At 37.6% G+C, this 144179-nt stretch overlaps 1 protein-coding gene across 2 annotated transcripts; it reads right to left on the bottom strand.

Moving 5' to 3' along the window:
- Window positions 31727–140432, bottom strand: HACE1 (HECT domain and ankyrin repeat containing E3 ubiquitin protein ligase 1). 2 transcript variants are annotated; one of them, XM_018053122.1, is made up of 24 exons: window positions 140111–140432; window positions 133535–133589; window positions 132399–132488; window positions 131519–131623; window positions 125208–125283; window positions 118977–119108; window positions 104364–104446; window positions 96569–96665; window positions 95270–95371; window positions 94514–94620; window positions 85652–85802; window positions 78816–79150; window positions 68826–68894; window positions 68498–68585; window positions 62095–62206; window positions 61903–62000; window positions 61644–61731; window positions 57018–57167; window positions 56374–56570; window positions 44225–44356; window positions 39584–39682; window positions 39236–39306; window positions 33338–33451; window positions 31727–32543 (listed from the first exon to the last, which is right to left on the bottom strand). In XM_018053122.1, exons 1-24 carry the CDS (start codon window positions 140184–140186, stop codon window positions 32441–32443), a joined length of 2730 nt encoding a protein of 909 aa, XP_017908611.1. In that variant the 5' UTR covers window positions 140187–140432; the 3' UTR covers window positions 31727–32440. The 2 variants fall into 2 exon arrangements, with proteins under 2 accessions (XP_017908611.1, XP_017908612.1); XM_018053123.1 differs by lacking the exon at window positions 118977–119108.

Genomic DNA, 144179 nt, shown 5'->3' with positions numbered 1-144179 from the left:
CAGGAGGGACAAATACTATAGGGTTTTCTTGAGCGCTTCCAACTGGGTAATTTTTTTTTTTTTTTTTTGCTAAGTCACTTCAGTCGTGTCCAACTCTGTGTGACTTCACAGATGGCAGCCCACCAGGCTCCCCCATCCCTGGGATTCTCCAGGCAAGAGCACTGGAGTGGGTTTTCATTTCCTTCTCCAATGCATGAAAGTGAAAAGTAAAAGTGAAGTCGCTCAGTCGTGTCTGACTCTTCGCAACCTCATGGACTGAAGCCTACCAGGTTCCTCTGACCATGGGATTTTCCAGGCAAGAGTACTGGAGTGGGTTGCCATTGCCTTCTCCTGGGTAATATTTAGGTTGGTACAAAAGTAATTGCAGTTTTGGACCTTGAATTTTAAATCATTATAACTAAGCTCAAACACACCTTTATTAATCAAAATAGGGACCATTACAATCAATACATTTTTGCCAACAAGAAATGCTTATTTCTGTAACATAAAAATCCATGTTTCAGAATTCAGCAAACTCTTGGAAAGCATTTTCTGCCTCTTGCTGGTTGTGGAAGCATTTTCCCTACATAAAGTTGTTGAGATGCTTGAAGAAGTGGTAACTGGTTGGTCAGAGAGGAAGGTTTACTGAGGGCCATGCAAGGAGATAGGTGACCTTAAAAACCCCGCATTCCAAAAAAACTTTCAGGAAAGCCCTTTTCTAAGAAGGAGGAGGGAGGAATGTGGTTATTTGTTGCAAACTTCTTGGCGTCAGAGCCTTTATTCTTGAGGTCAGGTCATGGTCAGGTAACCATGTTCCTATCAATCTCTCCCAAACAAACGTTGTTCTCTGACAAGAAAGAGCAAGGTCGCAAGGCACAACTTTCCCCCTCTGAGTTCCCGGTCCTGGGGAAAAGGAGGCAGATCTCAGATGGCAGCTCCCTCAAGGACGGGTCCCCAGACACTGTCCAGCTGTCATAGGTGAGGGAGCCAGGTGCCCAGGACCCAACTGGCCCTCAGGCTTCTTAGGCCACCCAAGGTGGCAGGGTAGGTGAGTGGGAAGGGAGTAGGTAGGTCCCACAGACTGCGACCCAGGCAGACTGCCGTTGCTATTAAGTCACAGGGACAGGGATGGGGGAGAGGTTCGCCACTGTCTCGCGGCCTCAATCCAGGCAGTGGGTGGCCGTGGAGAGGACTCTGGAGCCATGCAGGAGACAGCCCCCAGTTTGTTCCTTGAGCTCCCCCAACTCACCCACTGGCCCAAGGCCCGGTGGGCTGGAGTGCGGGGGCGGGGTAGGGGAAGGCCGGAATCTGCCTCTTACCTCATTCTTCACCTCATGACCACCATTCCACTGACAGTTGGCTGAATGCCCCACTAACGGTCACTCTCGGACAGTTGGTTGCTTGTGGGCGGGGCCCACTGCGGCACTGACCAATGGCTGAGCAATGGCCGGTCCTGTGGTAATCACTGCCTGGTAATGGGGTGTGGGATTATGGGCACACAGCAACAACAGCTGTGTGCTGAGGGCTATACTCAGTCTCGCTCTGTTAACAATATCTAACAGTTTATTGCCAAAGGGCTTCCCTGGTGGCTAGGCAGTAATGAATCTGCTTGCAATGCAGAAGACGCAGGAGATTGGGATTTGACCCCTGAGTCAGGAAGAGCCTCTGGAGGAGAGCATGGTAACCCACTCGTATATTCTTACCTGGAAAACCCCATGGATTTCGGAGACTGGCAGACTACAGTCCACTGGGTCACAAAGCGTTGGATATGACTAAAGTGACCGAGCACACACACAGCACACAAACTTTAAGTAACATAAGCAAGATGGTTAATATGTAAGTTTCATTTAATTAAGAAACTCAGTGGCCTGACTATAAGACAATAACCTGGAAAGTCTTGACTATGGACTGTAGCCCACCAGGCTCCTCTATCCATGGAGATTCTCCAGGCAAGGATACTGAAGTGGGTTGTCATGCCTTCCTCCAGGGGATCTTCCCTATTCAGAGATCAAACTCGGGTCTCCTGCATTGGTAGATGGGTTCTTTACCACTAGCACCACCTGGAAAGCCCAGTTACACAACAATGAGGATTAAACAGAAAAACCCTCTGTAGCTACAGACCAAGACATTCAATGGGCCCAAGTAGAGGGTGCTGTTCATATATTTGTCCAAAGGGTGGCCATTTGGTTTGTGTGTGTGTATGTTTATGTGTGTACTGTGAGCAGGGGACATACTTTTTTTTCTTTTTTTTTTTCATTTCAGCTTGATCCACTCAAGAAGTTTATCTTCCTCTTGAAGAAATTCAACGAATTTAACTTCTTCCTCTGCCCTGGCAGGTGTTGAGCACAAATTGAGCACAAATGGACATACACCAGAGGCAGCTTGCTACCCAGTCCAGAGCTCAGTGACAAGCAGGAAATTCTGACAAGCCATCTTCAGCAGGGGCAGAAGCATTTCATGAAGTAAATTTGAATGTCATACTTCCATACAACTGTTAGAGACATATTATTTAAAATTTATATTTGACTAACCTCAAATTAAAACTGAAAAAAAATTCTACAAATAGTACTAAGGACCCTCGTCTAAGGAAAGAGTAATACACACGCAGCAAGAATAAAGAGAATGATCGGCAGAACACAGACAAGTCCTAAAAAGGCAGAGGCAACATTTAAATTCATGTCTGCAAATTCACTGACACTCTTGTCATCTCAAGATGGGTTTCTAAGTTCCACGCCCTTGAATATGGGTTGACCTTAATGATGGGTCCACCAAGAGTATATGATGATAGGGACACTATGTGACTTTCACAGTTGTGGGACATACGACATCACAGAGGGCAGCACGCCCCTCTCTTGGTTTGCATGAGCGTAGTAAGTTGTTTCAGTCATGTCTGACTCTTTTTGCGACCCTATGGACTATAGCCCAACAGGCTCCTCAGTCCGTGACATTCTCCAGGAAAGAGTACCAGAGTGTGTTGCCATGCCCTCCTCCAGGGAACCTTCCTGACCCAGGAACTGAACCCGTGTCTCTTATGTCTCCTGGACTGGCAGGTGGCTTCTTTACCACTATTTGCTGCCTGGGAAGCCCCTCGCTTGGTTTAATGCTCTATTACAATCTTGAGATTCTTAGCAATTTTTGAACAAAAGACCCACATTTTCCTTTTGCACCAAGCCCCACAAATTATAAAGCCAGTCCTGCTTCTGAATCTGGGTCATAAAGGCAATACAGCTTTCACTTGGTATTCTAGAACATAAATGCCTGAGCCCTAAGCTACCACACAAGCAGTCTGAATTACCCTGAGGCCACTCTGCTATGAGGAACCAAACTATCCCAACCAAGGGGAATGCGAGTGCTGAGACTACATGAAGAGAACAGTGCCAGGTAGCACCCAGCTACTCAAGGCCCCTGAGTCCCATTTCCAGCCACTGTCTGATGTAAACATATGAGAGACCCCGAATCAGAACTGTTCAGCTGAGCCCTCCCCAAATTCCTTATCGGAAATTGTCAGAGATGATAAAATGGTTGTTGATGTTCTAAGTCTTTACGATTTAGGCTATTTAAATTTTAAAAAAAAAGTTAACTGGAACACTGGAATATGCCAGACTAGATTTATTTCCTTAAATCATACCTTCTTAATCTTTTTGTATGCAGCAAAGGAGAGAGGAGCAGGTAAGAAAGAGTAGAGACACTTTCTTTAGACCTTTTCTCTGAGTCAGTGAGTGAGTGAAAATCTCTCAATCGTGTCTGATTCTTTGCGACCCCATGGGCTGTAGACCTGCCAAGCTCTTCTGGCGATGGGATTTTCCAGGCAAGAACACTGGAGAGGTTTGTTATTCCTTTCTCCAGGGGATCTTCCCAACCCAAGGATTGAAACCGGGTCTCTGGCACATTGCAGGCATATTCTTTACCATCTGAGCCACCAGGGAAGCCTTTTCTCTAGCTGCTGCTGCTGCTGCTAAGTCACTTTAGTCGTGTCCGACTCTGTTGACCCCATGGACGGCAGCCCACCAGGCTCCCCCATCCCTGGGATTCTCCAGGCAAGAACACTGGAGTGGGTTGCCATTTCCTTCTCCAATGCATGAAAGTGAAAAGTGAAAGTGAAGTCACTCAGTTGTGTCCAACTCTTAACGACCCCATGGACTGCAGCCTACCAGGCTCCTCTGTCCATGGGATTTTCCAGACAAGAGTACTGGAGTGGGGTGCCATCGCCTTTACCTTTCTCTAGCTACTAGCCATTAAACAAGAAAGAGAGACAGTCTAGGGGAGCAACTGGGCCGAGGATGCAGGAAACAAGGCACATCCTTCCAGTCACTGTCTGGATTGGTGCCTTGACCCAGAACCTCAGAAGCCAGGGCTGCATCAACTCCATGAGCCTAACTGAACGAGGTAAAGAGAGTAAAAAGAGACAGTATCTCATTAACCTAACTAATCTCCATGAGGTTTGTGTGTCTCATGGCATCAACTATCATACTGCTGAATCCTTCTACAACTCCAACCTCTGATGGGGTCTGCAGGGCTCAGGGAGAACAGTGACCAATCATCAAGGACTCAGCATGAGTCAGACTCTCCACCTACACCAGCTCTAATTCCACAAACTCCATGAGAGGGTTCTATTGTCCCCATTCAAGGATTTAGGAAACAGAGCTTAGAGCTGAGAACTGATGTCTCTTGAGTGCTGACTGCATGCACGCCCTGCTGCCTCCTCCATGTGCATTACCCCACTGACTGCTCACAGCTGTGCTCTGAAGTAGGGACTAGCATCATCCCTGTTTCCAACAGAAGATACCTAGTTCCAGAGAGGTTAGGAAACTTGCCCAGGGTCAAGGGTGGCCTTGAGAAAGCAGTTTGAAATCTTGCTCAGGGCCTCTCTGCTCTGGTAACTGGTTCCACGGACCAGACTCAGCCCGTGAGACTTCTCCCTGCCTACTCGCAAGACTCCCTCTTCAGAAAGAGGGATCAGCATGAACAGTATAATCTTTGGAGAGGGAATGGGGATATGTCCCCACTCCCAAGGTCCTGTAATGAGACTACTGAAATACACAATCTTTACAGATTGGGACATTCACAAGGCCTATTTTATAACAGATATCACCATAAAACTTCAGTGAATGCATCTTGCTTCCCACAAAGCCTCCCATCAAAGGAGTGTGCCATTCAGATTATGTATGGCAAATGGTATAGTACACAATTTAGCCTGGGGAAAGTGCTCTGGAAACACGGGCTCCTCTTGCCTGTATTTGGCCTGAAATGTTTTCTGTGTTTATACACAGCTGTTGTTTGGTTCCACTTCTCTCAGATCAGCAAGGCAGTACTGCTTACAAAAACAACCGGCTAGGCCAGGCCTTGTCACCCTTATGTGGGTGATGGGGAGCCACACAGAACCTAACTTTTTTCTGTCTTTTTGGTTTATATTTACAAGCGTTTTATAACTTTCAGAGCCAATTTGTTGACAGTTTCTAAGGTTAGCAACATCACCCCCATCAGACACCTTTTGGCCATCTCCTAGACGGGATCTTACACCATCTATTCCCAATCATTGCTTCTTGCTTATTGTGTAAATTGCATTTATCACTCTAAAAGGACTTGAGACATCTTGACTGTTTTCTCCTATGTGGAACTTGAAGTGCATCGATTTCTGCTGCTGCAGCCCTAGCTATATGTTTATTATCTGTCAGTTCTAGTTTACACAGAAGTTACCTCGACAGAACTTAACAGTCTAAAACCAGCTCACAAAATAAGAGAATCAAAAGCCTGATTTCATTCACATATTGACATTTGTCATCCACCCTCCCACTTCTACTCAACATAATGCTACCAGAAAGGCCTCTGGCATTCAAGGGCTCTCTCTCCCTCAGCAGCGGCCAGCAGAAAAGCCTTCTAAAAGCCTCCATAGCTAGAAGAGAACAAAGTTGTCACTTCTTGTGATCAAATTCAGCACTTCCTGTTCTTCTGCCACCATCATGAATGTATGTTACACAGAAAAGCCACATGAGGCTGAGTCCCAGGACTCCCACAAAGCCAGGGATACAGTTATCTCCAGGCAAGTCCTGGGGAACTACTGCAGGTAAGTAAAGGCAGGTCTAGAGGGCAGAGAGTGAGCTTTGGGGCCACAGATGTGGTGTTAAAAAGTCATTTAACTCCTCTTGAGGGGTAGTTTTCTTCTCTATACATGGTGATGCTAATTCAGGGTTCATATAAAAACTAGAAATAAAGTCTCTGGGACTTCCCTGGTGGTCCAGTGGTAAAGACTCAGCCTTCCAATGCAGGGGATGTGGGTTAGATCCCCTGTCAGGGAGCTAAGATCCACATGCCTCCTGGCTAAAATAAAAACAAACAAAACAGGAAATGAAAGCAATACTGTAGCAAACTCAATAAAGACTAAAAAAGTGGTCCAGTCAAAAAAAAAAAAAACTTTAAAAAAAGGAATAATGTCTCAAAAAACTTACTTTCATGACTAACAGAATGTCCTCAGTAAACAGTAGTTATTATTGTTATGAAAAGAATTTAACATAATACTTTTCTTTAAAATGTTACTTTTAACCAAGTTACACGTTAATATTTTAAATGGTCAAATGGGGCAAACAGTCCTCTTATAAAACACTATCTCTTAGCTTATGCCTACTTTCCCCTGCACATGTAACACCAAAGTGGTTTGATACATTGGTATTCCCACCAGTCCATGGGCTCTTTGATTCTTGAAACTCTTGTCCTTCAGTACTGCAATGTTTTAAATACTATTTTTTGGTCTATCTTCTGGCTTATTTCTTCATCTTCATGCCCTTCCACTGACTTTTCATTTCTTCTCTCATAGTTTAAACTTTTGGGATCGCTCACTGTTTTCCAAATGTTATTTTTATAGCCTCTATTTTTTTTGGTCCCTGGCTGCAGTGTGTTCTTCTATCCCTGATTATGTTAGTAATTTCTTCTGGTTCTATTTTCTTCTTCTATTGCTTTCCTAGTGCTTACTCCTCCAAGATGCTTTTTGTAGGTTGTTTTCATCTCTGTCTGTCTTAATGGACATTTTCCTAAAAGGCATGAAGATCTCTGGTTGTCTGCCTCTATTTAGAAATCTTTCACTAATACGTTTATTGCAGCTCTGTATACTTGGATGAGGTTTGGCAACTTTGTTCTTCTGTGTAGTCACCTGCCAAGGTCCATTCACATCAGAAGATGAAGGTCTTTCTCTTGGGTTGATCAGATTTTTCAGACTCTCAAGTTTTCCTGCATATAGGTAAAGCCTGACTCTCTAACCTGGGAACTGACAGGAGAAGTGAAAGGGGAATCGAAACCACACTACCAGTATGTAAACATTCACTTAATCTCTGTATTTTTAGTATGCGTGTGGACATGCTCAGTCGCTCAGTCGTGTCGAACTCTGCAATCCCCATGTACTAAAGCCTGCCTGGCTCTTCTGGCCATGGAATTTTCCAGACAAGAGTACTGGAGTGGGTTGCCATTTACGGGATCTTCCTGACCCAGGGATCAAATCTGCATCTTTTGCATCTCCTGCATTGCCAGGTGGATTTTTTACTACTATACCACCTGGGTATGGTCTTGGATAAATAAACCTCCAGTATTCTGCCACGTAGGCAAGAAACAGTCACCTGGCTGTGCAGAATTAGAGAGAAGGTCTTAAGATCTGTTTTTTTGTTAATTAGGAAAATACTTAATTTTTATCTCAAAAATTAGTTCAGAAGTTGACAGATGGTCATGGGTGAGTGAGCTATGCTTCATGAGGAGAAAAAAAGAAAATAAAAAAGAAAACGAAAAATCCAGGTGCATACTAACTGTTGCTCCACCTTCCCCTAGGAGGTCCTCTTCATCGGTATGGGCATGGTCAAGGTTAACTCAGTATGATATCTACATTCCAGCCCACAGGAAGAGAGGAGAGAGAAACTGAAGGGCAATTAATTTCTTTTCCAAAAACCTGACCCATCATATCCCATTAGGTAAAACTGATTCATGTAGCCATCTCTCCCTGCAAAATCAGTCCAAGAAATGCCGTTGCTCTCTGGGCAGCACATGCTCAGCTAAAACTCGGTGATGAGGGGGTTCTGTTCCAAAACGAAGCAAGGAAGACTGGATCTGGGGACAGAAGCTTTAACACTTACCAGACAGATGGTTCAATCAGTGCCCCTGTCCTTGGCCCACCTCCACGTCTCCTTCTAGAACATTTCACACCAATGAGGGGCTTAATCAGAGTTTTGCAGTGCTACTCAGGATGCTTTTTTAACTTTCCCGACTCTGGGCCAGGGTTCAGACTTCTTGAATCTGCTTCGGCATTTGTAAAGAATCCGCCTGTTCTCCAGCATCCGAAATTTCATGGCTGTTGTCGTCTCCTGACCTCCTTTTCCTTGAAGATGTATTCCTTGTTTAATAAAACTTTTTACTCGTATTTTAGTGGGATTATGGGGGGAATGGTGGCTAAATATGTGTGCTCAATCAGCCAATTTTAAACAATTCTGATTTTACCAATTCTAATTTTTAATCAGGATGAAAGGTGACAGACATCTATTTGGGGCCTGTTCATTGGTCATATAGTCATTAATTAATTCCACAAACATCAATTAAGGGTCTGCCATATGGTAGTCATGGTGCTAAACACTGGAAAGACAATGCCTTTATCAACATCATAGCCCAAGGCAAAAACAGATAAGTAGATTTTTAGAAGGTAAACATGAAGTAAAAATTAAGAAATATGCAATAAAGAAAACAAACATTACACTGAGATAGAAAACAAAGAGAAGGTCTCTGAAGTGGTCACATTTGAGTTGAGACTTGCAAAAAACCTAGAAGGTAGCAAAGCAAGGAACATGTGCTAAATTTGCTTTGTTTGAGGAGCTAAAAAGATACTATGTTTTTATGGCTTCTTTACAACTTCTTACCTAGTGACCTCTAAATAGTCCCATAAAGTTTTTCTTGCTTTTTTCCTCCCAATTTACAGTTGGTGGTGGCATAATAAATAGGATGTCTTCTGACTCAAAAGACAGGGGTTCAAATTCCAGCTCTCCCACTTTTCAGTTGTGTGACTCAGTCAAGTTATTCAACCTTTTCAAACTTAGTGTCCTCAGTTGAAAAATGAAACATTTATAAAAGGCTCATTTCTAGTAAGAATCAAATTAGATAATTCATGTGGAAGTAGTAGAAACTCAGAAACTGTTTGCTGAAACAAAATCTGAATATTGAACATGTTCTCAGCTAGCATTAAGCCTGGATTCTCACTGGCAAAAGACTCATGAATTAATTTTCTACTCAGATAATAAGGAAAATAAATGAATATCATCAGTGAATGTTACAAACAAAGTATCCTAGGTAAAAACACCAGAATGGCTGGGTTAGATCCCTGGCTTCCCCTACTTATAACTGCAGCTGCTGGTGATATCCAGACCCAGCGGTTATGTACCTTGACATCTGTTTCAAGAATAGGGATATAACATCCCTTAACACTCTCCCTGTCAATAATCCATTACAGAACTACAGCTAATGGACTTATCTAATGTGTTCTCAGTAATTCTGCTTTTTCAGCACATATGAAGTCTTGGAAGGCATAAGCTCCATAAGTTTGGATTTGGAGTACTCTTGCTTATTTTTCCATAACTTAATGTCTTGAATATCATGAAATGCTCCTAGTGATATTATCTAGACTTAATTTAACAAGTCTTTCTCCTTTGCTTCTTAGATACACAATACTGTCTTCATATAGAGGGAGAAATACAAAGACGATGTGAATATTTGTGGTCTAGAATATAATAAATTACACATAATTCCAAACTCTATTTTCAGTGATTCAGAGGGTACTTTATGACCTTACAACATCCCAGAATCATCATTATGAACATCAGTTACTGTTCTATAGAAACATGCTTGTAAGGAAAGGCTGAATAAGGTCTAAAATACACACAATAATGGCAGAAGAGTAAGTTGCTTTCTTCATGCTCCCATAAAGAGCACTCAGTTCCACATGGAACTTGGAGGTTTGCAGTAACTCAAATGCAGAGAGACCTGCCCTCCAGATTCTGAAGTGTTTAGAGGCCAGGTCTCTGTCCTGTCCATTTTTGCATCCTCAGTACCTAAAAATCAGGTGAGACATGCAGTGTACACTCAGTGAGTGTGGAGTATCTAAGACTGTCTCTGTTTAGTGCCCTGGAAACTATACAATGGTAAATGTTCATACTAAAGACACTCTAGTGGCACACCGAAGCTTGGCATTAGCATTGCTTCCAGCGATGCTATCATTTCCATAGCAGCATGCATAGTTCGAGCAAAGGGTTAACACCAGGCCTGGCTGAGGCAGGCCTGCCTGAGAATGACCTCGGTCTCCCAAGGCCCTGTTTCCTTGGAAACAGTAGAGTTAAGATAAATAGAGAACAGTTGTCTCTCCCTCTGTACTGTGTGAAACAAAAACCTGGGTTGGGGATCTGCGAGCTGGCATGCAGCTCTCAGGCTTGATGAAAACCATATACGAGACTGATGGGGGAAGGAGACCGTGGCCTCTTTGTAACAAGGTGACCCCACACACCTTGGCTCTCACACTTTGGCCTTGCATGGGTGAAGAGGCCAAAAAAAAAAAAGCTGCTACTAGGGTACCTGCCAGGCCTCCCCATGAGTTGACGATGCTGTATTTCCTTGTTGGGTCTCTTGTCATCTTCCCTTCCAGAAAGCTCAGTAAGAGCAGTGTTAGATTAAAGCCTGTCTGTGTCTCCAGAATCTGATTTGCCAACTCGGACTCAAGGGCCACACAGTTGTCATAGTCAGTAACCATCATACCTGCTCTCCTGTTCCCAAATATCACTCTTAACACAGAGAAGAGGTGATGTAAAAGGAAAAACAAAAGAGAAGCAAAATCTTCAATACTATGGAAAATAAAATGTTTGTCTATATCTGGGGTTGCTTGCCCCCAGGCAGAACCCAGACTTGCTCCCAAGGGGTCAGCACACTTGATGGTCATGTCCCAGCAAGATCAGAATGGAGGGGATTAAAATTAATCCAAGTGGCAATGTCTGAAGGAGGCACTGCACAATTTAAACTGCATCACCAAAGAAAGGCCATTTGGAAAAGGAAGTGAAAAAGAGAAAAAGCAGGATGAGGGTAATTTGATGACTAGGTAAAGGTCAAAGGGGCATATTCACCGAAGGTCTCTCTGGATCAGTGAAACAAGATGGAATAAAAGCACAGGCATGTTCCCTGAAGTTAAAGACCCTTTTAAGTCGTCCTCTCTGTTAAATTCTTATGGCTTGAAAATGGTTTAAATTCCTTCCTGAAACTCCTTCCTCTCTGAGTGAATGTTTAGCCACTTTAAGATGCTTAGCCTGGGAGTTTCATACGTGCCTTCAGCCAGGAAAAGTTTTAACAGGGTCTACTATTCCCTTTGGACATATGCAATTTTGTCAAGCACCAAACAAACAGGGTCCACAAGCTAATAAGATATAAAAAGACCACAAGGGGTGACATCAGACAGAGCACCACTCAAAGCACCAAGCTCATCCTCAGAACTCACATTCACTAAGCTGACCATCTTCACTATCCTTCATTCATATTTTTCAGCTTGTATTGAGAGTCCACCATGAGCAAATCTAAATGGCCTTAAATTTCTTTTACCTCATTTATTCCAAGTGTTTAGCTCCAAAGAGAAGCAAACTATAGGTAATTACTCTCCACCTATTTAAAAATATCTAAACCACCTTCAGTAGGTCAATTCCAAAACATACTGATAGCTTTAGTTACATCAACACAATACTAAGGCAGACTCTACGAGAAAAAGCATTTTCCTCCAACAAAATCCCAAATGCAATATATTTAAAGCAGTCTACATACACGAATACTATTTTAAGTAAAACTGCTTATATTCCTATAGTCCTTTAATATCTAAACATTTTGCATAATCATCTCATTTGATATTCTCAATAACCTGTGATATACTAAAGCTGATATTATCACTATTCAGCTCTCTTGTTAAGAAAAGTGGTTTTAAAATGTCCGCTAGAACCCAATGTTATTAAATGACCTTAAACTACAGCCTAGATATTCTGACCTCTAGCAAAATGCTCTATTAGAGAACTTAATAAAAATTAATGAAAAATTTGTATCAGTTCATTTCTTCAAGTTTTCAGTCAGTTAAAACAAAAGTTGTTAAACATATCTCTCTCCCTCAGTAATAAAGTAACTGACTAATTCATCTGTAAGTAATTATGTAAAGAGTCAAGCTTTTGAAAAACATGCAGCCATTTCTGTGAAGCTATTGGGTAAGGAACTTACTCTATTTCTTTTCTATTTTTCAAGAGGGATTTGTTAGACAAATACCAAGTTTAAAAATTCATATAGCTCAAGCGTAAATTCGAAAGATTTAATCCCAGCAATACAAACACTTAAAATTTCCTGGGAAGAACATTTTTTAAAAAATCAAAATTTGGACCCACATCCTTTAGTACTCAGTTCACCAAGCTCCAAATTTTGTTTCAGAACAATTCTAGCGGGCATTCCATCCACTTGGGTAATCTTCAGGTTTGACTTAATTCTTTTGGAAGATTCATACTTTTATAGTTGGGAAAGGAAATTAAAGACTTCTATAAAGGATGGGGGGGAAAGTATTTATAATGGGATTTAGGGGCAGGAGCTTTGCAATTAAAAATACCATTTAAACATTTTACTTAAATCCAACCAAACTTGAGTGTCAGCGCAATTCTATTCGTTAATTTTGACATGATTTACTGAGTATAATCCCCTTAAGTCAGAAGCTGACCTCCACAGCATTCAAACTTCCTGTGGGATCAAAAGGAATAATAAGAAACATGTTACTACTGTAAAATAAGCAAGGCTGGTGTTGTATGCAGGTTTCTTCCTATGTTGTCAAATAGACAAGCACACAGCAAATGCTCAGCAATAACAAAATAAATGTCCAGAGACCTTTTCCCAACCAACCAAGCCGACAACTCAGCAACTTCAAACAGATTTTTTTTCTTTCAGAGCCAATTCACTTGCAGTGTAGGCTGATAAAGCAGTATTAATCTCCTGCTTTAAATCAAGTTTCTGTCACTGGGCTCCATTAATCTCCACCCTGTTATCAAGTGTCTCCATGGCAGGAAATTATATTTCTAAATTGAATTTTGCTCTGTTTCGATGTAGTAAGAAATATTTTCCAGACTACTAATAGGATGCATAAAGATTGTGACTCCGACAATACTGTTAGACAAATAAAAGCTATAAATTAAAACCACCTTCATTCACTAACCAGCATAATAGCAAAATAGAAAACATTGATTACCTGGAAAGAGTAATCAAATAAAAGATTTTAGATGAAAAGTGAGGTAGCAGATGGTTAACTTTTTAATTTACCTTTTTATAGCAATTGCCCATAAAGGTAAAAAGAAGAAAAAAAAATCAATCCAATGAGTCTCTCAGTGCTAATAAAACACATATTGATTCTTAGCGCATATGCTTACTCTACAAGATGCTAGAACTTGGTTCTTCCACCCATAATGGAAGCAGATACTGTTTATGAGCACTTCAGTGGAGACAAATTTACAGTAAAGAAATATCTCTGGACTAAATTTATTATCAAAGAACAAAAACTTATAACCTCAAGCAACAAAGAGATTTCATTTTATTGGTTGGGATCCACTCACAGGAGGCGAGGACAATTCAGTCAAATGGCAGTTCAGTTACTGGAAAAGGTCTTCAAAATTACAGTCTCATTTTTTGTTGGTGAACAATACAGTGATTCCACTAAAGTTTAGATTTTTTTTTCATCAATATAAATTACTTTGTATTGCTTGCTTTAACACAGGTCTGGGTTCTCCTTGACAATAACAATGTGAGAAAAGTCTCTTCAAGACGCTACTGAAAGGATAGTCCCAAGGTGGCCCATTTAAAACTTCCCATATTTAAAGGAACACTGCACAAAAGAGGGACTTCCTTCATGGCTTAGATGGTAAAGAATCTGCCTGCAAAGCAGGAAACCCGGGTTCGATCCCTGGGTTGGGATGATCCCTTGGAGAATGGAATAGCTACCCACTCCAGTACTCTTGCCTGGAGAATCCCATGGACAGAGGAGCCTGGCAGGCTACAGTCCACAGGGTCGCAAAGAGTCGACATGACTGAGCAACTAACACTCTCACTGTTCACTTGCATGAAAGGTTTTCCTTGGGCATCAGTGTAAGGAGCTTGTGGAACAAGTAATGGATGCTACCTATACCAAAATGCTTGAAGGATAAGTAGGATTTAACAAATGTACAAAGGAATGGTTGGAATGTTTTCCAGACAGAATAGAGATGAATGGATACCAACACCTCTTTCCCACTCTGAAGTGTGGGAAATAGATAAGGTATTCAGATAAAATCACATCTACATTCTTTATATCCAAACTCAGAATATCTCAAACAATTAGCATGGTAGACTTAAACCACTGAAACACATACTGTCTTCATCAGCTTAACTATTTTGAAGCTCCTTTAGATTAAACACATAAAGGTGACTTCTAATGGGTAAAGAAATAATAATAATTTGAAGTTACAGGTATTAAATTTTACAAAAGTAAAACTAAGAATCTGATGAAAATTATAAAGCGTACCTTCAAAATAAGTATTAACTAGAATTGGAAAGCTAACTGAAATGGAATAAATTACTTTCAGAAGAGAAAGAAATAAAATGTGTTCTTTTTTTAACATAAATAAAAGCAGGCGATAAAGGGGAAGCCAGCATTTGAAAAACATACATCCTCCTCCTCTATCCTTTGAGTGGATCTCACCTATATGTGTGAAAAAGAAACTCCAGCATCACAAAGCAGAGATCGTAAGTCACATTCCCTAAGAACAACCAACTGGTAATGGTAAGTTTGAAACCCTGTGAAGCTTATCTACTATTATTATTATTGTCATTTAACTTAATTTTGACTAGCAAGCAGACAATAACATGCTCCTGGGAGGAATGGCAACAAAAGAGAACAACAATCATTACTTTTTTATATGCTGAAATTTGACAAGATATTTTGCATAAACACCACCACCAGATGTCTAGCCTCTGGACTCACTTTTTATCAGAAAGACCAGCCATCTCATCAAGTGTGATATACATTTCAAACATTAATATCATGCTCCATTTAATGTCAAAAGGTTTGGTGGGGTTCCACATGGAATTAATTTATGATCCTGAAAGCCTGTTTAGGACATTCTCAGTTTTAGGCTAAGTCTAGCTGCCACAAAAAGGTTGCTTCACAGTCTGAGCCACCAGGGAGGCCTGAAGTGTACTTGCTAGTGGCTAATTTTCAGAAGCATCTCATAGTCACCTACTGGCACATAAAATGTATACTTCAATTGCTTATTCATTAAGGGGGGACATCGATAGTGCCTAAATGGAGTACAACACACACAAGGGAGAAAAAGCACTTCAGTCTTTTAGTAAGAGGGTCTCATCACATTTTTAAAAATTTTCTAGCATCAGTCATGCTCCTGGGCTGACAGTTCAAGATTTTCATTTTCACCATTAAATGGTTCCATCATTCTATATGCAAGGCAGCAAAAGAGACACATATGTAAAGAACAGACTTTTGGACTCTGGTAGAAAGTGAGGGTGGGATAATTTGAAAGAATAGCACTGAAACATATATATTACCATATGTAAAATAGATAACCAGTGTAAGTTCGATGCATGAAGCAAGGCGCTCAAGGCCAGTGTTCTGGGACAGCCCAGAGGGATGGGGTGGGGAGGGAGGTGGGAGGACGTTCAGGATGAGGGGACACATGTGCACCCATGGCTGATTCATGTCGATGTATGGCAAAAACCACCACAAGATTGTAATTATACTCCAATTAAAATAAATTATTTAATTTTTTTAAAATAAAAGGACTGCCTTATTTGGCAAAACATATTCAGACACCTAGTCGTGTTGGTTCAAAGCCTTCTAGTTCTAAATGTTTACAGGTAGAAAAGAGAAAAGTTAGGAGCCTACTTCACCTTGCCTTTCCCTGAAATTTGTGAAAGTCTGACCACATACCAGAATGACAAGATGTGGCCAGAGGCTTCGTTCTTCTGCTGAGAGACAGAGTCCCCAAGAAGGAAATCTCAAGTAAGAAAGGAATCGGGAAACCAAGGACTATGGCATTCATCTGTAAAGAGCTCAAAACACTTTTGAGCACAAAATGCTCTAGCCAGCTCTTTTTCTGAACAAAAGAATCAAATCCCACTATCAGCAAGAAGAAAAAGATCACAAGGGATATTCTATCTCCAGCTCCCCCCAAAAAAAAAAAAAAGCACCCATTCTCAGTTTTTACAATGCATCTTTAGTCACTTGCAAATATGGCATTAAATATATTGAGAGTTTTAAATATACTGCTTTGCATAGTGGTCATGGATTTTCTATGGTCATGTGTCCTAGGCCATGTACCTTGAATGTCAAAGTGCCCAAGATGCTTCTTTATGAGAGTTTCTCTTCCAGAAGATACCAATTCTTAAAACTTGAACCTGTAGGAGAAGAGATGCTTGATTTTAAGCATTTTGTCAAGTTCTAGCTGAGTAAAGGGGACAACTACCAGGGCTAACATAAAGTGTCTTTGAAGATCCAACTTCATAAGCAACTGGCTCATCGACTGCGAAAGCTTAAACAGGGAAGAAAGTTCACTGACATAGCTTCTTAATACCTATCTGGCTCCAAACAGCCAAAATTTATACTAAAAGGCTACAGCTGATGCTTTTTCTCTTGTGTGTGTCAGTGTTAAGGTCTAACAAGACCATCTTCTAGAACTCCTTCAATTATATTCTTTAGCTACATCCATCACCAATTCATAGCAAGCTGAGGACAAAGCAAGATACAAATAAACTAAAACAGCAGGGTCTCTGACTTTAACAGAATTTTAAGAGTTTTTAATTCATTGCTGCTGTTCAAAAATTTGAAGATTTCCCATAAATTTCCAGATTTCCGTTATTTTTTAAATTTTTTAAATTTAAGATCCAGCATCACTAGGCCCTCAGCCCAGTCTAGCGATAATCGACTGGCACTGACTGGCATTGAGTGGCTGCTGTGTAATTCCTGGGCCAGATAATCTCCAAAACCTTTCCAGGAACAAAATTCTGAGTGTCTAAAATATGACTGTAGAAAGTTTGTTAAATGTTTCCATTCAGATTGCATTAGCAAAATAGAATTCAAAAGTGTGAAACTCAGTACACATCTTTGAACTTAAAACGAATTCCAGAATTGTTTATTTAAAATAACTGGGTGGTTCCTCTTAAACTAATAAGCATTACCATGGCAATAACATATCAACAGTAGGGTGAAACTAACCTGTCTCTCCACGGTGAAATTCCAGCTCACATTGTCTATTAGGGTGAACAATCTGACCGTTGAACTGTGCTTCACGATGATAAGAAGAGCCAACATCGAAGGATGGAAGAGCAGCATCGCTATGAATACTTGGCTGCCACAAGTCAGTTATGCCTCTGGTAACTCTTCTGACATCTCCTACTTAAAATGCAAAAGGTCAGCAGGATCACGAGGCTCCACTTTCATGGCCTGTATTCATATGGAATATCAAGATCAAGGGAGGTTTTGCCTCTCTTCCCTACAGAAGGTTTTGGTCCTCCCAGAGGAGCCTAGCAGGCTCCAGTCCATAGGGTTCCAAAGAGTTGGATTCAACTGAAGCGACTGAACATGCACGCACACCAAGCTCACCTTAGGATATCTGCGTACTATTTAAAAGGTCTACTGCCCCAGTCCTGAGCAGCCTGCTGGCCCCGGCATCTATGTGCTTGCTGAAAGAGATGTGCAGTGGGAATTCAGTCCTAGTTACTTGATCATGTCTAAGAGGGCTAAGGCATCATCTTCATCCAGGCTCATCTGCTCTAGACCCATGACCTTGAACTGCAGTCTCTTGAAGATCTCTTTCAGGGCCCAGTAGGTCTTACAGTTGAGCTTCTGAACCTCCTCCTGAAGCTCCTTGGACCAGAGGAAATTCATGGCCAGTGGTGAGGAGGGGAAAGAGGAGGTGATGGAGATGGACCAGGCCAGGGCTGATGCTGCCAAAGAGGAGAAGGCTGCCCAGAATATGATGCCCACTCCTATGGACCTGATACAGAGGACCGCACTGCACTGTGCATGACCAGTCTGGCCACATCCCATCCAGCAGCCCCAGGCTGGCTGAACCTAGAGAGACACCTCCACTGCACCACCTGAGTCAGCTCATGTGGCATATGTGTGCCCTTATCGCCATGATGGTGTGGAGCATCACCCACCAGGGCTGGATGACCTTTGCGCTGCTGCTCTGGGCCTGCCGCATCCAGACAGGGCTGCAGTTCCCATCAACTGGGCGTATTCTGCTTCCCCTTCATCCTGCTTTATGGGCTTGTGCTACGTGTGGGCCATGTACCTGCCCCGCCCTCCGCTCCCCCGACCCCGCCCCGAGTCCCCTCAGCCTGTGCAGCTAGGGCGGGGCTGGAGCTCACCCACTGCCGCTGCCTGGACCTAGGCACTGAGGCTGCACACTCTGACCTTCTAGCTCCTGCTGTGCTGGTTTAGTCCAAGAGCAGCTGCTGAAGAAGGTGAAGGCCGTCAATGCAGCGGCTGAGGCCATCGCAGCAGACAGAGAGCCTCCGAAGTCATAAATGATTCTCCAGAGCCTGGGGGAGCGGCTGGCAGCCATTTGGTCACAGAAAGGCTCTGTCACAGCAAGGCTCTGCCTCTCGCTCTTCCAGGTCTACTACACACCTGTGGTGAAAGCTGCTCGAAGCGTTCTGGGAGCTGGAGGGGCCTACATGACGCTGGTATTCATCGCGGTCTACACCTTCCAGTTCTGGGACTTGCCCATGGTGGAGCACACCTGCGCCAAGCAGGGCCGGGCTGGCCGTGGCCCCCTCTAGGGACTGAGAGTCCGGGAGCCAGGGCCCGACAGTCCGGGGGGCTCCTCCCTGCCACAGAGATAGAGGTGGCGGCTCTGACTGGACCGTGCCACAGTCATCCACTCCTGGACCTGCTTCCTTTTCGAATCCAGAGGAGAAAGCCCAGGCCGAGAAGCCCAGGCCCCGGACACAGAGCACCCTCCAGAGGGACTACTAGGCATGGGTAGCCATGGCTCATAAGGTGCGGAGCCGGCCGGAGCCAGGAGGTGGAGGCGGTGAGGGTACCAGAGCACAAGGTGGCGGGCCACTGGCTCCTGACGCAGCAAGTGCCAAGCACTAGGCAAGCAGCTGGGGTGCGGGGCCAGCGCTGGCAGACTGACTGGCCGCCCACCTGCCGGTGACCGCCGGCCGTGGAGCTGCGCAGCGCCCTCTCGTGGGAGGCCCCTCAGGGTAAGAGGTGCACCTGGCCGGCTGTGAACGAATGAAGCTCCCGGCCCCTTGGACGCCCGCGGTGTCCCGAGCACAGCGCCCAGAGGACCGGGGGCCAAGGAGCTGCTGAGCAGCCCCCCGAGCACGTGCTACAGCCCTGCGGCACCAGCAGCAGCAGGGAGGAGAGGGTCGTCCACCCCTGGGCTTTCCGCGGCTTTCAGAAGCTTCCGGCCCCACGCTAACACCAGGACTTACTCGGCCTCCCGGGGCTCCTCCCCGCACTGCGCCTGCGTATCCGGAGCTGTTGGAGTCCAGGTGGCGGACGGACTGGACGCGCAGGGCTGGGGCTGCCGCTGCTGCAGGCGGACCAGTGTGTCCAGAACTCTTCTGCTTCTTGGTCCTTGTCGTCCAACACGTGGCCACCTTCTCCCCATACTCAGTGAATGTCTTTTGTTCTATTCAGTGCTCCCCCAGTTTTAAGTATTTCAGATCCCACAGGGGAGGGATTGAGGTTCTGATGTGGCTGGAGATGGCTGTGTGTAGGCCGATTACCGGGTGTCAGGTTCTGCTGCGGCAGCACTAGCTACTGGAAGTGACCAGTAGCCTGTTAGAGCTCATTTTGCTCCCTCTCTTCTCTGTGTGAGTGACACTGTTGCTCCGTCCAGTACTTGCCTGTGTTGTTTCCCTTGGTAACTCGGATACCAAGATGCAGTGGGCAGAGTGTTTCGATTTATCTTCCTGGTGACTGGCACTGTGATCTTTGCTATCCTCCATGCAGGTGGAGTCATTGATTCCTGATACTTGGGTTTCTTTGGGATGATGAAAATGGTCTAAACTCAGGTCATCATGATGGTCACGCAAGTCGACAAAAGATACTAATAGATGAACATGGTAATGATGCTGTTTCTTGACAAAAATTCACCACAAATTCACTAAAATTAAAACTGTATAACCAAGGCTTTCTGTAGCCTAGGTCCAAGTGAGGATTTATACTCTCAAGGGACTTCGACTGCTAAGAGAGTAGACAGGAGCCCATCAAGCCAGGCTTCTCATCTCCTCCTCCTCTCCATCACCTTCCATATTCAAAGAGCTCAAGGAGCCTAAACAGAAAAGAGAGCTGTGATATAAGGGATGGTGTGTATGAAACTTTCCTCTTACTCACACTTGTTTCAGGGCTCTTTTGCTGATTCACCAGAGATAGAGTGGATGTCAGCTTAATGTCATCTCAACCTCTTTTTTTTAATCTACAGCTAAGGCAGGCTGGGGATGTAAGTTCAGACATCAGCCTTAAATTTCACTTAAGTCAGATATTCCACTCACTTTTTAAAAGATGATGTAAATCTTAGCATATTACTGTTTCTTCTTCTTGATAGTATTGTTTCTTCTATTAAATTCTGCGGTAGGTTCAGAAAGGGGGAATTGTGAGACACCCGCATATATCTCAAAATATTTTCCATTGTTCAGTCAGAACATGAGTCCTTCCTCCTCCAGTTCTAACAGTGGTCAGTGTTGTGCAAATGTGATCAGAGTAGTACCTCACACATCTGTCACCACCTTCACAGTACATTGGGCACGGATAAAGTTGCTATTAAAAGCAATGTACCCTTCCCTCCCTTGCATATGCCTAGGGTCACTTTTGTTTGGCATTTACACTCCTTCACATTATTACAAAACCATACCCCAGAGTATTTGCTAACTCAGTTTTCTCTTCACTACAGTGGATGCAATTTTCACATCAAGGTGTTTCTATAGACTGGACACAGTTAGAGTTCAGCTACTTCTAGCTAAAGTGTTTAAATTTGACTAGACAGCAGCAATTGCTTTTTAATCTAAGCAAACTGATCTGTCAAAGGCAATCAACTCAGGGAAGTTATTCCTGGAGGATCCTAATAATCCTGATGAATCACACTGCCCTATGTGAAACTCAGCTGCTGAACCCTTGACATAGTATGTCACAAGTACTTAGAGGAATAAGCACATACAGCAGAACTCTGTGTTGACACACAAACTCTAGCCTCTTGTGCATAGGTTAATGATCACTGCTTTGGGTCTGGTGGAGGAGTACACTCCTGTGTGTGGTGATGTCAATTCATGCTTAATGATATAACATCCACCAGGCTTCATGTCATATAACCCACTAGCCTCACAAGCACCTACCAATGGTGTGCTCCATTCCTGAAGATGTTTGCCTTGGTGCTTTTAATGCCTCCCTATCTCTTAAACAAGGGTTCCCAAACTCTTCATAATGCTCGTACCAATTTAGGGCTTTACAGTTATCAAGATCTTTAAGTATTTTTCTTGTTTGATTATCACAGTGCTGAGAGGTCGGTAGAGATGGTAGCATCATTCACATCATTAGGAAACTCCCAGGGCTGAAACTCAAACCTAGATCTGATGACCTCGAGTTTTGAGGTCTTCCCAATGCTGGAGATCTTGTTACTGGAGCTTTGGTTCTAGTGTCAGTCTAGAGTAGCTGGGTTAAGGGGGGATAGCAGTGTTGAGGGTCCTATTCCTGAGTAGGGTGGCACTGTCCAAGTCCCTTTGCTCCCTAAAGAGAACCTTTCCACACTTTAGAGAAGGAAACATAAAACAAATGTGAAGGCAGCAGTAAATGTGTGGGGTTTGGCAGAGGGCAATGCTGAAAATTCTCAAATTCTCCCTAAGTGATGGGACACGTGTTCTTTGAGAATGACTTCCACTTATTAACAGTTGGAAGAGAGCTTTAAGAAGAATATTGACACATAGTTTAAAGGGCAATGAGAGAGTAGATTGGCTAGCAGGTATATGAAAGAATGGTCATAATAAGAGGTAGGGAGCTCCCTTGTGGTAGACTCGGCACTCCCACCAGGGCCCAGGTTCGATCCTCACTCGAGGAACTGAGATCCTCCAAACCATGCAGCAGGGCCAAAAATAACGAATGTATGTCAAGCACTTAATATTTTCCATTATTCTAGATGCTTTATGTTAGTTATTAAATTCTCATCATAGCTACATTAAATAGGTACTGTTCTGATGAGATGACTGAGGCAACAAAGGGTTGATTAACTTACCTGTGACCACACAGCTAGCAAACATTAAAAATAAGATTCCGGCCTAGGCAAACTGATTCTCTCACTGGTGCTCCAGTTACTGTGTGGCAGTAATGATGAATTAGGGAGGACTTCCTGAATTCTGAGAAATTTCATTAATTTTTCTTACTAAAATCAATAATAAATATTTTCATGTCAGGTCATAGTACAGCATAGATGGTCAGTCCAACTTAAAATCTCACTGAAAAACACCCAAAATTGATATATAAACTCAAATGAAAAAAAAAAAAATTAACACACTAACTAGCTGGCAGGAAAGTAAAGAATACTGAAGTGCCTAAAATCAAAAGAAAATATGGGCCTAGAGAGGCAAGCTGAACCATGAAGTCGATCTTCACTCAGATGTTAACTGATCATGAGGACCTTGCTTTTGATTTCATAGGGTTGTGAAGATGGAGACATAAGTCAAAGTCCAGGGTCTGACCAAGGTGGGAAGGCTAATAGGAGACTTCAGTGACCCATAGATCCACTGCCTCCTCCATCACAGATAAGAAAACCTATTTATAATTTCTTATTCTCTAGTGCTAGTAGCTCTTGCCTGGAAAATCCCATGGACGGAGGAGCCTGGTAGGCTGCAGTCCATGGGGTCACGAAGAGTCGGACACAACTGAGCAACTTCACTTTCATGCATTGGAGAAGGAAATGGCACCCCACTCCAGTGTTCTTGCCAGGAGAATCCCAGGGATAGTGGAGCCTGGTGGGCTGCCATCTATGGGAATGCACAGAGTTGGACACGACTGAAGCAACTTAGCAGCAGCAGCAGTGCCAGTAGCAGAGGAAAAAGCCTTTCCTGAGAATTTGGAACCTCAAAACAGACCTTCATTTGGGCTTCTAGTCCAAATTCACATCATTGGAGTGATACCAAAGAAACGTCAAGGTAGGACTAGGGTTTAGAATGATCCTGGGTTGGTGGTGCACCCAGATGCCTAGCAGAATCAAAGCAGCCCCACCCTAAAGGAGCCAACCTTAGAGTCAGATGTCACCACAGCCAAGTGCCCCTTGAAAGTGAAAGTAGCTGTCTGCAGAGGCATCTCCAGCTCAGTGGTTCTCAACTAGAGGCAGTTTTGCCTCCCATGGGACAATTGGCAACATCTGCAGGTATTTCTGAATGTCATGACCCAGGGACAGATACTACTGACATCTAGTGGGTAGGGACACTTGTTCCTTGGCAGAAAAGCTATGACAAACCTAGACAGCATATTAAAAAGCCAGAGACATTAGTTTGCCAACAAAGGTCTGTATAGTCAAAGCTATGGTTTTTCCAGTAGTCGTGAAGATGTGAGAGTTGGACCATAAAGAAAGCTGAGCGAAAGAAATAAGAATTGATGCTTTCAAACTGTGGTGTTGGAGAAGACTCTTGAGAGTCCCTTGGACTGCAAGGAGATCATACCTAATGTATGATCAGTCCTAAAGGAAATCAACCCTGAATATTCATGGGAAGGACTGATGCTGAAGCTGAAGCCCCAATACTTTGACCATCTGATGCAGAGTCAACTCACTGGAAAAGACCCTGATGCTGGGAAAGACTGAAGGCAGGAGGAGAAGGGGACAACAGAGGAAGAGATGGTTGGATGGCATCACCAACTCAATGGACATGAGTTTGAGCAAACTCCGGGAGCTGGTGATGGACAGGGAAACCTGGCATGCTGCAGTCCAAGGGATTGCGAAGAGTCAGACAACTGAGCGACTGAACCACAACAAAGTGGGTAGAGGCCAGTTTTGTTTAGTCGCTATATCATGTCTGACTCTTTTGCCACCCCATGGACTGTAGCCTGTCAGGCTCCTCTGTCCATAGGATTTTCCAGGCAAGAATACTGAAGTGGGTTGCTTTCCTTCTCCAGGGTATCTTCCTGATCCAAGGATTGAACTCATGTCTCCCGCATTGCAGGCAGATTCTTTACCACTGAGTCATCAGGGAAGCCCACAGGTAGAGGCCGGGAATGCTGCTAAATATCCTACACGGCACAGGACAGCCCCCTACAACAAGAAGTATACAAAATATCAGTAGTATCAAGGTTGAGAAACCCTGGACATACACTCCATATATGGATCTGAAAAGAAAACAACAGTATGCCTACTACCTCTCTTTGGCAAGAAATGAATACGGTTATTAATGCATTGATTGGAGAAGGCAATGGCACCCCACTCCAGTACTCTTGCCTGGAAAATCCCATGGATGGAGGAGCCTGGTAGGCTGCAGTCCATGGGGTCGCTAAAAGTTGGACACGACTGAGCAACTTCACTTTCACTTTTCTGCACTGGAGATGGAAATGACAATCCACTTGTGTTCTTGCCTGGAGAATCCCAGGGACAGGGGAGCTTGGTAGGCTGCCGTATATGGGGTCGCACAGAGTCGGACACGACTGAAGCGACTTAGCAGCAGTAGCAACAATGCATTGATACCTTACTATGTATTCATTCATTCATGTTACAGTATTGGCTTCTATGAAGCTAGCTAGTAGTCACCGAAAATTCTCAGGGTAGTTTCCCCCTCATTTTTCAAGCCACATGTTCCCTATATTTTCAACTTTTTTTTTTAAAGCAAGATATGAAATTTTATATTTAACTGTTTCAGGTTGTTTATTAATTCCCATTTTTCTAGTCCATAGCTATCTTTTTAAAAACTGAGATGTAATTGACATGTCAGTTTCAGATGTAAAACATATCAATTCAATATTTGTATATATTGCAAAATGATCACCACAGTAAGTCTAGTTAACACCTGTCATAACATCTAGTTAACATCTGTCATAACATCTAGTTAACACCTGTCAAAAATATGTAGTTTTGTAACATAACTACAAAAACTTTTCTTAAGATTGATTCTTTTAGCAACTTTCAAATATGCAGTAATTATGAACTATAATCACCAAGTGATTAATGTAATACTTAATCATAATACTTAAATGTAATAAATGTAATGGTTTACATCTCCATGATTTATTTACTTTAGGTTTATACTTCTTGACTCTTTTCATCCATTTCATCCACCCTCTACCCTCCTACCTCTTGCAACCATCAATCTGTTCTGTTTCTCAAGATTCCACACGTGATTGAGATCATATGATGTTCATCTTTCTGACTTACTTCACTTAGCATAGCACCTTCAAGGTCCATCCATGTTGTCACAAAAGGCAAGATTTCCTTTTTATGGCTGAAGAATATTCCATTCATACCACATTTTCCTTATCCATTTATCCATCCATGGGCACTTATGCAACCAAATCATGGCTATTGTAAATAATGCTGCAGAAGAACATGGAGGTGCAGATTTCTTTTCTAGTATTTTCATTTCCTTCAGATAACTATTCAGAACTGGAACTGGTGGATCATATGGTAACTCTATGTTTAATTTTCTGAGGAACCTCCATTAAGTGAAGTTGCTCAGTCGTGTCCGACTCTTTGCAACCCCGTGGACTGTAGCCCATCAGGCTCCTCCAACCATGATATTCTCCAGGCAATAATATCGGAGTGGGTTGCCATTCCCTTCTCCAGGGGATCTTCCCGACCCAGGGATCAAACCCAGGTCTCCCACATTGCAGACAGACGCTGTAACCTCTGAGCTACCAGGGAAGCCCATACTGTTTAGAGGAACCTCCATACTGTTTTAGAAATTTGGAATTTGAATGACAATATTAATTTTACTTGAATACTGTATTAGCCACCACTTTAAGAACCTTTCCCCACTTTTACAAAAAGCTTTTCAAAAAGTCAGATATTGCCACTCTTCTCAGAAAAACATAGACAACCAGACACAATAGCCTTCAAATCATGAAGCCACAAGATCAGCATTCTCAATGAATAATCAGAACACATAACTGAGCGAGGAATAATACAGTAATGAAAAACTTTAGGAAAACTCACTGACTAGCACACATTAGTTTTATTTCACTCTAAGTTTATCAAGTTTAACATTTTCACCTATTTGCTCAATCAACAGGCTAATCATTTGTCTCCAAATCTAGAGGGCAATTTGACAATTCAATTAGACCAGATGCTTAAAGCTGCCTTGGACACTCAGTCTATATGAATCTCTTCTCCTCACTAATACTTTCTGTAACTGGCTTTCTACCCTTATCATATGCCACATGCCACAGTTTTAAAACCTCGCCAAGTAGGCCTTCCATCTGCCCAACTTCATTTTATTTTCTTTGAGGAGAGTGACCTAGTCACTGTCCCTAAACCAGTACTAAATACATAGAAGGCATTTAAGGGAATTTGTTGAATTGTTTTGAAAAGTTTTCTCCACTAACCATATAACCAGCACCCACCTAGGACTTCTTCCCCTCCATTTCACTCAGCTAGACTCGATTCACTCACACGAATATACCATTATAGTCATTATATTCTCAGTTTATGGTTTTAATGGTTTTGCAACATTAGATGCACAATGTCTTTCCAAGCACCAAGTATGCTTGAAATTGAACACTTTTATAAAGATAATAAAAGTTAATGACTACCCATGATCTATGATCTGACAATACATCTGTTCTTTTTCATCTTGAAATGGTAAAATATCCACCCTTGCTTATTGTGGCACAGTAGGAGAGAAGAAATATAGTCCAATTAATCTCTCTTAACTATCAGCTTATTAAGTTATAGTTTCCCAACAGGCTTGTCTTACATGACTATTAGTAGGCTGCAGGTGTTTTTCTAAGAGTCTTTTTATAATGCAGTTATGTCATAAAGAGACAGCACGGAGTAAAAGAAAACCTACTGGACTAAAAATCAGAAAATCTAAGTTCTGAATTCGAGTTTGATTAAGTAGCCATGAAGGCTTAAGGAAGTCATCACCTCTCCAGTCTCTAATTTTCTCATCTGTAAAATGAAAGGACTAGTTATAAATCAAATAAACAAATTTATGCCAATCTACACCAGACCAATAGTCAGGTAACCATAACCCAAGACCTAAGAATTTCACAAAAGACATTCTAACAGAAATCTTGTCCACATTTAACTATCTTAAATCAAACTGCCAAGTTGGGATTTATGTTACTACTGTTAACCTTAAAAGTGTTTTGTTGCCTAATAAGTGTGGAAGTATATAGGAAACAGAGCATGTTTCACATGAAAAAGCAATTGTGACTATAGGTACACATGGATATGCCTAAATTTTGTGGTGAAAATAACCAAAATTTTGATATTAGCTAAATACCCACTCACAAAGACAGCTATTACACATTCTCCAGTTGACAAAAGGGTTGCACTCCAAAAAAGCCATGAGTCCATGTTTGGGAAGTCTCATAAGTGGAAGCTAGGTTTCTAGTTTAACACATAGCACGTACATGACCCTTGATGTAGCTGAGCTATGTAACATTAAATGCTTAAGTTCCAGATCCTGAGACTGGGTCTTGTGTCACATACAAGATGAATTTCCTTCCCTATTCTTGGAGAGAAGACTGGAAGTAAGCAGTTATTACAACTAATTTACCTTTGTCACAGCCTTCTAACGCGAACCCTTTCACACTCTGGGAGGGTACACAGCCCTAAATGTGCTTTTGGAACAATCCTATCAGTCCTACTTAAGGGTTCTCTGTTCCAACTGCCTCTTCCTGAGCCTTCCAACAGTAATTCCACAACTACGGAGCAACTGATGAACATTTCTACTTAAACATTTCAACAAATAACCCAGAAAATGTTACTTACTCCTGGAATATAACTAGTGCTAAAAAAAAGCCACCTATTATTTTATTTATAAAAGCAAAAAATATTAGAAATTTAAGTGTTAATTTTTTTACAGATCTGGACAATTATGAAACATCTATATGACAGAACGTGCCATCACTTTTAAAAAGTTTACAAATAAGCTGCAATAACATAGGAAAAGCTTAATATAAATGATGAATAAATAAAAAAGATACTAAATACTATGTCCTTTATGAACTCAACTATGGGGAAAATGCACTGAGAAAGATTAGAAGAAAATACAAACTATTGGGCAGTATAATTTAGTGCTTTTTCCAGTCTACAAGAATCCATGCTTTCTATATTTTACCATAATAAATAAGTACCACTTCTGTTATTAAAAAAAAAACAAAAATCGGGGTGGAGATGTGTAAATTCAAATAAATTTTTAACAAATAGAATTTGAGAGCTATAAACAGTGCTGTTTATCAGGCAACATGGAAACAGAGCTTTGTGGGCAAAGAGGCATTCCTTTCTTTGACTTTGTTAGGAAAAGAATTTAATTAGGATATTTTAAACTTTTATAAAATGTTTTGTGATTATTAAAATATTACTTATCACTATTGCTGTGGCATTTTATAGATTAAACAAAACCTACTACTGAGATTTCTCTTGATTTAGGATACTGAACATGTAATACATATATCATATAGAAAATAACACAGGCTTATGATTTAGATGCTTGCTTCTTGGAAGAAAAGCTATGACCAACCTAGACAGCACATTAAAAAGCAGAGACATTATTTTACCAACAAAGGTCCATCTAGTCAAGGCTAGGGTTTTTCCAGTGGTCATGTATGGATGTGAGAGTTGGACTATAAAGAAGGCTGAGTGCCAAAGAATTGATGCTTTTGAACTGTGGTGTTGAAGAAGACTCTTGAGAGTCCCTTAGACTGCAAGGAGATCCAACCAGTCCATCCTAAAGGAGATCAGTCCTGAATATTCATTGGAAGGACTAATGCTGAAGCTGAAACTCCAATACTTTGGCCACCTGATGCAAAGAACTGACTCATTTGAAAAGACCCTGATGCTGGGAAAGGTTGAAGGCAGGAAAAGAAGGGGACGACAGAGGATGAGATGGTTGGATGGCATCACTGACTCAATGGACGTGAGTCTGAGTGAACTCCTGGAGTTGATGATGGACAGGGAGGCCTGGTGTGCTGTGATGCATGGGGTCGCAAAGAGTTGGACACGACTGAGCGAATGAACTGAACTGTGATTTAGACAAACAGGATAAAAACTTTATATAGTGAAAAAGTCTTCATCCCATCTTATGCTTTCCCAGATATAGCATGTCTCTTGCCCAGAAACTTTTCTTGCATATAGCCCTATATATATACGGTATTTACACACTAATATTAACAGCACTTTGATACCTCTTATTTCATTTAATGAACTTAAGAAACATTTACGTATCAGATGTACACATCCATTTCATTCTTTGTAAATGTGAATTAATATTCTATTAGTATAGATATATCACAATTAGCAACCCCTTACTGATATTTCCATTTTTCTCTATAATGAACAAGTCTTCAGTGAACATTCTTGTACAAATATGTGTACAAGTATCTCCACAGATGAAGTCTTAGATGTAGAATTGTTGAGTCAAAGACTTGTGTACATTTTAAAAGTCTGATATTGCCAAATTGCCTTCCAAAGAATTTGTTTCACTTTATACTCCAAGAGAACATTTCTAATCAACACTTTTTTTTTTTTTTTTTTAAGCAAACTCCAATGCCATCAATTTCCAGGAAAAGAGTAAAGCAGGTTGGGATAAGACAATGGCAAACTGGAGACCATGTTCAGCATTCCAAGAAGTGACTTTTACTCAATTCCAGCCTACTACTAATGCCTTCTAGGGAATCTCTGCCCAATGTTAAATTATCTGATTTCTCAAAAGTCAAAAATATTGACTTCTAAGTGAAATCTCCTGATTTTTTAAAATGTTGAAAACTTATCCAACATTTAGAATTGGTAGGACAAACAAAACACATGTGTGAGTGGGAATTATCTGTGAGCCTCCAACACATAACCTATGTTTAAAGCTACCATTCTGCCACCCAAGCCAACAAAGACATCACCACAACTTGCTGTGCTTAGCATAGATTTCATTAGATTATATTACCTTTTGTTTTCAGATGAATTAGAAGATGGTTTTTATTAACTATGTGGTCACTATCCTCTCAAATAACTTTAATTAGACTTACTTTAAGTTAATCATATTATAGCTATAATGATAATAATATCAATAATATTACTCTTGCCCAGATGTTTTCATTAGTCAGTTTCCTACAATATGCTCCTTTGCCTTCTAGTTTCATTTCTGTAAAATGCTGTATTTCTCTGTTTTTTTTCCTTATATGAAACTCCCACATGTCGTAAGAGTTATTTTCCTATTAGTGTAATCTTTTACCCAAAGGGGAAGAAAATCTCTAATCATTTTTTTATACTTGCATTCAACATATTCATCTACTTACAGAAGAAACTGTGGGAACAGAATAAATTAGAGACCTGCTGCCTCTAGCTTAAATAGGAATTTTAATCCATATAAAACCTTTTGGTATTAACTAAATTCTCAAAGTTTAGAAACTAAAGATAATGTAAAAGAACAAACCCTAAAATTGCTAGCTCTATATAAAAATATTCAAACCATGGATATAAAACCATGAGATTTTAAAGGTTCTATTATCTCCTCTCCATAAATACCTGCAAAAGGACCAGCGTGACAAAGCTGATGTATGACTATAAACAGAAATAAATGTTTATAAATACTAAAATTATAAGCAACATAATATTAAATAACCTATTTGAAGTTAGAAGGCAATGACCTCTTTTACAATAATTTCAAAACCCAACGTTTTAAAAACTACTAGCTTCATTTATTGTAAATAAAGCATCTGAATCCTAATTTTAGAGCTACTAGTAAATTTAAGAGATTTCCTTGTTTCTAATGTAATCTGTTGAAAGATGTTTTCTTAACATTAAAAAAACCAACAATAATGGAAGAGGACCAAAAACATGTATTAAAGAAGTTTTATAACTTAGCAAAGCAAGGCTTTCTTCAACATATAAGCCTATATACACATATATACATTTTGTCTGTATTGATATATACATTGTCTGTATTTGTCACAGACAACTATAGTGTCTGCTGTGTTTGCATATATATGAGAAAATATGCATATAAGAGTCATTTTACCAATAATGATGCCACTGGATAGTCTATTTTTAGTTTCCAGAGGCAAGGCCATCAGTTCAGTTCAGTCGCTCAGTCATGTCCGACTCTTTGCAACCCCATGAATTGCAACACGCCAGGCCTCCCTGTCCCTCACCAACTCCCAGAGTTTATTCAAACTCATGTCCATCTAGTCGGTGATGCCATCCAGCCATCTCATCCTGTTATCCCCTTCTCCTCCTGTCCCCAAACATTACAAATTCCTCATTTATATTTTTGAATGTCGGAGTGTGCCTGCTTCCCCACTAAAAGGTATGCTGTAACTATTCAAATGTGTCTTTTCAAAAGAAAACTGATTAGCCCACCCTAAAATTTAAAATCCAATGCTCTATATTAGGTATATATCACTTGAATTCAACATTTTAATCATAAAAAGCAAATTTAAAGAAGAATTACATACTTAAATTGTAATCTGCACACTGGATTATGTTTTCAAATGTGACATTAGAGTTCACAGATAAATCCATAGTAATGAAAAGAAACATGGTAAAATATCATATTTTAATTTTATCTAAATAAAATTAAAACAAAACATAAGAATAACTTTGAGACAATAATTCATACAATACAGAAAAAGCTTTAATATACAAATCAGATGTCACTTCATCAGCTGTTTTAGTCACATCAGTCTAAACTTTACATATTAAAATATTGAAAAGCTAAAAAACATCATTGCAATATAGATTCAATATGGGAAAATACATATTTGTGGCTTTATATACAATGTAAATTAACCCATTCTATACAGTAGTTTTCCAAAATATAAACGGCACTTTACATGCAATAGGACATACCAGGCTGGATGTCCTAATACAATTTATTATATAGAAAAATAAAGAGACAACACCTTTTTAACATAACAGTTACATAGGAGATGTGGAATGTAGAATAGGATGCTGCCTAAACACACTCTTGGATAAGATTAAAGAAATGTGAAAAAGGACAGTTTCTATTATTTTCAATTACCATTTTTGAAATGAAGACTACTGTGATTTTATATTTTCTAATTGTATCACAAACTGAGAAAACATAAAAGGGAAAGTGAGAGAGAAAAAAAGGAAACCTGATCCTTTATGAATTTTAAACGTCAGCCCCGCCTATGGGCTGCAATTGGGCTGCTTTTCTGTTGACAGTTTCCTAAATTACTTCTGCCACTCTGAATTGCTCATCAGCAGTCAGATGAATTTTCCAGACTTCATTATGCCATTGTGTAACCATAGCTGCCACAATGTAGTGCCACAAGAAGCCTGTCCTTGAGTATTTCCTTGCTTGGGTATTCAGGTAACTTGAGCATGTTGATGCTTTAAAAGAAAAATATACCACTATTACATAGGAAAGCTCTGAAATATTTTATTGTTTTGTCTAGAAGTGAAAACACCACTCAAAATTAACATAAAACCATCCTCTCAAATTTGCATTCAAATTGGAAAACCCTGAAGTAGTATTTAAAAAGGAAAAAAACACCAAACCCTGCTGCACTGCAGTTTTCTTTAGTATGCAAATTACCAGACCAAAATAAGCTCCCTCCAGTCTAAAATAAATTAGCAATAGGGCAATTAAGTTTGAAATGATAGTGTAACTCAGTGATACTTATGACAGTGTAACTTTAGTGATATTTGAACTATATGTATTCAATTAGAGTATAGGTGGGGCTTCCCAGGTCGCGCTAGTGGTAAAGAACCCACCTGCCAATGCAGGAGACATAAGAGACATGGGTTTGGTCCCTGGGTTGGGAAGATCCCCTGGAGGAGAGCAAGGCAACTGACTCCAGTATTCTTGCCTGGAGAATCCTATGGACGAAGAATCCTGGAGGGCTACAGTCCATACGGTCGCAAAGAGTCAGACACAACTGAAGCAACTTAGCACTCATGCACACACAGAATGTAAGTAGGTAGTTTCCTCAAACATTTTCCTACATACAAAGCGGAAGGCAAGAAACTATTACTATATAGTTCTTTATTTATCAGTGATTACAAAATGAACAGAGATCACTGCTGAGATTTTCCTCTCAATGAAGCAGTAAGCAGTCAGACCTTTGATCATTTAAAATTAATCAGAAATTCACAGTGCATTTAAATAAGCCAATTTAACATACCATGTGCTTGAAGTAGGTAGGAGATTTGGAGTATATGGAACGGCAGCAATTGTGAAGTTTTGCAATCCACTTCCACCCATGATATTAGCAAATCCACCATGTGGGACCCTGGAACTAAGAGTTCATATCTAGTAAGTTGTAACCATGCAAGAAAAATCTTTGAAATAGATATATTTTGAATTATAAAAATGAATAGTATCTAATAGACATTCATTAAATATTTGTTGAATAAATAAATGGTTTACTTGATTAATTCAAGCAACAGAGGCTTTTATGTGGAATCCAAAATGATTTCCCTGTCTGTGAAAAATATCTAGGCTCAAACGTTTTTGTTTTGTATTCTTTTACACAGTGGGACAACTAGAAAATTCTTTACACTTATCTTTCCAGAGATTTACATCGGATGCATTTTTTAAAATGTTACCTGACATAATGAGAATGCATTTGAATGCAGAGTGCTAAAGAAAAGCAAGGAGAGATAAGAAAGCCTTCCTCAGTGATCAATGCAAAGAAATGGAGGAAAACAACAGAATGGGAAAGACTAGAGATATCTTCAAGAAAATCAGAGATACCAAGGGAACATTTCATGCAAAGATGGGATCGATAAAGGACAGGAATGGTATGGACCTAACAGGAGCAGAAGATATTAAGAAGAGGTGGCAAGAATACACAGGAGAACTATACAAAAAAGATCTTCATGACCCAGATAACCACGATGGTGTGATCACTTTCTTGGAGCCAGATGTCATGGAATGCGAAATTAAGTGGGCCCTAAGAAGCATTACTACAGACAAAACTAGTGGAGGTGACGGAATTCCAGTTGAGCTATTTCAAATCCTAAAAGATGATGCTGTGAAAGTGCTGCACTCAATATGCCAGCAAATTTGGAAAACCAGCAGTGGTCACAGGACTGGAAAAGCTCAGTTTTATTCCAATCCCAAAGAAAGGCAATGCCAAAGAATGCTCAAACTACCACACAATTACACTCATCTCACACATTAGCAAAGATTACCATGATACTGAATGGCTTGCCTTGGAAATGAACAGACCATTCTGTCATTTTGGAGATTGCATCCAAGTACTGCATTTCGGACTCTTTGTTGACTATGATGGCTACTCCATTTCTTCTTAGGGATTCCTGTCCACAGCAGTAGATATAATGGCCACCTGAGTTAAATTCACCCATTCCAGTCCATTTTAGTTTGCTGATTCCTAGAATGTCAACGTTCACTCTTTCCATCTCCTGTTTAACCACTTCCAATTTGCCTTGATTCTTGGACCTAACATTCCAGGTTCCTATGCAATATTGCTCTTTACAGCATTGAACCTTGCTTCTATCACCAGTCACATCCACAACTGGGTGCTGTTTTTGCTTTGGCTCCACCCCTTCAATCTTTCTGGAGTTATTTCTCCATTGATCTCCAGTAGCATATCGGGCACCTACCGACCTGAGGAGTTCATCTTTCAGTGTCCTGTCTTTTTGCCTTTTCATACTGTTCATGGGGTTCTCAAGGCAAGAATACTGAAGTAGTTTGCCATTCCCTTCTCCAACAGACCACATTCTGTCAGACGTCTTCACCATGACCTGTTCGTCTTGGGTGGCCCTACATGGCATGTCTCACACTGAGTTAGACAAGGCTGTGGTCCATATGATCAGAGTGGCTAGTTTTCTGTGATTGTGGTTTTAGTGTGTCTGCCCTCTGATGCCCTCTCTTAGCGCCTACCCTCTTACTTGGGTTTCTCTTACCTTGGACGTGAGGTATCTCTTCATGGCTGAGAGGTCAATAGATTTAAGAATAGATAGCCATTTAAAAAATTAGATCTATAAATGAATCCATTTTAAACAATATATTGTTTTTTTAAAAGAGGAACAATGTTTTTAAAAAATAAAAATTTGTAAATGTCAGAAAAACTCTGGAAGAATAACCAAAATAGATTACATTCAGAGACTGAGATGAGAGATGATTTTATAAAACTTTAGTCTAACCTTCCTACATATAAAAAATAATTTTAAACTCTTTTTATTAAATTACTGAAATCTCTAGGTATTTCTTGGCAGTAAGAAGCCAAGTAAACAAAAAACTGACAAGATTTTGTTTCATATTTTTAGTCTATAATCTGTGACTAATTCGATTTATTCTTTAAAATTAGGTATTCAGAATGGGAGAAAATAATAGCAAATGAAGGAACTGATGAAGAATTAATCTCAAAAATATACAAGCATCTCCTGTAGCTCAATTCCAGAAAAATAAATGACCCAATCAAAAAATGGGCCAAAGAACTAAACAGACATTTTTCCAAAGAAGACATACAGATGGCTAACAAACACATGAAAAGATGCTCAACATCACTCATTTTCAGGGAAATGCAAATCAAAACCACGCCATTTTCACACGGCCATTTCAAGGCAGTCAGAATGGTTGCTATTCAAAAGAGGGTGTGGAAAAAAGGGAACCCTTTTACACTGTTGATGGAAATGCAAACTAGTACAGCCACTATGGAGAACAGTGTGGAGATTCCTTAAAAAACTGGAAATAGAACTGCCTTATGACCCAGCAATCCCACTGCTGGACATACACACCAAGGAAACCAGAACTGAAAGAGACACGTGCACCCCAATGTTCATCGCAGCGCTGTTTATAATAGCCAGGACACGGAAGCAACCTAGACGTCCATCAGCAGACAAACGGATAAGAAAGCTGTGGTACACATACACATGGAGTATTACTCAGCCATTAAAAAGAATACATTTGAATCAGTTCTAATGAGGTGGATGAAACTGGAGCCTATTATACAGAGTGAAGTAAGCCAGAAAGAAAAACACCAATACAGTATACTAACACATATATACGGAATTTAGAAAGATGTTAACGATAACCCTGTATGCGAGACAGCAAAAGAGACACAGATGTAAAGAACAGTCTTATGGACTCTGTGGGAGAGGGAGAGGGTGGGATGATTTGGGAGAATGGCATTGAAACATGTATAATACCATATGTGAAACGAAACGCCAGTCCAGGTTTGATGCATGATACAGGATGCTCGGGGCTGGCGCACTGGGATGACCCAGAGGGATGGTATGGGGAGGGAAGTGGGAGGGGGGTTCAGGATGGGGAACACATGTACACCCATGGCAGATTCATGTTGATGTATGGCAAAACCAATACGATATTGTAAAGTAATTAGCCTCCGGTGAAAATAAATAAATTTAATTTAAAAAAAAAAGAATGTCACACTATAAGTGACCTGAATAAGGTCATCTAATGCCTCTCCTTTCCCTAAAGGAATGAAACTACAAGGCGACAGGGCACCACATCCCTCGGGAACAGCAGCAGTAGCTGTGGCACCTGCAAGCCCATTTCATTGGTCTATCTGATCCCAAAGGGCCTCTCCCAATAAACATGGTGTTTGTGTTCCCTTCTCCTTGTAAAACAGGACACAAATGCATCAACCCCTCTCCTCAGTCTAGAAAGAAAGGAGCATAGAAAAGGACCCTGAATATCTGAAGCAAATAAAGGATTAACTGGAAGCCCCAGATGGATAGTCCCTTGGACTGCAAGGAGATCAAACCGGTCAATCCTAAAGGAAATCAATCCTGAATATTCACTGGAGGTACTGATCCTGAGGCTGAAGCTCCAATCCTTTGGCTACCCAATGTGAACACTGGAAAAGACCCTGATGCCAGGAAAGACTGAAGGCAGGAGGAGAAAGGGATGACAAAGGACGAGATGGTTGGATGGCATCACTGACTCAATGGACATGAGTTTGAGCAAGTTCTGGGAGATGGTGAAAGGCAGGGAAGCTTGGCATGCTGCAGTCCATGGAATCGCAAAAAGTCAGACAGAATTGAGCAACTGAAAAACAACCAGATGGATAAATGAAAGCTTTCCTGGCCCACAGCAGAAGGAATAAAAAGGACTGCACAGGACACACTAGGGTCAGTGTTCCTCAGACTCACAGGCTTTGTTTTCTTGGAAAGCCTATCCCAAATAAACCAAGATGGAGCTTTTGTATCTCCAAAGCCACAGTTCATCATAAAACCTAACATTTACAGAGAAAGTAAACAACTGTAATGGGGAAAGCTTCAGCTGAGGCACTCTGGACCACAAGGAACATTTTTTGGTAGATGAGATGCATGCGTGTGAAGGGAGCTTTGGAGAGGAGCCAGCCAAGGCCAAGCATATGAAGACGTGGGCTGTTATGGTTCATGAAAAGTGAAAGAGAAAACCCAGAGAGGTCACTCACCATGGACAAACTAAAGCCCAACCTAGTCTGCGGCTACCTTTAAGACATTTGGCCTGAGAGGCAAAATTCCAACACTTCTGCTCAATAGAATTCGTGACAGCAATAATGGCAATATTATTATTAAGGTTTTATGGCTTTTTATAATTTACAAAGTCACATTATTTCATTTGATCCTAATCTTCATCCTGAGAAATAACCAGTAGAGATTTATAATCCCCTTTGGAAAGCAATCATGAGTAAAGAAGAAGAAACTCAAGACATTTTCCCAAGATTGGAGGGAGAGTCAGTGGCAGGGAAGTTCCTGGCACCAGAACATCAGCTTCTCTCTCCAGAGCTCTTCATGCATCAGCTACTTGATTCTATGTCACTCATTTCTCGGTTCATGTGTCCTAAGGGGTGTTCATTTTGTCAGCTACTATCAGGTCAGGAGACTTGGAAAATAAATAAGTAATGATACTAATGTAAAAAATAATAATAATAATAAAATAAAATTAGGTATACACTGTAACTCCAACTATTTTTCTAACTATATACTTAAAAAACTAAAAAATACAGCAAAATATTAATAGTGTTATCTGTGAACAGTTTAATTACTTAGTAGGATTTTCATTTTCTCCTATCTATATTCTCCATTTTCCAAAGTTTCTACAATGGTTACAAACTACTTTAAAAATAAAACAGTGGGAACTTCACTGGTGGTCCAATGGCAAAGACTCTGCACTCTTAATGAAGGGGGCCTGGATTCGATTCCTGGTTGGGTAATTAGATCCCACATGCTACAACTAAAACCTGCATGCTGCAACAAAAATCAAACAGCCTGCATGCCACAACTAAAATGCAGTGCCAAAAAATAAAATTAAAAAAATAAAACAGTGGACTTTAAGTTACATATATGTAATATAGATTTACATTCACACTATGCTTTTAAAACAGGTAGTAAAAAATAAATATATCAAATTATTTATAATGGTTGTTGCTGGCAAGTGATGGTTTTTCTTATTTCTTTTAGTTTTCTATGTTCCAATCTTCTTAGAAGAACCATGTAAATTTATAATGAAAAAAAAGTGAACTACATTTTGATAAACAGAAGGATACAGATGAAATTCTAAGTTATCAAAAATTAAAAATCACACCTTTCTTTTACATTTTTCAGAACTATAAGAGAGATTTAAATAATTTAGTTTTCTAACACTGATGATGTTTAATTGTTTTCAAACGTACACTTTTCAATGTATGGTATCACAAATTAGTTTTTAGGCCACAAATCTTAAAAGATTAAAATCTGACAAAAATTGAAGAAAAAATGCTGTGTATGCATATTATATGTATTGTGTACGTGTGTTGTTCCAGCAACAACTACTGGCTACTATTATTGACTTACAGATTGAAAAGACTACCAAGTTACAAACTAATATATATGTTGACAGTTCTGACAGGAACATTTTTTATACCTTAAATAAACATATTTTGGGTACTACTATATATTTTAACTTTAATGCCTAAACAAACCTTTGTTTAATGTCTAAAAATATAGAAAAGAAGGTGAGAAACAGACAATTCAGAGTAATAATTCACTTTGAGTTGCTTATCTCTAATCAATTAGAAATGGAATACATTAAATTCTTTCTACATTATCATAAAAACACTTCTTACCTGCCAGTAACAAACTGCAAGAGAAGAACTCTCTCCTCTGGAGTAATATCTTCCACAACTTCCCAGAACCACTAAAAACAACAATAAAAAACTAAACTCATATTTCAAAGCAATTGTAGGCTTCTTAGTACCAGAGCAATATGTAATATTCATAAAACATTTTATTCTATGAAACTCATTTATCAAAAAAGATTTCATACAAAGCTTTCATATGGAATTCCCATGAGAAGAATTTAGGGAAAAACTTTACTTTGTTAATTAATATAGGTTTTCATTCAATAGTGCTGAAAAGCTTACAAGATTAAATGGCAAAACTTAACTTCATTCTAAGCTCTAGAGAGATTTTACCTGAATAACTGGATCTTCTCTTTCATAGCCACTTGTGTATTCTGTATTTTTTATCCAATCACTCACATCAATTTCTGGCATGCCAGAAAGCAGTAGCTCCTTTGGGAAAGAAGAAAAATATTTCATTAATCTTCTTTGGGGGAAAAAAGAGATTACATTTAAATAGCAAATCTGTCTTAATTAGAAACTAATCCCATGTAAAACTTATTTATTTCTGTGACAGTGTCTGCATGTTATCAATAACAAGTACTACATGGCAGAGAACCCTTGATACTGATAATCACAAATACTGTGAGATGCGGAGATGTCGCTAAAGTAATACAATTAAAACATAAGCCTTCATGTTTATATAGAAACACATATGCCACAAGTTTATATGTGCAACAATTTTATGAACATTATTCTCTTTGGTTTATATGTATTTTATGAATTTGTTAAATTTTATAATGATACTATACTCTCAATATAGAAATAACAATAGAGATCTAAAATCTGAGTTAAGCAAAGAAAAGATCAAGAAACTCTAATCACTAGAAAAAAGAAGTCATAATAAAAAGTTATTTTTAAAAATCAAAACAGATTTAGGCCTTAGAAGAACTCTATTCTGAAATAATTTCAATCCTTTAAAGTCAAATTTCCATAAGGTGAAAAAAACCACAATTTTCCTACTAATGACTTTTGGTATCCATTTTTTCGGGAAGATCATCAAACAAACAAAATATCAATCAAATAACTAAGAATGAAATTAAGAATGGCAAAAGTATTTTACCATAGTATTCTTCAAGTGAAAACAGAACATGAAAAAGTTTGTCCACATCTCTGAATCAGACCGTATCTATCTCACAGTTGGGTGTGTTTACTCATTAAAGTAAGGCAATAACTAGCCTACGCTCAAAACGGACAAGCCAGAACAGCAGATCTTGTTATTGCAGAGAAAGATACAATGTGGTTCAAAGTCACTTCTCCTACAGCAACTCCTCAAAAATATATAAGGTATATATAGTATAGAGTGTGCTCTGAAAAAGATTAATGAAGGTCAATATAAGGGGGTGTCCGAGAAATCTTGGGTGTTTGAGATCTATTCAAGGAGTCTGCAAGGTTCTCCCTTTTCCAACTGAGGCTGAATTTTCTCTATATATTTCAGTCAAACAACATATCACAACAGATTATAAACAGAAACAGGTATGAGAACCCAGTTTCTTCTATGAAGCTGGGCATTAAATTTGGAAAGATATAAAACAATAATACTTTCCCACTATTTTTGTTTTATTCTGGAAAATAAATAATTTTATTTATTAATTTAATTTCTTTAGCTTTAATTTTTAAAATCTTATTTATGTTAATATGTAATGAATTGTTATTCTTATATGAGCTGATAAAATATTTTACATTTCTGTTCAAATTTAAAATACAGTAAGTATCAATTACTATAACCAACATAAATTCTTTTCTTGTAAGGGGTCGTAAGACCAAATAATTTAATAATTCCTGTCTAGGTTGTCTTTTAGTCCTCCTTACTAAGTATTTGGCTATGGTCAATACTTTAGCCACCTGATGCGAAGAACTGACCCATTAGAAAAAGACCCTGATGTTGGGAAAGATTGAAGGTAGGAGGAGAAGGGGACAACAGAGGACAAGATGGTTGGATGGCCTCACCCACTTGATGGACATGAGTTTGAGCAAGCTCCAGGAGTTGGTGATGGACAAGGAAGCCTGGCGTGTTGCAGTTCATGGGGTCGCAAAGAGTTGGACACAACTGAGCAACTGAACCAACTGACCATAGTATTATAAAATACTTTAACTGATGAAGGCATTCTGGTAGCATCCATTTACCACCCCCAAATACATTTTCCATCTTCCTTCGCACGTTCTGTGCCCCGGGTGGCTGATCCCTGCAGACTGGCTCTCTTGCCTGTTGGCCTCAGATTGGGTTCCATCACTGGGCAACAGGCAGGAGTCTGAAGGTGAGAGTATATTCTGCTCCTTCCCTTCTCCAGCACATCTTTGCAGTAGCTGTGCCTCCCCAACTATAGCTACTACCTGGTGGTTCAGACTCTCACAGGGCTCCTCACAGTAACTCCTCCACGCGTCTTCAGTTTTAGGGATGATAAAGGCTTTCTCCTGTTGCTATTCTCTGGATGCCTCAACCATATCTTGTTTATTCTTAACCTGCCCAATGCCTCTGTAAGTTCCTTCAGTAAAGTTTCTTTATTTGAACCATCTAGGGAAATTCTGTTCCCTGGCACTATACTGATACAGATCTACCAAAAAAGGAATATGGATGACTGTTACATGTTTCTTACAATCCATGAGTTTAATCCTCTTCCCTTCTAGGCTGAAGATAAGCTTTTAATAACATTGAGTATGCTTTCATTGTTAATAATTGTGAATAAAAATGAGACTAAATTCTCTCAAGGAATTTGAAGTATTTCATGAACATCATATGTTATGATTTTGTGACAGGAACAAAATATTCTTATTAGCTCATTTAACACTTGGGGGGAAAAGTTATTAAGTTGACTAAAAGAAGATGAAATTGGAAGTATACAATAAAAAATATCAATACATATACATATAGCAAAAGAGTTTAGTCCAAATCAACAATTTATTATTTTTAAAAATATGAAAAAATAATTGGTCTTTTGGAATTGGGTACAAAATATATATCCCCAAAACAGTCAGAAACTGTGTCATGCAAGTGTTCACAGCTGTTCATAGTATTCACATGGCTCGGTGTTTTAATATCCTGGTACCACCATGGATAAACTCATAAGCAGCACAGTATGGCAGGACAGTCCCTCAGACATTTGAGGAACCCTGCAACTCTGGAGAAGAAAATGGCAACCCACTCCAGTATTCTTGCCTGGAGAATCCCATGGACGGAGGAGCCTGGTGGGCTACAGTCCACGGGGTCGCAGAGAGTCGGACACGACTGAGCGACTTTACTTTCACCTGTAATAATACTATAGATATAGTAATCACAACAGTGTTGTCACCACATTTGAGCCTGATGATCATCTCTTGATTTGAGACTGCATTCTGTCCACAACTTGATGAACACATCAATTTGTAGGGACACTGATGCTACTAAATACTTTCTTTTCATGAAAACTCTAGAATCTAAACTGTATCTTGAACTCTGATGAACATGTTTATGCCATGAACTTAGATGAATGAACTTAGATATTTGAGTCAACTTTTAAAAAAACATTTCCTATCCCAGTGTAGCAGAGCCCTTTCCTATGAAAGACACACAAGTCACAAAAAAGGTTCCAAATCCAAGTCCCATTTATAACTCACACCACTGAAAAGTACCCAACAAATGTTCACCAAGAGTAGAAAGGACAGAAAAAACAAAAGGAGACTGACACAATGAAGTACTACAGAGCAATGAGAATGAACACATTACAGCTGCATGCAACAGCACAAATGATTCTCACAAAGAAAAAGTTGTGCTAAAGAAGTCAGACATATTCTAGGTGACTATTCCACTTACATAAGTTCAAAAACAGGTAACCTAACCTACATCATAACAAATCAGGGGAGTGGATGCCCATGAGGGGAAAGTGACTGGAAGGGAACATCACAAGGATCTAGGATATTAGGATTTCTCAGTTTCTTGATCCAGATGTTTCATGGGTGTACACAGTGTGAAAATTCATCAAGCTATACATGTATGACGCATGTTAGGGTTAGGTTATATTTTTCTCATGTATACTGTAACTCAGTAAGAAGTTTTATAAAACTTACCAGCATCAACAACTTACAAGGCAAAGTTTTTGTCAATTATCTGTATTGTTGCTATTTGTTTTTTATACATTGGTCCAGAAAAAGAATATAATTTTCTGTTTAATAATTCATAAGTACACCTCCATTATTGAATGCTAAAAATAGTAACTCATGACATTAAAAGACGCTTACTCCTTGGAAGAAAAGTTATGACCAACCTAGACAGCATATTCAAAAGCAGAGATATTACTTTCCTGACTAAGGTCTGTCTAGTCAAGGCTATGGTTTTTCCAGCAGTCATGTATGGATGTGAGAGTTGGACTGTGAAGAAGGCTGAGCACCGAAGAATTGATGCGTTTGAACTGTGGTGTTGGAGAAGACTCTTGAGAGTCCCTTGGACTGCAAGGAGATCCCACCAGTCCATTCTAAAGGAGATCAGCCCTGGGATTTCTTTGGAAGGAATGATGCTAAAGCTGAAACTCCAGTACTTTGGCTACCTCATGTGAAGAGCTGACCCATTTGAAAAGACTCTGATGCTGGGAGGGATTGGGGGCAGGAGGAGAAGGGGAAGACAGAGGATGAGATGGCTGGATAGCATCACCGACTCAATGGATGTGAGTCTGAGTGAACTCTGGGAGTTGGTGATGGACAGGGAGGCCTGGCATGCTGCGATTCATGAGGTCGCAAAGAGTCGGACACGACTGAGCGACTGAACTGAACTGATTCTAGTTATTACCCTTTAGAGAAGCACAATCACAAATCTTACAGCTCCCTAAACATGAACATTTTAATGGTTTACCATATTTTCTACATTATTCCATTCACTTTTGTGCACTAAAATTATTTCTAAATTATATCAAATGGAGTTTTGTTTTGTATTGTAACAGCAAAAGAACTGATGCTTTTCCTTACCAATTCGTATTCATCAAAAAGTTGTATGAGGGATGGTGGAATGAACATATGAAAGCCCTGTAGAAAAGCATTGATCTGAGGCTGAATGGCTCTTGTCATTCGCAGTTCAGTGACAAGCTGGACGTACTCCGCCTAGTAAAAAAAAAAAGGTTTCTGTGATTATTATTTTTTTAATTTCACATACTTAAGAGTTGACTCACTGGAAAAGACTGATGCTAGGGGGGATTGGGGGCAGGAGGAGAAGGGGACGACAGAGGATGAGATGGCTGGATGGCATCACTGACTAGATGGATGTGAGTCTGAGTGAACTCTGGGAGTTGGTGACGGACAGGGAGGCCTAGCGTGCTGCGATTCATGGGGTCGCAAACAGCTGGACACGACTGAGCGACTGAACTGAACTGAACTGAACTGAAGATACTGTTAACCATTTCTCATTTTAGAAATAAAGGTTTAGAATTAATTTGGCACCAATGTTCACACATCTCAGCAAAAGAGTAATCTATCATTCACTAAGCTGTTTAGGCCAAAATCCTAGGAGTCAATCATCCAGGTTTCTCTCACAGCTTCTATCAGGGAGTGCTATCAGCTCTATCTTCAAAAACTATTCTCAGTCAGACCCTGTGGCCTCACCTCTGCTGGCGGCACCTTGGTTCAAGCCATCATCTCTCATCTGGATATTAGACTATCTGGTGTCACTGCTGCCATGTTTGCCTCTGTATTGCTTCTTCTCCACATTAGAGCAACTTTTTAAACTATGCGTGTGTATATATATATATATATATATATTTTTTTTTTATATATATAATTCAGATCACATAACCCTCCTTTCAAAAACCCTACAATGACTTCCCATGACACTTGGAGTAAAGTTCAAATTCCTTCCCTAGTCCATAAGGCCCCAAACGACCCAACCTCTGCCTTACCCTCTCATCTCATTTCCTCCCACTTTCCCTTTTGTTCCCTCACTCTATCCCCCAAACAGCTTGTTCAGGTCTCACCGTCTGTATATTTACTACTTTTTTTTTTCTTAAATGTCTCATTAGACTGTAATCTCTTTGCAAGCAAAGGTTCTGTTTGTTTACCAGTATATATCCTCAGCTCTTCCTCAGTGATCAGTGCAAAGAAATAGAGGAAAACAATAGAATGGAAAAGACTAGAGATCTCTTCAAGAAAAGAGATACCAAGGGAACATTTCATGCAAAGATGGACACAATAAAAGACAGAAATGGTATGGACCTAACAGAAGCAGCAGGTATTAAGAAGAGGTGGCAAGAATACAAAGAAGAATTGTACAAAAAAGAGCTTCTTGACCCAGATAATCACGATGGTATGATCACTCACTGAGAACCAGACATTCTGGAATGTGAAGTCAAGTGGGCCTTAGAAAGCATCACTATGAAAAAAGCTAGTGGAGGTGATGGAATTCCAGCTGCGCTATTTCAAATCCTAAAAGATGATGCTGTCAAAGTGCTGCACTCAATATGCCAGCAAATTTGGAAAACTTAGCAGTGGCCACAGGACTGGAAAAGGTTAGTTTTCATTCTAATCCCAAAGAAAGGCAATGCCAAAGAATACTCAAACTACTGCACAACTGCACTCATCTCACATGCTAGTAAAGTAATGCTCAAAATTCTTCAAGCCAGGCTTCAGCAATATGTGAACTGTGAACAGACAGGGAGGCCTGGTGTGCTGCAGTGCAGGGGATAGCAAACAGTCAGACAGGACTTAGCAACTGAACTGAACTGATCCTCAGGTCTTAAAAATGTGGCTGCTGCTTTCTGTTCAACAAATAAGGTGACGAATATACATTCAATAAATTTATTTAAAACACACTTTGAACTTGATCAAATGACTCAATTAAGTGCAGCCTATTCTGAGTTAAACAAGAACATTCTGAGTTATGGTAAGCTATTTTGACACATTTAAAATATGCATCATCAAGAATAGTGTCACTTAAAATTTAACTAGCAGTAAAAAAATGTATTTTGGCTCAAATCAAAGTGAATGACTGTATCTTTCTGTATATAAACCCTATCATTGTTATTATTCATGCGTGTGTGTGTGTGTGTGTCAGTCACTCAGTCATGTCCGACTCTTTGCGACTCCATGGACTGCAGCCCACCAGGCTCCTCTGTCCATGGGATTCTCCAGGCAAGAATACTGGAGTGCCAGTTCCCATTATTATCCATACATTTTAAATTACCCATCTAAGTGAAACTTTAAGAATTAAAAGCATTATGTATATAGTTCTCACCTCCCAGGAAAGAATGCTCTAAACGCAGAGAGAGAAAACTTATTTTAGGCCCCTTCTTTTAATCTTTTTCTGGGGATTATTAATCTGACACAGTTCCCCTCAACCCCTAAAAAATACCCACAGGCACTGAGCCAACACGTTGTATGACTCCAGCTATGAATTCTCCATACATCTCAGAGCTACAGGATTGTCACAATGGATTGCTCACAGCTTTCCCCAATCCTGCATGGCTCTTTCTGCAATCTGGCATGGGGAAAGCTACTATCTATTACCATCTATATAGCACACTATTCAATCTACTTTCACTCCAAATCCCACTCCCAACCACCCAAAGGTTTTTCTCCACTGAATAGGAATTAATCAGATTCTACAAGTTACATCCAGGTATTTAGAGAGAGGGGGACATAGAAACGTGTGCCAATCAAACAGAAACACAAACTGAATCTTGAGGATCCAATCTAAGAAATAAAATATACACATAATAACTACCAATGATTTTTGCACTAACACATGATTATCTTTTAATTTAATTTGCCACTGCATCCCATTTTTATCTAAATAGTACACACTTTTCTATCAATTAATTCCTATTATTTCCACATACATTGTTTTAAAAAATTAATTTTCACAAATATACCATTTCCCACACTTATTTTTATAGCTCTGGCCCGTAGTTATTGGATATCAATTTGTGAAAAATCAGTTCCTTCAAATCCCAGTCTCTATATTAATTTAAATATGGAAAAATCTTGGTCTAAGTTATTTCTCAGTAAAATAATAAAATCCTAGCCAGCACAAATTCTTCTGAGTTGTTTAGTAAAGTGAGAGTTTTCAGATAGCTGAAAGATAAGTGTTTAATAGAAAAAAAATCTAAATCCAACGGTTTCTAAAATGTTTCCCTGCTTCCTTACAGAACACATCCTCAAAGACAGTAACACATATTAACATGTTCTTGATAATACAATTATTACTATGAACATCAACTATCACTATACACTAACATTTTTACTATTCATACTGTGCAGAAATACTACACTGGCTACAGTCCCACCAGCTACAAAGGCCAAGTGACTCACCCCCACATTTCATGCTCCTGAGTAACTACATCAAATGTCTTAAATGCTCTAAGGAAACAGTTAACATGTAGATGACCAGCAGTCCACAAAACACTGGCATAAAGAGTTGCTCAAATAAACATGAAATATAAGCGAAACCTAAAATCTCACTTAATTCTAAGGTATTTAAAGAGATGACATAACTCAGGGGTGAGGGATATTTTATCGCCAACAGATAGCACATCCTAGGAGTCGGACACAACTGAAGCGACTTAGCAGCAGCAACAGCAGCAGGAATCATATTTGTTCCTACCTGAGTTTTGTTAATCCTTTGAGGGCATAAAATAATACCAGATATCACAGAATTAAACTGGAGAATTAACTATACTAAAGAATCTGGTGAAATAGCTGTGATTATAGAAAGTTTTCAACTTAGAAAGTCTCACTCAGCACAGGCAACTGAATCAATTCCTAGGCAGGCTGATAAAACGTCAGAGGTCCTCCAGGAGGAAAAAGGGGTCTGGGGCTCTTGTGGAGATGGGGTCTCGGATTCTCAAGGAGGAAGAAAGGACAAACATCTTTTCTCTACATTCTTTAGTCTTAGTCACATAAAATGTTTTTCTCTTTAAGCCTGGAACTGATGATTACACAACAAACAACTCAGCTTAAACTCTGTACTAAGCATTATATAACAACACTGTATCCTGCTTGAGGACAGTTTCTCCTTCCTGAAAACCTTCAGGCTAATCCTGTTATCTTAAAATGTAAATTATGGGAGTGGGTCTAGTAAGATCTTTACAACCTTGAGACATTCTTTTGATTTACTGTAATAAGCAATTTTAAAAAGTATGTAACTCCCTTTTCTAAGACTAGCGAATGGGGCACTCTCCGTCCCTCTTCTGATGTTAATGTCAGACGCTTTCTCTGTCCCTTTTCATACTTTAATAAAATTCTGCTATACAAAAGCTCTTGAATAATCAAGTCTGGTCCCTGGTCCCGAAGCTAAATCTTCTTCAGAGATCACAAATCCAACATTGTTCACCATAAGCTATCATAACAATAAAAAAGAGCCTTAGCAAATTCTTTCAAGCTCAACCCCCAGCCTCATAACTGATATGAGATAGGTAAGCAAAAAATAACTGCAAAGGGAAAAAATAAGAACAGTAAGATTGAGACTCAGTTTTCAGATATAATATTCTAGTTAAACTACATACATAGTTACAGAAACATTTTGTTTTAAAATCTCCTAGTCTAAACATAAATCACAGCAGGATCCTCTATGATCCACCTCCCAGAATTCTGGAAATAAAAGCAAAAATAAACAAATGGGATCTAATTAAAATTAAAAGCTTCTGCACAACAAAGGAAAATATAAGCAGGGTGAAAAGACAGCCTTCTGAATGGGAGAAAATAATAGCAAATGAAGCAACTGACAAACAACTAATCTCAAAAATATACAAGCAACTTATGCAGCTCAATTCCAGAAAAATAAACGACCCAATCAAAAAATGGGCCAAAGAACTAAATAGACATTTCTCCAAAGAAGACATACAGATGGCTAACAAACACATGAAAAGATGCTCAACATCACTCATTATTAGAGAAATGCAAATCAAAACCACAATGAGGTACCACTTCACACCAGTCAGAATGGCTGCGGTCCAAAAATCTGCAAGCAATAAATGCTGGAGAGGGTGTGGAGAAAAGGGAACCCTCCTACACTGTTGGTGGGAATGCAAACTAGTACAGCCACTATGGAGAACAGTCTGGAGATTCCTTAAAAAATTGCAAATAGAACTACCTTATGACCCAGCAATCCCATTGCTGGGCATACACACTGAGGAAACCAGAATTGAAAGAGACACATGTACCCCAATGTTCATCGCAGCACTGTTTATAATAGCCAGGACATGGAAACAACCTAGATGTCCATCAGCAGATGAATGGATAAGAAAGCTGTGGTACATATACACAATGGAGTATTACTCAGCCGTTAAAAAGAATTCATTTGAATCAGTTCTGATGAGATGGATGAAACTGGAGCCAATTATACAGAGTGAAGTAAGCCAGAAAGAAAAACACCAATACAGTATACTAACACATATATATGGAATTTAGGAAGATGGCAATGACGACCCTGTATGCAAGACAGGAAAAAAGACACAGATGTGTATAACGGACTTTTGGACTCAGAGGGAGAGGGAGAGGGTGGGATGATTTGGGAGAATGGGAATTCTAACATGTATACTGTCATGTAAGAATTGAATCGCCAGTCCATGTCTGACGTAGGGCGCAGCGTGCTTGGGGCTGGTGCATGGGGATGACCCAGAGAGATGTTGTGGGGAGGGAGGTGGGAGGGGGGTTCATGTTTGGGAACGCATGTAAGAATTAAAGATTTTAAAATTTAAAAAATAAAAAAAAAATAAAATAAAAAAATAAAAAAATAAAATCTCCTAGTCTTTTGCACCTATGGAATGAACAATATCATCCCTTGAAATCTTCCTTAAAATGTTAACTTCTTTTCAGGTTTTGAGTCTAAATTATGTCTTTTTACGAGGGGTAGTGGTAATGCTGAAAACTGACACCTTTTTTAAAAGCTATTTTTCCTCTTGAAAATTTTTTTCACTACGCTTCTTAAAAGATATACTTACTTAACTAATAGTTAACTTTTAATAGTGAAAGCAAGATGTTCTTATCCCCCTCAAAGTAAACTGATAAACTTGGACACACCTGTAAAATTGTTTGAAATAGTTACTTTTAATTTTAAATGAACAGTTTAAATGGCATTATAACTGGCACAATGCAATTCACTGTTTGAATATAAATCCTTTAACAATAAAAGCTTCTTTCCTGGGCTTATCCACTTGATTACTAATGCTATCATATGTAAGAGTTCTTACTGAAAATTTCTTCAGGGAAAACTCAAAAGACACCAGGTTTCTTCTGCATGAATAAATAGGTATAAGAAAAGAGAGGCACATTTAAACAATGTTACATTTTCCAATAATTTATCCTTTACCAGTATATTATTTTTAAGGTCACAAATTAAGCTATAAAGATTGATAGTATGATAAATATCCTATTACTTCAGTTTCCTTGGAACAAATTCAGTCATTGAAAACTGATTCTTCAGATTACCATTACATGGATTTGGTGATTTTTGAAGTGAATTTTTAGAATATATGAAATGCAAAGAAAAATATATTCTCCATTGTTGACAAAAAGATAATTTAAAAAGATAATTTACTAAAGATAATTTAAAACCCGAATTGAAAAATATACTCCATATTGAGAACCTTAGACCTAAACTGTTTTAAAAGTTTTCAGAGTATTAAAAGATCTTTCATAGTATACTTTTCTGAGGACACACCTAAGCAATCCACTTTAAGTCAATAATCTATATAGAGAAGTTTCAATTTTTTATTAGTACAGGCATCAAATGTGTCTGTATGTGAAATAAATCAAATGAAACCGGCAATAAAATATAATAATGAGTGCACACACAGACTGGGCTTCTCCGATAACTCAGAGAGTAAAGAATCCGCCTGCAATGTGGGAGACTTGGGTTCGATTCCTGGGTTGGGAAGATCCCCTGGAGGAGGGCATGGCAACCCACTCCAGTATCTCTGCCTGGAGAATCCCCATGGACAGAGAAGCCTGGCGGACTACAGTCCATGGAGTTGCAAAAAGTCAGACACGACTGAGCACAGCATAGTTAACATACACACTGAGAACAACCAAATAAAAATGAAATGGAGGAAACTATAGCAAGTTTTTAAAATTGAAGTGCAGTTGATTTATAAAATGGTGTTAGTTTCAGGTGTGCAGCAAAATGATTCAGTTGCGTGTGTGTGTGTGTGTGTTCTTTTTCATATGCTTTTCCATCATAGGTTACTATAGTATATTGAGTATAGTTCCCTGTGCTCCATGGTAGGTCCTTGTTGTTTATCTGTTTTATATATAGTAGTATATAACTGCTAATCCCAGACTCCTAATTTATCCCTCCCTCCCTCCCCACCTTTAACCTTTGCTAATCATAAATTTGGAAAGCATACTAAATTTGTATTTGTTACCTTGTTCATATTCACTGCCTCAGTAGATAAGAGACCCAGCAGTTACACAACCATACAGAACTCGATTTAAACTGAGGGTCTACCAGTCACCAATTTTAAGCCCTTAGACAGTTACTTAATTTCTAAAGAAATATAGTGTCATAGTTACAAGCTCAGGCTTGAAATTTATAGACTGTCTGGATTCACATCCACCATTTATTACCCTGCAATTTGGAGGAAAGCAATTTAACCTTGCCATGCTTGTTTCCTCACCTGCAGAAATGGGTATCTAGATCTCATATGATTGTTTAAGCTAATACAAATAAAACACCTTTAACAGTGCCTAGCACATTATAAGCACCTAATAAATATCACATGCTTTTATTATTAAAGCTGTTTCTACACTAAAAGAATAGAAATAATTACCTCAAAAGGTTGTTACAGTAAATGAGAAATGCACAAAGAACATGGCTCAAATACATAAAATATAGACTCAACAGGCAGTGGTTATTACTATCACTAGAAAATACAAATGCTATGATGAGGTTAATGGCTAGGAGGATAACAATACCACTTGTCATTCTGTAGCCCATCCACCTAAGCAGCTCATCCTCCAGTTCTTTTTCACCTTTCCAAACAGCTAGTATGGATACCATGTTCCATAAATTCTACATCTTAAAAAGCTATCTCATTTTCTGTATCCTTGCTCCCACTGTCTTATAAAATCCCTTGTGCATGCTCCCCAACACCAATTCCACCATCACCTATCAGTTGCCCTGACTCCAATATTGCCCCATTTCAACTCATTCTTCACAATCCAAGCTGAGATTAGTGCTGTTTTCCTTTAAAAAAAAATTAAACAGAAATTCAATCATGTCATTGCCCTCTACAGCATCTGCAATCATCCTCTAGCCTTCAGAGTAACTTTCAAATTTATAATGGTGGATGCAATGTCTTTCAGGATTTGGCCCCTGTCTACTTCCTCCACCTCATCCTCTCCTATTCACTTACTTTGCAATCTAAGCTAACATCTACAACTCTGACCTACCTGTGCTTACAGAAACATATCACGCTCTATCATCTCTGTGCTTTCCTATATGCCCAGAACGTTTCTTTCTCCCCTTCATTACTCCTATCTGATCACTTAATGCTTTTTCTCTGCAACTCAATTTCCATGCTATTTCTTTTTTTTTTTTCCATGCTATTTTGTACATTCCCTGATATCCTGTCCCATCTTTCCTCACTTTTTTCCCCTCTTACCCTGAATGAACTTTATAATCAGTAGGGTAAAGGTGTTAACGCTTAAAAGCCACAAAGCTTACTCTTCGGTTCTAAGAAGTAGAACTGGGTCTCACAAAAATATTTCATTCCTAACACCTTTTGGTCAAGAATTTAAAACTGAAAATGAAAAGTGAAAGGAAAAAGCTCTTCTTTAAAAAGCTGAAAACACCATTTAAATGTAAATGTTAATCCCCTGGTAATTCAGTCATTTTCTAAAGTGAAACAAAAGGGGTTTTTTTTCCTCTAGATTTTAAAACAAATCACAGATAAAAATTAAATTTCAAAGAGCATTTTATTTCAAATGTGGAACTGATATATATTGTTCTTCCTATATTATCTGTATTTATTAATGTACCTTTTTTTAAACAAATGTATTTTGCCTATTTGGTTTCAGTCTATAATTACCAAAGCCTTTCAATAAAACAGGAATAAATGACTCCCCCATGTGGAGACCAGCTTACATAGACTTTTTTCTTACTAACAAGCTTGGCAAATCATTTAAGATTCAATATGCTTACAAATTCTGAAGTTGACTCCAAATGTGACAATTATAACTTTACATCTATAAAGATAAATAAGTAAAACGCTGGCCCTAGAATAACAAAAATTCATGACAGAAATATATGTTAAAAATAACATGTCTAAAGAAGACAATGTGACATTTTTACTTGTAAACTGAATTCTAAATCAAGTGATCAATTTAAGATATTTCTAAAGATTTTTAATTTAAAAAATCAGCTTGCTTATTGCTTACTGCTAATATTAGAAAATGAAAAGGCTCAATTTATTGTGGCAATTGTTTATATTAGAAAAACAAAAGTTGAGAACTAACATATTAGTGACTGAGATCCTCTGTTACCGAAGCTCATCATGAGAAAGTAACACTGACATACATACACCACCAGGTGTAAAACAGACAGCTAGTGGGAAGCTGCTATATAAGACAGGGAGCCCAGCCTGGCATTCTGTGATGACCTACAGGGGTGGGCAGGGGGAGAGGAAGGCTCAAGAGGAAGGGGATACACATATAGTTATGACTGATTCACCCTGTTGTATGGCAGAAACCAATACAACATTGTAAACCAATTATTCTCCAATTAAAAACAAATACGTAGTTAGCCTGTCACTAACAAAACAATGTCAATAGTATAATGTTAAACTTAGAAACAAAACTTACAAGGTTTTTAATGTTACAGGATTATTCCAGCCTCAGGCTAGACTATGATCAAGAGTATAACCATAATGTAAGTGTATTTGTTATTATTTATTTAAAATGTTCCTTTGTTCTAAATTCCCACAGAAAGATACAAAGGGAAAAGAATTTAAAAACATATTTTTAAAATATAAACAAAAATCACATCAAAGTGGGAGGGACGCTGTTAGGAGATATAAGTGTAAACATAGCTATTTACCACACAATTGCTAACAAGCCTTTATACTTCCTCATATAAAATGCATCCAAGAGGAGTGACAGATCCACCTACCAAACAGTGTATTCACAGACAGGAGTCAGGTAAGAGGGTCTCCCATGAAAAGCAATCTCTTGGTTATAATGAAGATTCTATTCTATGACTTTATTACCCCTAACTGAGAGGAAGTATTCAGTGTTAAATAAAATAATAAACGCACTATGAGTGTGTGTGTGCTGAGTTGCTTCAGTCATGTCTGACTCTTTGCAACCCAATGGACTGTAGCCCACCAGGTTCCTCTGTCCATGGGATTTTTCCAGGCAAGAACACGGGAGTGGGTTGCCATGCCCTCCTCCAGGGTATCTCCCCAACCCAGGGATCAAACCTACATCTCTTATTTCTCCTGCATTGGCAGGTGGGTTCTTTGGCACTAGTGCCACTTGGGAAGTACTATGAGACAGACAATCTAATCATTAGATTTTTTAAAATATTTCCATTCACTGACAAATCCATCAATTTAATTTTGCTATTTTAATAGCATTTTAATCTTCTAGAGCTAAACATATTCATTATATTAAAAATATATTAAAAGATCTTCCCTAATGTGGTTAATTTTGCTAACAGGATGAAGAACATTAGACTTGAAACTAGGAGACCTGGGTTTTGGCTCCAGCTGTACCATTAACTTTGCAGACTTCAGTGTCTTCATGTGTAAAATGAGAGGGTAGGCCAAAATTAGTAAGTATAAATATGTAAAAACTTAGCTCCTGATTTTATTTTTCAAAAGTAAATTTCATATATTTTTTAATATGTATAGTATCTAAGTTTCAAAAAGTAAAATTACATAGCTTAACTTAGGTCTTCATTCCTATAGATATGTGAAACCCATGAATCTATTTTTATAGAAAACTATTCAATAAAAACTAATGTTTGGGTTGTGTTTTTCAGTTTACCAAATGCTGGTACCAATTCTGCATGGAAGGTATTATTCCAGTTATACAGAATAGAAAACTAAGGCTCAAAGAGGTTAAAATATGGCCAAGTCTTTTGGCCTTTAAGAAAACTAACAAACAAAAAATTATATTAGATCTTTAGTCTACAAAATGATTCAATGATTATTATTTTTATAGTTAGCTGATCCTGAAGCAGTCTTGGAACTAAAATCCAATGAAAGGAAAGGAAAAAGGTTTTAGTTTTGTTTTACCATAAGTTGCTACTGGTAAGTGCTGCTGCTGCTGCTAAGTGACCAAACTGGACTTCCAAAATCAGATTTTCTGACTCTCAATTTCCTAATTTATCAAAACATAAAACATATTTTGGGAAAAAAAAAGTGAAAGTGAAAGTCACTCAGTCGTGTCTGACTCTTTGTGATCCCATGGACTATAAAGTCCATGGAATTCTCCAGGCCAGAATATTAGAGTAGGTAGCCTTTCCCTTCTCCAGAGGATCTTCCCAACCCAGAGATTGAACACAGGTTTCCCACATTGCAGGAGGATTCTTTACCAGCTGGGTTACAAGGAAAGCCCGTATTATATATTAAAGTAATATAACTTTTAACAGTGTAATTTAAAACGTGCACCAAGTTTTTAAAACTATATATACAAACAGGAGATATAATAATAAATAAAAATAATCAAGTTATAAAGTTAAAAGAAAAATCAAATTCAGAGGTCTAACAAAATATACTGGATCCCAAAAGTGTGTACAAAGTTTAAACACTGGAATTTTTTCTCTGTGTTAGAACTCAATATTTTACTTTTAAAAGATGAAAGAGTGATTTAGTGCAAATGTATTGATGTGAGTTTGTATTCCTAATCACATGTTTTGATATGCACATGCCCAACTTACACAATCAACTGAACTGTGCTCTAGGCTGCTTAAGAAACTGCCTCAGGATATCTAACACAGCACAGAAATGATCCTTTATAATTTGAAGTTTATTTGATGGTTTAGTCAATTTAAATATTTTATCTGCTATAAATGTTACAAAACTCTAACAGTAAAAGTTTTTCTAGCTAGTGCTAAGACTTTACAGCAATTAGCAAAATATCAGGGCTAAGTTACCAACAATGGTGAAGGTAAAAATGTGAATACTTACTTTGTTATTTTGTGTTACAAGAATACTTCCACCCCCGGGTTTCAAGGGCACCTCTTCCATTGCTCCAAACACATCAGTCTCAACAGAAAAAGTTAATTCTAGGCCCAAATCACTAATATCATTATCTAAAATCCATTGCAAGTTTTTGGCATATTCTGGATCAATGGATGCCACATCTTGGTAATTCACGGGAATACCTAAAAATGCAAACATACAGCAGTTATATTCTAAATGTTTCTGCCTTTCCTTATCTGTTTAATGGTGAAACACTGCCCTCTACAGATACTCTGTAAAACTGCAAAATATTATAATCCAATTCACAGCATGATTTAAATGAACGCTAATTCCTAAATTTGGAAGTCTGTAAATTTAAGCTTATGTTACTGCCACATTTCTACAATTAGCCTTTCTAATTGAGAAAGAGATTTTTATCAAAAATGTAGATTATTTTTTCCTCTCCCTCAGGCCCTCAAATGCCTTACATATACAGACAGCAAAATAGCAGGAGCAGAGCAAAATAACATCAATCAAATAAATCTCCAATCAAAATAAAAATTACTCACCCAACTGCCAAGGCTTACTTAGCTTTCCCTATTTAAAAAACACTTTAAATATATGTCTATGAAATAACAATAGAGCCATACCAAGAATGTGCTTATAGAATGATCTCGTGAAGTAAATGTTCACCAGTTGCCTATGGTTCAGAGCTAATCCCAAGATCTGTCCAGCAAACCGGAAATAGTTCAAATGATCAGGATTTACAGAGGAGTTGCTATTGGGTTGAAAAGTTGTTCCTATTAAAATCAAGATAAAATAATTTATTTTTAAGATTATGTATAAGAGATCATTTCAAAGCAGGTAAATTATTAGTTCACAGACAACTTCAGCAAAGCTAAGGTTACATTGTGCATAAACTTCCATAAGAACATTCTTTGTGGAATATTTAACAGTGGAATTGAAAATACTAAAGATAATCATTAATTTTCATATACGTATCAAAGTAAGCCTGTGCAGAGAGAAAATTTTAGAATACTTTTCACTGAAGGTAGCTGGAAGATGTGTCAGAGAGATCCTAGAAACACATAAACACACATTTTCCCAAGCAATGTGGAAATAACTATTTAGGCTGTGAATTAGGGCAGACATTGTCTCATTCGTCTATACATGCCCAGTGTAACAGGTGTTCACCTCATTTTGTTCCTCAAAGAATAGAGCACTGTAAGAGAATAACTAAAATTTCTAAATGTACAATTGTTTTCATCATAACAAATAAAACAAGTTTGAATAGGTACCACTGAGGTAGAAAAGTTAAAACACTATCAGTAATAGTTACTATTGCCAAACTCTAGGGCAATAGAGTGCAATTCCATTTATGTGGAAAAAAAAAAAAAAAAAGCCTGGAAACAGATAGTGATGAATGTACTTAAGGCCAGTGAAGTATACACTTCTAAATGGTTAAAATGGAAAATTTTATGTTATGTATATTTTACCACAATGAAACAGTCTCAAAAAAAAAAAAAAAAAAAAAACACCAGTGCAATGGAGAAACCTAAACAGCAAGATCTCAATCCTCTTTTCTTATCTTTTCGTGTGATCACTACTTCAAATTACAAATTCATCCACTCGACAAATACTTAAGATCATGCTATTTACTTCTCTTCTAGGCACTTGGGCAAAAAGAAAGAATAACTGATAAATCTAATGAAATAACATCTAAAATAAGTAAAGGAAAAGCAAAGTATTGGAAAGTAAAATGTTTGGTTATTGAGCACACATTTTTGTTTGTTGGCCAAATTCATTCAATACCCCTCGATGAGCATCACCTCTAACCCCTGCACAGTGCTGGGAACTAAAGACATGAAAGTGACCGAGACGAGGACAGTCTCTGTCTCACGTTCGGGATGACATGACAGGTACACAAGTGAAACCTGACTCAACAGGAGCATACATAAACTCTTTGTGCTTCGCTGGTCTTTATCAGTGCTGGCACTGGACTAAATTACCATGGCCAGTAAGTTTACTTAAATGTAAGGTACATATATGGATACTTAAAGCTGAATGACTTAAAAGACCACTGTTAAGTATCTTTTGAGAATCATTCCCAGTCACTTTTGGTATTAAAAGTCAACGCAAAGTTTTGTGAGATGAAGAAACACTTCAAAGACAGAAAAAAATTTAAAAAATAACAATATTCTGAAAATAATCACAATTTTACCTACTTCCCCTCATAAGTCTGTACATAACTTAACAGGAAATCTGATTTATCAAAACGAATAGATACAGAGAAATCAAAAGAACAAAAAGGAAATAAGGGGAAAAGTCTTCAGGAAATGCGTAAGTTTTTAACTTGGTGATGAATTAAGATAGAATATAAAGTGTATGTCATGCTTTAAGTTCAAATCCGTAAAACTGTGACATTTCATCATCTCAGAAAAAACCTATTCAATAAGAAAATATCATTTTCGAGAAAGGCAATGCAAAAGAATGAAAAAAGAAAAGAAAAGAAAATATCATTTTCACAGAATAGTAATAATAGCCCCTAATATTTATTTCTGATTTCTATGTGCCAGGCACTGGACTAAGTATTTTTACACATCAGCTGATTTCCCACTACATTACAAACCACAGGTACTCACCATTTTCAAATAAGGGAATTGAGCTCCAGAAATATTACATTTACAAGCCCAAGATCACAGCAATAAGGACAGCATAAGGACTGACATTCAGTAGAACACACCAAAGGCACTGGTCCCTTCCCTCCACTATTACTGCTCTATAGTAAGCATCTTAATTTAATTAGAAAGCATGTTTTAAAGAAATTACTGTATACATTTGGTCTACCCAAGCGTCTCCCATACTTGGGAATCCTAAATGTAACTTTCTAGAACAAGATAATGTTTTCACCTACTTTTAAATTTATTAATAATATAACCCCAAAGAGAAAACAAACCTATATGGCTTACAAAAAGGACGAGCCACAAACTTTATGGTCTATGTGCTTCAACATATTATCTGCTATAAATCTGTAGAGTAAGTGGTGGTGATGGTTTAATATCTAAGTTGTGTCTAACTCTTGCAATCCCATGGACTATAGCCTGCCAGGCTCCTCTGTCCCTGAAATTTCCCAGGCAAGAATATTGGAGTAGGGTGCCATTCCTTCTCCAGGGGATCTTCCTGACCCAGGGATCAAACCCAGATATTCTGCACTGCAGGCTGTCTTCTGCATTACAGGCGATTCTTTATCAACTGAGCCAGCAGGAATGAGTAAGTACATCTGGAGTGAAATCTAATTATTTCACACCAAATGTATTTCTCAGATATGAAACTAAAGAGACAGCTCAGAATAAGGGACTATAAAGACAAGACATAAATCTAAAATACAATGTCTTAATATTAAAAAGCAGAAATATTACTTTGCCGACTAAGGTCCGTCTAGTCAAGACTATAGTTTTTCCAGTGGTCATGTAGGGATGTGAGAGTTGGACTGTGAAGAAGGCTGAGCACCAAAGAATTGATGCTTTTGAACTGTGGTGTTGGAGAAGACTCTTGAAAGAGTCCCTTGGACTGCAAGGAGGTCCAACCAGTCCATTCTAAAGGAGATCAGTCCTGGGTGTTCTTTGGAAGGAATGATGCTAAAGCTGAAACTCCAATACTTTGGCCACGTCATGCGAAGAGTTGACTCACTGGAAAAGACCCTGATGCTGGGAGGAATTGGGGGCAGGATGAGAAGGGGACGACAGAGGAGGAGATGGCTGGATGGCATCACTGACTCGATGGATGTGAGTGTGAGTGAATTCCGGGAGCTGGTGATGGACAGGGAGGCCCGGCATGCTGCAATTCATAGGGTCACAGAGTCGGACACGACTGAACTGAATGCTAAATCTTGCTTCAGAAATTAGGCCTAAATAGCTAAACCAGGGCTTCATCAAATTTGTCATAAAAATCACAAAGATGCCAATTTATCTCAGAGAAAATAATCAAAAGGTTACAGAATTAAAGCAGCAAGTCCCACATTCCTAAATAATTTCAAATACACCAAGTGTATTTGAGGAGCCCATCCAACAGGTGAATTCCTGCAGTTGCCTAGCATCATGAAGCCCAGCCCCACTTGCTCCTCTTAGAGTCATCCTTCTTATTCAGTGGAGATTTCTGCTGGCTTGGTTGAATGCAATCAGAAACTATAATTAATGAGACACTCTCCTCTTACACAAAAATTTAAACACTGAGAAAGAAAAATTTTTCAGAAAATAAAAGCAACTGTACAAAGCATTTAAAAACTGAAATCCCACCTTGACTTGAATGTAAGTCTTAAGTTAGAAAACTCTCAGGTATATCTTATACACATGAGGTGGTAATCATTTCCATTTAGTCTACAATGTATGTGTGTTAGTTGCTTAGTTGTGTCCGACTCTTAGGAATCCATGGATGCAGTTCAGCAGTCTCCTCTGTCCATGAAATCCTTCAGGCAAGAATACTGGAGTGGGTTGCCATTCCCTTCTCCAGGCGATCTTCCCCACCCAGGAATCGAACCCAGGTCTCCCACAATGCAGGCAGATTTCTATACCGTCTAAGTCACCAGGGAAGCCCTTTACCCTACAATATCAAATCGTAAGTCTGTAGGCAGCAAACAACATTTCAATAAGGAAGAGTCTTTTATCTGTATTACATGATTAAAGCTTTTTAGTTACCATGTCAATCTTTTAAAAGAACTGAAAACAAAGTTACTATAGTAATGTAAACATACTATAAGTTAAGATTTAATACCATGACTTCTAGACTTGCTTTTAATGATCAAAAAACTTCCAAGAGTTGGAAACTCATATAAGGTTAGCAAATTTTAATTTTCCCAAACAAGGACTTATATTTTTTTTAAAGTTCATCTACTAGCACCATTTTATAAGAGGAAATTTAAATTCAAGAAAAGTAGACTAAAGGACAAGCCTTAAATTGAATAAATTTAGCTTTATTTTACAAATAACTGATGAAAACTTCCTTGAGGCCAGCAACAATACTTGAGATAAGCATTTGAGAACCAGCTGCTTACAGAGGAAAGAATGCTATGCTGAGTCAGGTTCTACTCATGATCCTACCACTCGTGAATGGCTATCATAGACAAAAACTCTGAATTTCAATTTCCTCATCTATCAAAAGGGAACGGTCACCCTAGCTTAGAAGGCTACTGTAGAAATCAAAGGATAAAAGGCACTGAAGTAGTGCAGTCTGAAAATGTGACAAATCACAGAAAAAGTCATCTCAACTGTACAACTTACCATCAGCTGACTGGGTAAACAAAGCATAATCAGGATTGACTATCTCATTAGACAGAATATCAAACCACTCACGGACAACACCTTGACCCTGAGTTCAAGAAAATAAGATTAAGTATCAATAGAAATATAATGATGAAATTTTTTCTAAATTATAATAACATTAAATTTCTTCCATTATCAATTATATATTAAACTTTATGCAAGGGCTTTTCAATCTTTTATAGACAGTGATCTTAACAACACTTATTTATATACCCACCATGCCTTCTTCTCCATGGAACCGTACAGCAATTCCTTGCTTTAGCTTTGCACAATTTGCTTTTGACACAACTTCACAGCTACTCCTAAAAATAGAATCTAAATATGTAGCAGTGGTTAATTTTACATACTAAAATTGACAAAAACTAGTATTTTGTGCCTTACACACACATCACTTGATTTCTAAACGTACCTCTATGAACCAGCAGGATATCACTTTCATTCACTGGCCTGTGCACCATGTCTGAATCCGGCTGTCCTGAGTGTAAATGTTCATAGAACCACTCACAGCGATCTTTAAATGGCTACCCCAACAAATAACAGTGAAATATGTTAGCAGGATTTCAGTCACTTAGCTATCAGATTTACTTAACTAGCATTCTAAATGTCCTTTCTACAAATAATCATTCTTATACATTTATAATTAGTTCTAAATAATGTTCTGACATTTCATCTACTATTCACAAAAAGGCCAATCTAAGTTGAAATACTTTGACTACCTAGATAGTGTATTTCTTTTAATTCCCTGCATTATCTACAGAAAAGACTTGATAAATTAAAATAATTTAATATCAGACACACAATTGAACACACAATTTCTTTTAAACCCCAAAAGGTTTGTAAGAATGAATTTCCATATCTAGAAAAATTATGTTGCATATTCCATTTAATATTCCATGAAAACAATCTTTACACCTAATTCTAACTTCTATCCTTCGAACATATGCAGCAACTAAAATGGAATTTGTTAAACTGTTTTTCTGTCCTTCCTCCCCCCTAAAAACTGAAAAATAAGATCTTGTGAACAGTTAAGATAGTCTCTACCTTTCGTTCATTTGCCAGATATGCAAACTCTAAGTGATCTGTAATTTTATTAACCTGAAAGTATTACTGAGTACCTAGAATGTGCAGATACTCCAGGTAACATAAGAGCTGTAAACATTTCACTGCTAGATACTGTTCAGTATAAAGAGATGAGACTAACACTGAAACAATACAACACATTTAATGATACCAAGTTCTAAACAGTAATGTACAGATCACAGTGCACTAAGAATTCTGAGACTGTACAGATGAGTGGAGTACAAAGGCTTCATGGGATCCTGGTCTGAACCAGGACTTACAGGTGGGTAGGATCTGCTCAAGCAGGAGGAAAAGAAAGCACACCAGGCTAAGGGAGACAAGAAAAAAGGCACAAAAGAAACCATGTCCCCCTGGAAGATGCAGTGAAGGTACCAGCATAACCCTATATATATTGAAGGAAATAAGTTTTTGTAAGTAAATCAAGGACACAATTATGGATCCTTTGAATCAAGATACAATGGCCACTGAAGGTACCTGGTCAGAGAAATAGCATGGTAAACTCAGTAATTAACGTGAGAGTAGTACCAGGATAAAGGGAGGCCATCTACACAGCAGCTGAAATACTAGTAATTGAGTGATATGGTCCTGGTCATGGTAGGAAAGAACAGTAAAGAAAATCTGAAAGACATTACTCCTTTAAGAGAAGGTCTCTAAGGACAGAACTTTACATCAGAAATAGCTTAGAGGGGGAACCCCCTGCCCCAGCACTATCTACCCCAATTCCTAGAAGCTACTCGTGAAGATAACAAATGAGATCTTATAAATTCTTAATTTAAGGTTAATAGGGATATAAGTACTAAGAGCTTGGAAATAAATACTGGAATGTTCTGCAGGTGAGACACTGGAAAGAGTCATGAATGAAGATAATATAGGAGACAAGGTAATCTCTCATGTTCAAGAGATTAAAGATACAGGGACACACACCAAGAATGGAGAAGTTTATGATCACAGGTCAATACTGAGAATTTGCTTATTACCAAATGATACACACAGCTAGAAAAGTCAAAGGAGAATCACGGTGCTGCAATATCAGAAAAGGCAACAGTTTCAAGAGATAAATATGATCAATACCCAACATCACAAAGAGGTTCTCTCTCATGCAATTTTTAGGACACCAGTAAATTTCTTTATCTGAGCTAAATATTAGTTTTGCTTCAAAAGACTTAAACACCACTTTTAACCAATTCTTAATAAAATATTTTTATGAAAATAACTTGTGCAATATTAATTTTTACCTTTTAATATCTGTTCTTCCAATAAGAAAAAATGTTCCCTTTCCAAAATTAAATGTATAATTTTATCCATACTTCTAGAAGTTTTCCACATTTTGAATAAAATGTTGCTACTGTTATATTCATTACTGGGTATATTTCATTTTTAGTACACAGACTAGAATGTTAAGTGCTTGACATTTTAATGCTGATTATTCCTAAAATCTAGGTAAACTGAGGAGAAACCATTACACAGAAGTAATGTATTTAAATACGGGCTTTGAATTTTGATGAACAATGTTTTGAAATCCTAGATCTATCACTACTAGGTTTGTGACCTGAGGGGAATTACCAATCCTCTCAGAACTTCCTACATGTAATCCTCTCAGTCTTCCTACCTGTAAAGTGGGGGAAATCATACCAACTTGGAAGGGCTAATTCTGAGGATTAAATGAAGACAGTTATTATTATAATCATAAATTAACTAATGTTTATTAAAGCACCTATAAGCCAGGTACTATTTTAAGCATTTAACATGCATTTTCACATATAACCTTTACAACACTCTGAGAAAAAGGGACTCATTATTATTATCCCCATTTTACAGAAGGGAAAAAATGCAGCACCAAGAGGTTAGGTAATTTGTGCAAATACTCAACTCCCAGAATCCTAACTCTGGCCACCTGATGCGAAGAACTGACTCATTGGAAAAGACCCTGATGCTAGGAAAGATTGAAGGTAGGAGGAGAAGGGGACAACAGAGGATGAGATGGTTAGATGGCATCACCAAATCAATGCATACGAGTTTGAGCAGGCTCCGGGAGTTGGTGACAGACAGGGACGCCTGGTGTGCTGCAGACCATGGGGTCGCAAAGAATCGGACACGACTGAGCAACTGAACTGAACTGAGAATGCTAACAGATACTGCTCTTATCACTCACACCAACGTTAAAATGACTGCAAATAAGTATTTTAAATGACAGTAAACCTATTTGCCATTATAAGAGATTAAATATTAAACTCTATCCTTTATCTAGAAAACGAGAACCAGTTTTAAAATAAACACATACGGCAACTTTTTTTTAAAAGTAATTCAAATGTAACATTAAAAGGTACAAAAAGCTAGTAAGTTACCTGTTAAGATCAAAATATCTCAACACATATATGTACATATGCCTATAAAACCAAAGGACACATTTCTGTATGTAAACTTTCTGAGTACCTGTATTTCCATAAAATAATTCACAAAACAGGACTGATAACAGAGGCTCCTCTTAACAGTGTTTGTACAGCAATACAAAATGTCTCTCCCTTTAACTACCAGGCCACCTAAAAACCACCAACAGAAGAAGAAGTCAATCTCTTAGCAGAGGTAGTTGTTTTCACTTTTTTCTGTCATAGCCTCCAGTTTCTTAGTATAGTACAATGGTGTCTTTTTCCCCCTAATGTGAATAAGTTGCTAACATGATGTCCAGACAGTCCTAGAAAATACTTCAGTGTATATTTCCTACAGATAATTCATCTACATAAGCAGTTCACAATCATCAAAATCAGGAAATTAACACTGATATATTATTATATCTAATCTTCAGACCCCCATTTCAAGTTTTGCCAAGTTCCAAATAATATCCTGTATAGCATAATGACTCATGAACTGTATTTATTAATAGCTGTCTCTCATTTGGCACAGTTGTTCTGTGCTTTCTTAATTTTCAGGACCTACATTTAAAGACTGCTTATATTGTAAGTTATATTGTAGAATGCCTCTCAATTAGAGTTAGTCTGATTATTATGGTGTCACAGAGAATGGGACACAACATAGTGACAGAATAACAACAATCATGATTTCCCATGATTAAATTCAGGGTGTGTATCTTTGTCAACCATATCTAAGAAGTGATGCCATATTCTCAGTGCTAGCACACTGATACGTCTGCTGGGATCATTGCCAAACTTTTCCACTGTAAAGTCCCTTTTTAATCTTTGTAATTAGTATTCTAAAAGGAGATACTTTGAGATTATAAAAATATACCACCCTTCATCATAGTTTCCATTTATTCATTAATCCTTTCACTATAGACTTACAACCTTCAATTTTATTTGCAGTATTTTGCCATCATTATTTATTTTGATGTTCAGATTATTCCAAATTTGGCCACTAGAGTCTATTCAAGCTGCTTCTGAATCATTTTGACACAACCTCATCATTCATCATTCTTTCAACAACTTTCTTGCACGATAAGATGATCCAGGTTCATCTCACACTATCCCTAAATTAGCCATTTCTCCAACAGGCCCTAGTCTACTGAGAATGGTATTCAGAGGCCAAGAAGTGGGTCCCAGATTTGCTACATCTATCCACCAACATCGGAAACTCTTAAGTTCACACTGGTATCTCCAATTCTAATTCAACAGTACATGATTCATTGTTTTCCTCCATCTTTTAACTCCTTTCTCCAACAGTAAGACACTAGGCTTCCATTATCTTCACTAATTCAGTCAACTGCCCTTCCTCATACATAATCAATCTTCTGTCACTGATGTGGACCATTCATTGCATAGACACCCGATACCCCACTCAAGCTCTGTTACTCAAGTTCTGTCAAACTACTCTGAGCAACTATCACCAGCTTGCACATTGGACATCCTCCATATACTGCTCCAGCTCAAACACTCTATGCTGAGCTCCTCTTCCACACATACACCCTTCGTTAGCACGTCCAAGTTCCAACACCTCTCACTGGGCCACCACTATGCCATGTAGACACCTGTATTGGTTAGGTGACAAAACCCCCTCTGTGAGTCAAGAAGGTGGATAGCTAATCCAGATGGTTTTTGAATGAATCATTCAGGAAGGGAAGAGGGAAAAGGAAGTGAAAAACAGAGACAATATTAGAAATAACAAACTACCTCTTTCAAAAACCTGTAAGTTTCTTTTACCTATAATCACATTTACCCTAGAACGGATAATAGAGTAGATTAAGAAAATGAATTTAAGAACCAGAGAAGATTTTTTAGATTCTAGTTCCCCCACTAAGCAGCTGAATGACTTAAACAAGTTATTTAAACTCTTCAGTAAATAAGTAGCTATATCACATTATTGGTATGAAAATAATCTATATAAAACCAATGTATGGAACCTGACCTAAAGTTAGCATTCAATAAATGTAAGTTATTACCACTACTTTCTCTTTTATATCATCATTATTAAACAGATGCCAAAGAAGACCTATATACATGTGTATAATTTTATAAGGTTTAGTTCTTAGCTTTTTCTAATTATTGAAAGGATCACTGTCCCTGAAGACATTTTAAAACACCTATAGCATTTACCTTATGACTAATAACCAAACCTTTGCCTCCAGGCTAGCCTACATTTCACACAAATTATTTCCTAAAACTTTGACAGGATCATGTTAGTCTCCTGAAATAAAGTTATCAGTGGCTCCTGACAGTCTAGCAAATGAAAATTCTTCAATGTGGCAATCAAGGTTCCATGTAGTATAACCCTAATCTACTTTCCCAGAATTATATCTCATTCCTCACCTACACAAAATTCCTGCTTTAACCAACTTTTCCATCTATATGCCCTGACCCATATCTTGGCTAGAATGTTCATCTTCCCCATTTATTTCTATCAAAAATTTGCATGTTTTTCAAAGTCTAGATTAAAATCCACTTCCTCCTTAAAATCTCCCTTGACTACAGCAGCCAAACGCAAGCCGTTCCTTCCTCAAAATCCTGAAGAACTAGGTAAAACTGTGATACTACAATTATAGTATTTTACAGGTACATTTATTATCTCTCCTGCTAGGCTGAATTAAGATCCCTTTGGAGATATAATATATGCTTTTGATCTCCAAAACAATTATCACTTATTGAATACATATACCAGTCACTATTTAAAACATATTCTTCACAACAGAGGTTTTATGAAGTTAAATAGTCATTATCTCTGTTTTTGTAAATGAAGATCTCAAGGCTCAAGAATGTTAGAAAGATGCCCAAAGTCACATAGCTGATAAGTAGCAAAATGAGCTTTTCCCAAGCATGTCTCATGAAAAAATGAGATATACAGAATGAACCCTTGGGAAGGAAAGCTCTCAGGTCAAATAAGTTTGGAGGATTAACAAAGTTAAACCACTGTATTTACCAAAGGGCTTCCAAAGTCTTTAGTAAACTGCTGATATGCTTTATAAATTCCCAACAAGGCATTTGTTTATTTCCCAAATGTATTTGGGGATAAAATCCCCAAGAACCATTGCCCTTACAGGATTAGTGTTCCATTTCAGGAATGTGACAAGGTGCTATCTTTGCACACAGTAGGCACTCAATACACATTTCTTAAATTTACTCTTCATACAAAAGGAACACACTAGGGTAATGCCATATACTAAAGAATAAGGTAATGTCACTTCACTTACAGCAGGTGGTCTCTAGTAATCACTCTATTGAATAGTGTTCAAATTAAAAACTTAATTTTCCTTAGACAGGCTAAAGAGAGATTTTAAAAAGCACTACCTGTGCCTTTATGATATGCATGAATCTTGACATCAATTCAGGACATTCGAGAAGGAAGTGAAAGTGGTCAAATATAATCTTGGGATTCCTAAAAGAAAAACATACCCTGCTTGTTAAATGGGAAGGATGAGTAGCATTAAGTGACATATAAATTTAGATACACAGATATTGAAATAGAATAAAAATACATATTAATCCACACCTACTATACTCATACTTGTCATTGAACATTTTTTAGATAATAACAAGTAATATTTTTTCTGTTGAGATAAAAACTGTAAGAAAGAAAAAGTTACAAGAGCAGTCCATTAAACCAAGAAAGTTTTACCTGTTAACAAAGCATTTTAAAACTTCATCATGTTTGCAGACAAATTCAATGAAACGGGGCGAAGTCATTCTGTGAAGGGTAAAAAACAATCAGAACACATAGACAAAAGTTGGTGATCTGGTAAATTTGACTATGTATTGAATTTGACTGGCTTCTAATCAAAAAAGAAAATGGGGTTTGGTTTTTCTTTATAGACTCTGAGGCATGCCTAGTCAATTTATAATGTGAAATATATAAATATATACACACTCATATAGATAATAAAATAACCTTTCATTAACAGATGATATAAAGTGACTTTAAAAACCTGGAAGTTTTAAGTATCTCTGTTTCCAACATATAATTAAATGATCCTAGACAAAGTAACATTCACCATCCTACATGTTAATAACACATATGGATGTTTAAAACTCAAATATTCTGTACTAATTTCAGATCAGTTCAATGAGTATCCTGAAGATTAGAATAGAACCAAAACAGCAAAGTATTATTTATTTCTGCAATTACAAAAAAAAAATCACAGCTTTTCTTCATCAGAAACTGGGTTTTCTCTACTTTGTAATGCAAGTACCTGACTTAAGGCTTGGTTGGTGAGGCATCCACTTTAAAGACGGCTATCTTGACTAAACACAATGCCAGCCCCACAACTAGATAAAGAGCCAGAATGCCTCCCACTGAGGCTCTTGTGTTTAGAGATTTTGGTTAACTTTGATAACTGACCATTTGGATCACTTGACTTTTACTCTTCTCATACTTTATATTCCTACTCTTATGTTTTAAATTCATCAATAAAAAGTGAGTCCTCAAAACCTTTCCCAGGTGGCGGTAGTGGTAAAGAACCCGCCTGCCAATGCAGGAGATACAAGAGATGTGGGTTTGATCCCTGGGTTGGGAAGATCCCCTGGAGAAGGGTATGGCAACCCACTCCATTATTCTTGGGATTCTCTGGACAAAGATTTGAAAAATAAAAAATAATTAGAAGATTACATGATGACCATATAAAGAAAAACAGAGTGTCTTGGGATGTAATTCATTCATGTCATGATAGGGCCTGATAGCTCAGCTGGTTAAGAATCTGCATGCAATGCAGGAGACCATGGTTTGATTCCTAGGTTGGGAAGATCCTCTGGAGAAGGGATAGGCTACCCATTCCAGTATTCTGGTGGCTCAGCTGGTAAAGAATCCGCCTGCAATATGGGAGACCCAAGTTTGATCCCTGGGTTGGGAAGATCCCCTGGAGAAGGGAATGGCTCCCCACCCCAGTCTTCTGGCCTGAAGAAAACTATATAATCCATGGGGTCACAGAGAGTCGGACACGACTGAGTGATTTTCATTTTTCAAAACCCGAGTGCCCCTCCACCCTCAACCCCAGGCTTATGTGCACTTTTTCTCGCTCCCTCTACAATAACCTTGCTGTGTGGCCCCAGGTGCGCCATGTAATTTCCAGGTCCTAGAAGTAATAAATCTTTCTCCCTTCAAAGGTTTCCAATGGTTATTGCTGAAGGACATCTGTAATCATAAGAATTAAGGATTAGTCCAGCCACAACTGGACTGGCATATAAAACAGTTGGCGACTGGCATATAAAACAGTTGGCATAGCCAGCAGAACTGCATGATTACCACTGCAGTAAATCAAAGGGAATGCCTGTTAGCTGCAGCTTGCTTACTACCACTTAACTCAGGTGAGTAACACCATCCGGGAAAAGAGTACCACTTGCTGAGGGTCTGACTTACTGCGACGTGCTTTTACATAGTGCCTATCACATGTTGCCTGAGGCATCCAACCCAAAAGGTCAAGGATGCCATAATCCAACAATCTCAGAGAAGTGTGATCAAGGCCATATGGTCTAATGAGATGATGAGACCACTAATTATAAAGACCTTAATTGACTATTAATGTGTGTGAGGGTCCTCCATACCTCAAGGCCAAGAAGAGCCAAGGAGTGCGAACTGGATAGCGAGACTATCACCACTACCCGAGGAAAGGCTCCGGCTAAAGGCACAAGAAGAAGATTCCCTTACGTGAGGAGGAGAGACTCCCACATGCAACCACGGAGTCAGTGGGTTGTGCCTAGACTATGAGTTCTAACCTAGAAGAGTAAAATACCCTCACAATTGAAACCAATGGCACCACCAGAGAAAACTATGGACCCCATGTCACTACCTCACTCACTACCATTGCTCTTTGTCCCCTAAGCCAATGGGACATGGAGTCCAATCTCTGGTATAAAGCTGTTAAAAAATGAATGGATGAATTAAAAAATTCTAAACCTCTGGTGCCAGTGCCTCCTAGGAACCCTGAGGAGATACACTAGCTCTTTGATAAACACAAAACCTCCTGGCTGCTTCCTGGGCATTTTTCAATGTCATGCATGCTAATATGCTAAGAATTGTATATTACATTTCAGACGCCTGGAAGCTTTTCCCAAGAGCCTGAGCATATGATGCTAATAGAGGCAGACCACCATTCTGGAATGCTCCCTTGGGACACCCTGCAAAGGAAAGCAGCCACCTACAAAGGGGCTCACAGTGTTGTCATCTAAAATTTTCCAGTAACAACACATAAGATTAAGGTAAAAGGGAAAAAAAAAAAAAAAAAAAAGAAGTTGAAACTGAGATCAAAAACTACTCTTTAACTGACAGAGGATAAGATGATTGGATGGCATCACTGACACAACAGACATGAGTCTGAGCAAAGTCTGGGAAATAGTGAAGGACAGGGAAGCCTGGCGTGTTGCGGTTCATGGGGTGGCAAAGAGTTGGACAAGACTGAGCGTCTGTACAAGAAGAACAGTAGTCTAATACAAATCCTGACCCACTTTCCACTTTCTCTTGCAAAAGGCAGAACCTGGAAACATTCCTCATGAGGTTTCCCTGCTGCCAAATCAAAAGGTGACAGGGTCATCAAGGCTGTGAGTGAGTAAAGAAAGGGACACGAGAAGGCAAAAGGCCCCCAGATCCACCGATATTCATTACCAGGGCACTGCCTCCCCTCACTTGGGTATTTAATACCTGACCCCATGCCAACTTTTCCATCATAGTGATCCCTGCTAAGGCTCACTGTGAATGGAAAATATTAAGATGAGGCCCATCTCCTGCTGCACAAAATTGGCATGGTCCAATGGGTTCACCATGTCCATGACCAAAGTGACCAAATTGACTGCCTCTTCATTTTTAGCCCCGGATAAGCCCCATTTGACCTGAGTCCAGAGAATTATTTTTACAGGACACTCATCCTAAGTAGAAGGTAGCCCTAACATCTTTTGTTGGGATATGAAAATCATCCAAAAGGCACTAAAAATCCTAGGAGGAAACTTACATTCTTCCTCTGTCCCTGAAGATGTAAGTCTCATCATGTCTTTGAAACATAAATATCCAAGAAGATAACTAAAACTCTGACCACAATCACCAGAGACTGAAGGAAAAAGTGGGAGGGAAAGAGGCCTTTTAAAATATAAACTGTTGTAAAATCTCTCTTACTGAAAATCTAGTCCACACCCTCCTGAAGATAACTTGCCAAAGACAAATACAAATCTTAGAAGTGTTCTCCACAAATGCTAGTAAAAAGCTCTAGTCACAGGAGAAGGTAACCTTAACTTGTTCCATCTGCCAGACACAATCTGGACTCAAAGGTAATCTACAAAATAGTAAGTTGTATACTGTTGCACCTGATTCACAGGGAAAATTTTGGAATGGAAACTACAGGGTGGTTCTGTCTGGCTGCATGTTTCTGTATGCCTATGGATATATGTTACATGCAAGTGACTTTTTTTCTCTCTCTCTGGATAGTATTGACAAAATCAATTTGTAAAAAAGCTGTATTTAATTGGCTTAAAAATAAATACTATGAATTAAGTATTCTGAGATTCAGTAATACATGAACTAATCCAACAGTTTTCAATTCCATGTGATCTGGGATAATCTTCTATAAATAAAAGGTAGTTTAAGTTTGTTAGTTCAATTAAAAGTCATGTCTCAAATTTATCAATATCAGATATAATACAGACATGCAGCTTTTATTCTACTTGGGTTTACTATTCAAATAAGTTCATGTTATCTAGATTAAAAAATTTGTCAGTAAGAAAAACTACTTGGGATGATGACCAATTTTGCTTAATGTCTCATGAGACTTTTGTGAGTAATCTAAACATAACTGTTAAGAACAAGCGATTTAAAGAGATGTAAGCAGAATAAGAGTTTAGGTGAACTTTTCAGCAATAGTTTTGTTGTTCAGTCATGTCCAACTCTGCAACCCCATGGACTGCAGCACAGCAGGCCTCCCTGTCCTTCACCATCTTCCAGAGCCTGCTCAAACTCATGTCCATCAAACCAGTGATGCCATCCAACCATCTCATCCTCTGTCGTCCCCTTCTCCTCCTGCCTTCAATTTTTCCCAGCATCAGGGTCTTTTCCAGTGAGTCAATTCTTCACATCAGGTGGTCAAATTATTGGAGCTTCAGCATCAGTCCTTCCAATGAGTATTCAGGATTGAGTTCCTTCACAATTGACTGGTTTGATCTCCTTGCAGTCCAAGGGACTCTCAAGAGTCTTCTCCAACACTACAGATCAAAAGCATCAATTCTTCAGCGCTCAGCCTTCTCTCTGGTTCAACTTTCACATCCATACATATTTTATGGAATGTCTTCTTAAAAATAGTTTCCCAAATCTCTTTGGTGATTTGAAACGTCAGAGTTCTGCTAAGTTAAATGCTGGAAAATTTATTGACTATCTGGGTCATTTCCAAATAAGGTAAAACACTAATACTGAACATCGGTTTATCCACTTTGAGCTTTTCATTACAAAGGGGCTAATGATAAATTTGGTTCTCCTTGGTAAACATGTGTTGTACCACACTGAAAAATTATACTATAAGGAAGCATGTGCTTCTAGAAATTATGAAACTTATTCATAAATTTGCCAATATGAAGAATTCTGATATAGCAGGCAGTTTACAGTTGCTTGCTTCTCAGTTTTCACTAGAAAGTTAAGTTTCTAAGGGTTAAGAATTCTGATTAACATTTCACACCAGTCAGAATGGCTGCGGTCCAAAAATCTGCAAGCAATAAATGCTGGAGAGGGTGTGGAGAAAAGGGAACCCTCCTACACTGTTGGTGGGAATGCAAACTAGTACAGCCACTATGGAGAACAGTCTGGAGATTCCTTAAAAAATTGCAAATAGAACTACCTTATGACCCAGCAATCCCATTGCTGGGCATACACACTGAGGAAACCAGAATTGAAAGAGACACATGTACCCCAATGTTCATCGCAGCACTGTTTATAATAGCCAGGACATGGAAACAACCTAGATGTCCATCAGCAGATGAATGGATAAGAAAGCTGTGGTACATATACACAATGGAGTATTACTCAGCCGTTAAAAAGAATTCATTTGAATCAGTTCTGATGAGATGGATGAAACTGGAGCCAATTATACAGAGTGAAGTAAGCCAGAAAGAAAAACACCAATACAGTATACTAACACATATATATGGAATTTAGGAAGATGGCAATGACGACCCTGTATGCAAGACAGGAAAAAAGACACAGATGTGTATAACGGACTTTTGGACTCAGAGGGAGAGGGAGAGGGTGGGATGATTTGGGAGAATGGGAATTCTAACATGTATACTGTCAGGTAAGAATTGAATCGCCAGTCCATGTCTGACGTAGGGTGCAGCATGCTTGGGGCTGGTGCATGGGGATGACCCAGAGAGATGTTGTGGGGAGGGAGGTGGGAGGGGGGTTCATGTTTGGGAACGCATGTAAGAATTAAAGATTTTAAAATTTAAAAAAAAAAAAATCTGGAAAAAAAAAAAAGAATCTGTCTTACAGGAATTACAATTAAATAATGTGGGTATGTGTCCAGGGGATTTCTCCTACAATTCTTTTTGAAGTAACAACAAAGATCAGAAATGATATAAAAGTGGGCACATGGCTGCTGCTGCTGTCACTTCATTCATGTCCGACTCTGTGTGACCCCATAGACAGCAGCCCACCAGGCTCCCCCGGCCCTGGGATTCTCCAGGCAAGAATACTGGAGTGGGTTGCCATTTCCTTCTCCAATGCATGAAAGTGAAAACTGAAAGTGAAGTTGCTCGGTCGTGTCCAACTCTTCGCGACCCCATGGACTGCAGCCTACCAGGCTCCTCTGCCCATGGGATTTTCCAGGCAAAAGTACTGGAGTGGAGTGCCATTGCCTTCTCCGGGCACATGAAAATGTCCATTAAAAGGAGATGAGATACATACATTGTACTGTAGTGATTGAACTGAAAACAATGCAGCCATGAACAAGAATAAAGTAGACTTCACTATATTGAAAAAAAAAAAAAGAATTCTGATTAATATATGTAATTTAAACTAGTGAAAATAACAGAGGAACTGTCTCTGAATGCAAGGAAAGTTGGATGTGTTTTGGAATAAGAAAGGTATGAGGTTGTTGATACTCAGTCAATAAGTCCTGGCCAACTCTTTGCAACCCCATGGAATGCAGCATCGCATGCTTCCCTGTCCTTCACAGGGAAGGGAAGTTTGCTAAAACTCAAGTCCGTTGAATCAGTGATGCCATCCAACCATCTCATCCTGTCACCCCCTTGTTAAGAGAATTTTAAGTAATTTTGTCCTAAAGTAAAGCTGGTTATTTCAGAAGAGGAAAGAGGGAAATAAAGAACAAAATGATATAGAAAAGACAGCAAGGTGGAAAGATACAGAATGAGGCTTTTATCTTGTACTGGCAGGCTGGCTAAAATTCAACTGTTATCCTAAGGGTCTTTTTTCCCCAACAAGCTTTATTATCAATGATATGTTTATGCAATATTTTTCATCTCCTAAAAGGACAGTTTTCCTGCAGTGTTTGTCTGCTTCTGATAGAGAAAGAAACTGTAAAAGGTTTTCTTTTACCCTCTAAGTAATCTGGCTAGAAAAGCAAAGATTTTGTATTTTATCAAAATAATTTCCTGTATTTCATGCTGTCTTTAAGTGATTAAGTGAAACTCGCTCAGACATATCCAACTCTTTGTGACCCCATGGACTGTAGCCCATAAGCCCCTCTGTCCATGGAATTCTCCAGGCCAAGAATACTGGAATGGGTGCCATTTCCTTCTCCAGGGGATCTTTCTGACCCAGGGTTTGAACCCAGGTCTCTTGCATTATAGGTGGACTCTACCATCTGAGTCACCAGGGAAGTCCCATGCTATCTTAATCAGGTATTTGATTACTTAAGAAAAATGAGTCTTCTCAATAAGAAGAGTTAAGATTTGCTCGTAACAATGTAAGTATATACATTTGCCTTTAAAATCATCTGTCACTTTGGTTAGGTAGATAATTAAGTATTATTTCATAATGATCTGTGATCCTATTTAGTCAAGTGTCTAAAATCTTTTTAATATTTTTAAACAAACTTCCCCAAATCAAATTCTAAACGAAGTCTTTTTGATCTAGAAGTAACTTTTGGATTTTTCAAAAGGCCCCTGAAACATCTCAAAAGACATGTTTTCTCTCCTTATAAAAAGAGAGACATTAAACTAATTAGGCTTATCTGATACATTAAACGTCAGATAAGAAATAATGCTAAACCTTCTTTATCAATATCCTTATTTGGATATGTATTATTAACATAAGTGTTCCAGAAATAATACGAAATTTCCTAAAACTCTGATATGGAATGCTATTCATTGCAATTCCAGCTATCATCTTAAAGTGTTGTGTGTCACATTTTGTGCTGTGTCACACACATTATTGGGTCACAGTAACCAAATTCCCCTGTCAGCTGCATTACAATGAGCTCTCATCATATCTCTAACCACTGGCATTTTTCAAGTCTTTCCTCAATTACAGGCAGTTATTATTTCACTCTGATGCTTTTGCAAAGGGGCTTCATCTTTAAGGAGATGCATAGAAAGGACTCTGACAAATACAAGTTTCTGATAATTTTCACATCCTACCACTGAACGTGGTAAGCATTTATAGAACTCTAAGGGAAAAACAGATTCATAACACTGTTAACCAAAGGTCGATATCAAGAATTATATAGGACTTAATGAATTCATGAAGGATGATCACGATTTTTATGAATTTTTGTTTGAAACACTGCTAGTTCTTCAATATTTTGCTTTTCAGACTTACAGAAACTTTTCCTTCTACACTAGCAATAACTCGACAATTTGGTAAAGCATACCTCTGTGAACAAACATGAAACAACTACTTTTTCTCCTAACCTGATCCCTCCAGAATTTGGAAACTCTCTGGGTATCCTTATTTTCATGGCAATATAGTTACTTGCATAAGTTCAGTAAAAATCTGTTCTCCTTGTAACATGACACAATCAAAAACACTGGTTATACTGCCAAAGCTTTGACTGCAATGTCTCCCTTTGACAGAAGAATGTACAGACTCTGATATGACCAGACAACTTTAGGGAACTAACAGTGTTAATTTTATGAAGCCAATAAAACTGTGGAAAAATCAACCTGGTACCTTGCTTACAGGGTTCCTGGCAGAATTACCAGGTAAGCAAGGAAGATCACTTCCTGGCAGGCCCAGAAACTTCAAGATATTTTGGGGACCTCAAGAAGAGAGGAATTCACCCAAATCTATAGGTACTGCAGGCAAAATGTGATAGTGAGTCATTGGCTTGGCTTCTTAGCCTCCAGAGGCTTTTAAACGTTCTATCTGAGATTCCTCATGAAAAGTTCTGGCAAAATAGACATGCTGCTGCTAAGTCGCTTCAGTCGTGTCCAACTCTGTGTGACCCCACAGACGGCAGCCCACTAGGCTCCTCTGTCCCTGGGATTCTCCAGGCAAGAATACTGGAGTGGGTTGCCATTTCCTTCTCCAATGCATGAAAGTGAAAAGTGAAAGTGAAGTCACTCAGTTGTGCCCAACTCTTAGTGACCCCATGGACTGCAGCCTACCAGGCTCCTCCGTCCATTGGATTTTCCAGGCAAGAGTACTGGAGTGGCTGCCATTGCCTTCTCCAAAACAGACATAAAGGAGCCTAAGTGACCAATCACCATTCTTCCTCCACTATATAAATAACCAGGTCAAGTTTAACAAAACTAGAGTTACTGTGCAAATATACTAGTCTTACTTTGATTATCTCTGATAGGAATGAGGGCAACAGTAAAGAGAAAAATTACATTTCAATGGAGAATTACAGAACACCCTTGTAGATATCAGATTCTAGTCCTCTTAATTGTCTTTGAGGTTTTTTCCCCTACCTGTAAATGGACTGGATATTGAATTTTCATTTCCTCCAACATCTAGCTACAATTCTCCAAATTAATGTTTCCAATTTTTCTCCCATTCTTACTTGGAATTATTGAGAACTAAAACTGCTCCTTCTCCAAATTCATATAAGATAGATTAGGACAACTCGATGTAAAATTCAGAGAAATAACCACAACAGCTCATATATGGACAACCTTCGTGTCTATTGCTAGATGGGTCACTCAGAAAAATCACCAGATCCATTCAAACTACAAACCAGGAAAATCTATCAGATGGCCTCCACTTTGTCCACTTCAAAGATGACTATCTCCAATAAACACAATGCCAGATCCACAACTAGATAAAAAGCCACCCTTCATCTCCAAGCTCCTTTGTTTCAGAGATCTTGATTGATTTTGATAACTGACGATTTGAGCCACTTGTGTTTTCTCATGCTTTAAATTCCCACTCTCAATGTTTTAAATTCACCAATAAAGAGTGAGCTTTTGAAACCCCAGGCCTCTACCTTAAACTCCAATAAAAACAGAACCCCAAGCCCTCAAGCTTTTTTTGTACTGGCAACCTTGCTGTGTGGCCCCAGGTGTGTCATGTAATTTCCAGGTCCTGTAAGTAATAAACTTTTTTTTTTTTTCAAAGTTTCCTGATGGTTATTGCTGAAGGGTGTCTTGCAACTATAATAAGAACCACAAGGGCTGCTCCAGCCACAGCATTGGTTACTGACAAGCAGAGATCAGCACACAAAATAAGCAGAAACTTTCTTACCCTGGAGGCATCTGACAAGAACAGCACATGTAAAAAGCTTGAATGACAGCACTTAGCCGGTTAGCTGTCATAGAAATAACATCCTGACAGTCTGCACTGGCTTCCTGTTTCCCTCCGAGAGCATCTGGTTTAGATTCCCCTGTGCCAGTGGACAGATTTTCATAGCTCTCAGGTCCTGGAGGTTCAAATGGAGGAATGGAAGTACCATCTTGATCTTGGCCTTTTTGTTTCAGCAAAATAGAAGTGATATCCGTTGAGTCCTTTTTGTTTTTCATCAATTCTGTAGCTATTAAAACTAGCCATTCATCTAATGAGTGCCAAAGCAATTCAAGAGGCTAAGAAAAAGAGAAAAGTGGTTTTTTTTTAAATCCATCATTCTTAAACTGCAGGAAAAAAAAGAAACCCACTCAGACAAATATTATAAGAGAGAATATTTACTCTAGATACTTCTATTTTCCCAAGTTTATGTGACTGCAATGCCTAAAGTAAGTAACAAAAATATAAATGTCATACAATTACTTCATTTATAGCAAAAGCTTATTTTGTATTTATTTATTCCTTGGAATAAAAAAAGGAAAACTAAACTCTAACAAAAAAATTTATAAGCAATCTTCATTCTTTTAAAAATTTTCAATTCTTTACTTTCAAAACCATTATTACTTTTATGAGTACATTTCCCTAAAATCTTTACTGTATTAATGTTGTCAACTGTTTTTAATTACGTTGCTTTTCAATTTAAAAAATAAGCATTCATAAAGAACTTAATAAACGACTTGGTTTACTGCCTTTTTCTTTACACGTTAATCTCTGAGATTTTGTAAATTTACAACAAGGAATTTTAGATATCACGGCATTTACAAGTACACATACACACAGAGGCATACCCAATCACACACAACTCATCTCTAATAATAGTAATTACCAAATATTGGCTAGCAAATCCATAATTCAAAGTAAAGATTAACAGCTTAATAAAAAATAAAATGGGAATAAAGTTTATTATTTCTACACTATATAAAATATTCCTTTTGAGAATAATGAAATGTTTCTTGTAAATTAACAGCAAATGAAAATTTATCTTTAAAATACCATGTGATCACAAATGCTACAACAGGACTAAGGAATGGAAAAGACGAAATACATACATCTCTAGTAAATAGTAGTTTTTAACAGAAGGAGAAATATAAATATAAATGCCCAACTACTATCAAAAGACATGCTGCTGGGGATCTAATGTACAGCATGGTCACTATAGTTATCAACACTGTATTGTACAATTAAAAGTTGCTACGAGAGTAAAGCTTTAATGTTCTCAGCACAACAAGAGCAACAAAGTAGTGATTATGTGAGGTGAAGGATGTGTTAACTAACCTTACTGGAGTAAAGATTTTGCAGTACATACTTATATGAAATCATAACACTATACCATGAAGTTACTCAACATTTTATATAACAATTATAGCTCAATAAAACTCGGAGGAAAAAAAGACCTGTTAGAACATTTTAAAACCCAAATAAAAATGAACAGTGAAGGCACAGGCGGTTCAGGGGAGATAGCAGTTAAATAGTCTTCCATTCCCACACTATTCTCAATATTCCTAATGAGAGTCTTTCTACAAATGAATATAAAAATTGATCTTACTTTTTGATTCTTATATGATCACAGAATGCTACAAACCAGACATCTGTTTCTGAAAAACCCACCCTTAACTATTTCAAGTAAAAGATTCTTATTTTTTAAAGGCCAATATTGTAAAGAGATTACACAACCATATTTAGAACTTTCTAAAGTTCTGTTCTGTCAAGAAATTCTAATTATTATCTAATAAATCTCACTATTACCTTCAGCCTATCTTCAGATTCCCAGAACATTCTCTTTTTGAGAATATTCTACTTATTGAATCTGCAAACACTTAAATCACCCTTAAGTTTTCACTTAAATATTAAACCAAAATGCAAGAAGGAAAAAACCCTTCCACCATCAATAAAAAAACAGTTCATTCATTCAACATATATTTAATTAATACAGCCTAGGTAAACAGGTTCACAAAGTGAGAAGCTAATTTCTGAGAAACATTTTCTGAGGTTGAAATGAGCATCCTTCTCTCCCACAAACAAGGCTTTTCCACGGTTAGGCACAGGAGTTGGGTGCCTAACTTCTTAAAGGATGGCTGAACTGCTTAAAAGAAGGACAAGAAGCACCAGCAGCCATGAACACTGACACGGTACCTTCACTGAAAATGTCTTAATTTTAATCATGATCCAGGTTTGGGTCTATAGTTTCTCTTCATGAGAAAAACATTAGCCCTGCTATAAAACATGAAAAAGAACTTTTTATGTCAGCAAAACTATTTTAGCTTTACATCAAAAAAATAAACTCCCTCCAAAGAAAGAACAGGTGGTGATGAAAAACTGCTTCAAACAAAAGGAATAAATGGCCTCTGAGTTGACAAAACTCAGAAAATCTCCACATTGGATGGAGATGAAGGCTAAGGCAGGAAGCGATACCTAGTGCTCACGTGCAGATGAGAGCACTGAGCCTGAACTGCAACCATCCTATTCTCAAAAGCTGACAACCTGAAAAAATGAAAGGTGAAGTTTGAATAATTCCAGAAATAATATCCAAAAAAGCTGATCTGTGTAAAAATGACAGTGACAAGAACAATACTGAGAAAAGCTAGAAAGAGTTTTCAATAAAGCAGCACAGCTAAGGATTAAAAGAGAATGAGGAAAAAAAGCAGAGAAGTAGTCAGTTATCTTAGGCCTTTCCTTATTTTCTCTTTTTCTCACTGTATATTTCCTCATTCATATGTGCACTAAAAAGAAATCTCAACCTTAAAGCATTTTTACCTAGGGAGTTGTCCCTTTGAAGACTTGTTCAGAAGATTCATTCCTCAACAACAAAAAGAATGCTGTGAAAATAACTTTAATTTCTAACTGGAGTAGCAGTCACAGACAAAAAAGATTAAAATAAATTTTAAAAATTAAAAATAAATAATTGCAAACCACATCTATTTATAAATAATACTGATAAAACACTAGATACATAGATCCATACATATCAAATGTTATAGAAAAATGAGTCAATGGCTATGGAAAATATTAGGCTTCTTGGCACTATGGAAATAATACTTCATTTCTTGACTTGATTTTCACCACAGAACTATATTCTACCTATAACATCAATGATTAGACAATCATATGTGATTTTCAAAACATTTCAAATTAACAAGTCAAAGCTGTAACATAAAAATCCCGAAGCTGTTGGACAGTTAAAAAAACTTCACTATCCATGTGCCAAATTAGATACAAATTTGATAGGGAAGCTTTATTAACTTAAATTCATCAACAGTATTTTGAAATTCTGTTGATTAGTCTAGTCTCACCTCCTAATGTCAAATGCCATAATCCAAAAGATAAGATCTTAAAAGTTTCTCAGTCTTTCTCAGCTTCCAAATTTCTCCAGTTATAAATCTATGAAGCCATTAATAGTCACAGTTTACTACTCACAAAAAAAGAACGTATCAGGATTCAAGAAGCCTAGACTGTCTTCCTCATGCTCACCCTGCTTCAATAACCAGAACTACCTTCTCCTTCAGATGTTTCAAAGTTTGCAAGGCTCTAGATAAAAATCTCTTAACACTGAAAGAATGGCTAAGTGTTAAGATTAACTTAAAGTACTTCTAAGATAAATCAGAAAACTAGTAACAGGATGTTAAACAATTTCACCTACTAAAAACACATGGCCTATAAACCGACTCATTCTTAATGGAAAACCCATTAGCTAATCCCAGCAATAAAGTGACATGTTAGAGTCCCTAGTTAATGAAACAGAAAGTATGGAGCAACTGCTACCTTAGACAAAATGTGGTAAAAATTAAAATGGTATTTCCAATCTTACATTGTAGCAACTCAGCAGATGGTTCAGATTTTTATAACTTCAATCATCCCACAATGAACAGAAGACATTAAATACATGGATCACAATGCAGTTTCTATTTTTTATCCTTGTAAGTGGGAGGGCAGATCATTTTGCCATCCTCTAAAAAGTCCACACAATTAATTGATAAAATTAGATAGAAAGAAATTAATCCCTTAAGAGCAACACTTGCTAATGTTTAAAAAAAAAAAAAAACTGATTGAGTTTTGTAACAAAAATGTTTTACCAAAGAGAAAGGTTAAAATTTAAGAGAAAATAAGTGGTCAGAAACAAAAGCAATTGTCAATGACACAGAAAAAAAAATTCCTCAAGAAGAGAAATAAAGACACTAACAAATGAAATAAAACATAAGTAAAGAACTTTATATTAGGTTGATGAAAATGTAATTGTGATTTTGGACCATGAATTTTAAATCATTATAACTAGGTTCAAACACATCTCTATTAATCAAAATAGGAACCACTACAATCAACACATTTTTGCCAACGAGAAATAAGTTTTTTCACTCCTGTAGTGTAAAAACCCATGCTTCAGGTTTAGATGAACTCTTGAAAAGTATTTTCTGTCTCCAGCTGGTTATGGAAGTGTTTTCCCTACAAAAGTTGTTGAGATGCTTCAAGTGGCAGTCAGCTGGTGAGAGGTCAGGTGAACACGGCAGATGATGTAAAACTTCATAGCCCAATTTGTTCAACTTTTGAAGTGTTGGCTGTGCAACATGTGGTCGGGCACTGTCATGGAGAAGAACTGGTACCATTCTATTGACCAATACCGGTTGCAGGCATTGCAGCTTTTGGTGGATCTCATCGATTTGCTGAGCATACTTCTCAGAGGTAATGGTTTCACCAGTATTCATAAAGCTGTAGTGGATCAGACCAGCAGCAGACTACCAAACAGTGACCATGACTTATTTTTGGTGCAAATTTCTCTTCGGGAAGTGCCTTGGAGCTTCTTCTCGGTCCAACCACTGAGCTGATCATCGTCAGTTGTCATATAAAATCCATTTTTCATCACATGTCACGATTAGATCAAGAAATGGTTCATTGCTATTGCATCGAATAAGAGAAGACAACACTTCAAAACGACGATTTTTTTGATTTTTGGTCAGCTCATAAGGCACCCACTTATTGAGCTCTTTCATCTTTACAATTTGCTTCAAATGCTGGATGACTATAGAATGGCTGACATTGAGTCCTTTGGCAATTTTTTGTGTAGTTTTAAGTGGATCAGCTTTGATGACTGCTCTCAATTGGTCATTGTCAACTTCTGATGACCAGTCACTACATTCCTCATCTTCAAGGCTCTCATCTCCTTTGCAAAACTTCTTGAACCACCGCTGCACTGTACATTCATTAGCAGTTCCTGGGCTAAATGTATGGTTGATGTTACAAGTTGTCTCTGCTGCTTTGCAACCCATTTTGAACTCAAATTTTTTTAAATTGCTTGAATTTTATTTTTTGTTTAACATAATTTCTATAGTCTAAAATAAATATAAACAGCAACTAATGTCATTAGCAAAAAAAAATAAAGTGAGAAATGTTCATTAAAATCATCTATAACATAACCATATTTATTTAAGACACTATTCCAGTACCATACGGCAAAGTGCAACCATTTAAAACCACAATTACTTTTGTACCAAACTAATACACTATATACTTCATTGATATATAACAATGAAAACAAAGAGTCTGGATTCCATAAGAGAAATGCTAAAATAAACACTGATATCTTTTTCTACTATGTTGTATCTGTACTGACTGGCTGGGTAGAAAAATAACATTTAAATCAAGTACTAACTGCCTATAAAGAGGTTACTTATTAGCACATAATTATTTCCTGATATCATTAGCAACAGGTGGCAAACTGAAATCATAACAAAACAAAGACAATAATAAATATAATCTATACTCAGTTTGTCTATAGTGACTGTATCTATATTTGGTTTGATTGTTTACCCATCATTACAGATGAATAGAAGAACAAGTAGAAAAATCAATCAGGGGTAGATTCAGTAACTAACAGCATGAGTCATATTTAGAAACACATTAAGAACAACTTCTGTAATGTGAATGTCTGAGCAGTAAAACCCACTTAAAACAGCACTAACAAAACAGATCAATAATTCAGATTCGAATTTTACAAAGACAGGAAATTATCACTTCTAACCAGTATTAAAGAAAGTGGTACACTGAAAAGCTAAAATCTGAATTATAAGATGCACAACTTCCTTCTTCCAGGAGATGGCACAATGAGGGAAAAAAAGGAAGGCGAAAAAGACACAGAGCTGACGCAATACAAAATATATTAAGAAAATATCTCAATGTTTCTTAACTTGAAGTTATCCCAGGAATTGCTAGTAAACCCAATAAATTAAAGTAAACTTATTTTAAAAAACAAACACACACACACATAACACACAAGATAATAAAACCTAAATAAAAACTGGATGCTTTCTCTCTTTCTAAATAAGAAATATATTTTTTTTAATTGTGATGGCTACATTTAAGACCTATAATCAGATTTTTTTCAGTTCAGTTCAGTCGCTCAGTCATGTCCGACTCTTTGCGACCCCATGAATTGCAGCACTCCAGGCCTCCCCGTCCATCACCAACTCCCGGGGTTTTTTTTAAGTAGATTTCATTAGATTTAAACATTAAAAATCATTACTCTTAGAATAAAAGACTAGTGGAATTAAAATTTCACTTGTAGGAGAAACATAGAAAGCTCACCAACTGACTTGCTGATTAGACAGAAGAAAGGAGAAAGGTCTTAGTCAGTCACAGGTATAAACCAAAGTTACATCCTGTTCAAGAGGTTTCTGATTAATGAATGTTCGCTTTGTCAAATTCATCTCTTTTACATCTATCTTTCTAACAACATCATATACTTTTCTGACCTTGAACACCTGGCTCCTTGGAGTTTTATTCCCATTGTAGCCCATATCAATTCCATTACTGGGAGAGGATGGACCAATTCGAAAGACATGACAAAATATCCTCACAATCCTTAAAAGGCTCTTCATTTGAGCATCGTAATTACTAGATATGCTGAAAATAAAAATTAAAATATGAACAGATTAGGTGGAATAAAACAAATTCATCTTAAAAATACTTATTTTAAAACATTTTTATTACACTTACCATCTGTTTGATAATTTAATGAGTAAAATTTCTTTCCTATCATGATATGGGATGAAATGTTTTGTTTACCAGAAAGTTAACAAATATACATTATTTGGATTGCATATGAATGAGTTATTAGCTTTTAAGCAACTAGAATATACCAGTGATCAAAGTATAAAATATGAAGAAAATCACCACTTAATTATAAATTAAGCTGATTCTTTAGAACTCTTGAGAACATTTCACTGAGAACCAATAGTAGAAATGTTGATTATAATATTAGGCCAACCTACAAGTCAGTGGTAGAGGTTGAACTTTGTTTTTCTATCCATAACCCCATTTTCCCTAGCCCAACCCAGAATAGAAACCAAATGTTCACATACAGAACATATACAAATTAAATAATCTCAAAGTTACTATCTGTATCAGGGTGGTTCTCTATATAATGGGTTGTCTAATGACTACACATAAAAGAAATATATCCTACTATGAAAAAGGCTGATAAAAGTAATTCTAAACCATATTAAATATAATGTAACTTTTCTTTGACAAATCAAAAAGCCCTCTAAAATCTCATAGCACCTGGAAATTGTTCATCATCATTATGGATATCAATCATTACTCTTCCACTGAGAAAATGACGGAGTTCCACTAAAAGTGCATGGAATCTAACAACTGATCTTGAAAAAAAAAATTTGTCATTGTTGTTCAGGGGGTGGTTTTATTTCGAAACCTTCAACGTAAGTTATCTTGTATTACAATGGTACACAAAAGCAGAGTAAAGAGCTGCATAAACATTTGGGCAGAATGGTTTGACTGCCTTTGTATAAATTTAATCGTCAAAGATTACCCTACCTTTCTCAGTTCATTAAAATCTTCCTTTATGATATTTTTAGGTATCCTCTAACACTGAAAACAATAATGATTAGTAATGAAGAAATAGCAAATGCCTATTCTAAGTATTCTGATTTGATAAGTGAAAAATCAGAGGCTACTCTCTATTCTAATGACAACTGAACCAAAATTTCATGACATTTTAATTTCAACATTCATGCTGTTTCCTCATTCTAAAAATTATTAAAAATAATAAATAAAAATTAACTATCAGTTACAAGTGTTAGTAAAATATAACAGCTATTGTCATCCATACTGTATTTGACTAGGATAGCTATAACACATTAGCAAAACTTTTTGTTTTAGTAACTGTGGATCTAAGGTGCATAGAATCTTTAGTTTAACTTGCATGGATTTTAACATATTTGCCTTTACAAAGTTGCTTTTAATTCTGCAACATAAGACTCTTGAGACTGACAAAAGAAAAAAGGAACTTGGTTAAAACTAATATTTCTTTCTTTTGTTGTGTTGCAACTATTGCAACGTTAGATCCAATGACTCTCAAATTTTTCTATGAGAAAGATCTGAATTTACTTTTCCTCACTGAAATTACCATATATATAAATATTCACTTTAAGTACCTGATCTAGAGAACTTCATGAGTTAATTTTATGGTAAGAAGTATTTTCTTAATGGAGTATGAATATCATCAATTATTAACACAGTTTAATAATAGTCATTATACACTCAATGAGGACCAGCAGTGGGACAACTAGGGTCCTGGGCATGCCATTCAGCTACACTGAGTGGCTAAAGGCACGTCCCTGCTAGTTAGGGCCTGACAAAACGTAGTCCACTGGAGAAGAGAATGGCAAACCACTTCAGTGTTCTTGCCTTGAGAAACCCATGAATAATATGAAAAGGCAAAAAGATGTGACACTGAAAGATGAACTCCCCAGGTCAGTAGGTATCCAATATACTACTGGGGAAGAGCAGAGAAATAGCTACAGAAAGAATAAAGACACTGAGCTAAAGCGGAAATGATGCCCAGCTGTGGTTCTATCTGGTGGTGAAAGTAAAGTCCGATGCCATAAAGAACAATACTGCAAAGGAACCTGGAACGTTAGGTCCATGAATCAACGTAAATTGGATGTGGTCAAACAGGAGATAGGAGGAGCAAACACTGACATCTTAAGAATCAGTGAACTAAAATGGATGAGAATGGGCAAATTTAATTCAAATAACTATTGTATCTACTACTGTGAGCAAGAATCCCTTATAAAAAATGGAGTAGCCCTCATAGTCAACAAAAGAGTCTGAAATGCAGTACTTGGTTGCACTCTCAAAAATGACAGAATGATCTCGGTTCATTTCCAAGGCAAATCATTCAACCTCACAGTAACCCAAGTCTATGCCCCAACCACTGATGAAGAAGCTAAAGAAGATGAAGCTGAAATATTCTATGAAGACCTACAATTTTCTAGAACCAACACCCCAAAAAAGATGTCCTTCGCATCATAGGAAGTTAAGAGATACCTAGAATAACAGGCAAGTTTGGCCTTGGAGTAAAACTCAGTAGTAGCCACAGGACTGGAAAAGGTCAGTTTTATTTCAATCCCAAAGAAAGGCAACGCCAAAGAATGTTCAAATTACCATACGATTCCACTCATTTCACATGTTAGGAAGGTAATGCTCAAAATCCTTCAAGCTGGGCTTCAGCAGTATGTGAGCCAAGCATTTCCAGATGTACAAGCTGGATTTAAAAAAGGCAGAGGAACCAGAGATCAAATTGCCAACATCCACCAGATCATAGAAAATGCAAGGGAATTCCAAAAAAAACTAATTCTACTTCTGCTTCTGCTTCGCTGACTATGCTAAAGCCTTTGACTGTGTGGATCACAGTAAACTAAGGAATATTCTTAATGAGATGGGAATACGAAATCATATTACCTGCTTCCTGAGAAATCTGTATGAAGGACAAGAAGGAACTATTAAAACTGGATATGGAACAACAGACTGGTTCTAAATTGGGAAAGGAGTACATCAAGGCTGTACATTGTCACCCTGTTTATTTAACTTACATGCACAGTACATCATGCAAAATGTCAGGCTGGATGAATCACAAGTTGGAATCAAGATTGCTGGGAGAAATATCAACAACCTCAAATATGCAGATGATACCACTTAAATGGCAGAAAGTGAAGAGGAACTAAAGAGCCTCTTGATGAAGGTGAAAGAGAAGAATGAAAAAGCTAGCTTAAAACTCAATATTCAAAAAATGCAGATTATGGCATCTGGTCCTATCACTTCATGGCAAATAGATGGGGAAAATGTGGAAACTGTCAGATTTCATTCTCTTGGGCTCCAAAATCAATGCAGATGGTGACTGCAGCCACAAAATTAAAAGACGCTTGCTACTTGGAAGAATAACTATGACAAACCTAGACAGTGTATTAAAAGGCAGAGATATCACTTTGCCAACAAAGGTCCATATAGTCAAAGCTATGGTTTTTCCATAAGTAATGCACAGATGTGAGAGTTGGACCATAAAGAAGGCTGGGCACCAAAGAATTGATGCTTTCGAACAGTGGTGCTGAAGAAGACTCTTTGGAAGTCCCTTGGAAAGGATTCAACCAGTCAATCCTAAAGGAAATAAAGCATGAATATTCACTGGAAGGACTGGTTCTGAAGCTGAATCTCCAGTACTGTGGCCACGTGATGGGAAGAGTTGACTTACTGGAAAAGACCTTGCTTGGGAAAGACTTGCTGCGAAGAGTAAGGGCAAGAGAAATAGGTGACAGAGGATGAGATGTTTGGATGGCATCACTGATTCAATGGACACGAGTTTGAGCAAACTAAGGGAGATAGTGAAGGATGAGGAAGCCTGGCATGCTGTAATTCATGGGGTCACAAAGAGTCGGACACGACTTAGCGACTGAACAACAACAACAACAAGAAATAATCTAAGATTATTAGACTATATGAATATTACTTTACCCAGTTTAAACTTCTTCCAAGTTAAATCACTGATCTAAACAATATTATTTTTCACCTTCCAACCTGTGAAATATCTTTCATGTTATACAGAAAGATCATAGAATCCAAACTTCATCACAAACTGCTCCAGCTCATCATAAAATGATAATTTCTTCACAAGCCACCAGGTCTCAATATAAGAGTTAAAAAGTTAATTTAACTTTTTAATATTTGCCTTTTTAAAAAGTTAATTTAACTTTTATATTGTAAACTCCCTAATTCAAAGCCCTGTCAACTTACTTACTTTTGGTTAATATAAGAGTATAATTTCAGTCAATGTCTTATTTAGCAAATAGCTGTGATTTCTCTTTTACATTTCTCTTTTACAAAGATAGCACACTGATAACTATCTTTGCCTTCAATCATAAATATATAGGAACAAAGATAACTCACTTATTTAGTGAAATACAACACTATGTGCAAAAGGGCCCTCATTAAATATTTATCTTATAATATTCCTAATATCAGTTAGACAGAAGGCTAGCCATTTTTCCCAAAGTATGCTAAAGAACATCTCAATCGTTGCTAATTAATAATACATATTTGAATTATTTTAGTTAAAATTTCATTTTAAATGGCCAAAATTATATCACCTTGTGAGTTAAGAAACATAAAATGATTCACAAATAAATGAACAAAATAAAGACAATCTGCAAAAAGTACCATTAAACTAAACTGGCAGAGAGGGATGATCTGTATTTGAGGTCTTCTTAAGAAACTAACCTGGTAGCTGTGAGATAGTAGAAAAAATAAGTATTGTCTTCTGCCCCTCTCCCAACTTTCCTGGTATGAAGCTCCTAAAACCCTTACAATTTCCAAACTGATAAGTACATTAGGAGCATCTTTCATTCTCACATTGGGTCTTTGACCCCAGTTCCTGAAACAGAGTTCCTAAATCCCATGGAACTTCTTGGGTGAAACCAGTATCTTTTGTTGTAATTAGGCAACTATTACTGGGTTTTTGAATGGGGGCTGGTCACTAGAAAGACCAAGTAATGATTAGAAGCTTGGAATTTTCAGCTTCAATCTCCATTCTCCAGAGGAGGGTAGGGGCTGCAAATGGAATTAATGATTAACACATCTATGTGATGAAACTTCCATATAAAAAACAAAAATATTGGGGGTTCAGCAAGCTTCCAAGCGTGCACACACATCTAGTTGTTCATCTGTGTCCTTTATTATAGGCTTGCCAGGTGGCACTGGTGATAAAGAACCTGCCTGCCAACTCAGGAGACATGGATTTGATCTCTGGGTTGGGAAGATCCCCTGGAGATGGTCACAGCATTCTTTAATAAAATGAAAACAGTGAAAGTTGCTCAGCCATGTCCAACTCTTTGCAACCCCATGGACTGTACATGGAATTCTCCAGGCCAGAATACTGGAGTAGGAAGCCATTCCCTTCTCCAGGGGATCTTCCCAACCCAGGTCTCCCGCATCACAGGCAGATTCTTTATCAGCTGAGCCACAAGGGAACTAGTAAAAAAAAAAAAAAAAAAAAGTGTTTCCCTGAATTCTGTGAGCTGTTCTAGAAATCCAAATGGCAGGTGATCATGAAAACCTCTAATGTGTGTAGTCAAGTAACAAAAGTTGTGGGTAGTCTGGGGATCTACTACTTGCAACTGATTCTGAGGTGGGGGGCAGTCTCCTAGGACTGAGTCCTTAACCTATGGGATCTGATGCTTTCTCCAGGTAGACAGTGTTAAAATTGAGGTAAACTGTAGGATACCAGCTGGTGTCCTAAGTGTCCTACCAAAGAATTGCTTGGTGTCAGACATAAAAATTCATACACTTGGTTTCTAAAATGTTGTGAAAAGTGGTAATATGTCAAAGTAAAGGAGAAACACAAGAGGAGGACTAGTTTTGCCAAGACAGCACCAATACAACAAATTCTAACACTCACTATCAATTCTAACAGAGATGTTTACAGACCAAACTGGCCAAAATAATGGATTCCATAAGATATCTGAAAGGTATCTTTGTAAGTGGTGAGGCGGTACAGTTTAGCAAAGCAGTTTTAGAACTTGTTCTGGCCATGGAACCCTTTTTCTTACCATGTTTCCCCTGTTCCACTAATAACCCTGTCATTTTTAAGAGCTAAATTGGAGCCCAGGATCTGCTCTTCATTAATTAGTAAGGATATAAGTCCTGGTTCTTCTAGTTAGCAAATCAATGAACTTCAATTTTCTTATATATAAAATGGAAATGATACCTATATCACAAAGCTACTGTGAAGTTTAAAGGAAATAATGTATTTGAATATTCCATAGCTTATTAGAAGCTTCTTAGATATGTATTAAAGGTGAACATAAAACAAAAGCAGAGAAACATAAAAATACAAAAGCTTCTGATTACTAGGAAGAGTGGAAAATAGGGCAAATATTTAAGCAGAAAAAACAAATAAGTTTTCTAATGTAGGAAAACAGGATAAAGATATTATGAGGAATTTAAAAAAGAACTATCATTATCACCATCATCATCGCTACTATGTGCCAGACACGATGCTTGGCAGTATGCTTACAACATCTTAACATTTCATTCTCACAAGAATTCATTAAGATATTTACTATCATTTTTCAACAAGGAAATTAAATGTTGACTAGAATATAAATTAAACACAGGATGAGATTTTGTCTGTGTTAATCATGAGAAACGCTGAGCTGGAAGAAGCACAGGCTAGAATCAAGACTGCCAGGAGAAATATCAATAACCTCAGATATGCAGATGACACCATCCTTATGGCAGAAAGTGAAGAAGAATTAATGAGCCTCTTGATGAAAGTGAAAGAGGAGAGTGAAAAAGTTGGCTTAAAGCTCAACATTCAGAAAACGAAGATCATGGCATCTGGTCCCATCACTTCATGGCAAATAAATGGGGAAACAATGGCTGACTTTATTTTTCTGGGCTCCAAAATCACTGCAGATGGTGACTGCAGCCATGAAATTAAAAGACGCTTATTCCTTGGAAGGAAAGTTATGACCAACCTAGATAGCATATTCAAAAGCAGAGACATTACTTTGCCAACAAAGGTCTGTTGGGGTGGTTTTTCCAGTGGTCTTGTATGGATGTGAGAGTTGGACTATAAAGAAAGCTGAGTGCCAAAGAATTGATGCTTTTGAACTGTGGTGTTGGAGAAGACTCTTGAGAATCCCTTGGACTGCAAGGAGATCCAACCAGTCTATCCTAAGGGAGATCAGTCCTGGGTGTTCATTGGAAGGACTGATGTTGAAGCTGAAACTCCAATACTTTGGCCACCTGATGCAAAGAACTGATTCATTGGAAAAGACCCTGATGCTGGGAAAGATTGGAGGCAAGTGAAGGGGATGACAGAGGAGAAGATGGTTGGATGGCATCACCGACTCAAAGGACATGGGTTTGGGTGGACTCCAGGAGTTGGTGATGGACAGGGAGGCCTGGCATGCTGTGATTCATGGGGTTGTGAAGAGTCAGACATGACTGAGTGACTGAACTGAACTGAATCATCATTTTGTAGCAGATGGTTTAGTGGATAGCAGGCACTCAAAAATATGTACTGGCCAGATGGGTGGACGGTGAAGAGAAACTCCATAAAGTTACCTGCTGGAGACACACAGTTAATGGTGATGTCTGAATTTAAACCTGAGTCCAGCTAACTCCAGAGGCCACACTTATACTCAGCATGTCTTAGAAGGGCCTCATCATATAAATGGATTAACAGAAATGACTAATAAAAGGAGAACATTACGTTAAGCTAGAATTCTATGACTCTTAAAGACAGTATCTAAAGTAGTATTAAAGGTAAAAGAGAATAATAGAAAAATTAGCAAATGGTTTATCGAGTAAGACTGTTTAAGAAAGACTTAACAGATAATAAATAAATCCAAGATAGCAATCTTGGACCATGAATGTAAGGAACGTTTTAAGCAAATAGTCCTGAGTATGATTCTGGTCTGAAGTATATGAAAAGTACGAAGGAAGACAGGAATAAAGGGCTGACATAATGGATTTGACAATGTAGCTGATTTACAGAAGCAGCATCAAGCTGCGAGGAACAAAACCCAGTTGCACACAGAGGTCAGAGAAGATCATGATCTATTCTAAGACCATCATTGTATTAAAAGTTGAAGTAAAAAGAAAGCTACAAAGGAAGAAAGTATCCAAACTAGAAGTGGGCCAAATCTGTAAGCTAAGGAATAACACATTAACTATTTTTAAATGGCTGTTTAGTCCTAACTGGGGTGGCTAACCATATACAAATAAGTGGAGGTGCACGAAAATATTAAAAAGGCATTAACTTCATGGACTTAGTTATGAGCCACTAAAACCACAGAAGGAAAGAACAAAGAACTGAACTGAGGGGCACAGTTCAGGGAGAAAACTTTATTAAGAATCATGAGGGTTGATTCTTTATAAAGTTGATTTTTCATAAAGAACACTGCCGGGTTGAATAGTAGCCTATACTCAGCTTTGTAAATTAAAGCTTCCTAAACTACATTCTTGACACTTTACACATAGGACTAGTCTAAGCAATCATTTATAAAATTCTAGACACATAACCCCAAATCCACTTAAGTCAGTCTCTATTTTAGTCTCTTTAGACAGATTAAAGTCTCCTCAGTTAATTGCCCTAGTCCTTTAAAACAAAACAATGATAACTCAACAAATTTTTAGAACATCTTAACACTGACAAAAGGCATCAACAAAATAAACTATTCCCAGAAAAGCCTAAAAAGAGACAAAGTTGACAGATATTGCTGCCTACTGATTTGTGTGTATTTTTAAACACTTACCTAAGCAATTTATGACCGTTTGTTGTGGCAACTTCAGCAAGGCTTGTTAGAATCTTTAAATACTGGCTTTCACTTTGCTGAGACAAATGCTCCAGAACTTGCCGTAACTAAATTTTTTACAGATAAAAAATATAATTACATAATAATCCAATAAACTTCATCAAGAAATGATGTACTTATTAGCTTGGTAAGTTATCCCAAAGCTCAATTAGCTGAATCAAGTCCTTTACAAATATCTGCCCTTGCATAAAATCAAAAGCTTATACAGAGATAAGATGACATAAAATCTTTGTTCAAACTCACCCAGTGAAAAAGTATAAACAGATAGAACAGAAGTCACCAAGTTTTTTTATGGAAATTAATGCAAAACTTCTAAATTGTAAAAAAAAAAAAAAAACTTAAACTTTATAATTATTCAAAGAGTAGAGTATTACAAATACAGAGCTCAGTAAACTAGTGATTACTAATCATAACATGATATTCCTTCTTAGGTTCTTTTCCTCTACCAATGGGAAATATTCTAATTATCTTAAGAAGAGATCAAAGGAGCAGAGGACAGAAGACTCACAGGGCCAAATATTAGCACAAAGTTTATTACTTATTATGCAATTCATACTCACCCTATAAGCAGATAAGCCAATTCAAATTATTTAAATATTTACATAATAAAATTACTAAACACATTTGTAAAATGCCATATACACCACATATGAACAAAGCTTGTTCATTTACACACTATTAGCACAATTGTATTACCATGTTTTCTCGGAGATCTTCATTCTGTGTCATTTGAATAATTGTCTGGAAAAGCCTAGGGTGGTACTGAATTAATACTTCACAGGTCTCTCCATATCCACCCTAAAAACAAGATTTAAGATTATCTAGGTTTAAAAACAAAATTCCTAAAGGAAAACTAGTCTCTTCTACATGTAAGTTTGGTACCAAATATGTGAGTCTTCCACATCAAGCAACTGTCCAGTTCTCTGTGGACACTGACTGGGTGTCCCACCGTTTAATTCAATTATGATGCTAACTGCCTGGAGTTAGGGCATACTACACAGGAGGGAGTCAGTCCTGCAAGAGTGCCCCCAATTCAAAAGCCAATCACAGGTCCACATCACCCATCCTTCTGACTAACTATAAGCAAGGTCCTCTAAGACCTACTCCTCGGGTTTAATAATTTGCTAGAATTGTTCATAGGACTCAGGGAAACACTTTACTTACATGTTTACTATAAATGCTACAACTCAGGAACAGGCAAATAGAAGAGATGCGTAGGGCAAAGCATGTAGGAAGGGGCACAGAGCTTCTGTGCCCTATCTGGGTGAGCCACCCTCTCAGCACTTTGATGTGTTCATCAACCTAGAAGCTCCCTGAGAACCACATTGTTTAGGGTTTTTATGAAACTTCCATTACACAGGCATGAATGATTAAATTACCCAGTCACTGGTAACTAAACTCAGTCTCCAGCTCAACTCCCTCCCCAGGAATGGGGGAGGAGGCTGCTTCTAACAACATGGATGGCTCATCTGTCAACCAGTCCCTTTCCAGAAGCTACCGAGGGTCTTTCGGTCATCAGTCATCTCATTAAAACACAAAAGACATTCTTATTACTCTGGATATTCCAAGGGTTTTAGAACCTCTTGTGTTAGTAACTGGGATATAGGCAAACATATATTTCTTATACTATCACAGTTTCTTTTAAAGATCAAATTCTTAACAGACTAAGAATCTTTGCACCCATCCTCTCACCTGAGGAAAAAAAAAACGATCTTACCTGTCTCAGTTTCTATTACAAAGTAAAGTGACGTGAAGTGAAAGTCGCTCAGTCGTGGCTGACTCTTTGTGACCCCATGGACTATACAGTCCATGGAATTCTCCAGGCCAGAATACTGGAGTGGGTAGCCATTTTCTTCTCCAGGGGAACTTCCCAACCCAGGGGTCAAACTCAGGTCTCCCGCATTGCAGGTGGATTCTTTACAAGCTGAGCCACAAGGGAAGCCCAAGAATACTGGAATGGGTAGCCTACAGTAGGAATATACATTAACAACATACCTGTACACATAAATCCAGAGGGGTTACTCCGTTTTTATCTGACAGATACTTGGCTCCTCGTAACAGAAGAATCTGTGCTGTGTCTCTCTGACCATGACTGTATAGAAACAGAACCAAGTTAACATATGATCTTTTTAAGAAGACAAAAAAATGTCTTTTGAAACAAGTTATGGACAGTTAGTATCAATCAATGGAGGATGACAATTTTGACACACTGAGAGAAGATCTGAACTACAACCTCAACAGTTAGAAAAACTTACCAATGTTAAGTCATACCTTAATAATGTAGATAAGAAACTGACCTAGTGAATCTCAGAATTGAACTAGGGACATATTACTACAATAACTCAAAACATTTTGAGATAAGTTGCTGCTACTCAGGCTTATGCTGTTTTTTTCTTTCAATCACTTTCTTCTCAATTCTAGCCTGATCTGCTTTCCACCACAAAGGTCCAAGTTTCCAGATTTCTTAGTCCAAAAGAATCTCAATACAAAAAACAAGTGTACACTTTATGACGCTTCAATACTTGGTGAAAAATAAAAATAAAAGAAGGAGAAAAGACAAAACTCAAAATAAATAAATGGGGGGAGATTAATTAGCAAAAAATACTATCTAATTTCCAACCTTCATTTTATCAGCCCACTCAGTCTGGTTTCTGCTGACAGCTATTCAATCTGACCTACGATGAAAAATTCTTATCCACATGCCCTATTTGCTCAATTTGCTCTTTCAGGTAGGTGTAGCAACCACTCTAAGCCAGAAAGAAGTTGTTTTGGGAGTTACAACCACTAGACTCTATATTTCATTATTTTTTTTTAATATTTTTTTTATTTAATGTTTTTGGCTGTGCTAGGTCTTAGCTGCTGCTTGGGCTTTTCTCTAGTTGTGGTGCATGGGCTTCCCATTGCAGTGGCTTCCCCTGTTGTGGAGCATAGGCTCTAGAGCGTTCGGGCTTCAACAGTTTGCTGCACATGGGCTCAATAATTGCAGCCCCCTGGCTTTAGAGCACAGGCTCAGTAGCTGTGGCACACGGACTTAGTTGCTCCAAGGCATGTGGGATCTTCCTGGACCAGGGATCAAACCCATGTCTCCTGCACTGTCAGGCAGATTCTTTACCACTGACCCACCAGGGAAATCCCTGAAAGTCGAAGTGTTAGTCATTCAGTTGTGTCTGACTCTTTGTGACCCCATGGATCATAGCCCACCAGGCTCCTCTGTCCATGGAATTCTCCAGGCAAACATACTGGAGTGGGTAGCCATTCCCTTCTCCAGGGGATCTTCCCAATCCAGGGATTAAACCCATGTTTCCTGCACTGGCAGGCAGATTCTTTAACACTGCTGCTGCTGCTGCTGCTAAGTCACCTCAGTCGTGTCCGACTCTGTGCGATCCCATAGACGGCAGCCCACCAGGCTCCCCCATCCCTGGGATTCTCCAGGCAAGAACACTGGAGTGGGTTGCCATGTCCTTCTCCAACGCTTGAAAGTGAACAGGGAAAGTGAAGTCACTCAGTCGTGCCCGACTCTTAGCAACCCCGTGGACTGCAGCCTACCAGGCTCCTCCGTCCATTTTTCCAGGCAAGAGTACTGGAGTGAGGTGCCATTGAGCCACCAGTAAAGCCTCTAGGTTTCATTATTTAAAGCTACTTTTACAAAATGCCCAAGGAAGTCATACAGCTTCAAAGAGTAAACTACTACTCAAGCACAAGTGAAACTGGAACTCATATCTCTGGTTTTCTAGACTGATACTCTTCCCACAGTACTGTTACCTAAAAAGATATGCTATTTCATAAAGACTATACAGATTATTAGAAACTTAGATAAAAACAACCTACTCATTCTCTTCCACAAAATGACACTGCACAAATTTTAACTGAAATTAATTTCAAAAACAGCATCCTAGTATTAACCTGGTGGCAGATATTAGGTGTATCACTCTCTTGAAACTTTATTATAATGCTGATTACCTTCCTTAAAACAAATATCAACAGATGAAAAATAACTTAAGAACAGTATGTAATTAACTCTGAAAAAGCAGAAAATTGAGAAACCAAGTAAATCAGTAATCCCTCCAAAAGCGACAGAAACTAATTTTACTAGTCTACATTAAGAAAAGTCTTCATCAAGCATCATTTCAGGTGGAAGTGCTGGCCACCACATTATGTATTATATAGTTAACAGTAATTATTTTACAAATAACACTGTCCTAGTCTGTATAATACCTAAAAATAAGGACTATGAGAAAAGAAACTAACTCGAGTTTACTTAAGGAAACAATGATTTTCTTTGCTAGGACCCAAAGTTCACAAAGAGTCAGACAGGAATGAAGTCACTTAGTACTAGTACGCATACTAAGGTTATGAAAACCCCAGATTTACAAAGCTGTTCTGTTCGACTTTAGTGACATTTCTTTTACAATTATTCACTACCTGGGTCAGATGAGCAATCTTCCCAACTAAACTGTAAAGTTCTTGACAATAATTTGTTCCATAACACCAAGCAGGGCAATTGGCTTATAACATGTACTCAATGTATCTGTTGAGTTATATGACGGGCTCTAATTTTAGATTACCATTCTTTTGACAAGTGAGCATTAAATAAGGTACTGAGCTACCAAAAAATAACAACAAAAAACCTTGAATAATAATTTATTTGGGATTAATTTCTTACCACATATAGCAACAAGAATAATTAATATCAAGGAAAAAATATCACTATGACATTCTTATGAAGCTGGAGTAATTTCCAAAACTACATTAAAATCTCATCTGTAACCAGGTGGCATTTCATTTCAAAAATAAGTTAAAAGAAACAATTACTATAATACATAAAATCTGCATAATCTCATTAGGGTCACAAGTGACTCATGTGAAAAAATTGCAAAGAAGATTATCCTGCTACAGACTTCTCAAAATGCTGCATGAAAGATTTTTCAGTTCAAATAACTACAAACATGTGCTCATTAACTATTCTTTACAGTTCAACTTATTTTTTTATACTGATTGAGATAACTCCCTTCAAGGAACTGCCAATGTATTTTATGGAAACTAGGAAGTTGGCAAAGTGAAGTTCCTTAGTTGTGTCTGACTCTTTGCATCCTGTGGACTGTAGCCCGCCAAGCTCCTCTGTCCATGGGATTCTCCAGGCAAGAATACTGGAGTGGGTTGCCATTTCCTTCTCCAGGGGATGTTCCTGACCCAGGGATTGAAGCCAGGTCTCCCACATTGCAGGCAGACGCTTTAACCTCTGCATCCCCAGGGAAGCCCTTAAATACAAGAATCCAAGTACTAACATTAAAGATTTCAAGGGAGGAAAGGAAGCCAGGAAGGAGGAAGAAGGGGGAGGAGGCGGGAGACGGGGGGCAAAAGGTGTGGCCTTACAGACATCTCCTGCCACCTACACATACCCAGGCGTTGTAGGACTTTTCCCTGGGCTGGCAAAGGGAACACTACAGGTTTTATTTCTGTATTTCTAAAGTAGTATTTCTAAAACACTTAGAACTGGTTTCTCAAGAACTTTCAGGTCTCCAACTTTAGGCTCTTGCAATGATACAATTTGAAAACTTGGCTAATGTGCATATAGTACACATATCACAACATTTTTTGGAACTGCTGATGAAATAAAGAGGCTGTATTTTCTAATGATGGTTCTTTCCTATTCTTAAAGTTTGCAATTTTGAGTCCATGGACTGTTTTATGTAGCTACTTTGTAGTGGATTTCCTAACTGAAAGGAGTTGCCCGGTAGTAGTTGTAAACCAGGTTCAGAATCTTATCTCTCTCACTTTTATTACAGACCTCCAAAATGCCATAAAAATCTCTCTAATTTATTGAATTTATATAACCCCAGCTAAACCTTGCTTTCCTTAACAGAATAAAAGTTATCTGCAGTTACACAAACTATTTGAAAATCACTATACATCCAAATCTTTATTAAAAGAACCAAGTTAAGGGAATGGGAAGTATTATGACTGAATACAAAACCAACCTAATCATTTAAGGATCTGAAGCATTTGCAGATACCATATAAAAGTCTTGAAAACAAAGGCACCTGAAGATCTGGGCAGAAGGAGAAAGTCAATGTGTGCTTATAGTCCACATGAAAAAAATCTAGTGAATTATCCTAATTCTCGTACAAAATACCTAGAGAGGAAAAGCCAAGAGATACTTCCTGTCATAATTTTAGTTCGAAAGCAATCTGAAATGACTCATTCACAGAAGTATTATTTTATTAAATAGTGTTCAGAATTAGAATAGAATACAAAGGAAGAAAGAAAAGGCTTGCCTGTACTATGGGATAAGAGTCAAATTTCTTAGAAAAACCTGCAGAGCAATGAAACTGAATGAGGACAAAACAACTCTGTGCTCCCGGGGTGTGGAAAAGTGTGCTAGGGCTTAGTGAGCATCTACCAACTACTAAGTGTAAAATCCTCTGCAGGATGCTTTAAATAAGCCATCTCATTTAATTAGCACAAGGTATATATCAGTATTTCCATTTCACAAAGAAACAAAGTTTCAGAGGTCAAGAAGTTGCATAGTTTGGGGGCTGTGATTTGAACCCCACCTCCTATACAGTTCAATACCTTCTCAATTTAATTTAAAAAAAACACCTGTTTCAGCTGATCCTTGACTGAGACACATGATGATATACCTACTAACATCTCTCAACAACAAAAACTTACATTAAGTTCAGCTTTTCTATCTTAGAGCCCTGTAACTTGTCTACAAGATCAACTTGTTCTATTTCTCACTTTCCTTTCCCCTTTATTGGAGACAATACATTGGGAATAATTTATAATTTTTAATGTATACCGGGAAGTCCTAATGTATACCTTTAGATATCATGAATACAATTAGAAGTCCGCCTACAAAATGAATCATCTTCCATGTTCCATATTTATCATCCTGCTACAAAATGAATTTATTTTCTAGTTTCAATTTTAATCGCATTTGCTTAACCATCTTTGTTCAGTGAGATATAATGTTTGCTCAGTTAAAACTTAATGACGGGTATATAATACTAGCAGAAAGCACTTCTAAAAAATTCTTTTACACATCCCTATGCTCAGACTAACTATACGAATATTACAGTTAAGTACAACACTAATATACCTATATTTTACCAGTACACATAGCATTGTTTTACATAAGATAGCTTTCAAAAATGTAATTACAGTGATTTACTCATTCAAAAACATTTACAAGCATCTAAGCACAAAGCACTGTACCACACAAGGAATATAAAGTGATGAATAAGACAAAATTCTTTCTTTCATTGGGCTTTCAGTCCAGCAGGGAGACACATTATAAACCAGTAAATAAACACTATAAAATACAAAGTGCTATGAAGGAAATGATCATGATGCTGTGATAGGAAATATGCAGAGAGGCCTACTTAGATTGGTCAGGAATTCCCTCCTAAAAATTAACAATGAAGCACATGGAGTCAGTCACATAGAAAGTCTACAGAAGAACATTTCAGGCAAAACAAACAGCATGTAGAAAAGCCTACTGGAAAGAATCCACTGCATTTGAGGAACTCAAAGAGAAACAATGTGGCTGAACCACAGTGAGCTAAGCAGGGTCAGACCACGCAGGTTTCGTGAAAGAAGGCGTACATGCATGCTCAGTTGCTCAGTCATGTCCAACTCTTTGTGACCCCATGAAATGTACCCTGGCAGGCTCCTCTGTTCACGGGATTTTTCAGGCAAGAATACTAGAGTGGGTTGCCAATTTCTCCTCCAGGAAAGAAGGCAGAGTTTGGATTTTAATGGAAATTCAATAAAGAGGCACTGAAAAGTTTAAATACAAGGTTTAAACACAAAGAGATAACAGCCAAGTCATTTTTTAGAAGGTCACCATGGCTTCTGAGGAAAGAACAGAAGGTAGGGAAACAACAGAGGAATCAGGAAGACCAGTTAATAGGCTATTGCAGTATTCTAAACAAGAGATTACAACTGTAACTAAAATGGTTCAGCAAGGTGGAGAGAAGTGATGAGATTCAGAATGTATTCTCAAAGTGGAAATTATAGAACTTACTAATGTACTCCAAGTTGAGGGTCAGTGAGAGAGATAAAGAGAAATAAAAAATAATGACTAGTTTCTGGCTTACACAACTGAGAAGATACAGGTTCCAATGACTGAGATGAGAAAAACTGGAGAAAAGGCTTGAAAAGGAAATCAGAAGCAATATTTTGGATATGTCAACAGTTGAGATTCTCTGAGACTTCCAAGTGATGATATAAATCAAGAACTGGACATTCAAATCTGAAGTTTCAAAGAAAGGTCTAATCTAGAGATAAGCCCTCAAGATAGGATATGATTTCAGGAAATCAATGATATTATTCATAAATTCAGGACACTAAAAAAGGAAGGGGTAGGGTATTCCAGCCAAGCAATTGAATTTTAAGTATAACATGAGAAAAAACCTGGATTCAGGGAAGATCTAGAAGTCTAGAGATTCAGAAGTCTTTGTGTTCTAATTGAAGGCTTAATGATTTGAATTAGTCAGATCAAAGCAACATTAGAGACCTTAAAAGAGAAGTTAAACAAGGAGAAAAGCAGATGTTTCATCTAAAACAAATCTCCAGGGAATTCCTGGGCGGTCCAGTGGTTAGGACTCAGCTCTTTTACCGCCAGGTCTCAAGTTCAACCCCTGGTCAAGGAAATAAGATCCTGCAAGCAACATAGTGCGACAAAAAAATTTTTTTAAACCTCCGGTAAAATGACATGAAAAAGAAAAGAGCTTTCTGGAGAGCATTATAGCTAAAATAGGGAGCCTAAATAAATACTACAATTCTTATAATCTAAACCAAAAAGAAAAATTAAGTGTACTGTGAACTGCTCCTAACTGCAACTAATTGAACATACTGTATGGGGTTGGGGGGGGGGAGGTATGTGTATTATTACACTGTTTTAGCTCCTTAAGGACTGGGGTTTATTTAGACTGTATCACTAATGCCTATAATACTACATGGCACACTGCTGCTAAGTTGCTAAGTCGCTTCAGTCGTGTCCGACTCTGTGCGACCCCATAGACGACAGCCCACCAGGCTCCCCTATCCCTGGGACTCTCCAGGCAAGAATACTGGAGTGGGTTACCATTTCCTTTTCCAATGCACGAAAGTAAAAAGTGAAAGTGAAGTCAGTCAGTCGTGTCCAACTTCTCGACCTCATGGACTGCAGCCTACCAGGCTCCTCCATCCATGGGATTTTCCAGGCAAGAGTACTGGAGTGGGTTGCCATTGCCTTCTCTGTACTAAATAAATGTTTGCTTATTACATGAATGAATCAATGAATAAAAAGTATGCTTAAAGAAAATGAACTAAGACAAAAGTGTAAAAACAACTTAATGCATAACTTAATATTTAATAAGAATGATTAAAGAATATTTTTTAAGTTACAAATCCAGAGAAAGCAAAGACACAGCTCTGAACTAAGACATGCTTTAATAGCTTATCCTATTGAAACTAAGCTGGTACTCGATAAAGAAAATGATGGAAATTACTGGATTATTGATACACTTTTCTTATTACTTACCAAGTAATTAGCCTAAAATTTAAGTAATCAAGTAAATCAAAAGCTTCCACTTACGACATATGAAAACACTGGCAGTATAAAACACTTTTCATCATGCAGTTAAATAAAAGAAACATAATGCTATATATGTCTTCTTAAAAGGGAGCACAGTATTTCTGGGAAAACAAGAGTTTTAGAAAATATAAAAGTATGTTTGCGTTTGCAAATACAGCAGATACAACTTTCTTTAATGAAAGCATCAGGCAATATAAAATATCATACCTGCAAGCAAAGTACAGTGGAGTGGCTCCTGATACATTTGGCCTGTTAATATCAGCACCACTGTCCAGCAAGCACTGCACTGTCTGGGAAGAAAACAAACAAAACTAAAGCCAGAGAAGTCAAATAAAGACAGTTACAACAATTTTAATCCACTTAATAGGGAAAGTTCTTACCACAACCCGAAGCTTTAAAGAAGAGTAGCAACATGACAATTATGATGGCTGAATAAATTACACTTTTTGTTAAGCTCCAAGCCTCAGGCACTACACAGTATTTGTGGAATTATCAATGTAATGTAAATTGTGTTAACCTGGGAAGGTTCCAGAAAATCACTGACACATGAAGTAGGTACCAAAGACTTGAAATGTGGCCAGTACAACTGAGGAATGGAATTTTAAACTTTATTTTATTATAATTAAGTTTAAATAGCCACATACGGCTAGTAAATTGGAGAGTGCTGATCTAGATATCCGAATTTTTTGCCTCTAAAAATAAATAGTAGATAGCAGAGGCTCTAACCTTCTCAAAATTCAAAGAGCATAATAATTAAAACACAAAATATTAAAAAGCTAAGAAGTCCTTTACTGTTCACAGTAGCCAATGCCAACTCAGTTTCTCTGATAGCCATTCACATACAATCTTGTCCCCTAAGCTCTACTTTTGCAGTCATCTGAAGTGTACTAAGGTATACGTCATCACATGTCTACAGGATAACTAAACATGAATGGACAGACAACATTTAAGACAGAACTGAAGCAGGCCTCTAACCTGAAAAACAAACAGAAAAAGGAAGAAAAATAAAGAAATAAAGGGAACCAAAGTAAATAGCAAAAAAAATTTTTTTAAGCAACTAATACTTTTCAGACAGACTAGATACTATCCATGGGACACAAACGAGATTCTGGGGGAAAAATATTCAGAGAATAAGACGTTAAAAATTTGATGGAAGAGTAAAAATTCAATGTATATATACATGTGAAGCCACTTCAGTCCTGTCTGACTCTGCGACCCCGTGGACTATATATAGCCCACCAGGTTCCTCTGTCCATGGGGTTCGCTAGGCACGAATACTGAAGTGCGTTGCCATTTCCTTCTCCTGGGGATCTTCCCAACCCAGAGACAGAACTTGGGTCTCTTGTGTCTCCTGCAGTGGCATGCAGGTTCTGTACCACTAGCACCACCTAACAAGCTCAAAAATTCAACAGAAGTTTAGAAATACAGTGTTGAAAAATTCTACAAGAATCAAAAAGACAAAGAAAACAGGAAAACTAGAAAAAAAACGACTGGAGAAAACTAGCCAATCAATCCAAGGAGGCATGTTATAGAAACTGAGAATAACGGAAATAAAGGAGGCAAGAGACCAAAAGGAAGTCAGGAAAAAATAATACCAACAAAATCTCAAAGAACTGAAGAACATAAGTTGCTAGATTGAAAAGGCTCACCAGTGCACAGCTTAAAACATTAAAAGGCCTACAATAAGGCATATCAAAGTAAAATTTCATAATACTGAGGATAATAAGATTCCAGAGATAAACAGAATTCAGATTGCCATTAAACTTTTCAAGAGCTACATGGAAATGTAAACGATGAAACACCCCCAAAATTATAAAGTGAATGACTTTCAATGTAAAATTCCACAGCCAGCCACACTATCATTCAAATATAAGCTTTTAAATAAAAAACACGCTTAGCTATGTAAGATATCAAAAAATTTAACTTCAACACATCTGTTCTCAAGAAGCTACTGGAGGATACTCTCCTCCAAAACAAGGGAATGCAATATATCAAAATAGAAGATGTGGAATCTAGAATACTGAAGATCAAACATAGATGAGATTAAGAAATACTCAGGTTTAGAGAAAAACAATGGACATTATCTAATGATTTTGTCTTCAAAGAAACCAGTACTGAGAAAGATTTTGTGGGAGCATATAGGAAGAAATACTGATTTACATCTATTGGATCATAGAAAAAGCAAGGAAAAATTAAAAAAAAAAAAACACATCTATTTCTGCTTCACTGACTACTCTAAAGCCTTTGACTGTGTGGATCACAACAAACTGTGGAAAATTATTAATGAGACAGGAATACCAGGCCACCTTACCTGTCTCTTGAGAAACCTGTGTGCAGATCAAGAAGCAACAGTTAGAACCGGATACAGAACAATGGACTGGCTCAAAGTTGGGAAAGGAGTACGTCAAGGCTGTACATTGTCACCTTGCTTACTTAACGTATATGCACAGTACATCATGTGAAATGCTGGGCTTGATGAATCACAGGCTAGAATCAAAATTGCAGGAAGAAATATTAACAACCTCAGATATGCATTGATACCACTCTAATGAAGAAAGGGAAGAGGAACTAAAGATGAAAACGCTGGCTTAAAACTCAACATTCAAAAAATGAAGATCATGGCATCTGTTCCCCTTACTTCATGTCAAATAGATGGGGGAAAAAGTAGAAACAATGGCAGACTTCATTTTCTTGGGCTCCAAAACCACTGCGAACAGTGACCACAGTCACAAAATTAAAAGATGTTTGCTCCTTGGAAGAAAACCTATGACAAACCTAGATAGTGCATTAAATAGCAGAGACATCACTTTGCCAACAAAGGTCCATATAGCCAAAGCTATGGATTTTCCAGTAGTCACATACAGATGCTAGAACTGAACCACAAAGAAGGCTGAGCACTGAAGAATCAATGCTTTTTAACAGTGGTGCTGGAGAAGACTCTTGAGAGTCCCCTGGACAGTAAGATCAAATCAGTCAATTCTAAAGGAAATCAATCCTGAATATTCATTGGGAGGACTAATGCTAAAGCTCCAATACTTGACCACCTGATGCAAAGAGCCAACTCTCTAGAAAACACTGATGCTGAGAAAGATTGAAATTAGGAAGAGAAGGGGGCAACACAGGATGAGATGGTTAGATGGTATCACCAACTCAATGGACATGAGTTTGAGCAAACTCCAGGAGATGGTGAAGGACAAAGAAGCCTGGCATGCTGCAGTCCACAGGGTAGCAAAGAGTTGGACATGACTTAGTGACTAAACAACAACTGATTCACACACCAAAAACAAAAACAAAAACTGAGCAAAGTTAATAGTTATCCTAGAGAAAATGTTATTGTGTTACACTACTTGACTCAGCAGTAAACAATATTTACTGAACTGCATACAACAAAGGAAATCAGTCCTGGGTGTTCATTGGAAGGACTGATGCTGAAGCTGAAAGAAACTCCAATACTTTGGCCACCTGATGTGAAGAGCTGACTCATTTGAAAAGACTCTGATACTGCGAAAGATGGGGATGACAGAGGATGAGATGGCTGGATGGCATTACCGACTTAATGGACATGGGTTTGGGTGGACTCCAGGAGCTGGTGATGGACAGGGAGGCCTGGTGTGCTGCAGTTCATGGGGTCACAAAGAGTCGGACACGACTGAGCAACTGAACTGAATATTGTCTCACAAAAATTTGACATAATTAATTTTAGAAATGGGAAGATAATGCATGGGAAGAGGATTTAAATTAGTTAAATCCTCAGTCACTCTAACAAGAAATGATTCAGTGATATCTAAAAGTCATAAATTAAGAAAGAACAATAGAAGAATATTATGTGGAAATAGATACAAGAGAAGCTAAAAGAATTGAAAATTGTCACCTAATGATCATGAATTGAGAAAGAAGGGTATTTAAGGGAGTATAATTTTTTATTACAAAGATTTTGATAAAAAATATTTTAAGAGGTAAGCTATTCATATATTATTGCTATTTGAATTTACTTCTATTTCAGGAGGAATTCAAAAATCTATGTAAAAAAATTTTTTAAAAATCTATGTAATAGCAACATTATTATATTAAACTTTATTATCAGCTATACAATTGTGAAACTCAGGAAGAGTGGTCAAGAACAACTCTCAAATTTAAGAAAATAAGCACTTAGGTTATTATTTTATAAGGCAAGGCCCACTTGAACCTTTTGATCACGGTTTTTGCCTTTTTGACCTCTGACCGAGAAGCTGTGTTTGTGTGATCCAAATCTGAAGTGAGACAGATAGCAGCAATAATGTTCACTGACTGTTACAGAAAGCATATAGACAATAAGCCATCTCTCAAAAGGCACAGAAGAGATGAAGTCAGTTACATCAAAAACACATATTAATATTCAACTGAGATGCAGCAACCAGACAGGAGTTGAAATAAAGTAATTAACAAAACATATTATGCATTCATAAAAATTATATAACAGCTAAAAGTACATAATGATATATTAATAAAAATAACCTTGGCATGTGCTTGGACACTGTGCTAATAAGCATTTATCATTTCATTTATTGCATCCTGTGGGGAAGTTGATATTCTTCTCTCCAGTTTTACAAGTAGGAAACTCAGTCTCAAAGGGGTCAAGTAATATGCACCCCAATACACAAATAAACAGGGTAGCAGGGATTAACACCTAAATCCATGGTCATAACCACTAGACAATTTACCAAAAAACAAAAATTCTATTTTTCTAAATTCAGAATAATAAATAGAATTATGGTTAATCTGGAATATCTTCTTAAATTACATTAATTGTAGATGATCTAATAGTTCCCTATAAATATCTACTTAAGAGTCAAGCTCAAGGACCAATGTAAGTTATTTGTGTTTAGCTTTTAAATAATGCCATTTCTAAATCCACATAGTTTTCAAATTATTTCTGCATTTTTAAAATTTATACTGTTGAGTTCACAGTAAAATAAACTAGCCATTAAACTAACATATTCCTCTACAAAGTAGTAAGACAAACTTCAGGCAAATCATAGCAAGAAAGTATGATGCACAAGATGAACTGTAATACATTTCTATCATATCCTCGTACATAGTAAATATTCTACAAATACATTAAAAATTCTGTTCTTAAGAAAGGAAAACAATTAAGAAAGAAGAAAAAAACTCATCCAGTATTTTCTTTTATATTCATAAATCTTTCTGCTTTTCTAACAAAATTATACCAATTAAGGGCCTCAAAATACACAACTATTAAAAGAAACATATATTTTCTAAAAGCTTCAATAGATCCCATGTAGATGAAATGTTGCCTGAAGACAAACAAGGAGAAAAACCCACTTCCCTCAGAGGAAGAATAAAAAAATACATAAAGGGATTTGAAGGTAAAGGAAAAAAAAATGCCTTTCAGCACTGAAATGAGTGAAAAGTCATAAATCTTCGTAATTAAAAAAAAGAAGTTCGCAGATTTCTTTTCGTAAAAGCTCTGTACCAGAAGGAGAAAGGATAATGCAGAATTCAATTATTGATTAAATTACATAATAAAAGGAGCAAGAAAGTCACATAACTTAAAAGTTTGTTTTTAAATTTCCAGTCTATGTTAAACTACCTATATGTATAATAACTCTGAAACAAGGAAAATTCAGTTGGAGGAAACTCTTGAGTATTTATTAAATTAAAAATATAAAAGGTCTTGAACAAACAATACTACTTAAGGATTTTAAATTATACAGAAGCACAAGGCAAAATATAATTGAAGAAAATTCCGGATTCAGCTACTAAAATCCCCAAGAAGTTTTCAGTAACAGAAAAACAATCAGATACAATCGTTTATAAGAATGAGCACTATCAACATATACTTCTCTTAAAGTTACAAAAGAAAAAAAAATACAAACATTCAGAAATGGAAAGAAAATGGCAGAAGAATACTGGTTAGAAAGATTTTACATTTAAATAGTCCATTCTCCCTTATATCAAAAATTGCAAAGTTTGTATGTGCTAATAGGGGGGGACCACTTTAGCTGCAAGAGTCCCAGCATTGAACAAAATGGACAAACATCTGCCTTCCTAAAGTTTACATTCTCAAGGAAAAGGAAAACAAAGGGACATAAGAAATAAAACGTAGTGTGCTAGACACTGATTTAGTGCTATCAGAAAAACTGATAGGATTCTCTACGGCAGATCTGGATTCAATTTGTTTTAGCAAATTTCTCACCCCTAAGCCCCTACACACAAATACTTCTGTGAAAACTGCACTGCATCTGTTTAAAAGACTACAAGCTGTGAAGTCCAAAAAAAACAAAAATCATTGTAATTTACAATTGTCGTAAGCTCCCGTTTTCAAAATTTCATGGCTTCTCATTTACTTGCAAAAATTAAGTTCAGCAGTTTACAATTTAGTAAACATGTAAAGGTATAGTAACATAAATATCTGTGACTGATAGCTGATTACCTATACCTTTCAAGTTAACATAACAATTTCAAGAACTACACTGAACTGAAATCATTTTATGTATCTAATATAGGTCAGGAAAATGTGCTTTTTAAATAATTCAGAACTTCAAATTCCCTGTCCAGCCCTCTTCCCTTTAAAACAACAACAACATCACACTATTCTCCTATTCCTAGGTAATCTACAATGGGAGTCTTCCTCCTTACAGAGTAAGAAACTGCTGGGAAGGAATCCTGAAAGAAAAGCATCGAAAGGGGATTTGTATATGGCCTTCAAGAAATCCATAAAAAGAAACTACACTTTCAACAGACTTCATGACCTTTCAAGTGATAAAACAACATCCTGAGTGGAAAACTAACGTGCAAACCTAATGTTTGGGTCAATCTCAAAAGTCATTTAATTGAAGGCAGCGACTAACCAAGACCACCTGTGCCCAATAAGCTGATAAATCACAAAGCAAGAAATCCAAGGCAGTTCTGCTTTATCAATGTCAACTCTCTGAACAACAATGATCAAAGTAAAAAGTAACAGATACTCAGTATTAAACCATAAGTAAAAATCTGAGTTGCTGTATTACCATTACTAAAGAAATGATAATCAAAAAACAAAAAAAGCATCTTTCATCTCTTATTAAAAGTAATTCTGATGACAGGACAGCAATGCACAAACAACTTATATACTAAATAAAATGGCCAACTCACTAATCAGTGACTGGTTTACACAGGTCTTCTCTAGAAACCTGTCCACCTAAGCCTATTGAGACTTTGAATCCATATGTAATATCGAGCAAAAATCAGTATTATCCAGTTGTGTTAGGAAAAAACCACAGTAACAGAACTTTCTATTATATCCTCACATTTCTCAGAAGTGATGAAAGGAAAATTCTAACTTCAGAATAAATAAAATTACTCTGACCCTAAAAACACACTCTGAAATGTTAAGTACATTTACCATTGTGCCTCAAGGCTGAATTCAGTTAATGTTTTTGCAAAAGCTTTCAATTAAGTTTGCATGGCTGTCCTATAATTCTCTGGATGAAAAGCTTGGACTCTGGCTAAAAATTTCAAGAGAGCTGACTGAACGTAAGTGAACTGTTCCTTAACAAGCCTACAATTTTAGGAAAAAAAAAATGCAGTCAGTTGTATCAAAGATCATCTACTCTAAGCATAGTTCAACTATCATTTCATGTTGCTTGTGAACCTTCATATCACTGTATAAATTTAGCAATATAAAATTTATTCTGATAAAAATAAAATTTCTTTTTTAAGTGAACTGAAATTAGTCCAAAAACTAATCCTTCTATATACTCTGACTTACATAAAATTGAGACTGAACCAACTGACAGTTCTCCAGAGTTTCTAAATCCAAGTTATTCCAGGAAAACAGTAATCAACCATTTGTGGCAATTAAACATGTCAATAAATCTTAAAGACCTAAAGACAATGAAAAAAGTTATAAAAAAGTAAGTTCAACTCATTGTCAAAAAAACTGGAGTCAATTATACATATATCTTGCCCATGGACAGAGGAGCCTGGCGGGCTATAGTCCATGGGGTCACAGAGTCAGACACAACTCAGCGACTATATCTTCACAACAATATTAGTTTTTTTAACTATACTTCTAAAAATGAGATTAAAAATCAAACAACACACTGGACCTAGCTTACTGCACAAGAGTAAATGAATTAAAGAGTTCAGGTAGTGATCCTTGTACTGTTTTTACAGATTCATATCATCAATAATAATGGCAATAATAGTACCAATACTATCATTACTCTTAAGTATCTTCCAAAGTGTTCACAACACTTTCTTTAATTATGTAATCAGTAGACAGAATATACCTTAGGAGATAGATAAGGATAGAAGAAGAAAAAAGTTGCCAGACTATATAGTAAGCCAGATGAATAATCAAATTCTCAAATGATTTTCTATTTGAAATCAATATCCACAGACAATACAATAATTCTGGTATTGTATAGCTCCCCTTCATGGATCACAGCCTGTCTTTATGAAGGGGCTGGTGTAACTTAATAAAGTGAAGAGCCATGCCATGCAGGGCCACCAGACAGAGAGGTCATAGTGAAGAGTTCTGCCAAAATGTGGTCTACTGGAGCAGGGAATGGCAAACCATTCCAGTATTCTAGCCTCAAGAACCACGTGAACAGTATGAAAAGGCAAAAAGATATGACACCAGAAGATGAGTTACCCAGGTCAAGAAGTGTCTAATATGCTACTAGGGAAAAGTAGAGGGCAATTAATAATAGCTCTAGAAAGAATGAAGTAGTTGGGCCAAGGTGGAAATGATGCTCAGTTGTAGATGTGTTGAAAGTGAAGTCTGATACTGTAAAGACGACTATTGCATAGGAACACAGAAAGATAGGTTTATGAATCAAGGCAAAGAGCTGACACATTGGAAAAGACCCTGATGCTGGGAAAGATTGACGGCAGAGGAGAAGGGGACACCAGAGGACGAGATGGTTGATGGTATCACTGACTCAATGAACATCAGTTTGAGCAAACTCAGGGATATAGTGAAGAACAGGGAAGCCTGGCATGCTGCAGTTCATGGGGTTGCAAAGAGTCAGACATGAATTAGCAACTGAATAAATCAGATGTGGTCAAGCAGGAGATAATAAGAGCGGAGATCTACATCTTAGGAATCAGTGAACTAAAATGGACAGGAATGGACAAATTTAATTCAGATGACCATTATATCTACTACTGTGTGCAAGAATCCCTTAGAAGAAATGGAGTAGCCCTTATAGTCAACAAAAGAGTCCAAAATGCAGTACTTGGGTGCAATCTAAAAAATGACAGAATGGTCTCCGTTCATTTCTAAGGCAAACAATTCAACATCACAGTAATTCAAGTCTATGCCTCAACCACTGATGCCAAAGAAGTTGAAATAGACTAGTTCTATTAAAATTTACAAGACCTTCTAGAACTAACACCACAAAAAGATGTGCTTTTCATCAGAGGGGATTGGAATGCAAAGGTAGGAAGTCAATAGATACCTGGCAAGTTTGGTCTTGGAGTACAAAAAGAAGCAGGGCAAATATTAAGTGAGTTTGGTCAAAAGAATACACTGGTCACAGGAACCACCCTCTTCCAACAATACAAGAGACAACTCCACACGTGGACATCACCAAATGGTCAATATTAAAATCAGACTGACTATATTCTTTGCAGCCAAAGATGGAGAAGCTCTATAAAGTCAGTAAAAACAAGACCTGGAGCTGACTGTGGCTCAGATCATCAGCTCCTTATTGCAAAATTCAGGCTTAAATTGAAGAAAGTAGGGAAAACCAGTAGGTCATTCAGGTATAATCATCTCCCTTATGGTTATACAGTGGAGATGACAAACAGATTCAAGGGATTACATCCGGTAGACAGAGGGCCTGAAGAGCTATGGACAGAAGACTGGAATAATGTACATGAGGCAGTGATCGAAATCATCCCAAAGAAAAAGAAATTTAAGGCAGAATGGTTGTCTGAAGAGGCTTTACCAATAGCCGAGGAAAGAAGAGAAGTGAAAAGCTAGGAAGAAAGGGAAAGGTATCCCAAGCTGAATGCAGAGTTCCAGAGTATAGCAAGGAGAGGTAAGAAGGCCTTCTTAAATGAACAATGCTGAGAAATAGAAGAAAACAACAGAATGGATAAGACTTGAGATCTCTTCCAGAAAACTGGGGAAAGGGAACATTTCATGCAAGAATGAAGAATGGGCAGGATAAAGGACAGAAACAGTAAGGACCTAACAGAAGCAGAAGAGATGAAGAAGAGATGGCAAGAATCACAGAAGAACTGTACAAAAAAGGTCTTAATGATCTGGGTAACCACAATGCTGTGGTCACTCATCTAGAGGCAGACATCCTGGAGGTGAAGACAAGTGGGCCTTAGGAAGCATTATTATAAACAAAGCTAGTGGAGGTGATGGAATTCCAGATAAGCTATTTCAAATCCTAAAAGATGATGCTGTTAAAGTGCTGTACTCAGTGTGTCGGCAAATTTGGAAAACTCAGCGGCGGTCACAGGACTGGAAAATGTCAGTTTTCATTGCAATGCCAAAGACTGTTCAAACTACTGTACAACTGCATTTGTTTCGCATGCTAGTAAGGTAACGTTCAAAATCTTTCAAGCCAGGCTTCAGCAGTATATGAACTGAGAACTTCCAGATGTACAGGCTGGATTTAGAAAAGGTAGAGGATTCAGAGATCAAATTGCCAGCATCTGTTGGATCATAGAGAAAGCAAGGTAATTCCAGAAAAACATCTATTTCTGCTTCATTGACTACACTAAAGCCTTTGACTTTGTGGATTACACTGTGGACAATTCTTAAAATGATGGGAATATCAAACCACCCTACCTGTCTCCTGAGAAACCTGTATGCGGGTAAAGAAGCAACAGAACCTGACATGGAACAATAGACTGGTTCAAAACTGGGAAAGGCGTAAGACAAGGCTGTATACTGTCACCCTGCTTATTTAACATCTATGCAGAGTACGTCATTCAATATGTTGGGCTGGATGAATCACAGGTTGGAATCAAGATTGCAGGGAAAAATATCAACAATCTCAGATATGCAGATGATACCATTCTAATGGTAGAAAGTAAAGAGGAAATAAAGAGCTTTTTGATGAGGGTGAAAGAGGAAAGCAAAAAAGCTGGCTTAAACTCAACATTCAGAAAACTAAGATCATGGCATCTGGTTCCATCACTTCATGGCAAACAGAAGGGGAAAAAGTGGAAGCAATGATAGATTTTCTTGGGCTCCAAAATCACTGCAGATGTTGACTGCAGCCATGAAATTAAAAGACACTTGCTCCCTGGAAGAAAAGCCATGACAAACCTCTGCATATTAAAAAGCAGAGATGTCACTTTGACGACAAAGGTCCATATAGTCAAAGCTATGGTTTTTCCAGTGGTCGTGTATGGATGTGAGAGTTGGACCATAAAGAAGGCTGAGTGCCCAAGACTTGATGCTTTTGAATTGCAATGCTGGAGAATATTCTTGAGAGTCCCTTGGACTGCAAGGAGATGAAACCAGTCAGTCCTAAAGGAAATCAATCCTGAACATTCACTGGAAGGATTGATGCTAAAGCTGATGCTCCAATATTTTGGTCACTTGATGAGAAAAGCCAACTCACTGGAAAAGATCCTGATGCTGGGTAAGACCGAAGGCAAAAGGAAGAGAGGGTAGCAGAGGATGAGATGGTTAGATGGCATCACTGACTCAATGGACATGAATTTGAGCAAACTCCAGGAGATAGTGAAGGACTGGGAAGCCAGGCGCAGTCCAGGGGGTTGCAAAAGTCAGAACTGAAGTAGTTTAAAATCATAATGCTATTATGTCACAAGGACAAAAATGATCATACTGTACTCTTCAACTGACCAAACCACTTCCTTCCAGCAAGAGGATGAAAACATCCTTATCTTGATTTACCTCTAACAAAACAGATGCATCTATATGAAATCATGTCAAAAGTTACTTGATTTCTTAATTATGACAAAATCAATTTTTCTTCCAAATCTTTTATCTGTAAAAAAAAGTAATGTAAATCTATAATTTATGTGTCATCAAAGCAAGAACACAGTATTCAATTATAAATTCTACAAAGCTTTAGAGCTCTTAGCCAGTTCAAAATCTTTTCATGCATTCTTGAGATTTTCCCTAAAATGAGATTAAAAGGTAAATTTCAGAGCATTTCTTTATAATATCATCCTCTTTAATTTGCAAAGAGCTTATATGCTTTAAAAAATATTTTTAATGGAGCTTCTTTTCCTCTCTAAAGTTTTACATTTTATAAAATATGTGTGCATGCTCAGTCCTGTCCAACTCTTTGCGACTCATGCACTGCAGTCCACCAGGCTCCTCTGTCCATGGAATTTCCCAGGCAAGAATACTGGAGTGGGTTGCCATTTGCTACTCCAGGGAATCTTACCAACCCAGGGATCCAACCCACATTTCCTGTGTCTCCAGCACTGGCAGGTGGATTCTCTACCACTGAGCCTCCTGGGAAGCCCCATAAAATATATAATCAATATATAGTATTAATTCTAAACTTAAAAATAGAATCTTAAAACCTATGTGGACTGGTATATGTCTACATGGACATAAGTTCTGAAGACCTTTTAATGAGTTTATGCAAAAGTTAAGTACTTTGAGACAACACAAAGGCCATTTTCATTTGCTGATACCTGACAAAGCATTTTAGACTTTGTTCAACTTATGTAAAGATATACAGTTAAAAGCAAAATCAATAATCCCTACACCCTGTAGTAACTTATATCTCAGAGCCCTTAAATCAAATTCAACTTAAGATAAAAGAATATGCTCATCCACTAAGATTTGAACAGGTCTCAGAAATACATTATGACAATAGGTAATATTAACACAACTATCAACACAGATTTTTAGAGGTGGAATTCCGTCTGAAGGCTGGGAAATGGACTAATTTTTCAAGGTTCCTTCTTGCCCTAATTGAAGGATTAAAAATATATACAATGAATTGGAAAACAGTGCTAAACATTCCCTTTGTGTATGATCCTCGCAGGTAACTATAATGGACCAAATATAAAGGAAACTTACTCACTAATACAATCAACCAGAAGTCAACGTGGCTTTTTACACTCGTCCTCCTATACTACATCTGCAAAATCTCACCCTGTGAAACCTATCACCACCATGAACTCAGGCCACCTATAAATCTGAAAATACAGTTCTTCAAAGGCCATCTGACTATGAGCAATTCTCTCTTACTCTACCACACCTGCTTTAGGTTGTAAACCATATGGAGTGTATTATACTAACTACTCTTCAATAACTTCAGTAGGCAATTCTAAATTTTCAATGTACCCTGTAATGCACATGTTTTGAACCAAGGTTTTCTGAGTAATTTTTGCTTCTTCACTGGCTCAAGGCACCTAAAATTAGCTTTTGTAGATAATTCCTAATTTGAATTTAGTTTTTTTACTACACATGTTACTGGGCAACAGATACAGTTTACACTCTTAGTAAATGATATGCCACTCATTTGCTTCAGCAGAGTGTTTAATATTAAAGCAGGTGCTTTTCTGTTGAGTAAGAGCTACCAGCAGGACTCTAACAGGCAACAGTTGCTTACTAGGGCCTGTCAAGACTAGAAGATTTTAGATGATTTTTCCCCCACCCAGACTTAAATTTAGTAATACTGACCTGCAGAAAGTAAAAAGTAATGAAAAGGAATAATCCTGAAAACACTGAATTAGTTTTCAGATGATAAAAGACAAAAAAATAATAATGAACACTGATGTTCAGAAGAAATGCCAGGGAAGAAAAAAATAATAAGAGTTTCTTTTAAGAGTCTTCTTTTATCCAACTCTTATTAAACGTATGACAATGTCAACTTTGAGCTCACTACCTTAAAGAAGTGCAATATTTTGTGAACTGAGGTTGTACATAAAGCATCTTAGTATATAGGAGCCAACATCCTGAACCCAGGTTAAGAAAAAAGTGTTTGCAAAGACAGAAATCCAGATTCCACTAAGAATTTTTCCAACAAAAACATTAGACTCAGAATGTGTACAAAATAATAAATATAAACTATGTATCTTTGTAGATGCTGGTAGTGTTTTTTTGTTTTCAATTGTTTTTTTATTTTAGTTAGCAAATAAATAATATTCTATTATCCATAATGTTAAATGTGGGAAAAAAATGAAAGCAACCAGGATATGAAATTATAAAAGGCAGAAAGTCAATCTAAAATCTTAAGCTAACAATCTTTAAATAAGGTAGCAGTCTCCTAATGAGAAAGAAAACTATTAGCAATTTTAAAAGCCAAATGTTTATACATAGGCATAACAGTAAAGTATTGCCATAAAACAAATGCATGATTTTAGAAATCAAAAGTAAGAAAGAAAACAGCTGTGATTCTAGTACTTATATAGTACTTATATGCCAAGGGAGTAGAAAAATATAATAACCCAAGTTGAACTATTTAAGCCAAGCTGCAGTTTACTCTCTTCATGGTCTAATTCCAAAACTTGAGGCTTAATGGTAAAAACATGAAAATGGTAAAAAAAAATGAAATAGTTGTTTGATAAAACTGACAACAGAATAAACATTATAAACTTAAATTATTTGTTAATATTTAAGATTTAAAGCATACAGCTAATAAATATGAATCAAAAATAAAATTGAAATCCAAATTACATTAAACATATTTTAAAGCACTATTTTCTGTTCCCTTTATCCACAAAGAATATACTAATCAGAAGTGCACATGATGCAGAAAATGTTTTAAGATTTTGCTTTATGTTTCCAATTATGCACAGCAAAAAGCTTTTCATGAATTCAAAGTTTAAAAAAAAAACAAAACACATGCAACTTAAAGTCCTTAAGGCTTAATTTACCGTCTTGTGACCATTCTGGCAGGCCACATGCAGCGCTGTCTGCCCCATCGCATCTTCAACATCGACATCACTGACGTGTTGTACTAGGTCATGGAGTAGTTCTGTCCGCCCATTCACAGCCAGCCAGTGTATCTGTACAGCCATTTAGTTACATAACATTTATGCAGGAGTATTTCATATAAAAACAGCAAATAAATAATGCAATTATTTCTCAACTGTGAGCACTACATGCATACCAAAGATTAAAATTTAAGCCAATATAATTTTTTCCTATATTTTAAATGTGGGAAAATATGTATCAGGATATAGGTTACACAGTCATGTATTTCAAAATCAAGCATTTCAATGTTCAAAGTAATTAAAAATCCTAAACTGAGGATCACTAATACTCTGCTTCTTAGATGACCATCGACTGTATGTATAGCTTATCTCTAGAGAAGAGGTACTAAAAGTTTTCCCTTCCCCAGAAACAAACATAAGTTAAAAAGTAATCAACACAGTAGGGGTCATATTCTTTATTTCCTATATTTTACATATAATGCATAAAACATACATAAATAACATACATCGGGAGGATAAAAAATATAAAACACTTAGAAGTCTACAACTCAAAGATAATGTTATAACTTTGGTCTATGCTGTCCACGCATTTTTCATCTGCCTTTTTTCCATTAAAAAAAAATATATCATGCAACTTGTTTTAACATGATAGCTTTGAACCCAAGCACCAGCTCCTACTTCTTCCCAAACCACTGAAATGACAATAAAGGGTACTTTTTCTTAAACAACAGATCTATTAAGATAATGGAGGAGGAAATGGCAACCCACTCCAGTATTCTTGCTGGGAAAATCCCATGGACAGAGCAGCCTCCCAGACAACAGTCCAAGGGGTTGCAAAGAGTCGGACACTACTGAGCAACTGAACATGCACATTAAGATAAAGAACAGGAGAGAACACAATAGCAACACATTTTGGAAGCTTTTGTCTGCTTTGTCAGAACAGAAAGATGATCCCTAAGCCAGTAAAAGAGAACACTAAGAAGGAAAATTGAGATCACAGAACTCCCCAAAAGCTCAAGAATAGGTAGCAAGCGCCCTGCAGTGTCTCTTGGTTACATATAACTTTTATATGAACCACGAAACCAAAAGATCTGTGTGACTCGCTTTACTGCAGTATTCATTTTATTAACATGCTCAGGAACAAAACCTGCAGCATCTCCGAGGTAGGTATACAAATAAAAACCCAAAACAAGAGAAAGGCAAAGGCATCTCCAGGATGATGGTGAAGAGATATTCCAAATAACACTGTACAGCAAGCCAAGAAATCAATCAGCAGTCTCCGTAACAGACTCCCTCAAAACTATTCAAGATGAAAGGTAGTGAACATATGTTATGAGGATATTTACAAAGTTCAGGGAAACTCTAGTAAAGAACTGACAATACACATTTAGAAAACAAAATTCTGAACTGCAATGAAGAGAGAAACAGAAAAGATATATGGATTGAAAAGGAAAAGCTATAATTATCTTAATTTGCAGAGGATATGATTATCTATGTGGAAAATCCTAAGGAGTCTACCAGAAACTCCTAAATTAATCAAGTGAATTCAGCAAGGTCACAAGATATGTGATCAACACATAAAAAGCAATTGTATCTCTATGTACCATCAAGGAACATGCAGAAATCAAAATTAAAAATAATGTTACTTACAATTGCTACAAAGAAAATAAAATATCTAGCTATACACTTAAACCTTGCACAAGATCTGTAAGCTGAGCAACATAAAATTCTAATGAAAGAAATCAAAGACTTAAATAAATGGAGAGACATACTGTGTTTACAGACTGGAAGACTCAACATAGTATAGATGTCAATTCTCTCCAAATTGATCTATAGGCTTAATGCAATTCCAATTAAAAAAATCTCAGCAGGGTTTTTCATCATGGACAAGTTTATTCTAAAATTTATACGGATGGGTGAAAGAACCAAAGTAGCTAACACAATCTTGACAAAAATGAAGTGGGAGGAATTACTCTACCTGATCTTAAGGCTGTATAGCTAGAGTAATCAAGACAGCGTGATAATGGCAAACGCACAGAGAGTGAAACAGAACTGAGGGCCCCGAAATAACCCTGTACAGGGACGCCTAAAACATTGTTGAGAGAGATACAAAGCTAATTTCACACAGGAAGTATGTAGTCTTTACAACAAATAGTGCGAGAGTAACTGGAATCCATAGGTAAAAAAATGAGCCTTGACTTAAGCATCACAGACAAATATTAGCTCAAAACAGATCACAGGCTTAGATATAGAATGTAAAATTATAAAACTTTTTGAAAAAGGTAAGAGAAAATCTTTAGGCTCCACAGCAAGGTAAAGAGTTCCTAAACTAGACACCAAAAACACAATCCACAAATGTAAAAACTGATACACTGAACTTCATCAAAATTTAAAACTTTCACACTACAAAAGACCCAGTTAAGAGTTTTAAAAGGCAAAGTAAAGATGGGGAGAAAATATTTGCAAGTCACATACCTGACAAAGGTTTGGTATCTCCAAAATACAAAGAATTCTTAACAACTCAAAAAAAAAAAACAAACAGAAAATGGGCAAATGACTTGAACTCATTTCACAAAATAGGATATATAGATGGCAAATAAAACACGAAAAGCTGTTCAACATTGGCAATTAGGTAAATGCAAATTAAAACCATAATGAGATATTACTATATATACACCTATCAAGATGACTAAAATAAAATACAGTTACAACACCAAATGCTGGCGAGAATGATAGAAAACTAATCATTCATATGGTGCAGGTGGGAGTACAAAATGATACAGCCTGGAAAAGCTTTCCAGTGCATTTTAAAACTAAATATGAAACTACCATACAACCTAGCAACTGTATTCCTGGGCATTTTACTCCCTAAAACATGAAACCTTTATGTTCACACAAAAACCTGTACACTATGTTCATGGCAGTTTTATTCCCAATAGGCCCAAACGGGAAACAACCCAGATGTCTTTCAACAGGTGAATGGTTAAACAATCAGTGGTACATCTACACCAATTAGTCAGCAATGTAGAGAAATGAATTATTAATACACACAACCAAGATCCATCCCCATGGAATATGATGAGCACACAAAGCCCATTCCTAGTATGATTCCATTTATATTACATTCTTGAAATGACAATATTTTAGAAATGAAGAACAGATTACTGATTGCCAGGGTTAGGCATGGGATGAAGGAAAGGAAAGGTGTGGTTATAAAAGAAAATAAAAAACATCTTTTTGGAGTTGGAAATACTAAGAATATTGACTGCTGTAGTGGACACATAGACCTATAAAGGTAGTAAATCTGTCTATAACTTAACATACATAAATAGGTAAAAGTGGATACAAGTTAAACTGGAGAAATCTGAATAACATAAATTATATCACTGTCAATATTCTGGTCATAACATTATACTATGGTCTTATAAAATGCTACCATTGAGGAAAACTGTGCAAAATATACAGAGGATTTCTTTGTATTATTTCTTACAACTGCATATGAATCTACAAGTATCTCATTTTTTGAAAATACAATTATTAATCACATGAGAAACAAAATGCTATGAGAGAAAGAAAAGCAACTATAGGGACTTCCCTGGCAGTCCAATGGTTAAGCCTCTGCACTCCCAGGGCAGGGGACATGGGTATGATGCCTGGTCATGGGACTAAGAACCCACATGCCACAAAACACAGCGTTCTCCCCACCCCCAAAGAGCAACTGTACTAAACTTTCTGGCCTAACTATGAACAGTTTTTATTTAGCCAAAAAATTAGAATAGTGAAAAATGATCTAACAAAAATTACAGTTCTACTGGATGGGTGTGAGAGAAATGTGCTTGTACCTGATGGGATAAGAGGAGGTGAGGCTAAAAGAGAAACACTTAACTTCATATTCCAGAAAGGCAATTGGTGATGCCTAAAACTGAAAAGTCAAAAAGCAGTAATACTAGCATGTTATTTAGAATTAGGGAAACAAAATTTTTAAATCTATTAAAATAACTGAGAAAAGTTGACTGTGGAGTCAGAAATTTGGAAGCTGAGGAGGAAGGTAAAAAGAATGTTACGAAAGACCTAGATGTGAAACCAGACACTATAAAACTCCTAGAGGAAAACAAAGGCAGAACACTCTCTGACATAAATCACAACAACATCTTTTTGATCTACCTCCCAGAATAATGGAAATAAAAAATAAATAAATGGTACCTACTTAAACTCAAAAGCTTTTGCACAGCAAAGGAAACAAAAAATACAAATGAAAAGACAGCCAGCAAATTGGGAGAAAATATTTGCAAATATTTGTGACTGATAAGGGATTAGTCTCGAAAATTTACACACAGCTTATGACATTTAACAGCATCAAAACAAACAACCCACTCAAAAAATACACAGGAGACCTAAATAGACATTTCTCCAATGAAGACATACAGATGGCCAATAATCACATGAAAAGATGTTCAAAACTGCTAATTATTAGAGAATTGCAAATCAAAACTATAACTATCATCAAAAAAAATCACAAACAATAAATGCTGGAGAGAGTATGGAGAGAAAGGAACCCACCTACATTGTTAGCAGGAATATAAATTGGTACAGCCACTATGGAGAAGAGTATGGAGGTTCCTTTAAAAACTAAAAATAGAGCTACCATATGACACTACAATCCCACTCCTGGGCATATATCCAGAGAAAAACATGATCTGAAAGGATACATGCATCCCAATGTTCACTGCAGCACTGTTTACAACAGCTAAGAGGGGAAGCAACCTAAATGTCCACTGACAGAGGAATGGATAAAGATGTAGTAAATATATACAATGGAATATTACTCAGCCATTAAAATGAATGAAAGAATGCCACTTATAGCAACACGGATGGGCCTAGAGACTGTCATACTGAGTGAAGTCAGTCAGATAAAGAAATGTCATATGACATCCCTTATATATGAAACCTAAGAAAGAAATGATATAAATGAACTTATTTACAAAACAGAAAGAGACTCAGACTTATAAAAGGAACTTATGGTTGCCAGGAGGGAAGGGATACTTACGGAGTTTGAGATGGTCATGTATACATGCTATATTTAAAATGAATAACCAACAAGTGCTTACCATATAGCACTTGGAACTCTGCTCAATGTTATGTGGCAGCATGGGAGGGAGAGAGGTTTAGGGAAGAAAGGGTGCATGTATATATAGCCGAGTCCCTTTGCTGTTCACCTCAAACTGTCACAGCATTGTTAATCGTCCATGCGTGTATGTATGCTCAGTTGCTCAGTCATTTTCAACTTTTTGCAGCCCCATGGACTGTAGTCTACCAGGCTCCTCTGTCCATAGAATCTTTCAGGCACACTGGCGTGGGTCACCATTTCCTACTCTAGGGGATCTTCCTGGCCCAGGGGTTAAACCCGCGTCTCCTGCATCACTTGCACTGGCAGGTGGATTCTCTACCCCTGGGCCACCTGGGAAGCTCTGCTAATTGGCTACACCCCAATACAAAACAAAAAGTTCAAAAGAAAAAAAAGAGAATGTTTATTTTTTTTTCAGGCTAATCGTGTCATAAAGTAGATGTATATTTATTTGACATAAAATGCCATACAATTCACAGGCCTTACAATTCATCTATTTAAAGCATACAGCTTACTGGGTTTTCGTATATTCAGAGTTTTGCAATCATCACTACAGTCAATTTTAGAACATTTTCATTTCCCCCAAAGAAGGCCTGTACCCATTAGCACGCCCATTTCCTGAGATGGATACAGAAGATACATGTCTCACTCTGACTCTGCCACCTGGCTGAAGAAACTCATCCACTGCCTTCAGTTTTTCTTACTGATATTCTTCTGCTTTTTTCCCATAGGACTCTTAGAGGCAATGAATTTTGACAGCAGTTGGGAGACAGTATAGGCAACATAACCAAACAAACATCACATCATTCTTATTGCCTCACTTTTATCATTTTGCTGAGTTCAGAACAAACCAAGTCTAAATATTTCACCCTTAACATCAATATGTATAAATTAGCTGAGAAGTATACCTGAAATCATTCTGTATCTTCTCAATTACTACAAAGAAATAACTGCAGAAATAATAGTACACTTTGTATTACTATTACTTTTGATATTATTTTCTCAAAGTATTTCTAAAATCTCAGACAAAAACTCTTAGCACTTACTGCAGTAAGACCTTCATTATTACAAATGTTGACATCAGCACTGTATTCTAATAATTTACTCATGCATTTCTTTTGCCTGAAAAGAAAAAGAGACAGTAAAGACAACTGTTACTAGAAAAATAAACAAATGAAAATTATTTTACTGAAATATTAACTACACTCAATATTAACTGATAGCAAATAACCTGTATCTACAATATTTAAATAAATACTTCAATAAATAAATGTAGCATATGAAACAAAATTGTTTCTATGACTCAAAGATAATAGGATTTTAAAAGGGCAAAATGAGGTTTTAATGCCACTGGGACAAATTCATCACTGAAAATGCTATGAAATTTCTAGTGTTGACAGAATATTTGAAATAGTAATCTTCATTAAAAATGTAAGACATTCATAAGCCTAATGGAAGGGGAATGGATAGAGTAAAATGATGTCTCAATGAATGCTATATCCTATATTCTTGATTGTATAATATTTAAAATACTAAGATGAGTTGTAAAAAATAACAAATTAATAAAATAGCTATCTATTCATACCCTTGCCCACTTTTTTTTTCAGCTTTTTTACTGTAGTAAAATACACATAACATAAATTTATCATCTTAACCATTTTTAAGTGTACAGTTCAGTGATATTAGGGTTCCCTGGTGGCTCAGACAGTAAAGAATCTGCCTGCAATGCAGGAGGCCTGGGTTCAATCCCTGGGTCAGGAAGATCCCCTGGAGAAAGGAATGACTATCCACTCCAGTACTCTTGCCTGGAGAATTCCATGGACAGAGAAGCTTGGCAGGCTACAGTCCATGGGGTCGCAAAGAGTCAGATACGACTGAGCGACTAACATCTGATCACTTGATCAGCAATATTAAGTATATTCATATATTGTGCAACCACCATCATCATCCATCTCAAGAACACTTTTCAGCTTTCTGAAACTCTGCATCCATTAAACAGTAACTCCCCATTCCCTCTCTTGCTAGTTCCTGGCAACCACTATTCTACATTTTATCTCTACAATTTGTCCTTATCTAAATGTCTCACAGAAGTAGAATCATACAGTTTGTCTTTTTGTGACTGGCTTATTTCATTTAGCATAATCTCCTCAAGGCTATCCATGTTGCCGCATACAACATGGATATAGAATTTCCTACCTTTTAAGGGGCTTCCCAGGTGGTGCCAGTAGTAAAGAACCTGCCTGCCAATGCAGGAGATGTAAGAAACACGGGCTCAATCCTTGGGTTGGGAAGATCCCCTGAAGGGCATGGCAACCCACTCCAGTATTCTTGCCTGGAGAATCTGATGGATAGAGGGGCCTGGTAGGCTACAATCCACAGGGTCGCTCAGAGTCTAACTCAGCTGAAGCGACTTAGCACTCACGTAGGCTGAATAATATTCCACTGTATGTATACACCACATTTAGTTTACCCATTCATGTGCAAATGGATGGTTAGGTTCCTTTATTTTAGCTATTGTGAATACTGCTGCTATGAATTCAAGTATACAAATATTTCTGTGAGACTCTGCATGAAATTGTGGGGGGTATATACCCAGAAGTGGAACTGCTGGATCACAGTATAATTCTATTTTTATTTTTGAGGAAGCAATGAACTAGTTTCCAGAGCATCTGTACTATTTCCCTTTCCCACCAACAGAGCACAAGGGGTCCAATTTCTCTACACCCTCATCAACACTTGTCATGTTTTTTTTTTGATAGCCATACTAATGAATCCGAGTTGGTGTCTCATGGTAGTTTTAACCGGCATTTCCCTGATTAGGGATATTAAGCATCTTTTCTTGATCTGGACACCTGTATATCTTACTTGGAAACATATCTACAAAAGTATGTTGCTGCCTTTTGAACTGCCTACCCATGTCATTTTGCTCACAATGTTTGCTCCTAGTCTGATCCATTCTTCCTCACTCTTCAGTGTTTATCTCAATTTCTCCTTCATTAATAATTAAATGAAAACTCATGCTTTGGAAACAAAGTGATATACACACACACTATATGTATACACACATAATGTATATATGTGTGTGTTTATATATACATATAAAAAATATACAATTTATGTATATGCTTAACTGTGCTCAGTAATGAATTAAGAAAATATGATTTAATCTGTGGCATGAAAAAGTTTATGATCTAGGTAAGTAAATGATTACATACATACATAAAAAAATTAAAAATGGGGTATACATAATAGCATATTATGTATAATGTTATACAACATAGTATATATAGTATTAATGTGAATACTCAGATATTGTGATTTACAGCAAGAATACATATTTATATATTTGGTCTTAATCCACACTTCTTGGCTCACAGTTCTAAACCCTAAACAATTAAAAGCAATGGGCCTCTTTTCCTGAAGAGAGGTGAAGGTGACTTTTGGGTGCCACTCAACGGTGGGGGCTGGTTGCCAGGAGAATCAAACCACAAATTAGAGGGCACTTTCAGTCCCACTCCTATCTCCAGGGAGGGGATAGCAACCAGAGGTTGAATCTGCTGCTAACAGCCAATGATTTAAGTCAATAATGACTATAAAATGATGTCTACATAGACTCAAAAGGACAATTTTTTGTCCCTTTGAGGAAGAGCTTCCATGGAGGGGAACCAAAATGCTACTACCTGTGACCATGCCTGAATCTCTTTGTTCAGGACCTCACCCAGTATATCTATCTCTTCATTTGGTTACTGACTCATATCCTTTAATACTCTCATAAAAAAAAAAACAAAAACGGTACTCTAGTGAGTAAACAAACACATCTTCCTGAGTTCAGTGAGCCCTTCTAGCAAATTAATCAAGTCCAAGAAAGGGATCACGGCAAACTCTGATTTCTAGCCAGCTGGTCAAAAGTACTAGTTACAACCTGGACTCTTGACAAGAATCCTGAGTTGGAAGGGGATGGCAGAACCTCCAATCTGTAGCCAGTCAGTCAGAAAACTACTTGAAACTGACCTGGCAACTGGCGTCTGAAGTGAAGGGTGGTCTACAGGACTGAGCCCTTGACCAACAGAATCTGCTTCTACCTGAAGGTACATCACAGTGTCAGAACTGATCTGACTTTTAGGAAACTGCTGTCATTTGAGACTTGCTTGTTGGTTTGATGAAGCCTACAACTGCCCCGCCAACATATACACACACATACACACACTGGAATTGGGTCCAGGAACCCTTTACAAATAAGCTATACATATATAATAACATATGGTATACAGAGAATATACATAATACATGTAATATAATAACTATTTACTCTGATAATAAATTTCTTCATACCCTATCACATTTCTTTTATCAACTCAGTACTAAGCATAGCTAACTAATTACTAATTATTCAATCTTATAATAGCTATCAGTTCAGCCTCTCAGTCGTGTCTGATTTGTAACCCCATGGACTGCAGCACATCAGGCTTCCCTGTCCATCACCAACTCCTGGAGCTTGATCAAACTCATGTCCATCAAGCCGGCGATGCCATTCAACCGTCTCATCCTCTGTATATATAATAGTTATAATTGTTATTAACTGAATAAACCTTTTAAAAGAAAACAAATTACTTTTCTTGCTATGACTCATTCTTTCTAAAAGGAAGTTAAATTCAACTAAAATCAGATTTTAATCAAAGAAATGGAAGAAAATAAAGCTCTGAGTAAACTTAAAAGTTCAAACGTTTACGAAGTTTCTTCATCAAATACAGTTATGAAAACCTCAGGAAATAAACCTTCATTACTGTGAGGAAACAGACCACAAAATCCTATTAAAATTAATATTACATTGTTTAAATTACGCCTCTCTGTGTGTGTGATGGCACCCATACTGTGGGACTTCTAAAATCTATTCAGAAGCCTGATGTGGACCATTGGCCTACTGTCAAAATAAACACTTAAGTAGGACTGTGCAGGGAAAGGGTTTCAAAGAAGTGTTTAGGGCAGAGGTTTGCTGAAGAGAAGCAGCAAAACATAATGCTCCCCCTCCCAAAAATGAACTGCAAAAGGTACAGGGCAATATGAGAGAAATACATCTTTTTTCTTACTTAACAATCATCACTGCTATTTTCCATAACCTTGAGTAAATCAAAAAGACCCACTAAGTGCTCACCTCTTTTGCTTAGAATGGAGCTAAAATATTAACTAATACATGAGCTCTACCCTTTATGAGCTCACAATCTAGCTCAAAAAAAATAGTGAAAAAATGTTTTAAATCTGACCAATATGCAACCTAAAGATACACAATAATTTTTAAGTCTCTCTTTTAAAATTCTCATATAATCATGAGCAATGCTGGATCCTTTTGTACAGGAAGCAACAACCTTCCTGCCTGGATACTGCAACAATTATAAGTTTATGGTAACCCAAAGGACAGCGGGACCAGTCATCCAAGTGCTCTGAGGCAACCTAAGGGGTCTTCCACTAGAAAGGAAGGCAATTTAGTACTAACGTACACAGCACTGATGGCTGAAGACAGAAACTCTAAAGCTGGCCAAGAGAAATATTCTACCTTTCTGACAATGACAGATGAGGGAACAAAACAAAAAATCCCACAAATCAGATGGACCGGCCAAAGGAGGAGAATTCACCTATGACTTCTGCTTCAGTCTAGACAAATTTGAACTTGTAGAGAAATCACACCAAAAAACGTTTTCTGAAACCATCAAAAGCTACAGGAACAAGTAGCTTTTAAGTTGAACAAGGTGTCCCTAAGCTGTACAAGGCACCCATTTAGTAAATAAAAAACAAAATAGTTATGTACTGCATATCGAAAGTAATCTTTATAAGAATGAAATGCATCCAAGTTAGATGCTATGTAAGGGTTCTGGACTCTTATTCCTTTTCTCTTGACTGATTTGCCATATGAATTATGAAATAATATGTTATATGTTTTCATCTTTAAAATGTAATGGTCTCCAAATTGAATGTCTCAACAGCAACAAAAAAGATAAATATTTGAGGTGATGGATGAGAGAAATCCCTTCACAATGTATAGATAAAATCATGATGTACACTATGCAATGGTCTCCTAAATGACAAAGTCCCCTATTACAGCAGAGTAGACGTTTTATCCCTGCTGTGCACCAACCTGTCCTTTCATTTACAGTTGTTGAGACAATTTGTTATATGTAACTTCTAAAAAGAGCTTTGTCCCTAACCTACCAACACATGGGATAATGGATCTAGACCTGAGATCAGGGCAGCAAAGGAGCCAGTGATTTACTCTTGTTGTTGTTGTTCAGTCACTCAGTCGTGTTCGATTCTTTTCAACTCCAGTACTCTGTATTTATTCTGTTTACTCTAACCTAGGCTTTGACACCCTACAATATACCTAATGCAGCCGATTATTATAAAAAGCAATTGTTTAACCAGCACATTGTCTTTTACAACATGAACAACTAAACTGGTTCACTTGCTAAATCAGGAAATGGGACAGATCAGACAGAGTCAAAGACCATGCCTCTCCCATGTCCAACCTAGACATCACTATCGTTCTTATTTTACTGGTTCCACTATAACCCTTATCTGAAAAAATTTGGTCTCACGTTGATGAAGTTGACAATTTTAGCCCCATATCTATCTCACTTAGGCAGCCACCTTAACTATGCAGAATTTCAGTTCAAAACAGGCAAGAAAAATACTTTCCAGAGTAATCAAAAGAATAAACACATAGAAATATTTTTCAAAGAGAAGTTTTCTGAAAGTTTCTCAAGCCGTGAATCAAAAACTACTTATTTTCATTGTAAACATAATTCCAACCATTTTGGTCTGGTCCTCAGTCCAAGAGAATTTTAAGAAGTGAAAAATATTGTTGAGGCAGATACATATGTGACTGTGAAATTCTCAATAAAAAAGGAGAAATCCATAAAAAGTACAGTAGGGTTAAAAATAGTACACAACGAGTTAGTACACTCATTCACAAATAATTATAAACTAGGTAAAATATATTTACTCTGTCTTTAATTGCATTAATAAAATTAACCAAACAATTTGGAAAATAAGTCATGGAGTTAGACGTGGCAAAAGACTAGCAGGAAAAAGGACACTGAAACAAAGAGGAGAAAATTACGCTTTTCAAAAAATGTCATTATAAGTAAAAATAAACTGACACACATATATTTAAGACGAAAAATATTAGTGGGCTACTTAATAAATTAATGATATTATTATAGTTATTTAAAAGGATAACATAATAATCCAAGACCCTCTTCCCAAGGCAAATATTGGGGGGAAAACAATTACCAAATGAAGGCAGAGTGCTTTCCTATGTCATAGCTGATAATCCAACTTAAGCTACTCAAGAAAAAATATTTACCCATTTCTAGCTGCCAAATGAAGAGGTGTACAGCCCGAAATATCTTGATAGTTAGGATTTGCTCCTTTCTTTAAAAGCAGAACCAAGCATTCCACTGATCCACAACTAAAACAATATTAAAAACAGTTCAGATGCACTTAACATACAGCCATAGCTGACAAAGCTTAATTAAAAAACGAAAAGCTCTATTAAACACATTATTTAGGGGGTCCACACTGACCAACAATTTAACTCCTATTACAAAGAGTAAATAACCTCTACTGTCAAGATGGCACATTCTACTACAAAATCTATGAAGTATTTGAGAAATTCATATGAAACAAAATAAAGTAGTAGTAGCACATAAAAGAAAACATATAATACTCTCAACTTTTGGCCTTCCAGAAGCCAAATTTATATTGAAAAATCAATTTTATTTAGGGAGAGTTAGCACTACCTAAATCTTAAAAGGTGATGTCAACAAACTGATTAGTTACACACTGGAACATTATGAATAAAAATCACTCTCACACCTAAGAAAAAAGTATAAAGCCAATAGCTTCACATTCAATCAGCATATAAAATCTTACATTGGTGGTATAAAAGTAAAATGTTGATGAATGCACCCTCTTAAGTATATCCAGGAAAGATAAACCCCATGCCTAACCTCCTCTAATCTGATCTAGGACAAGCAAAAACATCAGATATGACTTGAGTCCAATCCCAAAATTAAAAATCTAGAGAAATGATGCAAGTGCGGCACACTATGGCCTCAATAAGACAAAGAACCACTCAGCTACCTGTTCTCATCTCTCTTCATAACTACTATGGAATCACGCTGCTTCAAAGCTTACTGATCATTACTTTAGACCAGAGCTTAATCCAAAATATTTAGTCTTACTTTGCTGCAATGTGAAGCAAGCTTCTTTTCACACGTCCAAATGCATAATTGACATCAAACTTTGAATTTGATAGTAGTTCAGAAACAGACCTATGCAAAAAGAAGAATGTTTAAAAAAAAAAGTTTTTAAAAACATAATAACTCAAGTTAATAGCTCTTTAGTATTACCCTTACCAATTACTCAAAAGGTTTTGTCTCACATCAGCCAAAAAACAAGGCACTACTCTCTATGCAGAGCACGGCAGCCAGCGCAGCATCATCCAAAATTCAACTGCCCTCACCTATAAGCTGGTGCTGAAGGGCTCCTCATCTGCCACTCTGACTATGTCACCTGCTCTGAGGACACCTAAGTTGGCTTCAGCTCCCACTAGATTCCTGAGAAACAAAGACAGTAGGGATGGCTGCTCCCTGTGCACAAAGTTGAGCCTATCTGTATTAATTTTGGCCAAATAAGAAAAATCAGACAAACATATTTTAATGATATCAGACAGGAATTTCAAAGCAAAAAAAAAAATCATTTATATTTTAAACTTGTTTCAAAATACAGTGTCTCTTTCTCCTCGTAATACCAAACTACCTAATGGCTAACCATAGCAGAGCTGTCTGTTACAAGTTACACCTCATCACACAGCCAGACAACTGTGTCTCACACAAGCCCTATAAAAGTGTCAATACTACATTAATAAAAAGAATATTTAAAGAAAAGAACTTCAAAATAGTAGAATATTAAGGAATAAGTTGTCCATTAGGCCTAAATTTCTGTTACAAAGGTCAGTAGTAACCTCTAACAGAAACCATATTTTTTTCACTGTCAGTAACCAAGCAAATAGTTATTTTAATTTCTGACTATTCGTTTAGAAAATCTCTAGAAAATCTCTTCACAACACTGTAAATCAACTATACGTCAAGAAAATATGTAAATTCTTTAAAAAATTGAAGAAAATCTCTAACCATAGATTATAGTTAATAAAGAACTTGGAAAATCCTGTTTCTTATTTCACAGACAGAAAATTATAACAGAGTTAAATAACTTGTCCCAGGTCATTATGTCCAAACTCTGTGTCCATGTTTATATACACAACATTTAGGTAAATTCATATTCTTAAAAAATATAAATTTCTGAAATATGCACTCACCTGTGTTGATCAGCCATTACCATTGGCATTAATGTATAAACAGCAGTTTCATTATCTAAGTATTAAAAAAAAAAAAAAACAGAAAAAGGAATTAATTTATCTCCTGTTTTTTCCAAAAGGTGATATGATGATTTTAAAGTTTTTTTGACTCTAAATAAAACACTAAGAGAAGAGATGGAAGATAATTATGAACAGTGCAAAACACCAGAAGTATTACACATACTATTTGCAAAAATGTAGAATGTTTCATCATACCTACTAGTATTTTGGAGGAATTTTAAGTATATATGGATATCAAAGATATACATGCTAAAATAAATTTAAAACATTAAATATACATAATAGTTGCTTCGTATCAATACTGTAACAAAAGAAATTTTTAGAAGTTTTTATAAAACAGCATTAAAGTCTAACTTTTACTTATTACTTAATTTACATTTTCATTTTTTATAGAATTCACAGAAATGATTCAAAAGAAGTTAAAAGTCAGTAATACCTACGATCTCATGTGATACTTATGTAAATTTCAGCCAGTGTTTGCATTTACTTTTATATTACTAGTGGTCATTCCTCAATTCAATGCATTTTAGAGCTTCATGTTTTTTAATAAGTTATTTACAATGAATAACCCTGATACATCCCATTTAGTCCTTAAAAAATTAATAGCGGTGCTAAAATCAATGAGTTGAAGTTTGAGGAAAAAGTATTTGCATATCAAAACATCTCCCCCAAATACTAACTACAAAGGAAAAATAGTGAATTTACAGTGGAGAACGCAGCAGATATCACCTTAATCAACTCAAAAAGGGTAACATCACGAGAAATAATATATATCGATATTTCACAGTGCTTGAGTTTCCACTGAGAAGAGCATACCACTTCCACAGTACTCTTGCCAAAAATCTTTAATTTACTCATGGGAAAAATTAGACAAATCCAAATTAAGGAGAATTCCACAAAATACCTGATGAGTCCTCTTAAAAAAGTTTCAAGACCGTGAAAGACGAGGAAAAATTAGAATTATCATAGTTCAAGGGAGGCTAAGGAAACATGACAACTAAATGCAATGTCGTATTCTGGATTGGATCCCAAAATACAAAAAAAGGCATTAGCAGGAAAACTCCTGATATTCTAATAACCGTCTGTAATGTCTCTAATAAATGTCTTAAATGCTAATAGCAATACACCAATATTAACTCCTTAGTTTTGATACTTGTACTTTGGTTGTATAAGATGTGAACATGAGGCGAAACTGGCTGAAGGGTATACAAGAACTGAGTAGTATTTACGCAACTTTTCTTTAAGTCTAAAATTACTTAAAAATGGAAAGTTATAAAAAAGGAGAAGGAAAAGTTATTAAAAGATTCCTAAGAGACGAGTCAACCAAATGTAATTAAGGTGTGGACTATGACTGGATGCTGATTCAAACAAACCAACTGTAAGACGATATTTTTGAGAGGAGAAAACTGAATATGATGAACTGGATATCTGATGAGAATTAAAAATTACTGTTGTGTTGGCTCTATTAATGATATTGCGATTATGCTTAAAAAAATATTTAGAAATATATCTTGAAGTATTTATAGAACAAAAGTAACCATTTCTGCACATTTTTATTCATTATTTTAACTATTTTTGAGTATGGACATGAAAAACAATTTAATCCCAGGAAACTTCACAAGTCCAGTGTGCAAATGCAACGGTTCTTTCACTATAAAAATAGTTAATAACCAAGGAATCCTATTAATAACTAACAGCCAACATGTTTTAAACCATTATCTTCAAGGTACTATTCTAAACACTTCATATACAAATACATCATCTCTTTTATCCTCACGGGCACTTTATGAAGTAGGCACTAGTATTATCCCCATTGTGCAAATTAGAAAATTGAAGCACTAGTTAATCAATAAGTATGTGATGGTGGCATTAAGTGGCTAAACTGGAATTCAAAGCTGCCTGATTCCAAAGCCCCCATTATAAAAATTTTACAGTGCACACAGTATACACTACATATAAATAACCAAAAGGTCTACAATACAGTACTTATTCTTGACATGTACAACACAGTCTGTTTTACTCTCTTCTATTTCGATTTTTTCAAAATGTTAACTGCAATGACTAAATCATTCTCATTACGTATACGGGAATCACCAACAGGAGTTGAAAAAATACTGGACTAAGCCTCCCTCAGCACGGCAACGCTCTTTCTCTCCTGTAAAACACTTGCCCCCCAAAATCAAGACAATTTCAATTAAGCCATTCCCTAATAAAGGAATAAACAGGAAATAACATTATTTGTGAATTTAAACTTATGTAACAAGATAGTACACAATTTTAAGTGAACATGGTAAGTTCACATGGGTTTTTTACAGTATTTAGATAAAATTTATAGATAGATCTTATTTTTAAGTCACACCTAACCTTATTAAAAAAATAATACATACACTAAAGGTACGAAGACACAAATATAAAAACAACTCTGATGCTAGAAGGAGACTCTCCAGCAAATACTAAGAAAATACTGAATAAAATTTGCTGTCAGGTGATTCCTTCCCCACACTCATGAAGAAATCTTGAAAATTAGGTATATGAAAGTTCAGAGTGATAAGATTAAACTTTCTCTCACTTAACAGTGGTACGACTAAACTTTCTCTCACTTTATTAGATACATTGGCCATTTTTTATTAATAGTTTCAGAAAACTGTTTAAAGGAAAACCTCAAAGACCAGAAAACTCAGATTCACTATGCTATATTCAATTTCTCCTCAAACCATGAAATGGAGGAAGATGTTTTTTAATTGGTAATTGCACTCATCTCACATGCTAGTAAAGTAATGCTCAAAATTCTCCAAGCCAGGCTTCAGCAATACGTGAACCGTTAACTTCCAGATGTGCAAGCTAGTTTTAGGAAAGGCAGAGGAACCAGAGATCAAATTGCCAACATCCGCTGGATCATGGAAGAAGCAAGAGAGTTCCAGAAAAACATCTACTTCTGCTTTATTGACTATGCCAAAGCCTTTGACTGTGTGGATCACAAGAAACTGTGGAAAATTCTGAAAGAGATGGGAATTCCAGACCACCTGACCTGCCTCTTGAGAAACCTATATGCAGGTCAGGAAGCAACAGTTAGAACTGGACATGGAATGACAGACCGGTTCCAAATAGGAAAAGGAGTATGTCAAGGCTGTATATTGTCACCCTGCTTATTTAACTTATATGCAGAGTACATCATGAGAAATGCTGGGCTGGAAGAAAACACAAGCTGGAATCAAGATTGCCAGGAAAAATATCAATAACCTCAGATATGCAGATGACACCACCCTTATGGCAGAAAGTGAAGAGGAACTAAAACGCCTCTTGATGAAAGTGAAAGAGGAGAGTGAAAAACTTGGCTTAAAGCTCAACATTCAGAAAATGAAGATCATGGCATCTGGTCCCATCACTTCATGGCAAATAGATGGGGAAACAGTGGAAACAGTGTCAGACTTTATTTTTCTGGGCTCCCAAATCACTGCAGATGGTGATTGCAGCCATGAAATTAAAAGACGCTTACTCCTTGGAAGGAAGTTATGACCAACCTAGACAGCATATTCCAAAGCAGAGACATTACTTTGCTAACAAAGGTCCGTCTAGTCAAGGCTATGGTTTTTCCAGTGGTCATGTATGGATGTGAGAGTTGGACTGTGAAGAAAGCTGAGCACCGAAGAATTGGTGCTTTTGAACTGTGGTGTTGGGGAAGACTCTTGAGAGTCCCTTGGACTGCAAGGAGATCCAACCAGTCCATTCTAAAGGAGATCAGTCCTGGGTGTTCTTTGGAAGGAATGATGCTAAAGCTGAAACTCCAGTACTTTGGCCACCTCATGGGAAGAGCTGACTCATTGGAAAAGACTCTGATGCTGGGAGGGATTAGGGGCAGGAGGAGAAGGGGACAACAGAGGATGAGATGGCTGGATGGCATCACTGACCCGATGGACTTGAGTTTGCATGAACTCCGGGAGTTGGTGATGGACAGGGAGGCCTGGCGTGCTGCAATTCATTAGGTCGCAAACAGTCTGACACGACTGAGCGACTGAACTGAACTGAATTATCCTAATCATCATTCAAGCATATACTCCAATGGGCTCAAGTTCTATTATTTTATTAAACAAATTGCATTCATTGTAAATGCAGTAGTTTAAGGTTTTTTTTCCACATAAACAAACGATATAAGCCAACTCTTTTAAAGTGCACTGAGAATCTATATCCCTAAAATCATTGTTTTTCCTTACTTCCTATCCCACAAGATTCCTAATAATAGCACTCCATAACTAGCCCTAATAATCAGCACTTCATTATAGTGGGAATACTCAGGTTTTCATCATCTCAAGGGAACATAAATATGTCCTCTCAGTATCCAATTCAGTAAATATCTGCAGTTTAATCCCAAGTAACAAAGTTAGAGTGAAGTCTGAATAAAAACGCCAACCTTAATAATTTATTCCAATCAAATGATTAATAACTGAATTCTAACAAGGCAAGATAAATATTTGATTATTTCCTAAATTTAGTTAGATCTCAGAAATTCTGTTCAGCCCTTAAAATGTAAGCACAACAATCTGGATTTTTGTAACTGGAATGTAACACATACACACATATGCATGCACGCATGCACGAGCGTACTTGAAAGAGCCAATTTCAAAGAATTAAAAAAGATTCATCAGAATTTGGGGATAAATTAAAACAAGATGAGCAAACTCATTATAATCAAAGAAAAACAAATGTAAGCAACTTGCAGAAAAGTTTTATTTTTCATTACTCTAGTGTCCAGGGACTGTCAGACTGTCAGTGGAACTTTGTTTCAGAGAATAACTTGAGAGGCTGATACTTAGTCTTTAAAATGCTGATATAATTAGATCTATATTCTTCTATGTAATAATCCTAAGGAAATAATTATAAAGGCAGACTAAGATTTAAAAATCAAAGATGTTCCTCATAAAATCTATTATAAAAAATTAGATTCAATGTTTGTTACATATTATCATATGAAAGCTTGAAAAATCATAAGCATGTTTAAAGATATAAAAAGCGTTGTGCTTTCTAAAAGCAGAACAAAAGACTATATGCAGTATGATTTTAATTTGGTAGAGAAAGAAATAATAATAGAAAGAACTCAAGAGAATACTAGGCATTGTTTATTACTGGGTGAGAAATAATAATTTTTTTTTTCTTTCAAGATTTTCTACAATGAAAACATACTATCTTTAAAACCAGGAAATAATATCCAAGTATTCTAAGTCACATTTATGTAAAAAAAAAAAAAATGGAGATTTAAGCTGAGCAATACAAATTGCTGTCAATGAAACTACACGCGCAGCAGCAGACACCGAAAAACCTGACTGTGAGAAATGAGTAAGCACTTAAAAAATGGACTCAAAGTGGAAACAAAACAGAGAAAGAGTAAGCTGAAGGCAAAAGTCTTGTTCCTAACATCAGGATTATTTCAGTCTGTTACTTTATGCGAGCGAAGTACCAAGTACAAACGTACTTTTCAGAAACAGTCAACTCAAATTATGTTGTTCTGAATCACAGGTACAAACAAGGGAAAATCTTTTCAGGAAAATCATCCCTAGGTTCCCAGTCCACATTTCTCTGATGACTCTGTGCCAAGGTCTCCTTCCCTAACTTAAAAATCATTGTTCCAGCAGCAATTCAAAGAAAGTTTCCGGGCGGGGGCGGTGGCGGATATAAACTAATACAATGCATTAAAAAGAAAAACAAATCACGAGCCATAACTGCTACCCTTTCTTTCAGTTGCGCGTACACAATCAAAAGCCTTTAAGAGGCAGCACGGCTCTCACCCACTACCACTAAACCGTTCATGAGGCTGCAAACAAAACGGCTTTTTCACCTCTTTTATTACTTGTGTGTTACCTATCCTGAAGGAATTTAACTAAAAATTACTAAACGACAAGGATCATGCCTTACTCCTTTGTAGAAGCACAGTAGCCCCAACCTGTCTGAAGTGGATATGCATATTAAAGTGTATACATGTAAACAAACAAGCACTTCAAGTACACGTTTGACATTTGACCTCCTTTTATTTATCTGCTTATTATAAAAATAAAATGGCGCTCTACATGTTGAAAAGGAAAAGACCGCTTAATTACCCTCAGCAGCTTAAAGTAAACGATACTACTTGGGTTGGGACTGGGGGGATCTCTCTACCCTACCCCACCAGCATTTCCAGGCAGCAAATGGAAAAAGGCCAACAACTAGGCTGTCTTCTGAATCCGGGTCTCCGCCATCCAGGTGATACTTCTGCTCCTTCTCCGAAACACCTAACCGATAGTCCGGAGAGACTTCCTTCAAGTCCTGCTTCTTCCAGCTGCAGGACACCCACGGCCCGGGCCCCTCCCACAAACCCCACCTGCCCGGGGCGGGAGTGGTGACCAAGGTGGCCAGGGGTCCTAGACCTGCCCCTCCCTGCCAAGGAAAGTAAATGGGGGCGTTTGTTCAGCTTTCAGTTAGTCTTCCCCAACCCCCGCAGCTCCCTGAACCCAGCCCCCGGCGGCCCCAGCCCCGCGGCCCGCTCACCATCGGGCAGCTCCACGGTGCGCGCGCGGCGCAGCGAGCGCGTCAGGCGATTGAGCTGCTCCATCGCTCTCTCCATCCTCGGCGCGCCCTCCGCGCTCCCCCAGCCCGCCCGCGGCCTCCGCACTCGAAGCCCTACATCCCGCCCCGCGCCCGTCCCGCGGGCGGTGGTGCCGGCTCGCCCGGACTAACTCCCAGGGCTGCGGGGAAAGCTCGGGCCGCGTACTCCGTCCGGGGGCTGTCGGTCCGACGACTGAGGAGCCACCCGCCGACGAAGACGGCGCACTCGCCCTTCCTGCGGCCGCCGCCGCCGCTTCCCTCTCGGACTCGCACAGCCTTCTGGGAGCAGTAGTTTGGGGCCGCGCGCGCCCGGGGCGGAGCCACACTCGGTGCGCCCGTGGCTACACGCCTCCACCACGCAGACGCCAGTAGAGCGGTGTGTGCGGGAACCAGTGGGCAAACTGGGCGTACCCGCAAGTTCCTGGGGAAAATACCAGGGTGTTCCCACGCCCTCTTTTCCTGCTCCACAAAGTTTTACTCGAGCAGCTCCCTTCAACTCCATCGGATTATATAGCCGATTGGGGATTTGCACAATTGTTCTTAAAAAAAAAAAAAAAAATCCATCCTCAATCATGCCAGTATTGGTACGTTTTCCAGATACATGAACTTTTGAAATATAACATTTTCATATGTCAGATTTAAACAATCATAAAGTCAAACAATGCAAACGCAGAATATACGTTATCCTTTGTTTACTTCAGTTCAGTCGCTCAGTCGTTTCCGACCCCATGGACAGCAGCAAGCCCGGCTTTCCTGTCCATCACCAACTCCCTGAGCTTGGTCAGATTCATGTCCATCGAGTTGGTGATGCGATCCAACCATCTCATCCTCTGTCATCCCCTTCTCTTCCTCCTGCCTTCAACCTTTCCCAGCGTCAGGGTCTTTTCTTTTCTTTTTTTTTTTTTTTAATTTTTTATTTTTTTTAAATTTTAAAATCTTTAATTCTTACATGCGTTCCCAAACATGAACCCCCCTCCCACCTCCCTCCCCACAACATCTCTCTGGGTCATCCCCATGCACCAGCCCCAAGCAAGCTGCACCCTACGTCAGACATGGACTGGCGATTCAATTCTTACATGACAGTAGGGTCTTTTCAAATGAGTCAATTCTTTGCATCAGATGGCCAAAGTATTGGAGTTTCAGCCTCAGCTGAAACTGAGTCCTTCCAATGAATATTCAGGACTGATTTCCTTTAGGATTGACTGGTTTGATCTCCACAGTTCAAAGGCATCAGCTTTCTTTATAGTCCAACTCTCACATACATACATGACTATAGGAAAAACCATAGCTTTGACTAGATGGACTTTGTTGGCAAAGTAATGTTTCTGCTTTTTAATATTCTGTCTAGGTTCGGCATAGCTTTTCTTCCAAGGAACAAGCATCTTTTACTTTCATGGCTGCAGGCACCATCTGCAGTGATTTTGGAATCCCCAAAATTAAAGTCTCTCACTATTTGTTTCCATTGTTTCCCCATCTATTTGACATGAAGTGATGGGACCAGATGCCATGATCTTGGTATTCTAAATGTTGACTTATAAGCCAATTTTTCACTCTCCTCTTTCACTTTCATAAAGAGGCCTGTTAGTTCTTCTTCCCGGTCTGCCATAGTTCAAGTTCAAGTTCAAATTCAGTCGCTCAGTCGTCTGACTTTTTGCGACCCCATGAATCACAGCACACCAGGCCTCCCTGTCCATCACCAACTCCCGGAGTTCATGCAAACTTATGTCCATTGAGTCAGTGATGCCATCCAGCCATCTCATCCTCTGTCGTCCCCTTCCCAGCATCAGTGTCTTTTCCAATGACTCAGCTCTTCCCATGAGGTGGCCAAAGTACTGGAGTTTCAGCTTTAGCATCATTCCTTCCAAAGAACACCCAGGACTGATCTCCTTTAGAATGGACTGGTTGGATCTCCTTGCAGTCCAAGGGACTCTCAAGAGTCTTCCCCAACACCACAGTTCAAAAGCACCAATTCTTCGGTGCTCAGCTTTCTTCACAGTCCAACTCTCACATCCATACATGACCACTGGAAAAACCATAGCCTTGACTAGACGGACCTTTGTTAGCAAAGTAATGTCTCTGCTTTGGAATATGCTGTCTAGGTTGGTCATAACTTTCCTTCCAAGGAGTAAGCATCTTCTAATTTCATGGCTGTAATCACCAGCTGCAGTGATTTTGGAGTTCCTGAAAAACAGTCTGACACTGTTTCCACTGTTTCCCCATCTATTTGCCATGAAGTGATAGGACCAGATGCCATGATCTTCGTTTTCTGAATGTTGAGTTTTAAGCCAATTTTTTCACTCTCCTCTTTCACTTTCATCAAGAGGCTTTTGAGTTCCTCTTTGCTTTCTGCCATAAGGGTGGTGTCATCTGCTTCTCTGAGGTTATTGATATTTCTCCTGGCAATCTTGATTCCAGCTTGTGTTTCTTCCAGCCCAGCATTTCTCATGATGTACTCTGCATATAAGTTAAATAAGCAGGGTGACAATATACAGCCTTGACATACTCCTTTTCCTATTTGGAACCAGTCTTGTTCCATTCCAGTTCTAACTGTTGCTTCCTGACCTGCATATAGGTTTCTCAAGAGGAAGGTCAGGTGGTCTGGTATTCCCATCTCTTTCAGAATTTTCCACAGTTTCTTGTGATCCACACAGTCAAAGGCTTTGGCATAGTCAATAAAGCAGAAATAGATGTTTTTCTGGAACTCTCTTGCTTTTTCCATGTTCCAGCAGATGTTGGCAATTTGATCTCTGGTTCCTCTACCTTTTCTAAAACCAGCTTGAACATCAGAGAATTCACGGTTCACGTATTGCTGAAGCCTGGCTTGGAGAATTTTGAACATTACTTTATTGGCTTGTGAGATGAGTGTAATTGTGCGGTAGTTTGAGCATTCTTTGGCATTGCCTTTCTTTGGGATTGGAATGAAACCTGACCTTTTCCAGTCCTGTGGCCACTGCTGAGTTTTCCAAATTTGCTGGCATATTGAGTGCAGCACTTTCACAACAATATCTTTCAGGATTTGAAACAGCTCAACTGGAATTCCATTGCCTCCACTAGCTTTGTTCGTAGTGATGCTTTCTAAAGCCCACTTGACTTCACATTCCAGGATGTCTGGCTCTAGGTGAGTGATCACACCATCGTGATTATCTTGGTCATGAAGACCTCTTTTGTACAGTTCTTCTGTGTATTCTTGCCACCACTTCTTAATATCTTCTGCTTCTGTTAGGTCCATACCATTTCTGTCCTTTATCAAGCCCATCTTTGCATGAAATGTTCCCTTGGTATCTCTAATTTTCTTGAAGAGATTTCTAGTCTTTCTCATTCTGTTGTTTTCCTCTATGTCTTTGCATTGATTGCTGAAGAAGACTTTCTTATCTCTTCTTGCTATTCTTTGGAACTCTGCATTCAGATGCTTATATCTTTCCTTTTCTCCTTTGCTTTTTGCTTCTCTTCTTTTCACTGCTATTTGTAAGGCCTCCTCAGCCATTTTGCTTTTTTGCATTTCTTTTCCATGGGGATGGTCTTGATCCCTGTCTCTTGTACAATGTCACGAACCTCAGTTCATAGTTCATCAGGCACTCTATCAGATCTGGGCCCTTAAATCTATTTCTCACTTCCACGTATAATCATAAGGGATTTGATTTAGATCATACCTGAATGGTCTAGTGGTTTTCCCTACTTTCTTCAATTTAAGTCTGAATTTGGCAATAAGGAGGTCATGATCTGTGCCACAGTCAGCTCCAGGTCTTGTTTTTACTGACTGTATAGAGCTTCTCCATCTTTGGCTGCAAAGAATATAATCAATCTGATTTCAGTGTTGACCATCTGGTGATGTTCATGTGTACAGTCTTCTCTTGTGTTGTTGGAAGAGGGTGTTTGCTATGACCAGTGCATTCTCTTGGCAAAATGCTATTAGTCTTTGCCCCGCTTCATTCTGCATTCCAAGGCCAAATTTGCCTGTTACTCTAGGTGTTTCTTGACTTCCTATGTTTGCATTCCAGTCCCCTATAATGAA

This window comes from Capra hircus, chromosome 9, assembly GCF_001704415.2.
Source record: "Capra hircus breed San Clemente chromosome 9, ASM170441v1, whole genome shotgun sequence".
NCBI classification, from domain to species: Eukaryota; Metazoa; Chordata; class Mammalia; order Artiodactyla; family Bovidae; genus Capra; species Capra hircus.
The sequence above is the reverse complement of the archived record's forward strand: the minus strand, read 5'-3'. Positions and strand labels throughout refer to the sequence as shown.

Excerpts from the sequence above, each read along its gene's own strand:
- HACE1 (XM_018053122.1), bottom strand. The coding sequence starts at position 140,186 with ATGGAGAGAGCGATGGAGCAGCTCAATCGCCTGACGCGCTCGCTGCGC. Across the intron at positions 125,284-131,518 it reads CATTTGGCAGCTAGAAATGG|GCAAAAGAAATGCATGAGTA; the intron begins GTAAATATTTTT and ends TTTTCTTTTCAG. Across the intron at positions 62,207-68,497 it reads TGCATATCATAAAGGCACAG|CCATTTAAAGATCGCTGTGA; the intron begins GTAGTGCTTTTT and ends TTGTTGGGGTAG.